General features: G+C 38.4%; 5 protein-coding genes and 1 long non-coding RNA gene across 13 annotated transcripts; 1 reads left to right on the forward strand and 5 right to left on the reverse strand.

Moving 5' to 3' along the window:
• Positions 1 to 1,143: 1,143 nt before the first annotated feature.
• CUNH4orf54 (chromosome unknown C4orf54 homolog) lies at positions 1,144 to 10,760 on the reverse strand. 2 transcript variants are annotated; one of them, XR_015697862.1, is made up of 2 exons: positions 10,662 to 10,760; positions 1,144 to 1,559 (listed from the first exon to the last, which is right to left on the reverse strand). XR_015697862.1 is itself a non-coding variant. In XM_087724139.1 (2 exons), the coding sequence occupies exon 1, from the start codon at positions 9,602 to 9,604 to the stop codon at positions 4,565 to 4,567; it is 5,040 nt and encodes a 1,679-aa protein (XP_087580265.1). In that variant the 3' UTR covers positions 1,144 to 1,559; positions 4,524 to 4,564. The 2 variants fall into 2 exon arrangements, 1 of the variants encoding a protein (XP_087580265.1); XM_087724139.1 differs by lacking the exon at positions 10,662 to 10,760 and adding an exon at positions 4,524 to 9,604.
• A 648-nt stretch (positions 10,761 to 11,408) lies between these two features.
• Positions 11,409 to 25,720, reverse strand: LOC148043794 (uncharacterized). Its single transcript, XR_015697863.1, has 4 exons — positions 25,393 to 25,720; positions 22,701 to 22,821; positions 21,063 to 21,120; positions 11,409 to 11,447 (listed from the first exon to the last, which is right to left on the reverse strand). It is a non-coding gene; the product is annotated as an uncharacterized LOC148043794 (long non-coding RNA).
• DAPP1 (dual adaptor of phosphotyrosine and 3-phosphoinositides 1) lies at positions 25,020 to 68,984 on the forward strand. Of its 7 annotated transcripts, none has more exons than XM_087724142.1 (11): positions 25,077 to 25,123; positions 31,554 to 31,637; positions 39,612 to 39,805; positions 51,263 to 51,385; positions 53,158 to 53,291; positions 58,982 to 59,112; positions 60,457 to 60,504; positions 62,186 to 62,248; positions 63,451 to 63,536; positions 65,028 to 65,115; positions 67,222 to 68,984. In XM_087724142.1, the coding sequence occupies exons 3-11, from the start codon at positions 39,720 to 39,722 to the stop codon at positions 67,273 to 67,275; spliced, it is 813 nt and encodes a 270-aa protein (XP_087580268.1). In that variant the 5' UTR covers positions 25,077 to 25,123; positions 31,554 to 31,637; positions 39,612 to 39,719; the 3' UTR covers positions 67,276 to 68,984. The 7 variants fall into 7 exon arrangements, with proteins under 7 accessions (XP_087580266.1, XP_087580268.1, XP_087580272.1 ...); XM_087724143.1 differs by lacking the exon at positions 25,077 to 25,123 and adding an exon at positions 30,318 to 30,377; XM_087724146.1 differs by lacking the exon at positions 39,612 to 39,805 and having other exon boundaries at positions 25,078 to 25,123; positions 51,263 to 51,380.
• Positions 68,985 to 69,913: 929 nt separating this feature from the next.
• LAMTOR3 (late endosomal/lysosomal adaptor, MAPK and MTOR activator 3) lies at positions 69,914 to 78,446 on the reverse strand. Its single transcript, XM_014068241.2, has 7 exons — positions 78,317 to 78,446; positions 76,081 to 76,120; positions 75,600 to 75,634; positions 73,378 to 73,436; positions 72,328 to 72,461; positions 71,221 to 71,284; positions 69,914 to 70,648 (listed from the first exon to the last, which is right to left on the reverse strand). The coding sequence occupies exons 1-7, from the start codon at positions 78,397 to 78,399 to the stop codon at positions 70,575 to 70,577; spliced, it is 489 nt and encodes a 162-aa protein (XP_013923716.2). The 5' UTR covers positions 78,400 to 78,446; the 3' UTR covers positions 69,914 to 70,574.
• Positions 78,447 to 84,007: 5,561 nt separating this feature from the next.
• DNAJB14 (DnaJ heat shock protein family (Hsp40) member B14) lies at positions 84,008 to 103,951 on the reverse strand. Its single transcript, XM_014068237.2, has 8 exons — positions 103,531 to 103,951; positions 95,592 to 95,760; positions 92,501 to 92,646; positions 91,749 to 91,931; positions 91,075 to 91,169; positions 90,034 to 90,143; positions 88,730 to 88,902; positions 84,008 to 86,965 (listed from the first exon to the last, which is right to left on the reverse strand). The coding sequence occupies exons 1-8, from the start codon at positions 103,661 to 103,663 to the stop codon at positions 86,841 to 86,843; spliced, it is 1,134 nt and encodes a 377-aa protein (XP_013923712.1). The 5' UTR covers positions 103,664 to 103,951; the 3' UTR covers positions 84,008 to 86,840.
• Positions 103,952 to 104,685: 734 nt separating this feature from the next.
• H2AZ1 (H2A.Z variant histone 1) lies at positions 104,686 to 108,675 on the reverse strand. The gene is made up of 5 exons (XM_014075232.2): positions 108,467 to 108,675; positions 107,873 to 107,950; positions 107,406 to 107,519; positions 106,171 to 106,300; positions 104,686 to 106,072 (listed from the first exon to the last, which is right to left on the reverse strand). Exons 1-5 carry the CDS (start codon positions 108,467 to 108,469, stop codon positions 106,011 to 106,013), a joined length of 387 nt encoding a protein of 128 aa, XP_013930707.1. The 5' UTR covers positions 108,470 to 108,675; the 3' UTR covers positions 104,686 to 106,010.
• Between the last annotated feature and the right edge of the window lie 31,638 nt (positions 108,676 to 140,313).

Consider the following 140,313-nt stretch of genomic DNA (forward strand, 5'->3'; position numbering starts at 1 on the left):
GCGTTAACACTTTTGGGGGAAACTGAATGACAATCACACAAGCATAACTTATTCTATATGGAGATGAAGTAATAAAAAATAGCTTCGCCAGTTGAATGACTGCTTGCTCCACAATTATTGAAGGCACCAAGAAAGTGTAGTAACTTGTATCACTTTTCTAGATTTTGAATATTTAAACAAAAAAGTGCAGCTAAAGGACTCCTTTGAATATAATTTAAAGCAGCATTTAAACAGAATAAAGAACTATATTTTCAGTTATTTTCACAATCAGTTTTAAGGGGAAGCCATTAAATAAAATATATACTTTGTTAACTCTATTTCAATGAACTCTATAAATAATAGGAACTGAATCATATGCATGGATTTGGCAGTTATCCCCAATAAAACAATAGAATTTAAATCCAAGTAAACATCCACAGAATTAGGCTTCATATTCAAAGGAACTTAAATAAAATAACTTAATTTTCAATGGATCTTCAATACATTTAACTCAGGATTCACCAATCTTTTTTTGTTCCTAAAAATCCTCATCAGTTTTGCGCAGTGGGATTGCCCCCCACACAAATTGCCCGAAACCTTGCAAGATCTGAAGATTTCTAACATTTAGCACACTCTTTTTTGCCAGAAAAATCTTGCAGTCCCTCATATGATACTGCTGAAGTTTCATGGAATTCTGCAGAACTTGCAGGATTTGGGCATTTTTCAAAACTTTTTTGAGGACTAAAATACACTGTTGTAGGGCTGGTGTTTGCTTGATAGTTATGGATGCTGTACAGCTATCCATAGCTGACTGGATTTAATCAATCTTGGGTTTAGCTAGTTTGAACTAAACTCAAACTAGTTGACTCCATACCTATTATGTAATGAGATCCTAATTCAGCTGCTATTGAAGATTAACCCTACATTAAAACTAACTTCAATGGGAGTAATTGGATATTATTGGCAAATTCTGAATATATTTGAATATTTTAGCAAAACTAAGAAAAAAGAATTTTTTGCTTCTTTTACTTTTAGTTATGTTTCTCCAAAATAATGGGGAGATATCAAAAATGTATTAAAATTTAAGAATAAACTGCACATACATATAGTTATGTATAAAAACAACCCTATAGCCACTTTAAAAAACAACAACAGAGAAACAGATTGGAGTAATAATTCAACCTTTTTTAAAAAATCCTGCAAATAGGTAAGTGCAAAGCTATACCAGCATCTTATTTCTTCACTCAAACTTGTTTTATGTTCGAAAGCAATAAGGGCTCCTGCTTCTATATATGCATTTGTAGGTAACTTGTAGTTAGCTGTATATTGCACAGTACACTAATTACTAGTTTCTACATTTAAAAACCTACAGAAAATATCACAATTCAATCATTTATATTTGAATAATTAAATTTCTACATAGTTTAAAAAGAGGAAACAGCTTATCATGAAAACAATGTAACACATGTTTTGCACAAAGCAATGCATAAGAAATACATCAGAGGAGAGCGGTTTAAACAAAAATTTAGAATTGCCAAGTACATTTCAAATTAAGGGAGACAAATTCTTGTTCTTTGTGCCTGTAGGGTAAAGCATAAACACAGACATTAAACGTTTGATTTAACAAAATCTCTATATCAGTATGAGATGTTACATGACTTTTCTTGAACTTTGAATTCACTCTATCTTCATGATCCTTAGAATGGTTCATATTATGCCCATTGCCAAAACAAGATGATACCTGAGTGGCTTTCTAAACACTCATGGTCATTGGTTACAATCAGATGAAGGAAAGCTACCTGATATCAACCTAAGCAAGTTTTCATAGAATACAGATAGTTGAACAAACCTGTTGTATTATATTAAATTATCTCTCCATTGATATATAATTTTATGGTACTACTCCAAAAAACAGTGGCAATTAGCCATCAAGCCTTAAAAATACACTTTTCCAAAAGGTTTCCACAATTTTGGCCACTACTGTAGGTTATTAAGCAAACTCAGCTTCCTCCATTGACTTTGCTTGTTGGAAGCTGACTGGGAAGGTGGCAAACGACGATCTTATAACCCTGGGACCTGCAACCATCATAAAATACATGTCGGTTGCCAAGCACCTGCATTTTTATTATGTGACAGTGAAGATGTTGTGAGATGGTCATAAATGCAAGGATTGGTTGTGAGTAGCTTTTTTCAGTGCTGTCCTAACTTCAAACAGTTACTAAATGAATGGTTGTAAGGCAAGAGCTATCAGTACAATGTGCCTCTCCTTTAAAAGAAAACTTTATTCCGTAGAAGAACTTTTTCTAGGCTGAGGGTTTTGTACTGATTTACAAGTGTATCTCAGAAAAGAAAAGCACAATATAGTTCAAAGAAATCCCTTGCCAGGGATTTAATATATTGCTACTCCATGTCTAATCTATTCCCTTCAAGTGAAGGACAGAGTTGACATTATTTCAATAGCATGTTTTAATACAGTATTTGGCAGGCACAGCTGATTACACTCCAGATCATGATCCTGTTCTAAAGGAGGAAAAGTTAACTCTTTCCTCTGCTGAAAATCCCCTCTAGGTTAGTGCAGAACAAGATAACCTAATCAGCAATTAAAAACATTTAAAAATGACTTGATGCGAAAATAGCTTGACATAACTATGTACTGATGTTATTTAAACTAAAACTGTTTTTGTAGGTAGGATTCTTATATTTTATAATAGAGATATTATACTTTATACTATTATGTTCTATTCAGTGTAATACACATTATATTCTAACAAACAAACCTACAAGTTGAGCTCAGCTTTTTATCTGCAGTACATAATGGGCAAAACTTTTACCTATGGAGTTTCTGTGAAGTGTCTGTTAAAGCCTTACTAGAAAAAAGCTTGGAATTCCAATATTAAAATGAATGGTTTCATGTATCAGTGTTGAAACAGGTTCATTGGCTGGCAGCATTTCTTTGAAGTGTATAGTTTGAAGATCTGCAGTATCACTATTTCTGTGACATGTCAAAGCATTCCCATCCTCTCTCTTTCTCATATGCACCTTGTTTCTCGTGTAAATTGCTCTCAGAAAAAACCCACTGATCAGGTTCATCTCATATTCCAAATATTCTTCTGATGTATAGTGACTTCCTCTTATCAGAAACCTGAAAATATTGTTCACTTTTTCTCTCTTTCCGATCTCTTGGTGAAAACAAGGTCAGAATGATTGCAAAGTACTAAGAAATAAAACCTATTGATTATTCTGAAAGCAAAGGTTGCTTTTGAACAATCATAGATGGTTTGGCTTTAATTTTTGCAGTGAGCACAGACTGCTCCAAATTTCACTTCCCAGCTGTATTTATGAATATATTCTGAATAGGAAATATATAACTTGTGTGAACACCATCATGTATGGGTGCATGAATATGTTACTTCTTCCCATTGCTCCTGTTTTTGCCCTGAATACAAGCCTATTGATGAACATTAGCGCTGATGTTAAGATTAATGCCTTTTATTCTATTATTGGCATATCATACTGTATGATACAGAAATAATGTGTCCATAAACACGGATGCTGCCAACAAGGTTTATAAGACACTGGACTAGAAACTGGGAGTCTATCACTTCTAGTTCTGCCTTAGGCACAAAGCCAGCTAGATGACCTTGGGCCAGTGATCTCCTTAGCCCTAGGAAGAAGATAGTGGCAGAAAACTTGCCAAGACAACTACAGGGACTTGACCAGGCAGTTTCTAAGAATCAAAACTGATGGATGGACAGAAGGAAGGAAATATCTTTGTCTTTCATTTGTAATTTAGCCATGTTTTATCATTTCTTGCTATGTTTCGATAAACAAAATGACCAATATGTCTTGATTACTTCTGTAAGCAAACTGCAAATATTTGAGACCTAAAGTTACATGTATTTCCTTTGCCCCATTCACAAAATCCAAGGATAATGTGAGTGTATGCAAGGATTGAACAGTTCCCATTTCTTCTGTTCCTCCCATAAGGTCAAAAGGAGAGAAAGAGAAAAAAATAACTGCATAAATGCCTTTAGAAGCTACTCCTCTGGAAGCATTTCTTATCTGCCAGACAGTATTCCAGTGGAGGGAGGGAAGAATTTATTTTCCCTTCTAAGTTACTCTCCATTTCCCATTGTTCTTCAATAGTATTTCTTCTCAAGAAATAGTGGTCCTTTCTCTTCACAGAATAGATTAAGGGATGCCTCTATTGCTGGTGGCCTAGACATCATCATCTTTCACCTACAACCCTCCTCCTACTATTCCAGGTTTTTTTTTTAACCGTAAAAATCCTTTTAATAAGAAGAATGTAGATATTGCACTGTATTTTTTTTCTTTGCTATTGTTAGGAATGGTTGCACTACCAATCGAAATAACCTGTAAACGGCAAAAGATCCCTCTCTGGTCATAACTGGCTCCTTGCAAACCTTAGTGTGTTCTTCTGCGAGGCTCCCCCCCTCCAACCCCGATGCCCGTCTCCTGAGGCGACCTTTCCCAGAAACGCCGCCTTTCTTGTGACAATTAATCGTAAGGGCAAGGCAACTCACCCGTCGTACCAGCAGCAGCATCTCTCCTGGCCGGCGCCCCATCACCGATGCTCCACGACGAAGCGCATGGTGGTGCCGTCGAAGGACGGAGGCGCGACGATCCGGGGGCCCAGAGGCTGCGAGGTGATGCTGATAAGCGGCGCTTTCCCGTCGCCAGGAGCCGCTTGCGGGCACAGTTGCTGCTGCGGGGTGCCCGTGGGCATGTAATACGGGCTTTCTGCGGCGGAGCTGGCGGCGCTCCTGGATGAGGCGGCCGCAGACCCCAGCTCACCGCCGGGCTGCTGGGCGAACTGGCCCTGCAGTGCGCTGGCGGACAGGACTGCCGGCAGGAAGCCCGGGTAGAACATGTAGGCCGGGGCGCTGTAGGTTCCCGCGGCCGCTCCCAGCGCCAGGGAGGACATGGGGATGGTCATGGGGGCCAGGGCCGGCGGTTGTGGCGGCGACGCCGGGACAGGCAAAGGTACTTCCACGTACTGCCCTGTTTCGGGATCAAAGAGGCGTCGCTTCTGGGGCTGCGGCTGGGGCTGCAGCGGGGCGTCCACTAAATAGCACTGACCCGTGCTGAGGTCCAGCAACACCTTACGCTGCGGCGGGAAGGCGGCGGGCTCGGCGGGCGGCGAGAAGCAAAGCAAAGGCGTCGCCGTCTGAGTCGCGCCTGTCAGAGCGGCCGCCGCCGCCGCGAGGGACAGAGCCTGGGGAAAGATGTGCGCCGGAGACATTTCCAGCGGTGGAGCAGCAGCAGCCGCCTGGAGTTGATGCTGCGGTGGCAAGGGCGGCAGCACCTGTGGCTGTGGCTGAGCTGTGGCTGTGGCTGCGGTGGGGCCAGCGCGCTCCTCCGTGGGCTGCCGCTGGGCCGCCTGGATGGGGTTGGAACCTGCCGCGGACTGGTGGAGGGGCTGGGCGGCAGCGGGTGAAGCAGTGGCGACGAGGCCTGGGCGGTTGATGTTTGCTGCTGTTCCTCCTCCTGGGCCTAAAGCCACCGGTCCCGCTTGTTCCGCGGACGGCTCCTTGAGCGAAATGGCCAAGTAGTTCCCGCAGTCGGGAAAGACGGGCTTGCGGCTCTTTTCAGGCTCCACCAGGCTCCCCTGCCGGTTGCCAAATAACTTGATGGAGCGAGGCCTGGCCTGGCCTTTGAGGCCTCGAGGCGGGGAAGGAGACGAGAGCACCGGTGGCTGATGCTTGGCCTTCTGGGCCTGAGCATTAAAAGTTAAGGTGGTCCTAGGGACCACAGGGACTCTTTCCTTCTCAGCAGGTCCCGGGTTTTTTGGGGCAGATTCTCCATAGAGGCCTGATCCACGTGCCCCACGCTCTCGGGTCAGGCTCTCAAAGGCCGCTGCCTTGGCGGAGACCTTATCTGCGTTCTTGGTTGGGTTGGCGAATCTGCCACGGGGATGGCGTTCTGGTGCGGATCTGCTGGGAGAAGTTGTTAACCCCACCGTCTGAGTTCCCTCCTGGTCCTCCGTCTTGGCAACCATCGACTCTTCCTTGGCTGTGTTTATGGCTCCCGTGGTTTGCTCTTCGCTGGCAATGAGGGAGAGGACATGGCTGCCGGTTATGGGTAATGGGTCACTCTTTCGTTTCCACTCATTTTTACTGAAACTGTACAGCTCTTCCATGCTCCGGACTGCTGCTGTGAGTTTTTGCAGAGCCTTATTGTTTGCTGAGACAGATGCCTTGGTCACCTCTTCTTCTTTGGGAAGTACTTCTTCATCCATCACCAGTGGTCCCACTTTATTGCTTTTCTCAGTTGTCACTGGCTGCTGTGGTGGTGGTGGTGGTGGTGGTGGTGGTGGTGGTGGTGGTGGTGGTGGTGGTGGATGTGATTGCTGCCTCCAGGGCACAGATGTTTTGGAGACTATCTTCAATACAGCAGGCTGGCGAGGGTCACTCTTGTTGGGAGCAATGGTGGCTACTGGCAGCCTTCCTGAGGTCCTGTGTACCAGTATAGTTCCTTCTTGGTTTGAAGGTAGCATCTTGCCTCCATTACTTACTCTGGGCCCCATCTCGTGAGATTTGTTGGGCTTCTTGTCCTCTTTACTGTTACTTACTGTCTGACAAGTTATCACCATGGGAGACAGAGACCTGGGAATGCCTATTGACATCAGCTGTTTGGATTTCTGGTCAAAGGTTCCCTGGTCAGAGTTAACACTACCTCTGTCACTCTGGTTATCCCCTGACTCAAGACTATAACTACTCTTGATTAATTTCCTGACATCTCTCACCTGATGTATAGGCCCTTGGACTTTAGACTTATTTTCTCTTACATCACGTACCTGAAATTGAGGCAGTTTGTCCATAATCTCCCCTTTTATTTGCTTTTGCAGTTGACATCTGGTATCAACAGCTGTCTTAAAAAAATTGGGGGCATTTCCAGCTATCTTGGGGCTGAGAAGCTTAGTAATGTTGAAATGATTATCTTTGTTCTGCTCCACACTTCCCAAGCTTATCTTGATCTCTGGAGGTTTGGGCTTTATCACTGTGGTGGCAATAGCAGTCTGAGCTGCTGCAGTTGTCGCTGTGGAGTATTTTGTCACATGCAAGTTATTATTATCTTTAACTGTTTGTTGAATTTTTGGAACAAAAAGTCGAGACATTTTAGTTGCTTTATTAGCTGTGATTTCTCCCATATCGGCTTTCCAATCACCTTTAAATCCTATTTTCAGTTTCCCCACAGGAACTTTTTCCTCTATTTTCTCTGCTTCTTTTTCTTTCCATGTTCTAAATGCACTGTTCTGGCTACGGAGGAAAGTGGCCTTGAGTGTTTCAGAGGCACTTTGTTTTATTTTACATGCCTCTTCTAAAAATGTTTCTGAAAGGCTTCGGTTTAGGCTAACAGTGGCTTCCCGTGGAGTAGAGGGCTTGGAGGTTGGTGACTTGCTATCAAAAAATTCCCGCAAATCATCTGCTGTTACAATAGTGCAATCAGAGCTGGCTTCTGAATATCTTGAATTTTGTCTCTGCAATCCCCCGTTCTTTAACTTCTCCTTGGCAGTGCTATCTCCCTCTTTAGAAGATGAGGAATTTGACATACCGGAGTATGTGGTGTCTGTGATCTCTCCCCTTTCCATTTTGAACTCATGTTCCTGTTGCATCTTCTTTGAAATAACATTTTTGAGGAGGCTAGATGCAAATTTTGACTTCTGTGTTCCTTCCATGGTTTCTGCAACGACTCCAGTTTGTTTGCAGATTTCATTGCTCTGCTCCTTTGGCAGTGTTTCTGTAACTTCATCTGTGCAACTTGACCCAACAGCAGCATTTTCAGAAGGTTTAGCAGGTCTGGGGACACCCGCATTAATATTGCTGCCGAAATTCAAAGTTTCCAGCAAAGTAACAACTCGGGAGCCTGGCTGGACCTGTTTTTCAAAGCCACGTGGTGTTTCAACATGCGTTATTTCCCCATCAAGTTTACTGACAACAAATTCCAATGCTTTAGTCTGTGATTTATTGGAGTGAATGTAGAAATGGTCACTGGCTGTCTTAGTCCCAGAGTTTCTTTTCCATCCAGCAGATGCAGCGCTGCTTTTGAAAAGATTCTGCTCTGCTTTCTGTCCAAGACTGCTGCACTTTAAATCCAAATAAGTTGACCATCGGTTGATTCCTAGATTGTGATCTGAAAGAGATGTGGAAGACTCACTGGAACTCAAGTTCAGGGTATCAAGGTAGGGATAAGCTAAGCTCCGAAATGCCCTTGCTGTCAGGCTTCTTACTTCTTTATCTGCATCATCCAACTCACTTACCACGCTGGAGGCACCACTTGAATATCCACCCAATTCTCTTGCTTTTATAGCTGCACACCTTGTTTGCAAATGTGCAGGAACTGCAATAAACTTTTTTGCATAGTCATGAAACACATCTTGTTTGAAACTTGAATTTCGTTCATGAGCTGTGGAGACACAGAGGCTCATGTCGCCTTCATGCTTGGCAGCATAAATAATGTTTTGCTTTTCATGCTGGTTGCTAGGCTCATTTATAGCCCTGGAAGTTGGTTTGATTGATAGGAGTATCTGGCCTGCAGAATTCTCACTCATGTTGCAGAGGTTCTTGGACTGACTTTCTTCCGAGCTGGCGCATTTGTCTGTGCTTGGAGTATCATTTTCAGAATTAATGCTGACTATCTCTGTACTGCTGGTATTATCAATACTGTCTGTCTGATTATTAGGATCACTGGTGGTTGTGCTGAGATAACAGCTATTATCCTCTTCTGTTTGTGTGTCTGCAAGTGTTTCTTCGCTCCCAAAGGAAGCATAATCCACAAAGGAATAAATAACATTGTTATCCTCAAAGTCCCATCGAGAAGCTAATCCATAGTCAAAATCCATGTCATGATCTACTTCACTAAGCTGTATTTCATGGGTGGTAATATAATGTGCTTCATCATTATTACTATTGTTGCTTTCACTGGCATAGCTGGGTTGTGGTTGCAATAGCTGTGAAGCATGCCTGCCTCTTCCTCTCTCATTGCTCAAACAGATTTCTTTGCAGTCTGCTTCATCATCTTCATCGCTGTCATACCCAAACGAGGAGGAGGTTTTTCCCCCTCTTTCTAAGTCATCCATTTTTGGAAAATTACTTGTATTTTGTATTGGTGAAGGACAAGATGATGAAGATGATTCTGGGCAGCCATGTGTATAAAGCTGAATGTTGGAGATACTAGGGGACAGAGTGTTCTCAGATTCTTCTGAACTGATGCCAGAGATCCTTTCCCCAACCTCATCAGCTTTCATCCCCATGGGGGAAAGAGTGCCTTCCATTTTAGATGTATAATCCAGAGATTCTTGATTCGCATATTTGTCTGCCAAGATTTTGTTAGCCAATTTGTTAATCTCACTGATCTCATAAGGTCCATTTTTAGTTCTGATAAAGGGCACTTTCCTTCCATTCCGTTCTAGATTCAGCTTCAGAGTCTGGGGATTCTCTCCTGCCCCTCCAGGGTAATCGTAAATCTCCACGTATTTTGATTCCTCGGCTGAGGAAATTGATGGCTCTTGAGGATGACACGTGATCATTTGGCTGCTGCTTTTTCCAGCATTCTCTTTTTGAATAACTATCTCTTCAGCAGGCAGTTCTGTAAACACTTCCATGGTGAACGCTTTCAAGCTGATTGAAGGGAGCAACAAGATTTGGACCCAGGACCAAAGTCAAGCGAGAGAGAGACACACACATATACACACGTGTTCTCCAGTGGTTCCTAATTTTGTTCCTTGTAGTTTAGCTGTAGACCTTGAAGAGTTGCTTGATAGTGCCGGGGGTAGTAGGTTGGGTGGCTGCTGTTGTCTCTGTGGAGATGGGGGGTGCTGGTAACGGCCGCTGCTGCCAGTGTCTTATTCCTGAGCTATGAAGTACAGTTGTTAGTTTGGCATGAAGGGCTGTCAGTCTGAATGCCATTGGTAACAGAAGTAGCAGCATTAACAGCATCTGCCACTCAACTTTCCCAGACATCCCAAAATGAAGAGAAAGCATATGGAAATTCTTATACTTCTAGTTAAGGAATATGAAAGTGTATGAGAGGGATTAATCCATATAATAGTTTTAAAAGAGTATTGGTTTTTGGGTGATCAAAATGAAGGAGAGCTACAGGGAAAGCACCTTTTATTGTTAGAACAGTATTTTTAAGAATATTACCTAGGTAATATTTCAATGGGCAAAAAAAGACTGAATTTAATCTTAATAAGACATTAGAAATTTCAAATGACTTATATTTTTACTGGTAATTTTTAAAAAGCACTTTTCCCCAATTTATGGAACATTATTTGTATTGTATACAAAAGCATTTAAAGAGGGTTCCCCATCCTTTCAATTAAAAAAAGAGTGGGGCATCATATGAATATTCTTTTTCAAAAAAAAATAATACTTCCAATATACAAAATTAGAACAATTCTTAATATGTCATGAAATAGAGAAATAAAACTAATTTTAACTTGCTTCTATCTTTACTGTTGTTTTAGAACCGTACTCAGTTAATTATAATTATATTATAATTAAGTATATCAGCCACAATAAAAGTTCCACTTGAATACTATTAAGATTATACAGTCTCAAGCTTCCCTAGTGTTAAGTTGAATAGACTTTTATATGTCACAGTGAGGTCTAATACTATTTCAGTACAGAAGAAACAAGCAAACTGAAAAAGACATTTACCTTTTCTTTGATTTTTTGTAGTATTAGTCCAAGGGATATTAATCAGCTCCTTAGATCTTGAAAATTTTTGTTCTCATCTTCAGAGGTTTTTAAAAGGATGTGAAGGAGATAAAGAACAAGCAATGGGAAAATACCAAACTGGTTTGATTTTGATAATGACTTGTTCAGAGTAAGAAAACTCTGAAGCATTTTTGTCAGATCAGTATAGCTTGCTGGGTCAAAACCATTATCTATACATAGACTGTGTGTCATTTCAACCGGTTGAATAAAGTACTATTTTAAACTACCACATTTGTACATAGTAAAAATAAATGTGTTTGACTGTCATTCATTGCAGGAATCTCCAATCTTCACTAATATATTTTTAAATATATAAAAATGCATATAATTGTTATGATATTGTTGAAGTAGAATTAAGTGTGTGCAATAAAATAGTGTAAAGGAAGACTAGTTAAAAAAATTAAAGTATTGTTTTTTTTAAAAAAATATTGTGTTTCCCTTTTTTGTGTCTTAATAGAAGTATTACTAATATAAATATTACTGAATCAGTTTTAAAATTCTATGTCATTTTAATTTTAATTCTATTTATATATGTATCATACCCAAAGAGATATAAAAATGTTTAAATCAACATTAAAATAATATAAAAAACAGCTTTAAAATACTAAAAGCTTCTTAAAGCACCAGGGCAAATAAAAAGAAAACTTGTGTGAAATAAAAGTAAGTTCATATCATGTTCATGTACTTATCTCCAATGCATAGTGATCTGGTTTTCACACCATTGTACTGAAAAACAAATATAAACAAGATTACAGTTTAGCATTTGAGAATCAGGCCACAGGCTGCCTAAATGTAGAGGAAAAAACAAATTTCCCTTTTTATTAAGTAGTAATAGTAATAATAATAATAATAATAATACTTTATTTGTCAGTGCACAACATATGTACAATGAGATTGGTTGAGCTCCAGTGGTGGGTTCCTACCGGTTTGAACCAGTTTGGCTGAAATGGTAGTGGTTTGACGGCCTGGGTCACTGGAAGCGGCAGCGACCCAGGCCTGCCACACCCCCAAACCAGTTCCAAGGGCGCCACCGTTGGCGCAGCCATCTTGTTTTTCAGTTCTGCGCATGCACAGAACAATTTTAATTGCACTGTGCATGCGCACGCACACAAGCCAACCGGCCGTAGTGTCTGCTGGCACCCACCCGTTAAGCTCCTTCAATTTATATAATTATATATATATAGGGAGAATATAGTAAGTATATAATTTCACAACTGTTACTAATAAAGATGTGCTTCTTATAATCAGCTACTTTAGGCTACATCTCTAAATACCTGGAATGCTGGAATGACAACCTCTGAAATCACAAATGAAGGTTTCTGATGCCAATCTTAGTTTTAACTATAGACAAAGTTTGTTATGCAATAGATTTGTCTTGGATGGGATTCCTTGAAAGAACATTCATGATTGGAAGAGTAAATCAATAGCAAAGGTGAAAAGGCAGATGTAGCAGAGGCATTTTTCTTTTGTGCTTGCAATTGCAAGTATGTCAATGGCTTTTCTCTCCTTTAAGATGCTGTTATGGAAAATAGCTAGGATGAAAATGAAATAAAATCTTGCAGGGGTGATTATGAAATTTGAAATTAACTATACTGATTTACATGAAGGTTGATCAATATATGTCTGACAGTTTTTAAAAAAAACACCATTGAAATACGTTATATGCAAAGAAAAACTACCAGTTTCTAACTTTCTTCTGTAGTGGATGTGATTGATTTGAAGATAAGATTTAAAAAGGCTAGAGTTTATGTTAAATTATATTTGTACATTTGTAACATAAAGAGTTTAATATTTAAGAAGGATTCCACAACTAAATAAAATATAGTTCTGATTAGAATGAACACAGCTTTTCCAAGAAAAACACATGCTGTGATTATATTGCAGCCTGGATATTCAATCAGAATAAGGCATTGAGCCAGTTACACAACTTTCATAACGCATCAGTCAGCTATACGGGATACCCAAATTTGGGAATCAGTTTGAATCATGAATCACTTCTCAGGCCATCTGCATCTAAGATCAGGTGGGAGGGATTTCAGCCTCAGAGGACGAGAAAGGAAAAGCATCACAATTTCACACTTCAGGATCTGATTATAAAAGAGCTATTTCAAGTGTGAAGGAAAGTTCATTAGGAGGAAAGCATTTCTCAGGGAGAAAATCAATTTTGAAGGGCACTGTTTAAAATATTTCCTGCAAAATCTTCACTTGTAGAAATATTCCCCTTTATATTCCAGGTAAAATACAACAATGTTTAATGAATGATAGTTTGGAATGTAACTTTATTTTGTGAAGTGTCCATTTTATTTATGGCCTGTGCTAATTACAGATAGCACTAGGAATTGTTAACCTGTGTAAAACAGCCCTCTAGTGTTAAAATAGTATATTGCTTTGTTTTTTTTAAAAAAAAATATTACCGGTAATAAAGATTATCAGCAGTTAAAATGGAGAAAGATAAACTCATTAAATTAAAAAAAGGTAGCAAAGTAGCAAAAGATAGTGAGGTAGCAAAAAGTTCAGTGCAGAGTTCTATATTTTTCAACATTTTTATTTATGACCCGGATGAAGAAGCTTGAAAAGTTTGAAAATAAAAGATTGCTTTTCAAATCTGGAAATTATACAATTGGGTAGGGCAGCACAAGTACAGAATACAGAAATAAAATTAAACATGACCTGAATATGTTAGAAAAATGGGCTATATTGAAATTTACTAAGAGAAATTCCAAGCTCTTCACATAAAAAATAAAACCAGATCTCAGATATGGACTATTGGATACATGGCTTGATAATGGTTGTCGTGGGAAAACCATACTGAAATGATAGTTGATTACAAACCAAATATGAGTGAGCAGAATAATATGGCAGCTGAAAGGCAAATGCAGTATTCAGATTGCAAAGAGTAATAATTTCATTGGTTTGTGCTTTAATACTCCATTTTAGACAGATTGACTGACCATCCAATTCTGGATAACACAATTGAATATGGATTCAGACAAAGAGCCTGAGAAAAGGCCCTGAAGGACTATAACTGAGCATGTTGGCCTAAAGAAGCAAATACTGAAGAGTAATATAATAGCACTTTTCAGAAACCTAAAAGGATGTCCTACAGAAAAAGTCAAGTCTTGTTTATCATTCCAGAATGAAAGATATAGATTAATGATACATGAAAGCAACATTTCAATTGAATATTAGGGGGGGAAAGGAATCCTCTATGTTCCACAGTGAAGCCAATTCTCCAGAGAGACCATGAATTCCCTTTTGCTTGATGTATTCAAATAGAGGATGTAAGAGTTGTTTAATCTGGATTGCTATGTTGACCAGTATAGGAAAGCTCGGAAGGCATCACTAAATGATATGGTTACACCAGAGGTAGTATTCAGCAGGTTCTGACCAGTTCTGGAACCAGTAGAACCAGTAGCATAAATTTTGAGTAGTTCAGAGAACTGGTTAAAACCACCTCTGACTGGCCCCACCCTCATCTATTTTCTGCCACCCAAGTCCAGCTGATCAGAAGGAAATGGGGATTTTGCAGTAACCTTCCCCTGGAGTGGGGTGGGAATGGAGATTTTATAGTATCCTTCCCCTCCCATGTCCACCAAGCCACGTCCACCAAGCTATGCCACCTCCACCAAGCCATGCCGACAGAACCAATAATAAAAAAATTTGAATCCCACCACTGGGTTACACAATATCTCACTTTATGCTCACATTATTAATGATGGAAATTCTGGTCCCAGTTGTGGTTGTAAATCAAGAGCTACTATACTTCTATTACAGGAAAAATTCAATCATGGTACATTGTTTAAAGTGCACAAACAACTACTTGCTGCAGACTTCCATTCCATGAAGAATAGCAAGCAATGATAAATCTTTACCTGATTTATAAATAATCACAATTACATTAATATGGTGGTACTTCACTGTCTCATTTGTCTCATTCTCAATCTGATATATAATTCAGAAATTATTAGTGATAAATAACTTTATTTGGATTATTCTCTCTGTTTAAGAAATCCTAAACATTACACATCACAGTCAATATATTTATGAGCCTAAGAGCCTGCCTGGAAGAAAAAGTATCCTGTAGCTATCTGGGTGACATCTTGATCAACATATGTCATTTTATTCTTATTAAGTATCAACCTTCTAAAGTTTGTCTTTCGCTGCAAGCAAGACCCTATTCCAAGAAGTGGAACTATAAACCTGGACAACTTTCAAGACCTTAACCTGAGTGAGATTAAAAGGATTTAAAGGATTTAAATGGCCCCTTAGAATGGGAGACTGCGTTTCCTCTCCAGGATGAGTACGGATCAAGTTCTGGCAAACTATTATACTGTGCAACGTATGTTCATGTAACTGAACCCTGTTAGTATCAGGAGCAAAAGTACTTGTGAAATAACACATTTAAAAAGTGCTGTCTTTCTCCTTAATCAAGTCACACCATCCTGCCAGGTGCCCTTAGGAAATAAGCTGACTGAGGGAGGATGAAGTTATGAAATGGTTAACCTTTTACATGTTCACTTTTACGACTGTCTTTAGTTCAAGAAGAAAAGCCATATAAAGACAGCAGAACCGCTTCACCTTTTTACCAGATTAAAAAATACGCACCTGCCACTCTGATATTCAAACTATCTGTGCAATGCCCATCAAGAATTTACACTGCCATCGGTCTAAGTAATGATATTATTTCTATCATTAGAAACAATGGTGGCTTTACTGAAATTCAAGGAGAAAAATTTTCATGCATATGCAACATACGAAAAGTGGTTTTGAACACAAGTAAATTCTCTGTTTGGATAGAGGCATAAATTCTAGAATTTAAAGTCTTTTATTGTCAAAGCAGAAGAGCTGTCATAAAAATATTATTTCAATGAAGTGGAACTCTAGTGGAAGACTGAACATTTGAGACTGGATGAAGGCAAACAGTTTGAATTCATGAAGTGACCTTTTATTGGTTGGTACATCATACTAAATCATAATCAATAGATTATAAATCACAGCAACTAAATCCAACATATTCAGTCAGAACCAAATAAACCACATTATGGATAGTGCGTGTGTTGAGTGGGATCTTATAAACTGAATCACTAAGTTAAATATCTCAGTGTTATTCTTACTGGAGACTTTTTGAAAAGTGCTGTTGGTTTCAATAACTACTAATAAAAGAATCATTTTAATGTTTCTTCTTTAGCACTGAGATAACAAATAAAATAGTCACATGATCTCAATTGGCCTAGACCAAAACATTGGGGAAGATCCAACTGCTAATATTAAGGTAGATTACCATAGAATGTGGTCCTTTTGCCAAGACTTTATTAAATCTATCCAACTTGGAATGATTGTTAAGTATTCAGATGTAAATTGAGGACTACCTATATAGTCTATAGTCCCTTTGCTTTATTAAATTGGTAATAAAGCCTTAGCAAAGGGCTGTAGACCATATAGGTAATCCTCAATTTACATCTGGATACTTAATAACCATTCCAAGTTGGATAGATTTAATAAAGCTTTGGCAAAAGGACCATATTCCAATCTTGTGGCCTGATTCTTCATGCATGACATGACAGCATTTTTAAGTTACCTGTCTTAAAACTTTTATGCTGATGAAAATGCCATCTTTATCACAATTGAGTAGTAAATGTAATCCAACCATGTATGTCTGAATGTATTTAGCTTTAAAATTGACATTATTTTTCTTAAAAGCTTATGAATATTATATGCATCAGAATTATTGTTATCCGTTTAAGATGGTAGTGCTGCTACTTTGATTTAACATTTCAAAATGATTAATATGTAGTGTTAAATCAGTCATCCTGTGATCGTTGTAACTCTCAACTATTTTTTTTCCTGTTCCAAGGTATTATTCAAACATGATACTAGAGGAAATTAATGAACTATCAGAGGCTTTTCTAGCAGTTATAAAGCATTTTTATAGAGCTTCAGAGTCATTCTTCCTTTTCTTGGAACCAAAGCCATGATAACAGGGTAAAAGGAGAATTATAATTTTGACAGAAGGAGTAGGATTGAGAACTCAATAGGCAGCAACACCTAGTTGATCTTGGTTGATCTTACAATGTTAAGCAAGATCATAACTGGTTAAATGGAAAACTATCAGAAATAAGTTTAAACTGGGAAATAAATAAATTTAATCCTGGAAAAATGCAACGGTAACCAATAGCCTTATTGTTGCAAACAAGACAAACCTTCAAGGAATTGAGATAAGCTTGAGGCACTTTTTTTTCTAGAAAAATGAGGTTAGGCATGGTGATATCTGGCAACTGGCCATGGACCTTTTCTATCACATTTGGCACTTGGAAGAGTTACCCATTCATTCCAGTTGCAGGAATTTGGCCCATTTCTTTGTTATTTGATTGTTGAAATGATACTTATTTATTACTCTGGTTCATATCCCTAGTCACATCTTGCAAGGAACCAGCCCATGTTGTAGGAAGCTTGTAGTATATTTAAATTGTTGGCTGATTTTGCTAATTTTGCATTTAGTCAGCTTATAGGATTCTTGTTTTACCTTCTTCACAATATTTTAGCTGTATTCTACTTAATCTATTGATTTAAATGCAGGAAATAAATCACTAGACAATCCTTAAACCCACAATATCCAACCTCCACATTTAATCCCTGATTGATGAGGTTAGAATATGTCTATAGAGACTGGAACCAGTCCAAATTTTCTGTCTTATAAGTGCCATATCCTATTATTTCTTACATTGCTGGAAAAATACAATCAATACAACAACCCAAAAAAGTTGGTAGGAGACTAATATTTGACTGATAAGCATCTTTCCATTTCACTGAAGATACATATTAGATGAACGGCCAAAGAGACAAGATGAGGAACAAAGGAAATGGAATCTAATACAGCTGGTAGGATCAACTTCTGCCAGTTTTTACTATCCCTGCCTTCCATAAGGAAATATAAAGCTCATGAGCAATGTAGAAAGATCAGACAGACAGTGGTGGGCATAGGTTAGGCTGGAAGAGTTAAAATGATGGGCAGTAAATAGGGCTGAAGTGTATTTGAGGACACAAATGGAATAAAACAATTGAGCCCTCTTCAAAAAGGCAATCTTGTATGAAAGATAATACATATTTGATGCATATGTAGTGTTGTAGTACCACTGCAGCATGTATCTGAGGAAATGGGTGGTTAAAATTATGAAAAATGAATGAATGAATGAATGAATGAATGAATAAATAAATAAATAAATAATAGCTTACTTATTTTTTCATATTAAGCAGAATGAAGTCATTCTAGTATAATTCAGAGGCATAGTTTTTCTTGCTGTAATGCTAAGAAGGAGCTATATAATCTATGAAGAATTGATATTAAGACTCGGGGATCATAAAGTTGTTTGTTCTTCTGCATAAACATCTTTGACTTCAGCACGAAACATAAATTTTTGGATTAAAGGTGGAGACCCATCAACTAATTTGCCACCATAAAACATTTCACATTCAACAAAGTTTGAATTTACACAACCAAGTTATAAGCTACTGAACTATTTTTGGTTTTAGTTTGGTTATAATATCTAACGTTCATGTGCTACAAATCTATCTTATATTTCTTCCTTGACTTGTGGGGAAAATAGTGCTCTCCATCATACAGTGCTGAAAGGATAAATTTTAGAAAGCCCCAGAGCAAAGCCTCATGAAACTGGATTTGCTATATATAGATCAGTGTAATGAATATCATTGTGAACTGTTTGCAATCTGTTGCGAGAGAGATACATAATCATACACATACATACCCACACACACATGTACCCCATACATATTGAGTTATAATTAGATTTCTTCCCTAAACATTTATAAATTGGTGGTCTCTTTCTCTCTCACACACTATCTAGTTATCTATTTAGTTAACTCTCTTAGAAAGTCTTAATACTATTGCTATTGAAATTATTCAAGTCATAATATTCATTGGTTTATGAAATGTTTAACAGGTGTGTGTGTGTGTGTGTGTGTGTGTGTGTGTGTGTGTAAGTAATAGTATGGTGTAATGGTTCTGATGCGATGAACTGGCACAAAGAGTGAACCCTCAATATGGGAAGTGCTGGGGTGACTTCACAGGTTTTTGATGGGAAAAATAGGAAGAGAGAATGATATATTATCTTGAGTTTCAAAAGGCAATATAATATAATAAAGAAATACATACGGACTACGTAATTTCCATTCATTGCTGTATATCATGTGTAGTATTATTTAATGTAGAATGTTCAGATTAATTGCCAAATCTCCATCTACTATTAAATATCTTGTATTCCATATTGTGATAGATAGATAGATAGATAGATAGATAGATAGATAGATAGATGATAGATAGATAGATAGATAGATAGATAGATAGATAGATAGATGATAGATAGATAGACAGACAGACATATAAATAGATAAAAAAGCTCTAGAAAATAGTAACAAATAGAAGACTTTGATGTAAGGCAAAGGTATAGAATCAGAAGCATTTTGGCTAAAAAATTAAGATAAATAAAGTAGCAATCATAAATGGAGATTTAAAATTTAGTTGAAATCTGTACTCATGTACCTTAAAATCCATGTGCTGCAATCTAGAACTCAGATTCAAGGTGTAAAATGCTATTGCTTTTTCAATCTTTTTTCAGTTATTAATGTATATTTTTACATGGGTTGGAAGGAGAAAGGATTCCATAAGGTTTTTATAGAATATTTTCATTACGGTTCAATGATGCATAGTACCTGGGCTCTTACAAAGAGCAAAGAAAAAAATGAAATGAAAAATAATCAGAAAAAGTTGTAGGGGGACATGAATTGGAGTGGGGAATTATTGCTTTTGCATCCTGCATGTATTCACTGGGAACAGAATGCTGGCCTAAATATTAGGGTTCAAATTAGCATGTTTTTTCCTCTTGTATTTTAAATGAATTTTCAACCAGTCATTTGATTTTTTTGCTTTATAACTTCCTTAGTTTCCTGCATATTCTGATTTTATATTTCCATTCAATTGCTGTTTTTTGAATTACAATGGAGCTTTAAGTAGTATTTACAGTGGTACCTGGCTGAACAGTAGTAACAGTAAGCGGGATCTACATGTCCATCTGGACCACCACTTAAATATGAGCCAGCAGTACGTGACAAAAACCCAATGCAGTCCTAGGCTACATTAACTGAGGGCTTGGCATCAAAATCATGAGACATGATAGTACCACTCTATACTGCACTAGTAAAGACTCACTTGGAAAACTGCATCCAGTTCTGATTGCCATGATAAAAAAAAAAATGCTGAGACCGTAGAAACAGTGCAGAGAAGTATGGAGGCTAAACCATATGATGCATGGTTATGGGAACTAGATATGTCTAGCCTAGAATTAGGGCTGACATGACAGCTATCTTCCAGTACAAGAGGGGTTGTTACAGAGAGGAGGGGATCAACTTATTCTCCAAAGCTCCTGAGAATAGAACAAGAAGGGTGGCAGCTTTTAAAGAGAGAGCCAGCCTACAATTAATGAGAATTTTCCTGACGGTAAGAATAATTAACCAATGGTAAAAGTTTCCTCCTAGAGTTGTGAGTGCTCCATTGCTGCAGGTTTTCAAGAAAATATTGGAAACCATTTGTCTAGGATGGTATAAGGTCTCCTGCAATGGGCAAGGGGTTGGACTGGAAGACTTCTAAGGTCCCTTCCAGGCTATGATTTTATTTTCTATTTTTTTTCTACTTTAGTGACAATTGCGGGGTGGGAAGGACTGTACAAGTGGCAATTCTACTATTTCTAGAGATTACATTTTCACTCAACCCAAACTCTGCAGGGGCTGAGGATATAATTAAGCAGATAATTTGTACATTTTGGATACACTCTTGCACTTTGTCTCACACAGAGTACTGATTACACAGCTGAAACAATGTGATTACTTGCTTACAATTCTGTTTTCCTATGTGTGCACTCACTTCCTTTTACTCTCACGGAAGCCAGCATACTATACATTGTACAAAGCACATGCACAGGAAATTGTAACATGTAAGCCTGTAACACACATTGCAAAGTCCAAATGCCATGTTTCTCCCCTAGAAGGCTATTTAAGGGTGACTCATGGTCTTGCAAAAAGCTGCTGTTCCCCTGGGCTTCTTATAGATGGAGATGATTTTGCCCTGTTTCCTCCTATGGCTTCTCTCTTTTCCCTAATCCGCTTTAGCCTGTACTTGGCAGTGGAATAGTCAAGAGTGAGGTCAGGCTTGCTATGCATTTGCCAGATGCCAGACCCTTACTCATTTGTGCACCATGGTACTTTCCAACCACAACAGGTGTGTCCTCTTTCAATCTCTTTCACATTTCAACAGCAGAATAGAACACTCACCGACTCTTCTTCTTTCCTCCAAGAAAAGCAAGGTATTAAATCTGCCAGGATGTTAGCTCTGCAGTTTAAGAGAATGACAGTCACAAATCAAAATGCTGTTCTTTGAATTACATGATTGGAAATGCATCTTCTCTATTGCTATATTTTGGAATTTGTATCAGCAACCAGTCTTTATGCATCTCCGTTACCCACCAACATTAATTTTATGCAATCTAACTTTTATCCTCTGGGCTAAATTGGGAATACTGGAAATTACAGTATTGCATGATGATACATCTACTAGGGATTTCTTAGGAAAATTTATACTAGAGGCATTATAGTTTCTCAGGCAACATTTTGTCAAGGGTTTTTTATTTATTAAAAAAACAGTGATTGTTGGCCTAAGGCTATAAGTAAACAAATCAGCCCTGCTTTTGTGGTGTTTATAATGCCATTACATTCCATATATTGTAGATGTACAAAAATATTAAAATAATGTGTGGTGATTATATGCATATTTAATAAGAGTGTCTATCTATATATAAATTGCAGAAAAAGTTAGGAGTTATGATAGCAATTGCCAATTTTCTTTCTTATTAAAAGTCCAGGAAACACATTCACAGTTGTGGAGGAGTGCATATTTTGAAATAAAAAGTCTGTATCATTTTTATTAGTGACATAATTACATGAATTCACATCAAAAACTAGATTCCCAATGGCTCATGAAACACCCAGATTGTTCAAGAATAAAAACAAGAGAGAATGTGTTACATTCGTTTTGCTAAATTCACTAGCAAATACTTCTGAAAATTTAAAATTTTCTGTAACCCTGGTTTTAATATTTTATAGATGATATGAGTATTACTATTTTATTAACTAGTAAAATAATAAAAATAATAAAAAACTAAATTAATAAAGTAAATTATTTATTAATTAACTAAAATAAAATAGTAGAAGTAACACAGAAAGAAAGGTGGTCAAATTAGCTTCATTTTGTAATTTTTATAAAAGAAAGATAACCATGGCTTTAATATTAGGAATGTCATTTAATTTTCTTTTTTAATTAATTCAAGGTTGGTGAAAGGTGAAAGAGAAGAAGCAATAGACAAAAACTTGTGTGGTAGCTGCCTTTGATTATTTTTCATTACTATAATCCAAATCTAAAGGATTAATTTAAAGTGATTTGTTCATGCAATTATACCTATGATCCATATATTTATACTAACAGAGATTTGTTATTGTTGTTCTTAATCAATCATTTTTATTGTTGAATTCAAAGTATAACTTTGCTATATTTTTATATATTTTATTCTTAGTTTCATTGAACAGTATTTTGGTGGAAATAAGAATTTACTATGTGAACAGATTCCACTTTGATCTGTAAATAACATGACACTAATAACATTAATGGAAAATAAATAATGATAAATAATTACAATTAAAAATAAAAAAAAACAAAATAAAGTAACAAGAGGAAACAGAAAGAGCATATAAAACAATTGGTTTTCCAAGAAAACAACAGCAAAAAATACAAATGTTGTTAAGTGATTGACATAATTTTAAAACATTAAATAAAAGAATTAGTATCCAAAGAAGAACAAGCTTTTCCATTGGTGGAAAGCCATAAATCAAAGATCAAAATTGCTCTTTTTCAATTACCTGTGAAGTCTCTTTTTCTGGTCTGTCTCAGTAGACGAGATGGAAATTTCTTGTAATCAATGACAAGTCACTCCTGAAATCCAGCTTTGGGCTATGGACATACTGTCTCATTTTCTTTTTTCTTTTTTTTATGGCAGCCACAATTATGGAATAATCAGAATTATCTGATTGATTCTCCAACTGGAGTGCGTGATATAACACTAAGGTCAACTACTTTTAGAAGAGAGGCCATTATTCTTCTAAAATAAGAGCAAATAAGGATTTGAGGCCGTGAATCTATTGCTTGTTACATATCTCTGAAGTAATCTTAAGTGCTACATTAAGGTCAATGTAAAGCCCTGAACAGGTGTCTTTTCCATAATCTATCATGTCAATAGCTGTAGTAGAGTGGTAAAGAAGCAACTGAGGTATTCGTGTCCCTGGTTTGAGTCTTGTTTGTGCCATGAATTAAGCAAAATGCTAAAACTGGCTGTAGGGAAATTTTCTCATCTCTCTTTGATTTCAGTACTCTTCTCTACTACAGAAACACGATGGCATCAACTTCCCTTATAGAGTTTTGGTAAAAATTGGAACAAGACTATCCTCCACTTAGAGTGTGACAACACTACATAAATATGAAATGCTTTTAATATAGTTATTCCATACTCTTAGATCCTCTCCACCATTTTGAACCAAGTTTTATTCAGAAGGATTCTATAATAAATGCTGCCTGCATGTTTCTGCCAATGCCCCACATGTTCATATGAAAGCTATCCCTAGTCTGTTAGTTTTCTATGATCTTCCACAGGAAAACTTTCTTTCAAAAGCTGCACTAGATTTCTCCAGCAAAGGGGAAAGGGTGTGATCCAGTGAAATTGTTCACTGAAATATACCTTATTAGATAATGACATTTTATTGGCATGTGATAGCCATTAAATGTATTGGCAGGAATAGTTTTTAAGAAAATAACTTGAGCTGCAATATCTGCTTGTCTACCTATTTTGATGATGGATGTCAAATTCAATACACTATTGAAATTTAAGTTTTCCATTAGCATTAGCTGAGATTCATTTCTCTAACCTTTTGCATTTTGTCAAGGTTGCTCTGCTTGATCTGCATTGAGCGCCCAGTGAAGAGTCCTAATGATTACTTTGCCACATGGCCAAGTGGCACATCAGTTCAAGATGAGTTGAGAGTAAAAATACATGCTTCATCAGAAACTATCTACCCATAGCTTGGAATTAGTAGGGGTTCATATGTCCTGGCCTTGGCTTATTTTACATTTTAAAGGGAAAGGGGAAAAGGTGATGGGAAGTATCAACTTATACATTTCAAACCTGTAAATCAACCTGAACCATGCTAAAAAATTACTTAGGTTCAGTCTTTAAGCTCAGGTTGTGCTGACAGTGCACACTATGCTGTTCTGTAACATGACAAAAGACTTTTATATATGAGCACCCAAAACAGTGGAATCTGAAATGAAGAAAAGCTACAAAAGGATCACAAGGCAGAGTGGATGAATCAAATGGTACAATATATACATGAGTAAACACTAGAATAATCTATATCTCTGTCCAATGTTTTTATTTGAAGACTAAGGATTCAATCTAGTTCTTTTAAATGTCCTCCCTTTCAAATGTTTTTTCATTGCATTTATTAAGTTCTTGATCTGGTTTCCTAAGTGGGAAACTGGGATGGCAAGCAGTCACTCCATGTTTATGTGCTTGAGAGAAACCATAGCAGCTGCTATCAGTAATGATAGGTTTGGGATGTAGAACGAGCCTTCATATTATCTCAGCCCCATCATTTGTAATTTTTCACTGGCTGCTTTGTTCAGCCCTTGAAGGAAAAGTATATTCTACCTAATAGATCTTCTTTCTTTGGCAATTGTCTTGCCAAAGTTTTGCAATTCATTCTCCTACTGTGATTTTATTATAGATTCTTAGATAACCATCTTGAGGCAAAATGTGTGTTTTATTAATTAGCTTTGGGCCATTAAAGTTTCTGTAGGTATCTCACGCATTTTCTGCTGTTTAACCTTATCATTTCTCAGTCTCATTGCAGATCTATGAGACACCTTGCTCCTGTTCAACCTTCCATCATAAAATGAATAATCTGAATATCTGATCTATTTCATCCGATGGTTTTTGTAATCTTTTCCTGCATCTGCTCCATAAATGTGAGGGGGCTGTATAAATAACAATCCTAAGTGAATGGCTATGAATTCAGTGTGATAAATAAACATAGCTAGCTCCTCCCTTTTGCAGCAGGCAAGTAAAAGGCGGCTGTTGCATGGAAGAAGGAGTGAGGGATTGCAAGGGTAGCTAGGAAACTGTCACAACATATTGAAAATGAATGACTGCATATGACTACAGCAACAGCCTGGCAGCTGAAGCAGCCACCATATTCCTTCAAGAGTCATGGCCCCACTTTGGAAGCATTCTGTAAGTTGGATGATTTGAAGTAGCTTGATTGAAAAATGGTTGCCTTATGATGCACTGTTTTGGCCAAAGTTTTAATAGTGTTAAATGAAGACTAAACTCCGCCTTTATCCTGATTGTGGGGGAAGATCTTAATTCCTGAGCTTATTTATGTTATGTTATACTACAAGGTTATGAAGAAATCTATCCAATCTTACATGACTGAAAATTGCCAGATGTATTATTACCTATTAATATTGCTTTATGTAATTTTTTTTTATCTGCACCAGTACCTGTCTGGCATGTTGGCATCAAACAACATGGTGAGGAGGCTACCTCTTCACTGATGCCATCTTCACCGTAGCTGCGTGTTGCTTATGTTTTCTTTAGCTCTGCTGGCAATTTCAGTCTCCTTTTCTTTGTCTTGAACTGTCTTGCTTGAGTTTTCAGGCATATTGCCTCTGGCTGTATTCAAAAAAAAAATGCAGGCAAAAAAAAAAAAAAGGAAAAATGCAATTCAAGTTGGAAGCAAAAGGTTCTAAAAATAGTCGCTATAAAGAGTTAAAGGGGTACTTTTGCTTTGGGGAACAGATACTATTTCAAGCCAAGTCTCCATTAGCTATAAAAAACTAATCCTGTAGAAACACAATCTGAAAAACCCTGGTCTAAGACATTGTTCCTCCCTTTTTTTCCAGGCCACCGAGCTTGGAAATAACTTTCATTCCTGATAAATAAACCACCTATCCAAGTTCACCTTTCCATCTGATGTTGACTATTATATTTTTTGCATCTCTCAGAGAAGTCTTGGCTATTTTGGACTTCTAAACTGTGCTGTATTGGTGTGATAATTTATGTATCAAAATATATAGACCAACATTTATCACCTGAAAAATATGAAACAAATACCTGCCAACATGAAGCCCTCTGAGGGTACCATTCACATAAATCAGATTTAGATTACTGTAAAGTGTTTAGTTGTAGGTTTGCCAGAAACCTCCTGTCAAGTTGCATTTGATTCATAATAGTATCATATTGTGAGGAAAAAAAGAAAGAAGAAAGAAAGAAAGAAAGAAAGAAAGAAAGAAAGAAGAAAGAAAGGAGAGAGAGAGGATCTGAAATTGATTTATTTGGTAGTTCTCATTTCTGTTGTACCACATATTAATACAGTATATGGCTCATTTCCCCCCACTAGGTTTTTTTTCACTAACATAGATTGCTAAGCAAAGAAGGAATACAGTATACAGAATATTGCATCTAAATTTCTGATGCTTTCAAACAAGATGGAATGCATAAACCAAGAGAATTTCCCCAACATGGTGCACAAGGTCCAGAAAAAGGCATAGATCTGCACTTGTGTGACACAATCAGCTCTCATGTTCCTGATTAGTTTAGCATCTTGGCCAGCAGAAAGACCTCAGCTGCTGTAAACAAAACAAAAAGCGCTGCTTGTTCATGGCAAGTCTTCTGAAAATTTTTGCAATGGCTTAGCTACCACCCCAGAATCAGCAACATGCCCTATGATTCCACATTGTTACTTGCATGCAGCGGGTAACTGAAGACAATTCGAGTAGTAGCTCCATATTTAGCTTTGCAGAGCTTGGGGGACTGGCCATTGACCCATTGCACTGAACTCTTGTCTCTGTTTCCAAGCTCCTCCACTTTTCTTTCCTCTCCTTTACCATTGCATCTGCCAAAAGTACAGCTTGCATATTTATAATTTTACAGAGTTTTGGGAGGAATTTTGACTGTGTTATTTCCCTTGTCTATGGAGATTCTCAATCATCCAGGTGATGGTTGCCCCAAAGGTGCTTTTCCAAAAGGCAACTGGACTTCCTTTGTTTTCTTGGAAGATGTTTCACTTCTCATCCAAGAAGCTTCTTCAGCTTCTTGGATAAGAAGTGAAACTTCTTCTGGGAAAGCAAAGAAAGTCCAGTTGCCTTTTGAAAAAGCACCTGTTATTTCTCTTCTTCTTTCAGCTGTTCTGCACTTCTGCAATGCTAGCCATTATCCAACACTTAAAAGTGTATGTACAACATTGGAGGGTGGGGGAGAGTTTAAGGTCTAAAGTGGCCTGAACAAGTATGCCAGTTGGGTAAATCTTTTTTTTTTCTTATTTTGGGAGCAAATTTTATTTATTTATTTTTTTAAGCCCTGCTGTTACTAGGTTTGCATTATGGTCTCCATGTGCATCTTGCTTCAAAATAGTAAAAAATATGGGGGTCAGAGGAGTCTCCCAACAATGGCAGGAGAAGGAACTTCAAATAGAGCCCCACTGTTCCCATTGATACCCTGGATATATGTATAGAGAAAATGACACAAATAGATGTAGAGTAGTGGGTTGAACAAAAGAACACTACAGCAGTTAGAACAAATCGGCCAAGCATACTTTAAATAAAGCAGGCTAGCAAGGAACTGTAATATGATCGGATTTATGTTGCCATAGCCACATGCAGTATTACAAATATAATGAAAACAAACACTTCCCTGATGAGCAGACCAAACTGAATTTCATTGCACAAGGCAGGAGTAAAGGCTTCCCAATCTCTAACAGTGAGATTAAAGGTTAAAGAGAGGCAAGATACCCTTCCTTTTTTGCCCAGTTGAACTAATTTGGGTCTCGCTTTCTTGTGCGCCATCTGTGATTTGTTTATTTGAATGGGGTTTAATACAGTCTAATTATATCTCTTCTGAAGTGGGTCGAGAGATCTGCTATGAATAGATGCCATCTATTAAAAAAAAAACACCACCTTGATGGACTGGTTGACCTGTTGGCAGAAAATGGACGTGTTGCCCATGGGGGGCCCTTGAACAGCTGTTATCACCTATGCAATAATAAATAACCAAAGGATCAGGATCTGATCAGGTCTGGATCAGACTGGATTGAAGTGAAATTGCAGGAGCGGGCAACTTACCTACCTAATGGTCTGAAAAACATTCCTAAACTCCTCAATTAAATTAAGTATTGTTGTTTATAATAGGGTGTGAATACTTTGTCATCTTACAGGTGTGCACATAGACCTCCAGAATTAACTTCAATGCCACATATCTGGAATTGGCCAACAATGATTGCTAATATTTCCCTTTATCTTATTATCCTATCCTTCCCCTGAGGAATGCAGGATGATTTGTATGGATCTCCCCCTATGTTTTAGGTCACAATATTTCTATAAAGTAGGCTGAAAGAATCACTTTCCCAATTTCCATCATGGCTGAGTTGGGTTTTCAAATGTTTCACCTTTCCTGTGCAGGTGCTCAATCTCTGATTTCTTTTGAGATGGAGATATAATGGATTGGTTCTTTTATATGAAAAGCATGATTTATACCTTCTAGATGAAGTAGATGTGTAGGGTTCTTTTCTCTGTATAGCTCTGTCACAAAACATATGCCATGCATAGAAAGATAACAAAAAGGCAGCAGTACTTTGAGGCAACTGACTTTGCAGTGTGAAAAAAAACTTCTTGTATCCCTTTCCTAGATTGCATCAAGGGCATCAAAGAAAAAAAGTAAAACATGTAGTTTCTTCTCTTCACCAGATATTTTTGGGGGTTAATATTACATCATTCTTTCAATATGGGAAGCATGCGTGTGGGAAAAAAAACTTTAGGAATTTTTTCAAAAAATGTAACCTCTGTTGTTTTAAATACTTTTCCTTATCTCCCATCCAATCAATCCAATATTTTCCTGAGGAATTTTTCTCTGCCATCAACTTTGTAAGCAAATTCTTGGCCTACAAACTTTAGTAAATGTTCAGCCCTGATAACTGATTCTAAAGGTAATTAGCCTAGAATTCTGTATATATCTAATTTCACCTATAGCTTTTATGTTTATACAATTCATCAGAGAGCAGCAGGAAGAAAATATTTTGGAAGACTTCCTCAGATTAATAATTTGTCAGGGGGTTGTGCAGCAAGTGTTGAAATGAAGTCAGACATGCTGACAGGAACTTTTAGTTTTATATAAATAAATATATTTTGCAAGTACATATAGAGCAAGCTAGATAGTCAGGCAAATAGGAGCATCATGAGGTAAATCACAGAGCATACACAGAAAAAAAGGCGGGAAAACAGGAAAACTCCCTCCACTCCCACAACAACCAATCACAGTGCAGAAGGCCTCACACAGGAGCAAGTCCTCTTCAACCAATCAACTATAACGATGTTCTCGCTCACTGCACAGTCCCACTGCTCCAGCTATTAAATTTAAACATCTTAGCATAATTATCATTGGAAAAACAGCAAACAAGGAGATGGGAGAGGCTTTGATGTGGTTGTGGTTGTTTTGACATTGGGTAGCACCTGAAATAATCCGCTTGTGTTGTATAATGAGAAAGAAGCAAAATGTCCATTGGATTTGTCTACAAGATATTCCAGATATTTTGGACTGATGCCGGTGAAATCTAGTTCTAACGGCAAGCAGTAAGAGACAGGAGAATGTAGTCCATAATATCGAATTGGGTTGGTCGCCAACTCTTAGTAGCAGATTTTATGAAGCTTTATCCAGAAACGTGTGAAAATATTCAGATTCTCAGTTTCATTAAAGACTAAGGACAAGCTGCAGGACAATTCAGATACCTGCTTTTCACAGCATTTCCTGTTGGGAGCTACAATGGATAAAAAGGTAAAGGTAAAGGTTCCCCTCACACATATGTGCTAGTCGTTCCCAACTCTAGGAGTTGGTACTCATCTCTGTTTCAAAGCCAAAGAGCCAGCGCTGTCTGAAGACGTCTCTGTGGTCATGTGGCTGGCATGACTAAATGCTGAAGGCGCACGGAATGCTGTTACCTTCCCACCAAAGGTGGTTCCTATTTGTCTACTTGCATTTTTACAAGCTTTCAAACTGCTAGGTTGGCAGACACTGGGACAAGTAACGGGAGCTCATTCAGTTACGTGGCACTAGGGATTCGAACTGCTGAACTGCTGACTTTTTGATCAACCAGCTCAGCGTCTTAGCCACTGAGCCATTGCATCCCTATCAGCTTGTGTATATCCAAGAAATTGTGGATAGAAAAAGAAGAGTACTTGATGTACAATGGATAGACAACTATTATAACTAAGTTGAGTACCATAATTTGATAAAATGTTCTTTGTGGGGTTTATCTGGTTTTCCTTTTGTTCTGTTTCTAATCCATATATATATACACATACACACATATATATGTATCAAGCTACTACAGTATGCTTTCATCTCATCTGTTTCAGAGGTTCAACAACTGTGTCAGTTCTAATGTTATGATCCTCTGTACCCGAGGATCATTTTCATAGAACCATCAGAGTTGGAGGTGGGTAAGCACAACACTGGCTGCAAGCCAATACTTTCTACACTTGGACAGCATAGCAACAATCAGCAAGATAAAATTTACTTGAAAACATTACTAGCCATCAAAGCAAACCTCAGTAGAGTTTATTCTTTTACGAATGAAGACCAATATACATTTCCCTGAATAACGTTGCTGAATCCAATTTGGGCCGCTTATTGGGACCAAAGGTTTTAACGTCCGAGCTTTGGGACTCAAGGCTGGAGCTTTTCTCTCACACTCATCTCTCCCTGAAGATGGGCTCTAGCACAAGCCCAAAAGCTTGGATGATAAAACCTCTGGTCCCAGTGACCAACCCAGATTGGACACTCATTCTTTTGCTTGCAATAATGATAAAATATAGAGAACTGGTTTTATTAGGTAGGTAGGTAGGTAGGTAGGTAGGTAGCAGTGGTGGGTTTCAATTTTTTTTGAACCTCTTCTGTAGGCGTGGCCTGCTCTGTGGGAGTGGCTTGCCAGCCATGTGACTGGGTGGGAGTGGCTTGCGGCCATGTGACCAGGTGGGAATGGCCAACTTGTAAAATGTGGTGAAACTCACTTAACAACGCTCTTGCTTAACAACCAAAATGTTGGCTCAGAAACTCTGGTTCCTGCCAGTTCTAACTCAGGTTAGAACTGGCAGGAACCCACCCCTGGTAGGTAGGTAGGTAGGTAGGTAGGTAGGTAGTTGGGTGATAGATGGATCAACTAATTGATCTATCAATACATAGATACTATTGTATCAGCAATCAATTTGTGAGAAAATGCAAGTTTATGTCCTCAAAACCTCAGAAGCATAAGTGGTCTGAAATGACAATTTTATGCAGTAATGGTCAGTGTAAGATTGGCTATTTACTTTTTATTCAAGGCTTCAAAGTATTCTTCAGTAAAGCAGCATAGAATACTATTTTTTTTAAAGTGGGATATTTAATAAGAAATTTGGATAAGAAATGTGTACTCCCCCCCCAAATAAAAGGTAATATAGTGGGTTCTGTAGATCATTCTCTATTCTTCAGAATATTTCCTAATGGTCAATAAATGATTCTAGTGCTCACAAGAGGAAAAATACAAGATAGTATTTGTTCTGGATCTAAGTGTGCATTTCTGTCTTAGTGCACATTGTATTACAGTACAACAAACATTTTTCTTTCTTCTCCTCAGAGGGAAAAAGAAAACCAATAAGAAGTGCCAAGTAGTAGACAAGCACGAATTGTAGCTTTTAATATTCCTACATGGATGTTCCAGGTAAGACTATACCTCTTGAGAGGATCTCTATTTATAACAACCACTCTGATAGGCTGAGCAGCCAGGTGTTAATGTGACAGAGTATTGGTTTTTATCATGGCCCAAATACCTTAACCCAAAATGGAAGACAGCAGAATAGAGATTCATTATTCATATCAACCACTGTGAAGGTCCAGAAGTCCTGCCAGGGGCACAATGGGGAAATAAAGATATACAGTATATGATGCACTGGATGCCACCCAACAGGTCTTTTGAACTCCTGATTTCCTTTATGGAATGGAAGCCCTTTTCATCGTAGAAATCTTTTGTGCAATGTCCAGGAAAAGAATTTGGGACTTTAAATAAGCATTTGGCAACAAATCAAGCTGTCAGTGACTTGGAAATGCCAGTGGTATTTCAGATTCCCATTTGTTCCCTTCTTGGTTTCTGGTTTCATACATGTAAGTAGTGATTATGTGGCCTCTTACCAAAATAAGAGGAGATAAAATCACATACAGCAATCACATTTGAAAGGGTACCCTGACTAGTATATAGAGAAATTAGTGTATATGCCAAACAATAGGAATTATATGTTCAAGGGATGGAACGACTGTTCTAAATACAGTCCAGAAGGTTACCAAATGTAATTCTCCTTGCAAGGTAGGACCATCCACATAACATTCACCCTCTGTTTTGTACTATATGAACAACACGCACAGAATTTTAAAAATCACACAGCACTACTTTATACACATTTTCATTGACTTCTAAAAAACTGCACAGAAAAGGCATAGTAAAGTCCATCTCTTTGAACAAATCCTTTTATTTAGTTTTCAGTAAGTGTACCCTTTTATTTATTCTCCAAGAAAAAAGAAACCTTCAACAATTCATTGATGATACAAGATTATAATATCCTCTGCAAATGTTGATAATGGGCAAAGAAAATAACCATTCTAACAGATAATTCTGTGGTTACATTGATGTATATTGTGATTGCTGGGTAGAGTATGAATCTGCAATCCCACACACCCTTTTGGGTATTGTTTGCACACTGTTCCTTTCATGAAAAGACACAAGACCTTTATCCCTTCAGTACTTGTGCCATGTTTCTTTTTCATAGCTGGAACTTTGCTTCCCTACACAACACAAAATCAATAGACAAAAAGTGACTCAATTATTTTTTGTTTCTTTCTTCAAAGACATGAATGATTTAGTATGAATGAGAATGTTTTCCATCTTTACTGTTGGAATTTTCTGAAATCTTCACTTCCAGAAGAGAATATACGTAGAAGAGACTAAAAGATAATATATATAGTTCAGAACCGAACAGAACTGAACTGTGAAATCCTTGATGCTTTCTGAGCTTGGCTGTTTGTTTGAGATGTTTCATTAACCGAAGTTAGGCAATATCATTATTGTGAGAGAATGTGGAGTTTGTTCTCTGTTTATATCCTGTAACTTGCTCTGCTAGTTTTGGTGGGGTGTGGTTTTCTTCTTGATAGTTTATTGATCGGGATATGGTTTTTTGTTTGATTGTTTATTTGATGTTAGTCCCTGTTTTTCTGAGTGTTGGCTTCTGGAGGGGATGTGTTCTGGTCTTGTTTGTTCTTAGGTTTTTGTTGTCTCTTCTTAATGGTGTGTAAATATGGCTTATTTTCATATGTCTATGGATGACAGGTTTGTAAAAATGATAAACTTCCAAGAATTCTGTATGGTTTTGGATTTAGCTTGATCTAGGATGCTCACATTTTCCCAGGTGAAACTGTAGTTGCATGTGTCCATGTGTGGTGAGATTAAGGGATTTTTATTTCTTTTATTTCTTCAACAGCTAGAACATTGTGACAGTAGACTAGTAGACAACATCCATGAACACTAACTAGCAGTCAGAAGACACTATGTCACTATGTTGCTATTTTATTGCCTGATTTAATTCCTTAGTCCACCATTCTGGTTGAAGCAAAAGTCAGACTAATATTTATTACATTTAGTATTTATACAGCACTTTACTTAAAATCTTTTATTTTGTTCTTCAGCCAGAAAAGATGCTAAAGCTTACCTATATTTAGTTTAAAAGACTCAGTGCAGAATGGAAAAGAGAAGAAATGGGAAACAAAAAAATGCTGAACTTTACACAAACAGTTCGAAGGAGGAACCACATCAGTGATAGGTTCCGGTTTACTACCAGTTCACTGGGCGCGTGTGCAATTGAAGGAAAATTACTCCGAAAAAAAGGAAAAAAGCTGAGGACCGGCAATTCAAGCTGCTGCCCCAGATCAGCTGGGCTTCAGAAGCTGGAATAAAGGTAAGTATAAGCCAGGGGCGGGCAAGTGGGCCCACCTTTAAAGAAAAAGAGAGAACCAGTTTGCACTACAGTTCAGGAGAGCCAGTCTGAACCAGTAAGAACCCACCACCGAACTACATGGACTAATACATTAACAAAGCTGTGATTTCCAGCTCCTTCTGCTGCACTCTGTTGCACTAGCACTTGCTTATAATTGTTTCAATAATTTTAATGTATGCCAATTAGTGTACATTTAAAGTGACAATAAAGTTATTCTAAGTCTAATTATTTAAAAAAAAACCACACACCTATCAGTACCCTTTCTTTATTGCTGGGGTGAGAGTTAAAGTAAATATAATAGTAACTGCATTCAAATTCACTCAACCAACTTGAATTAGCTGAGAGGGGCTGATTATTGGTAGGATCAAAAGGGACTCCAAAAAAGCAATTAAGCTTTAAATAATATAGGGAAGCTAAAGATAATCCCTCTGCAGTTGGTAATATTTGCATGTCAAGGTAATCCAGTCAACATTTGTGAAAGGTTTTCTCCTCAAGCAGATATGGTTGCAGAGAGGCTTTTCCTAAAGAAAGAATTTCTGGAGATTTGCAGTAGAAAAGAAAACATATCAACCATATTTGGGTTGCAAATCTAGATGGCAATTAGACCACAGCAAAGAAATTTAAAACAGCAGCACCAAAAACTCTTGGTTGTCAATTAATGGTCAACTGTATTTTTGCAACCTAGCATTTGTGCAAAAGACAAATTTCAGCAGAAGTGATATACTATACAAACACCACCTAGTGGAACTTTCTACTGCACTTAGAAATGATCTTTCTTGGTAGATTGCCATCCTCCTGATCTAAAATAGCTGTCATACCCCTTTCTTTTGAACTTGGTCTACTAGTTTTCATCTGCACATGCAGCAGCTGAAGGTTGATGTAGAATATTGATGCTTATGATGAATTAATCACCTCTTTAAAAACACTCTATCCATATAGCACATTCGCTGACCTGTACCGACCACTGAACCAACCTTTCTTGGAAGAGGCAGCTGGGCTAGGACTTGCAATGGAGATTTTTTTTTAATCTCACCGAATGCAACATTCAAATGTGTAAAGTTGGCCTATGGTCTGATAGTCCATCTGTAGTATGCAGCATGACTGCATACTACAATATAATGCTCCCAACGACCAACAAGATCGCACGGGTTGGGCCTCCTCCGGGTGCTGTCAACCGGACAATGCCGGCTGGCGACTCCCCAGGGGAGGGTCTTCTCTGTTGCTGCGCCGACCCTGTGGAACTATCTTGCTGCAGAGATCCGGATCCTTACCACTCTCCTGGCCTTCCGTAAAGCCGTCAAGACCTGGCTGTTCCGGCAGGCCTGGGGCTGTTGATTGATATCCAGCCCCGCTTAGATGGAATGGGTGATGTGAATTTTAATACTGTATTTTTTATTTTTTATTTCTATTTTTTAAATTTAAATGTTTCTTGTCTGTTGTGAGCCGCCCAGAGTCCCCTGGGAGTGGGCGGCATACAAATTCTAATAAACTTGAAACTTGAACTTGCTCTCTGACCTCAGAATGCACATGAAGAAATCACCTCTTTGAATTCTCCTCTGCAAAACGGATTCCTAGATATCTTGTTTTTGGCAAAGATGCAGAAGTGGTATGCCATGAGGATGTTTTTACATCTTCCACTTTAGTTTACAACTTTGGGATTATCTTGTAATCTGCCAGAGGAGTACAAATCAAGTTCTATCTTGTACAGCTGTAGAAATCACCAAAGGTCACCTTGATGCTGCCAGATAGCTAGGCATCATTTTTATTGACGTTATTATTTCATGGAACGAAAGACCATGGCTGAAGTCAGGTAACTGCTGCTGCCCAAAAACAACATCCTTCTTAAACTGAAGTACACTCCACCTTTAGATGGCAGGATTACTTCAGATTGAATGTATTGATTAGCGATTAGGAGGTAGTAAAAGGGACAATTGGCCCTTTCTTTTTGAGATACTTCTCCTAAGAGGACTATGTAGATGTTCTACAACAGCAGACAGGAGCTCAGCACAAAGTGCTCATAGATACACCCCTAGAGCACTACTATATGAGCATCCCAGCACAGTCATAGTGTTCTTGCCATACCTTTAGCAGACTTGTCAAATAACCAACTTGTTGTGTGGCAACTATTTTTATATCTTGCTCTCGAAATAGTCTGTTTTCTCTACTTCTTCCTTCCGGCTAATCTACATCAATAGTTTTCTCTGCTGAATTGGTCATGCAGTAACTTCTGTTTCCCCTGGTTATGGGGGTGGGAGGAGGGAGAGCCATAACCACAAATCTCAGAAAAGAGCCAGATTTCCCTGAGGAAGTCACTACTGCTCTTGTGATGAGGCAGGAGAATGTAGAACGTAGGAAAATAAAATCCATTCTGATACTGAGACACTCTAGCCTGGCTTTAAATGCTTTGCTATTCATCTATTTTTTCACTACCTATTTTGAAGCAGGGAAAAAGCTGCAGTGGGCAGGGCACTGATGAAGTGTTTTAGACAAGTGGGCAGGACTTAGAATTAGTAGGTAGGTAAGGAAGGTTTTGTATGGTTGTTTATTTTTTATTTTGAGGAGCTATAAGGCTCTTCATGGCTAGGAAGCTGTGTATCTATGGGGCCACCATCTCCAGCTGAATTCAATCTGGGCTGTTGGAACATATAGGGAGCGTCTCCTTGTTGACTCAACACTTGGGGAGCTGAAGTTATCATGCCTTTTTGCTGATGCTGTGAAATGGGCTCCTTACTGACCTCATAATGGATCCCTTCTTAGTAGAGTTTAAAAAGTCATTAAAAACAAAGCTGTTTCCAAAAGCTTTTCAGTAGCATTGCCTTTTGCGATTCTTATTTTTTCTCTCTCCCACCTCATGCTTTTGTTCTTGCTTTGCAGTTTGGATTTTATGTTTCTGTAATTCTTTTCTTTTTGTTTCTGTCATGACATTGTTGAATGTCCCTAAACTCAGGCAAAATCAAAAACAAATAAATCAAAATACTACTCAGCACAACTGTCTTTTGTCTTCCTCCTTGCAAGAAACCTTGATAGGGAAATGTTCCTTCATTATGTGCTGCCCTATTTTGTCACTGTGGTTGGGGGCTAATGTGGTTTTCAGGTCAAAGATGGACTATCTTGCTAATGAGGCTCTGTTGGTTATTGTGTAGACCAGGAGTGTCAAACTCAAGGTGCAGATTTGGACTGCAGGGTGCTTAAATGTGACCTTGGGGCTGCCATGGAAACAGCAAAGGACCAGCCCATGGGGCCACTGCAGTGAAAATGCAGCTCCATTTTCACTGGCAGAGCACTGCAGGAGGTCGTTGCAGCCGAAAATGGAGCTGGAGACAATGGATCCCCCAGCCCCACCTGGGCCACCACAGGTGCCCCTGACATGAGTTATTTTGAACTGGCCATGCCCACCCTGACTCGCCCCGCCTGAGGTCAAACACAACCCTGATGTGGTTCTCAATGAAATTGAGTTTGACACCCCTAGTGTAGACCATTCTGAACACAGATCATTGGTGTTTCTCTAGCCTCTACAATTCCTTTCTAAACTGAATATTATTGAATGGAAGAGAGGAAAAACTCTATCATCTGTTCTGTTGGAAACAGCCTTTGGTAGTATGCAGGGAAACAATAAGTTAGAGGTAAGATAAGTAAGCTGAGGCTTTGATTACCAATAAAAAGTGATTCAATATGTACATATTGAAAGGCACTGGCCATATTTAGTACTTCCTCTTTGGAAATCACCTACTTATAAGAAGTACCACTTTCACATCCATCTTACTTAGAGCCAACTTAATGGTGCAAAGGCAATGAGTAAACAGACCTCTTACAACAGGGAAAGTATTCTGATGGTGATCTGACATTTGTTTCCTTTGAACAAAAAGATGTAAAGGAACACACTAGAAGAGAAGGGCCCAACTGTATAAACTATAATAGACTCTATATAATTAGATTATATGAGCAGGATGAATACATTCATATAGGACTCAAACTGGGATTGTTTGCATTAATGATTCTGCGTAGTGTAATAGACAGTTTGATTAGTTAGTGTCTTGATGATTCTATACAATGGATTTTTTAAATATAGCACTGATTCTACAAGACTCCCTTTTTTCTTTCTTTCTGAGCAATAATCCTCAAAATAAACTGAGTTTGAAACAGAAGTCAGTCTCTTGCTGCTGATTTTATTACAGTATGATATTTGCACACCAAAAAGTCTCAGGTGGTAAAGCCTTCCCACTTAAAGGATCTGCGGAGTAGCAAAACCACTACCTATGGTCTGTTGGTCTGTTGTTTTGCAGACACTATTTGACTATGTGGGATACAATTCATTGTTTGTATTTGTGTGTGTATTGAATGTAGGAGGGAAAGATTCCCACTGTGTCTACAGAGAAACCATCAAAAGGATGTTAGCACAACAGGAGATTAAAAGTTGGGCTCAAAACCCAAAGGGAAAGTCTAAGCAAGGATATAAAACCAGAGAACAATAAATCTAGTGGGAAACTGTACTTAGAAAGACATGGCGTGCTTAGAAAATGCCAGGTCAGGGCAGCTGGTCTGTCTCATAGGAAGCATTACGCTAGAGAAAGCTATGTTCTCAAAGAAACCAGAGGTCTACATGCTTCCTATAATATTAAACGGAAAACATATGAAAAAAGTAAATGAATAGGAGCAAAGTCAACTCCCAATTAAAATCACTTTACTTGTCTAGACTGATTCTTTGTCCTGGTGTCTATTTTAGTTTGCTGTTTGAATGGGCAAAGTCAGCAGAATCTAGTGCCATCTCTGAACCCAGCTAATATAGCATGCAAGCAACAGCCAACAGCTCAATAACCCTGATACAGTCTGACTGGTTATTTTGGTCTTCCAGAAGGGGAGAATGGTGTGTGTGTGTGTGTGTGTGTTTGTGTGTAGAGAAGCAAATCTAACAAAACTTGTAACTTCATTTTAAGTTCATTTTTTCATTGTTCATTTTTCAAGTTTGTAAGGATTTTTCTCTGTCCTTATTGCAATTGTGCATGTAAGGTAGTTAAGAAGAGTAAAACAGGAAGAAAGTTTAAATTAAGCTTTCCCCACTTCCGAGGATGCCAGAAAATTAAAAAAAGAAAAGGAAGAAATCTTTCTGTTGTTTTATATTCAGATAAAAGTCCAAAATAAAAACTTTGGAAAGTAGGAAAAATGTGGGGTGAGAGAACATAAAATTTATGATACAGACTTGCTATTACTCTACAGTAAAAGTACATCCTGATTTTTAAAAAATAAATCTGGAATTATATTGTATCTTTTATGAATAGTCAATTATTGTTTTTTAAATAATAAAATCATAAACATAGGAAAGCCCATTTTGGTGTCCATAAACAGGTAAATAGTAGTATACAGTAGATGCTTTCCTTTACAATGTGGGCCGCATAACCTTCCCAACTAACACTCGGGCTACCCTGCCTGTTTATTATAACTGCGGTATGTGATGCAGCATAGAAGAAAAGATGAAACAGCCCTAGCTGCATTCTCCAGGCAGCTTCCCCTTTTCCCTGCACTGAGCTGGAGAGGCCAGCGAGGGCACTTTGTCAAAGACAGGGAGGGACTCTGTTTTCACTTCCTCATTCACCCTGTTCAAGCTCCAGAGAGAATTGTTCGTCTTACAATGTGTCTGTACTGTTTATCACAAACAGCAAGAAGCTGAACCTGAAACAAAAGGATGTTGATCTCTTTGCCATCACTCTTATCTTTCCTTCTGTGGCCAGTGGTACTTTGAAAAGGAGCTGCAACAACTGTGGTGGATGGGCATAGTGGAGATAGAAGACAGAAGGAGGATGAACCACCGACACGTTCATGACCAAGCAGAAGAGGAGCTCCAGAACTTAGAGTAAGAACAGAAGTTATAATTACAGTACTTTGTGGGTCCTTCCATTCTTGGGAGGGCTCTGGGTAACTTATGAAAGCTGGCTGACATTATCAGGTTGACCTTTCCCGATAATCCCTCCCCTATCTTCTTCCTTTAGTCTGAACTTTGATCCAACATCCAATGTTGGGGTCTTGAAAGATAGTCAAGAAAATCAGTTTGCTCCTTTTCTTCTTCTTCTTTAAACAGGGCAGATACTTAGAATCATAGAATCAACTGGTTTCGATATTAGAAAAACAAGTTCTAATCCTTAAAGAATGCAGAAGGGAGGGAGAAAAATGCTTTAGGAAATGACAGCAATTGCTGTGAGCAAGAGAAAAGGTCTGCTAGAGGAACATTTATTTAATTGGAAAAGTGTTTTTGTTGATGTCATAAAACAAGATGCAACTCTCAGTTACTGAAACAGTGGTGGGTCATTGATGAATCGAGTGAGTTTCGGGTTGTTGTTTTTTTTAAAGACCTGAGGGCATCAGTGGGCAAGTTAAACCACATTTGTGGTCTATGAAGTTAATCCTAATTCTCTTCCTATCTATAGGCCTCTCCCCTTACTTTTTCAGGGAGCTGGGTTTTTACTTTAACACTTGACAATTTCCAACAACGTGTATACTACAGATGTTATGTATTTTCTGACAAAGGCTGGAGGGGAAACAAGTTGCCAATTTTCTACAGTTGTGGGTTATTGAAGTTTTTTAAACTTCAAATAAGAGGCTTGATGGTCACAAAGGCTTTGGGGTTGCTTACTATTGGTGTAATGGAATACCTATAATGCTATTCTGTTTTTCAAAAAGGTATTCAAGCTGCAGCTTAAGGGAGAGAAAGTACTTCATAATAGCAAGACATCATTACGTCCGTAGTGATGCCATAGTATTACCTAATAGGGGCCCCTATCATGCACGAACCCACTGATCTCAAGGTTCTGTTTTTTTCCTGAGTAGTATGATATTGTCATGGTATTGTTGAAAGAATTGTGGTTTCTCCTAAATAAGGGAAACCTCATAAAGCCTCGCAGCAACTGAGTAATATCTGCAAACTGTTCTTGAAAGTTAAACTCATACACTTTGCCATTAATTTGCCCCATCTCCATTATCCAAACGATGGTTTAAAGATGCAGAATATTGAGCAATCTTTTTCTAGATTTCCATTTATACTGTGTAAGCTAGAACTGCAGCCATCAGTTCTCCAAAGCAGTGTGCATGCTTCTATGCACTCATGTGTCTGAGGTTTTGCCGAAGTGGATGCCTATAAGCAAACCTAGTACACATCTGCTATATAACCAGATAGACAATTAATAGAGTGGGTTCACATTATATCTTGAAAGTAATAAGGAGTATATGAGAACAGTGCTAACATTTATGGATAGTATGTTTGTTAGAACGAACCAAGCAAGCTTCTACAGAACTGTGGATGAAATGTGGAGATCTGTGATTTTTTTTCATTAGGAAAAAGCTAGGAAAGAAGGAGGAGGGAAAAAATGAGTGATCTGAGGATGAATTTATGAGGCCCGCATGAATAGGGATTTAAGATGAAATAAAGGAAGAATTATGGTTTTAAGCTATTATGTTTTCATAACAATGAATAGGATTCAGATCATACTCAGAAATCTGGGCACAAGCAAGGATGAACATTTAAAATCCAGGTGAGTATAGAATAGTTCCCAACGTGAGGTAAATATTTGTGATCTTGGATAAACAAAAAACAAAAGTAGAGGAAAACATATTTACAATCACAACTGGGACCAGAATTTACACTGCTAAGCAAGGCAGTTGTTAAGCGAGTCATGCTCAATTTTATGACTTTTTTGCCATGGTTGTTCAGTGAATCTGGCTTCCTCCATTGAGTTTGCTTGTCAGAAGCTGGCTGGGAAGGTCACAAATGCTGATCACATAACCTGGAATGCTACAACCATCATAAATACATTCCAATTGCCAAGCAGCTGAATTTTGATCACATGATCATGGGGATGCTGTGACGGTCCTAAGTATGAGGACCAGTTATAAGTCACTCTTTTCAGTGCCATTGTAACTTAAGACAGTCATTAAAAGAAAGATTAAAAATCAAGGTGTACATGTAATTTTACTATTAGCAGAAATAGAAGTTAATCTAGATACTATACTAAGTAAAAGTCAAATTGTGTTGGGCTAATTATTCTTGCAACAGTACGGTAATCCCAAAAGAGTGAATTTTCCTCTTCAGACGCTCATTTTATTCCAAGTAAACATATGTCACTTCTGAGCAGTTAATCTGATTAATCAAGTAATTAAGTACTTTTCAAATTGCACGTAACACAAAGTAAAACATGTTTTGTCATGTGGAAAAAAGTCATGGTCAGGCAATCTCTTTATAATATAAGCAGTTTACCTCTTGCAAGACTAAACGTAAGTTTTCCTTGGAAAGCTAATGGTCATAATGGTAGCTTTATAAACTGTGAAAATACAATAAAAGCTTCCTACTTAGAATAGACACCTTAACAGCAACTCTCTATGTAGGTGGAAATTTCTTCTTTAGAAACTTAGGCTAGGTTTAACCTTAAATTTATTTCTTATATATTTTCATGGTACAATAAGTGGTTATGAGCTTAAAGTCAAAATCTATATTAAAATTCAGATAGCACATAAGAGCCATTTTGTCCCTGTTTGCTATGACATATTAATATATACTTATCTTTTGGAATTTGTTCCATTTGGAATGTGTATTTTTATTATCTAATATGGGCCCAAGTAGTCAGTAGAAACAAGTTTGGCCATTTTTTTCAGTGTTCTTTTGAAATGATCTTAAGACAGTAAGCCCTTCCAGATAAGGACTCTATGGCAAAAGACCATCTCTAGAATTTCCTCGTCTCATTGGGTTCACAGTGGTAAAAATCATGTTTGAATTGTTGAAATTGTGTGAAGCTTGTGCTGTTCATTTTTTCATTTCTAGGAACTGGGCTTCTGGGTTGTAGTGGCCCTTTCACAGATCTTTCTTAGAGGGATGGTAAATTGACTTTTTTGAAGCTTCCTCTCATCGAACCCATTCAGACTATTTTTCTGCTTGCAATCAGAAACATGCTTAGAACAAAATGATAGATAAATGTGTGAGTGTGCCTGGCCCAAAATCACCTAATCAGCTTTTGGGGGTCAAATGCCAGTCCAACATACAGATTCTTGTTTAACATTTCTATTCTTTATTATGTGCCTTTGCAGTCTCTATATATGTGAGTACACTGGATTGGATCTCAGGTCTTTGTTATACATGAAGTGTCTCGGCTCCACCCACCTGCCACTTGCACAAAAATAATTATTTGTTTGCTGGAGGTCATCTGCTTTTGTGGAAGACATTAGCAAATGGCTAATGACCTTGGTGAGATGTTTGTAGAGACTAGCCAATCTGAATAGTTCTTGTTTTGTGATTGTCTCATTTAGCAACTTCCTTCACAGTTACAACAGTAATGAAAAAATAAGCTTGCAAACAATTCTTGCATTTCTGACCTTTGCAGGTTTATAAAGCTAAGCAAATCCGAGATAAGATCAGAAACATAGTCACAATTTCATTTAGCAATTGTGGTAGCTAAACAAGGGCTCTCTGTAGTAGGAATACAATGTAGACTGTGGTTATCCAAAACATTTAAAGAGGTTCTTTGAATAGCATGTTAGCACATGCAAGACAATGCTATGGAAAGCATTGAAGCAGTTAATAAGTCTTGACGGCTCATCACAAGTTCTCTGAGAGCCTTCTCAGATTGTCTGCTGGTGCAACTGAGCATGCATAAAGAACATTCCTGGTGAAGCTGTTGGGGAGCTGCAGTGGCTGGATATGCAGACAATCTGGGAAAGACTTGAAAGCAAGCATGGCAAGACTGGGAGAAGAATGCTCTTGAATGTTTTCCACAAAAGCAGAATAAATTCCATCTTCTTGCTTTCAATAAATTAAGTGTAGAATAGCAGAGATGTCTTGAGAAAGGCCTGGCTATTTTGCCTACTTACTACAGAGAAGAAATGAGATGTCAAATGAGGAATTTTCTAAGAAATGTCAGTAACTTTCCAGTAAAGCATCAGTGAGAATCAATCTTTCAGTTGTAACCCATGGCATTGGCCTTTTGAGGGCTTCTTCGTGCATTAAAATAAACATATATAATCTTGAACAATTAAAATATACAATATTTAAAATATACCTCAATCAACAATACAAAGTAGATGCCTGGGTAATTCTAAAGTGACCAAGATCCAGATATAATTTAATATTAATTTATTTAAATGCTTTGAAGAAGACACCAATCCTTTGCTCTCAATGAAATATGAATATAAATTTACTAAATAAATGAAAGTGAATTTATTAATATAAATATTAATATAAAATTAATTAATTAAATTAAAACTGGGAAATCTTTATCCTTTACTGCTTTATATATTTATTTATTAAAGATATTTTATGTTTCCAGTTTTTAAACTAATTGTTGCTCTATGAGAGCCCTTATCTTCTTATTCCACAGCAGCTGAGCTAAGTCCATGGCCAAGGATTTTATTAACTTTTTTTTTAAAGTCCAATCATAGAGAATCATTCTTGTCTTCATTGATACTCTTCAAAAAAGACAAATTAGGGGGACAAGACTTACTTGATTTGAGAAAAACGTACATGATTCTACTGAGGAGCTAATGGAAGTGACACAGATTCTCTGAATGTTTATAAAGTGATACTGAATTGATTGTCTTCGCCCCCTATTTGTCCTTATCATTCAAACATATATTGCCTCTCTCTAAGTAAGCCTTACACACAAAGGTGGGTTTCACATAAGTTTACCACCAGTTCGCCATGCACGCTCGCTTCGTGAGCCCGTGCACCTTCTGCGCATACGCTTTGCTCATGCATGCAGGTTACACACATGTGTGCAACTTAGAAAACGTGGCTAAATAGGATGGCATAGAGCTGGGGTGGGTGGGCAGGTGGGCAGCCCACCCACAGGTTGCCACTACTGGTTCACCTGAACCGGTCTGAACCATGTGAATATCACCTTTGTATACACACTATCAGCAGTTACTGCACATGCCTTCATATTTGCTAAATATTTGGCTGAAGTACCTGTACAACAAGTCTGTTTTCCTACATCAAGGCCACTTGTCTATTCAATTTTTTTAAAAAACCAGACACTATCTCATGGCTTGCATGACAAGAGTGATTGAAATCAACATACTCTAGTTGTCTGGTTAAACCTATATATTCACAGCCTAAAAAACTCATGAGCAAATCATATCTGTCAAATGCAAAACTTGTTAGAAGATTAATGGCTTTTCCAATGAAGGGGTTGTAGAGCTCCAACAGGCATGCAACTTTATTCTGCAAGGGAAGCGGAACCAATGCAGACATGAGGTGAAAATGCCAGCTCAGTGGGATAAAACATATATTTTTACATACTGCATTACATGTGAAGTGGCAGGGAGACAGGCGTTAACTAATCCTGCTGGCAACTAAAGCAATAGGCAAATGGGCTAGGGACACCACAAAGCACAATTTCACAAGTTAGTTTCAAAAGCACTTGGAAAGAAAGTAAATATTAAGAATGAGTCATGGGACATCTTAGTAATAGATTCAAAGACAGCTGTAATTAAAATGTGCAACCATTCCTCTTTACCATAATTGCCAACTTTGCTTTCTCTCTTCATGATACCTATTAAGCTACACATCAGCATTAAAGAGTGGTTTGGCTCTCTTTTTTCTCATATAGCTTCCCTATGGAGGACTGTATCAAGATTTAGGCCATATCAGTTTGACCATCCATTTTTTTTCTGCTTTAAGCCCTGAATCTGGTCACAGAAAGCCATTCATCTATCTATTCTAGTGCTCATTCTATGCATCTCTATGGCCTTTCCAGTTAAAGGATATCTCTGCTTGAGGCTATGGAAATTCGATGCCCATCCGAGAGTAAAAATATCAGATCAGTTGGGAAAAAAGTCTGATCTACTGAGGCAACAACCAGTTTGTGGAGCAATTCTCTTTTTCTATGAGAAATACTGGGAAAGAACGCTTGGTCAGCCTAGCGTAGAGATGTAAAATTGAGTGCCCTCAGAGTACTGATATCACATTTAGGGTTGATAGTTTACAAATTCCCCCAATGGCTTCATAGATGGTAAATAGAACCAAGGAGTAAGCAGGAATCTCTGACTGGAACCGGCCCCGGAGAAAGGAGAAGCAGTGTAATTCAGTGCCTCCCACTCCTAATCCCCTGAGCCAATCCAGAAAAATACCATGAGCAATAGTGGTCACTGAGAGATCAAGGAATGCCAGGATGGATGCATTACCTCCATCGCAAGCCTGTCAAAAATCATCGCAAATGCAGTCATTGCTGTTCTAGTCATGGCAAGACCTAGATCCTGACCGGAAGTGGTCCAGATAATGTTTTTTCCCCTCAGAACTCTCTGGAACTGTAAGCCAATCACCTTCCCAACTCTGTTTTCAGAATAGGAAGTTTGGAGACTAGATCTAATTTTGTCAAGTTCTACTGGGCCCAATAATGGACGCACCTTGGTGGAAGTGGAAACCATCTATTTTGAAGTAAGAGGAATCATCCCTGCTCACAAGAAGCATTCTCCATTGCCTGCCACTTCCCAGGGGAACTCTCAGTCAGGAGGGGGCAAAGATTAAACACAGGAGGCCAAAAACACGGTTCCAAGGATGTCTACTTCATCAGGGCCAACAGGTTTCAACTTCTCCCATCTAACTGGGCAAGACTGTGCCTTAGGCAACTCCACAGCACCTGTACAGCTAGATTCCAACTCTGAAAGACTCTAAACAACTTTATTCAACAAATTTCTAGAATAATACAACGGCGAACAAATGTTTCCTAGGAGGGACCAGGTTATCCTAAACAGAGTCACTGGTAGGCTCTTTGCAGAAGAGAAAATGGCCAGAAAAATGAAATGCTTTTCTCCTTCAAAATTACATAACATGTTTCCCGCCTTCTCGTATTCAAACCCTATTAAACAATAAATCCAGAAATAACAAGTCATTTTTATCAATTTTTGGCAAATAAAGGAGTTCCACTCTTTTATAAAAGTAGTTATTTTTGGCTCCCTATTCCAAGTCAATTTAGACATGTATGCAAGCTCTTTAAGCAGTCCATTTCTCCATTGCTAGTACTGTACACTCTTTGTCTTTCTCCAATGACATTTTAGCCATCTCTTAGGTGGGCCCCTGTTGGATCCACAAGAGTCCACATAGGCACAATCCTATCCAAGGCCAAAATCATCCACTCATTCCAAGTGGCATCCAATGTCCCATAGGATCCCTTAGATACTGGGGTGCAGGGACCATTCGAATAAATGGTGCCTCCCTGCAGGGAAGTGGATACCAGAGAACTCAAGTATCAGCACAGAGTGATCTGGTGTTATTACTTGTGTTTCATTTGTGTATATAGTTTTTACCATTAGGTTGTAAACTGGCCAAGTTTCATTTTAAGCCAGGTGAATGTACCAATGTTTTAAATAATAAAATAAAATAAAATATCTCCTCACTCCAGATCATGTTGTCACTGCCTTGAAATAAAGATCAGATGTAATAGCAGATCTAATCTAATGCAGTCTAATGTAGGGCATTAATTTATGCACATCTGTGTACAAGTGAAACTGAAAATAATGTATTTGCATTTTGCAAGTAACTTTGTCTCGGTTACTTTCCTGTCCTACTGTATCTAATCATGCAAGTCTCGAGTCCCATTGTATTTATATTCCCACTAAAGACATCATGCAATGAACCTTGAAGTCCCGTCTTTTCCACTATATTAGATCAATGCATGTTTATAGCATCCATTCATCAGATATCTGCTCTTCAAATGTTTCTTGTTCTGGCATTTACTTAGTGAGCTTACTTGGAACAACAGGTGTTTTTAAAGATGACCCTTTGGTCTTTTTATGCATGCTGGATAGACAGAGTTTGGAGCAGCTTCTAATTTTAGTATTATTACACATAAACAGTGGTAGCTTGGCTTCCATAGGGTAGTTGGTATAGGTTTATTTAAGGCTTATTTATTAATTTTTATTTATTTGTATCCTGCATTTATTATTTTTACAAGTAATTCACAGTGGCGAAGATATGATCCAATATACCATACTTCTCTTATTTACCTTACAGCAATCATCCTTTGTGGTGGGTTAGGCTGTGAGAGAGTGACTCAAAGTTGGCTTTTGTGGCTAAAGCAGGACTAGTAGTGGAGTTCAACTTGAAGGAGACTTTACCCTACTAACATTAATGTTCCAAACAGCTTACAATCTTCCCTCCCTCCCTCCCTCCCTCCCTCCCTCCCTCCCTCCCTCCCTCTTTCTTTCTTTCTTTCTTTCTTTCTTTCTTTCTTTCTTTCTTTCTTTCTTTCTTTCTTTCTTTCTTTCTTTTTCTCTTTTTTGCATGGGGATAGTGTTATGTTTAATGGCCCAGTCCAAGTATTCAATTCCGCAGGAGAGAGACCTGATAAAGAATGTCTGTGCTGTGAGAGGCTCACTTTGACAGATGACTTTTTCTGCATTGCTTCTAGACATTCCCTTTGGCATCTTTCTTCTGGTGTTCTCAGAATTTAGGAAACTTTGTAGACAGTTTGGGCAACAGCTGAGATTCTAATGCATCACTTTACTACTTTCACGTACTGAACAACAAAAAGAGTGACATCCATTTCATAATACTCATTTTTAACCATAACTTCTCACGCAAACTGCCTAACTGGATCAAACTGACATGTATGAAATATATATACAAGTTGGTCTGGGATTTCAGCATTTGTAATATACATCTGCGTATACGTAGATTGCTTCATGTCTCTAAAAGAGGAAGCAGACCAGCAAGCAAACTTCCTGAAGAGAGGGCTTCAGGAAATAGAGATTTAGAAAGTTACCGTGATAGTTTCCAACACTTAAGAGAACTTGAATAGGCTGGCCTTATTACTTGGCAGAATGAGATGGTACCAGGCCCAAGCCGAAAGCTGACACGGTGAAATTCAATTGAGTCTAATTCTTTATTTGCTTACATGGACAGAATCTTTCCCAGACTAAAGCTGTAATTGTTTGCTATAACTAATAGACATATCCTGAGGGATTCTAGGCTGAACCTCTTCCATCCTACCCATCCAGTTTGATTTCTTTTTGAAATCTGCTGTTTCCTCTTGGTAAACCATGGTGCTGTTGCTGGAATTCCCTCCTCCCCACTCCAGGTGCACATTTTATCCAGTGGTGGGTTGCGGATGGGGCCGATGGGCCGTCCACATGGACACGTGCAGCACGCGCATGCATCTTAGCACCTCCGTGAATCTCTGTGATGTGCCACATACTCAGTGGAGCAACTTATCGGTAAGGAGCTTGGGCGGGCAGGTGGGCCCTCTGGAGCACTGTACTGGAACAGTATCCAATGCTCTGGGCAGGCTCCGGTACGCCCGTACCGGGGCGTACCACCTGCAACCCACCACTGATTTCATCTCATCTGTTCACACGAAGGAGCTGTGATGAAGAGAGATGGTTGTATTTTTCCTGGCAGGGAAGAGAGTGTAGAGTGGCCTTCTCCATCTCAGAGTATCTTGACTGGAGGCTGTTATTATCTGCTCCAGTTTAGATAGCAATATTCAGTATATTGGTCTGATCCTGCAAATATCTTCCGCACTTTACTATGGGCAAGATAAACCACCTATCAAACCACTTCTTGAAAGACTAACTGGGATAAGAATAACTTCGTGGATTGAGATAATAAGCATAATGAAGAAGTAAGACCCTATTAGTATTGTAGAAAGTTAGCACCCACCCTTTTTCCAGAAGAATGAAATATTCTAGGAAATATTAAATATTATACCTCCCTGGATGAGAAAAGAAGAAACATGTTCTTGGAAAGCAGCCCCATCTTTGTTAATAGCTCCAGAAAGAATGGGCCATCTTACTACAAAACAAAAGGCCTTCAGCTCCAGAGTGATAGGATTAACCCTCACTCAAGATCCAAAACAGCCATTAAGCCATAATAGGAATTGGTCTTTCAGAACACATGATGCTTCTTCATTACATCACCCAGCACAGTTCAACCAAGTTTGACTCAGGAAACCTACAAGGTTAGCTATGATCCCTATAGCAGCCAATAGCAAAATGTTTGGTCATAAGAAATGAAATCCAAAGGCTTCTGAACAGTATGAGTCAGGGACCTATTTTTTCTGACTTCTACAGTTCCAGAAGACATTTCAAAAAACATTTACCATGGCTGGCCTTTTTGAAAGTGCTACTTTATAGCATGTGAGGATTATCCTGGCCTTGCACTTCAGAAATTCATTTTATTAAGTCATTTAAAAAAAAAAATCACATGGTGCCCATTGTATTGTATACTTTGCATATTTGGCTGTTTCTATAATACAACTTCATAAATTTACAAGTTGGAATCAGTAACTTTCTCTGATGATATGACTGATTTGTCTCTAGAAATTGGCTCTGGTGCTCCACCAACCTTGTTAGCCACCTCAAACCAAAGTCTGGCAAAATAGACATCTTCAGTCTCCAACTACTTCATTAAATGATGAAAACAGCATCATACCACTGCACCATAAGCCCCAGCACTTTGGGATGTGGGATTGATGAACGAAGAAGCCAGGATTTTGCTTCATCAGACTGACTGGTTTGATCCCTTCTGCAGATCTGACATGGGTCATAATGGATAGGGATCCTCATGGATATTTGTCAGATATGCAGTGATGGGGAACCTTTTCGGCACTGAGTGCTGAAAAGGGAGTGTGCGTGCTCGTTGGGGGTGCAACCCAGAAGAGGAGCTGCCCAGGGGGTATGTGTGCACCGGGAAATGAATTTCTGGTTTCTGGTGTGTGCATGCGATCAGCTGGCCGGCGCACATGCCCACACCGGAAAACAGAAGACCAGCTCTTCCAGTTTCTACCACTGCCGCATGCACAAAGGCCCGCTGACTGTGGCGCGTGCTTGCCCACCAGAAACCCGGAAGAGGAACGGGTGACACCATGTATGCCAGGTGACATGGCTCCGTGTGCCACTTCGGGCATGTGTGCCATAGGTTCGCCATCACAGCTCTAAGATCTTTGTTTTGCAGTGTGCCTTACACCTATGAGATTTTCATGACATTTTTGCTCTGTCACTTTTCATGAGATTCTAGGGAATTTACTAGAAGGAATTTTAATTATAAAGAGCCAAGAGATAAGAAACAAATCTGTTGACAACTCATTTAGTAAACAGTAGCTATTTCCAAATGTCAACAAACCTGAGAAGAAATGATTCAAAATGTTCTGAGACTTCCCACCGTAATGAATTCATGAATAAAGGAGAATTGGAAATTCCCTGTTATTACTGTTTAAGTCATGCTACCGAAATCTGTGTAATTCTAGCTTCCTTGAACATGCCCAGCTGCATGGGACTTCACACTTGTTGCAATTGGCATGGGTTTAATGCAATACAAACTTTGATGTCTCATTAGGTGGTATCATGACAATCTCACACGCCATGCAGCCGAGGCTCTTCTTCTTTCCAATGGCAGTGATGGAAGCTATCTCCTAAGAAAAAGCAATGGCAGGACTACTCTTTTTTCGCTTTCTGTAAGGTATAGTATTATGAATGTTTCTTACATTATTCTCATGTGAGCCTGCTCATATTTTGACTTCAGTATCTGCTTTCTTTCCCACAACTGTCATATATTTAGCGGCTGGTACAAGAAGCAAAGTAATATTACAGCATACCCAATCCTCTTAACTCTATCATTGATCAATTTTCACAAGTTAGTTAGGAAATGCAATTCATCTGTGCACCAGTGAAATAGCTACAACACAGGAACATTTAACTTTGACTGAAATACTTTTTTAAAAAAAAAAATCAGAAGTAGAATAATTTAAATACCCATAATTAATCAGTTAATGTGTTAAGCATAGTGCAGATGGTCCTAAATCATTGAATGACCATTTGAGTTACACTGGTACTGAGAAAGGGGACTTGCATTTGATGCCTGTGGTCACATGATCAATATCTGGGTGTTTGGCAAATGGCATGTATTTACAACTGTTGCAATATCCCAAAATGGAGTGGTGTAGGGTTTCCTGCCTAAGCAGGGGTTTGGATTAGAAGACCTCCAAGGTTCCTTCCAACTCTGTTATTCAGTTTTTTGTAAGATCATGTGATTGCCATTTGCAATTTTCCCAGGGGGCTGCCAATAGGCAAATTCAATGAGGCAAGCTGGGGTTGTTTAACAAAGGTGGCAAAAAGGTTATAAAAATGGAGTTATTTAACAACCACATTGCTTTGAGATGGACATTCCAGACAGTATCTTATATAACGTTGTGCTAAAATAAAACCAGAAATTCATGAACTACAGACCACTTGTGCGCCCTGAGACATTATTTTTGTAGGTTACGGATACTTGCTTGGATTTCAGCTTACATGAAAAACTTATATTCAACTTACGTTACAAATAATGACTGTTTGCTTAGATTGGTTTTGTAAAATGCTGAAGTCTCAAATACATGCAAACTAGAATGATCTTTTATTTATTATAATTTTGAGAATTTCAGTCTGAAAGTCATGTTTCTGAAGTGATAATGCAATAGTTTTAGTGATATTATATGCTTACTTTTCCTATTAATGGATAAGAGATAATCACATTTTGTCTAGCTGATGATAGTCAGGTGATAGTCAGAGGTACTGAATAAATGGTGTGGCACATAGGCAAATCTCTGATTGCCTTAACTTCTTCTATTTGAAATGCTGAGAACAAGATCTGAAAATACGATTTTATTCCTGCTCTTTTCATTTGGGCTACTGAAAGAGAGCGTCACAGCCATCAAGTTAACATTTCTCATAAGATCTGAAGCTGAGGAACTGGAAGAGCAAAAAAGCTGCCTTATCTCAAAATCATCAAGAGCTTCATAATTGCTCCTATAAGACAGTTGAGCCACAAATAAATCAGTTCAGTTCACCAGTGCTGATTAAGTTATGGGTACATAGAAGCATGGAATTGCTTTCAGTCTGGTTCTGAACTCATATATGGAAGCCTCCCAACTTCCAAAGCTCCTGGTAAGCCTGGCCAAGTGTAGTTCAACAGACAGTACTTGGAAGGCACCAGGCTACATCAAAGGGAAATAATAAGTGGAGTAATATAAGATGAAAGTTAACTTTCTCACAATGAAGCTTATGATCTTTTCTAAAGGGTGGGTGGTAAGGAGTACCATAGACTTAGACCATAGGGAACGGAGGAAAATGTGGATGAGTTCTTTATGAAGATAAGGGAGTTTCTTGTTGCTAACTTTCTTATTTAATAGTCTTCTGGAACCAGTACAAACTGTTTGTACAGTTAACCACTTCCTTTTCTTTTATTTTTTTCAGAGCAAAAGATTCTGTAAAGCATTTTCATGTGGAATATACAGGGAATTCATACAAGTTTGGCTTCAATGAATTTTCAGACTTGAAAGACCTGATCATGCATTTTGCGAATCAGCCTTTAATAGGTAGCGAGACAGGTAATCCAATTTTTCTTTTTCTCTTTCTTTTGAAATATTGTATTATGAAAATTTAATGTAAAGATTTTATATTGTATCTTTACTTTAAACCAAAGCTCTTTTTATATCCTCAGATCAATCACCCCCTTTGTAAGTTTTATAGGTTTTTGCTGCCTCCAACAAAGTTCTTCATATTTAAATTAATATTTAATAAATACTTTTTGCAGATGTTCAGGTATTGCAACATTGGTTTGTTGGTCTATATTGCACACTAGAAAACATTTCCTAATAGGATAAATGTTATGTACATTGTGGATTCATGATGTGAGGAGAGTAGAGCACAAGTTGGCATAGAAATTGCAATGCATTTAATTCAATGCTTTACAGAAAAAGCTTTTTGATTTTAACCTTGGGGTGATACTTTTTGTTTTTATGAATGTATACTAAAATAGAAGTGTATTATGTTTTAAGTATAATTTTGTCCTTTATTTGTTGATTGTCTAGTGGCAAAGAATAGTATTGCTAGTGGAAAGAAAGATATAAGTTAGTTTAATTAAGAAATAGTTCTAATACAATAGTTGGAGAAGTGATCAATAATACAGTTAATTAAGTTATTTTTTCCTTCAGTATTTCTGCTCTCCTGCAGTTCAAGGGTTTTTTTTCCTGCTGCCTTTTAAATAAAAGATAAAAGTTGCAGACACTGGCTGTTTCATAACCAGTAATTTTCCTATTAATAATTGTATGTTTTGTTAAAATTACTGGCACTCTTGGTTTTGCTGGACTGATTCCACAAAAGTCATTCCTTTGCTGTTCTTCTTTTGAAATCCCAAAGGGGCTTTTTCAAGAGGCAACTGGACTTTCTGGTTTTTCTTTGAAGATGTTTCCCAACTTTGGGACAACCATGACCGGGGTTGACTGAGAATCTCCATAGACTTCTTTTGAAATCTTTGGATCTGTTCTCATAAAGCTAATAAAACCATCTTGATCCAAACATTTCAGTTTGGTTTGGCTAACAATTTTGTATCTAATACATTTGGGATAAATGCTGATTTTATCCTTACTAGTTTTATTACAGAAGTAAATACTTGAATACATCATTCTGGGTGGTTTAAGAAAGCATTTGAAAAGATAGAGAGGCAAGGAGCACTGAAATATACATTTAGTTTAAGGCCAGAAATGGTTTAATCTTGTTCAAGTGTCAAGTCTATTTCCTGATATGTTAAAACTCATTGACTGGCCCCAACTGACAGTGCCTAGAAATCTGAGCTCTGTTGTTACAGTCCCTGAATAGGTTGCTATTTAACACAAGATATGCTTCAGATTTTTGATGAGCAACTACTACTGGAGCAGGTCCAGGTGAAGAAGCGGCTCCCATTATCAACTCATTATGTTTCAAGTAAGGTCAATGGGCTGAACTTTTAAGAATACTAAAGTACCTGGCCGTTCTGAGAAAGGAAAGGATGATAAAAGGAGCAATAAGCAATTCAGAAGGGTTTTTATTCTGTTCTGTTTTTCGGCAGTATCACTTCAGTGAGGTTTTGTATTAAGAGAACTCTCCCTTTGCACATGGGAGGTCCTACTGTACTTTTCTTCAAATCTTTCAGATGCTTTGCTTTTCTATACTCAGGATCAGGTACTGTGACGCTGGGTTCCATTTAAACACATTTGAGGATTCTCTGATTTATAGGGCAGATGCAAATCAATGGGAATGCTTTAAGATGACAAACATCCTGATCATTCCAGTTGTTTTTCTTGTCTTCTCGTTTTTAAGTTTTGCTGACCTGGAGCACCATTTTGACAAAATAGAGTGTATCTCCTTAGATTGTTCTTTGCTGCCCTTCACTAAGAGGACGAAACAACAGTACAACTAAACATCCATTTCTTTATACTTCCAAAATGCAGGTAGTCCTCAATGTACGGCCACTATTGAGCCCAAAATTTATGTCATTAAGCAAATAGCAACCTATTTGTTAAGCAAGTCTTGCCCCATTTTACGACCTTTCTTGCAACAGTTGTTAAGTGAATCACTGCAGTTGTTAAGTTAGTAGCATGGTTGTAAGTGAATATGGCTTCTCTGTTGACTTTGCTTGTCAGAAGGTCGCAAAAAGTGATCACATGACCCGAGGACACTGGAAATAGATATGAGTGTCAACCATTTGAATTTTGATTATGTGATCATGGGGATACTGCAATGGTCATAAGTATGAAAAATGCTCATAGGTCACTTTGTTCAGTTGCTGTTGAAACTTTGAATGGTCACTAAACAAACTGTTGTAAGTCAAGTATACCTGTACATAGTTTCCAAACATAGAATCAATCAGACCAGGGGCGAAATCAGAGGCTTGATACAGGTACTAATAAAGGAGAGAAGCAACTCAGAACTAAGGAGATATTTCCTGATAGTTAAAACAATTAATCAGTGGAACCAGAAGTTGCCTCCAGAAATTGTAAATGCTCCAACACTGGAAGTTTTTAAGAAGAGATTGGATAGCCATTTATCTGAAATGATATAGGGTTTCCTGCCTAAGCAGGGGGTTGGACTAGAAGACCTCCAAGGTCCCTTCCAACTCTGTTATTCTGTTCTGTTCTATTTGGAAGGTAGTCCTTGATTTATAATCATTCGTTTAATGAAGAAAGATACAACAGCACTCAAAAAAGTTACTTACAACTGTTCCTCACAGTTACAACCATCACAGCATCCTCGTGATCATGTGATCAAAATTTGGGTGTTTGGCAGCCAGCGTGTTTTTATGATGGTTGCATCATCGTAGAATTAGGTGATAGCCAATTGCAACTTTCTTGCTGGTTTCTGACAAGCAAAGTCAATGGGGGAAGCCAGATTCATTTAATGATCACATGAGTCACTTAACTGCAGTCATTCGCTTAACAACCAATGGTAAAAAAGGCTGTAAAATTGAGCATAACAACTGCCTTGCTTAGGAACAAAATTCTGGTTTTATTTAAGGTCATAACTTGAGGACTAGCTTTAGATATCAACTTTGTTAAACCTAGGCAGATTTAACTTCCATTCATGTTGGAGTGGGAAACCACTTGCTATCCTATGAATAGTGATGCAAATTGGCTAGTTAAAGTAATAACATCCCACCATTTGCTGATTATGGTATCATCCATTGAATTTTATTTATTCATGAACCATAGAAACAGCCTCACTCTTTTAGAAAGGTCATCTACTCTAGTCCTAACTAACAGAAATTGTTTCTCATGGCTTGCATCTTAGATATAGTATATGTTATTGCCTAGGAATCTCCTTCTTATAGTTTACTGATCATTCAATTTAAATATTTCTAATGCACCTTGTACATTATTGTGGTTTTCCTTCACCACTGTCTATCCTGCCATCTGTTATATCTGTTAACAGCGAAGAAATTCACACTATATAATAGTGAATTTGATCTTCAGTGTTGAATGATAGACTTGGCCTATGCTTTACAGGTCCCAAATCAGATTCTGCTGGCTCTGTGAAACTCCTTTCATGTTCTTAAAATGGAAAGTGCCACCAGCTGGGAGATATGTGTTAGACCTCATAATACCTATAAACTTGTTCCCTTCCATGTTATTTTTCTATAGGAAGCAATGCATAGAAAAGGAAAGTTAACACCAGAAAAATCAATTAGCAAAACAGCCGAAACTCACAGAGTAGGTTTAATAATGTTTCAGGATCTAATCTGTGTCAGTCACTTCAGTTCCCTGAGGATGGGCTCTGGCACGAATCCAAAAGTTCCAAAGATAAAACTTCTGGTTCTGGTGACTGGCCCCAATGGGATCCCATATCAATAGATTATATTTCTCTTTCCATAGGCCAAAGAACAATCTGGAATGAAACTCTTTCATGGTTACAGATAATGGATAATTTTATTTGAAATATCTATCAATGATTTCATTTGATTTTGAGGATTCTATTATAACCCTAACCTTTATAATATGAAGCAATATTTAAAAGCACTTTAAAAAGTAACTTTTTATTAAAAAATAAGCAAAAACGTGACAAGCCCTTAATTTCACAACACATGGACAGTCTCAACCATAATTTCAACTGAAAGATTGTAAGCATCCCAGACCAAAATAATCCAAAAATGATAGAGAATCCCTGCATGCTGAGAGAAATCAGTCATCAATAGATACATACAGATAAACCAGATTTACACACCATTCAAGAGACAATAAAAAGGTAAAAAGGAAACAAAAAGACCAGACACACCCTCACCCAGATAAGCAGGAAGTAAGACCAGACAATCAAGCAGAAAACAGTACCCTAAGCAAGGAACTTCTAAGGTGAACCGCCCCTTCCCGCCCCTGCCAAACATTGGCATAGCAAACTACTGTGTAAAAACAGGCAGCAAAGTCCACACTCACTAGTACTGCGGATGTCAGGTAACAAAATGTCTGCAAGCAAAGAACCAAGCTTAGAGAGCGTCAAGGACTCTATAATAAGCAAGGTCTCCTTTGAGTCAAATCCAGCTAGTGATTTCATGGAGATGCCATGTAGTTTTCTTGGCAACAATCTAGAAATGGCTGGTCACTACCTTTTTCTGGGTTGCTTGTTCAATTCCTAACTAGCTGACAACTGTAAGATTGGTAGTCTCTGCTTCAACTGGTAACTTGTTTAGGTTTTAGGATAAGGTAAGATATCTATGTATTGTACCTTGTTGGAGCTTTATTAATTATTTAGCTGGGAAGAAGGTCCATGCCAAAATACATCAAAGTGCAGGGATACTTCCCTGTGGGTTGACATACTTTGCAAAATGTACTTTTTAGATTGGTGAGGACGAAGCTCAGAATAGGGCTAAGGTGAATCTGAAGGAGATCTCAGTAAGTTTTTGGTGAATCCGAGATAAAGGGAGAAATGTAAAACAAAAATAGACAAATATGTTTTGATACTTTGTTAAGTTATCTAAGTGCTTAATTTTTATAGAACAGAATGTTAGATCTAGGTATATATAGTAAGTGATACGTTGTAATGGCTTTGTAAGTATATATATATGTATATATATGTATATATATATGTAATGGGATGCACACACACACTATATATATATATATATATATGTATGTACACACACACACACACACACACACACACACACACACACACACACACACACACACACATATATATATATATATATATATATATATATATATATATATATATATATATATATATATATAGTGTGTGTGTGTGTGTGTCTGTGTGCATCCCATTACATATCAATTCATACAGACTATACAGACTATCAATTCATAGAACCATAGTCTGTAGAGATTCTCAGTCATCTAGGTCATGGTTGGACCTTATATGCTTTTTCAAGAAGCCTTCTTGGAACTGTTGAAAGGACTATGTTGTAGACTGGAGATAGAGGATGTCATATCCCTCTCCCTCTGTTGAGAGAGGGCTGTTCAGTTGTGACATAGATGGCCTCTTTGGCCCCTCTTTTAAACCAGCAGTCCTCAAGTTTCAAAATGTGAACTTTGCTGTCTTCAAAAGAGTGGCCTGTGCCTTTTAAATGCAGATGGACTGCTGACTCTTGTCCTGATGGGTTTGTTCTCCTATGTTCTGCCATGCGTTTATGAAGTTGGATGAGAAGCGATAGGAAAAAAACCAAGAAAGTCTAGTTGCCTCTTAAAAAGCACCTTTGGGACATCACTCTGAATTCACTTTTATGGGCTACTTTGGGATTTCTTTCTTATAGGGACTTTGATTGTATTGAAGTATCCATATCCCAAGAAAGTAGAAGAGCCTTCCATTTATGAATCTGTGCGAGTCCACACGGCTATGCAGACAGGAAAAACAGAAATTGACCTCATTCCCAGTGCTCCGTCGGTGAGTTTCTATTTGGGCTATGAATTGGAGAAAAGAAAGTTTTCCATAGTTTACTATGAATTAGGATAAGGTTTTGATTAGAACTGAAGTGAATCCTTTAGAACAGGGCTGTCAAACTTGCGGCCCACGGGCCAGAGGCATCACGTGCTAGCCGCACCCCTGCCTGGTTTATTGAAGGGGAAAAAAGTCCCAATACATCACATGATGCTACTGTGATGGCGCAAGTTTGACACCCCTGCTTTAGAAGAAAGCATCCAGGCTGGAAGTTCTTGGGATTGAAGACTTGACAAATCTAGAAGATATCTGTTTGGGAAAGATGGTCTTAATGAGAAAATGTTCTTCCTCCACATGGTGCATTTCAGCAATTAAAGGTAAAGATTTCCCCTGTCCAATCATGTCTGACTCTAGGGTGGGGGTGCTCATCACTGTTTCTTAGCCAAGGGAGCCAACGTTGTCCGAAGACACTTCCATGCTCATGTGGCCAGCATGACTATACACTGGTGGAATGCTGTTACCTTCTCACCAAAGTAGTACCTATTTATCTACTTGCATTTACATGCTTTTGAACTGCTAGGTTGGCAGGACCTGGGGCAAGTAATGGGAGCTTACTCTGTCATGGAGTGATTGAGTCTTGAACCTGGGCAGTCAGCTTTCCAGCTGACCAGCTCAGCATCTTTAACCATTGAGCCATTACACCAGCTATTAATGTAACTTATAGCATAAAGATCCATGAACATGAAGGCTGGGATCATACAATGGTCTAAATTTTAAACCTGGTTAACAAAACACAGCCACTGTGTTTATATCATATGTTATTCTCAATAGTATTCAATGGGATGTTTAGTTCATACAATATTCTAAGTTAATGGCTGGATTTCCTTCTGATGCCGTGATTTGCAGATGACCCAATTCCATTTTGCCCTAACTGGGTGTTGTATATGAATGTTGATTGATTTGATAAACCAAATGAATTTTGATGAACAAAGTATGTTCAGTTGTCTAGTGTTTATGTTTCATCCCTTTACAATATGTATTTCATACATTATAGTCAGCACCCACTTTAATACATGTTGCCAGAGGGAATATTTCACCAAATTATTGGCAAAATAAATTTTGCATAATTGTACAGTGAGATGAACCTCTTGGGAAGTGGGAGCAGATAACTTATTTATAAGAGAAAAGGAACAATTACAGCTGAAAACTATCAACCTCTTTTGCTGTATCAGCCACATCAAGACTCTGAAAAGACTTGGGTTTAACATGACCTACCTGCCTCCCTCCTTCCCCTCTTCCCATGACATCCTTTTCAACTATCCTATTAAATTTTCCTGTGTTTCATTACAGCTAGGGACTAAAGAAGGTTATCTAACAAAGCAAGGCAAAATAGTTAAGGTAAGCAATCGAAAAGTTGTTCTATTGTTTTTTTTCCCTTACACATTAAAAATCAAACATGCTAAGGAGCAGTGCTTGAAAATTGCATTGAGCATGTGTGAGCAAAATAGGATCTGGAATACATGTTTGTATAATATCCAACAATCGCTGTATGGTTAAGAAATTTACTTTTCCTTGGCATAGCATCCTGTAGGCATGTTGGACTGTCACCCCTATAATCCCCTGCCAGTATGGTTATGATGGGAACTATAGTCCAACGTTCCTGGGGGATACTATCTTAACGAAAGCTGTATGAAGTAGAGAGCCTTATGAAACTGCTTTTAATGGCTCATTTTGAAAGGTAGCAAATGGTATATTTATTTAAAAATACATTTTCTTCTTGGTGTACTTCTTGGATTTTCACCTCAAATGCTGAAAAACCAACAGTGTGCTACCCTTCCCCCCATTTAATGTGCATTATGTCTATGGATGTTTTTTGAGTTGTTTGAGTAGTATTTCTGCCAAAATCTGTTTGCTGTTTCACTTGTTCCTCTTTCAGTATCATTTTGGGAATTGTCTCTTCATTTCCCGGTTCTCTCATAATTGTCCCTTTCTGAATCAGATGTGGCCACTTAACTCTCCAGGCTGACCTCACAGCATAAACCTTCGAAAACCTCTAAGGCAGTGTTTCTCAACCTTGGCAACTTTAAGTTGTGTGGACTGTCAGAATTCCCCAGACAGCATGCAGAATATACTGATATGGGCTTTATCAAGCCACAGCCACACATATTCATAGTAAGAGAAAGAAAAAGATTTTTATTTTGAATGGTTGAGTTATGTGATTAAAAACAGTTGTTATGATAATTAGGACTTAATTTTAGACCCAGCTTTCTATTAAATTTAGAGTTACAGCTTATTCAATGTATTGGCTGAATTGACTTTTGAATATTCTCAAATCAGATAAATAAGTAGCCAATCTCAGCCTCTTTACATGCTCTTTATGACTTTAAGGCAAGACTACCCATAACTTTTCTCTAATCTCCAATCTCACTTGAGTTGTGCATGGCCTCAAACTCACTTCTCCTTTTTCATGTAGATTCATCTGTTGTCTTTTCCTGTTCACATCTCATGTCATGTAGAAGGTTGCAACACCCTCTTCCTTTTCACTTACTAAATCTGCTTGTCTGGTCTTCCTTACTTCTAGAATCTTCTTCTGAGCCATCCTACCATTGCATTTTCTTTTTTTCTTTTTAAACCTCATCTCAAGTAGCCTTCTCCAACCCGGTACCTTCCAAATTTGTTTAGTGCCTTCCGCACCTACAACCATTGCAGCATCCCTAGGGTCATGTGATCAGAATTCAGATGCTGGGCAACTGATTCATTTTTATGACGGTTGTAGTGTCCTGGGGTCATGTGATCACCTTTTGCAACCTTCTGACAAGCAAAGTCAACGGGGAAGCCAGATTTATATTCACTAAATAACAACTTCAGGGATTCACTTAACAACTGGGGCAAGAAACGTAAATGGGGCAAAACTCACTGTTTCACTTAGCAACAGAAATTTTGGGCTCAATTGTAGTCATAAGTCGGGAACTACTTGTATCATGTTGAGGAAGGAAAGAAAGAGAAGAGTTTTTTTTCAGTATGTGTTGCTTCTTTTGTGTTGAATTTCTTTAAATTTTCCTTCTCTTGATTCTTTTAGAACTGGAAAACTAGATGGTTTACACTGCATAGGAATGAGCTGAAATACTACAAAGATCAGACGGTGAGTTGTGTTTTACTCTGTTGCTTGTGAGAGTTAATGCAAACCAATCTATGAGGTACTAGAAATATTCTTTGCTCCGTGTTTCCAAAATAGCTATTGCAAAACTGAGAGCCAAGCAACATGGACTTTGTATTCACTGCTATTTTTATTCTAGTTCAGTTAGCGCGCTACACTTACATGCCACTTCTCTTCTATCAATGACTGAGCTTCCTTTATAGCAGAGTAAGGAAATGCAGATTGCACATTCCCCCCTAACCGTCAAATGCTTCCCCTGAAATTTAGTGGCAAAAATTATTTTCTGTATTGTAATTATGTATTTTGGACACCAAAATAGCCTCTACAAGGTGTCAAGGTTTAATCATATTTGCTATGTACATCTCAACTCTGCAAAATAAAATGAGGTTTCTCTGCCCCACTGCTATCACCACAACAGATGATGTGATACAGATCTGGTGGGCTTTGGAGGCTAATAACAATTTTAAAACATGGCCCAAAAATCTGGGCTGCCCCTCATTTATAGAAATGTACTCACAAGAGGCCTAAAGCCATAGAAGGATAAATTACATTCATTGCTATCTCAGTCTGTGCTGAGCTTAAGAAAAGGAGGACAGGCAAGAAAAAACTCCAACTCATTTTCCTGCTGATTGCCAGAAAGGCTACCCCCACAAGCCTTCAGCATATCCCAGGATTGCAACGCTGAAGGCTTGACAGGAATATACTGTTTAGTGAAGACATGAAAGCTGAGCTCAGCTGTTTTGTGGAGGATGAAAGTGGTGCAGATAACTGTTTTGTGGAGGCCATGGAGGTATTAAGAGAGAGAGTCAGCTCACCATCCCCACTCTTTCCGGTATGGGGAACAATGGGGAAAAATAAAAGACCTCCCTGAAACTAAGACCTGGTGCCTATTTTGGTGGACCAAAAATATAAGACCAGGTTTTATTTTAGGGAAACACAGTATTAGAGGAAAAGGAAAATCCACCCATGTTGGATTTCTTTTTTAAAGGATCTTCTTTTTCCTTCCAGTTGCACTAGATCTTTTGCAATGTATTAAATCAAACTCACTAGTGAGTGCAAAATAATCTTTGTTTGTAGAGTCTTGTTTACTGTTCTGTTCCTTACCTGATGTCTGTGATGGGGCGAGGTGGGTCACCATTTTAAATGATAAAACAGAACAATTGTTTCAAAAATAATATTTTTTCAAGTCCACAGAGCCAATCAGAGCACTTGATCTAACTGAATGCTCAGCAGTGCAGTTTGACTATTCCCAAGAAAAAGTGAATTGCTTTTGGTAAGTTGAGGCTGAAATACAACTTCGGGGTATCCTAGTGTGTCTCCTAGTGTTTCTTTTCTTTCTTTAAAAATTTCTCAGTGCTATTCTGTGTAAACCTTTTCTTCTTTACCTCACTGCTTACCAAATTACTGTTATCGCTCATGGATTCAATTAAGACATTGTGCTGCTTTTCCTTGATTTGTCAGTTTGCCATCAGAACTAATTGCTTCCTGCTCTCCTTTTGTTCTTCTTTTCCTAAAAGCTTTAGAAACGGGCTCTGCTCAAATTCCAGAATTCTAGTTTAATTAGGAAAGAGCAGGTTACCCATGCATGTTATTTGATTGTTTAGCTCCACTTGCATATACTGTATGTGTTGCATAAGACTGAAACAAAAAGCTGCATTTTTAGCCATTCTAACGAACAAGCTCAGTAGCAGCTTCCATTATTTACCTGCTCCTACCTGGCTTTTGGCCACTGGTTTGGACCATACATGTCAGAGGTGGCATTCAGCAGGTTCTGAGCCGTTCTGGAGAACTAGTAGCAGAAATTTTACGTAGTTCGGAGAACCAGTAAACACCATCTCTGATTGGCCCTGCCCCCATCTATTCTCTGCCTTCCGAGTCCCAGCTGATCGGGAGGGAATGGGGATTTTACAGTATCCTTCCCCTGCCACACCCACCAAGCCATGCCATGCCCATCAAGCCATACCCACAGAACCAGTAGTAAAAAAAATTGAATCCCACCACTGGCGTGTGTTTTAACTCAATAGAGTTACTCCCTTTGAATTCTGTAAATCTACTTTAATTATAACAAAATATGCATTTAGCTTACAGGGAATCCTCTTTTAGAGACCACAATTGTTACCAATAACACAGTTCTTTGGCAAAGCAGCCTTTAAGTGATACTGTATTAATGTTTATGATCTTGCTTCAGCTTTCCTTTGCTGAAAATTGTTAAATGTGAGGATTGTTTGTAAAGTTATTTTTTCCATCACCAATATGACTGCAAATGGTTGTAAATGAGGCAGTCACTAAATAAGGATTACCTGTACTTTATTTTTTTAAAATAGCAACCCTACCTTCCACTGTTTCTCAGAAATAAAATCCGGACATGCTTGTATTAGTTTCCCCAAGCTGGAGCCCTTTCCCAAATATGTTGGTTAGGCCTGATGAATGTCATACTCTGGAAAGCTGTGCATTTGGTACTATCTCTGATTCACAATGAATGGAGCACTTTGGATGCATCTTTACTGCTGATAAGTTTTTCTCTGTTTTGTTTTTTTAATAACTAATGCTATTATTTTATTTATCATAAGGGTTTGGTCAAATTTCAAATATTTACCTCAATTATTTTCTATTTCTTTTAAGAAGAAAAGTAAGATTTTTAAAAAATAAATCAAATAATATTTTTAGCTTCAGTTTCTTTGGAAAAATTGAATATTAATATTGGAGATGACTATGGTTTCCTTATATTTGTGACACAGAATTTTTATAATTTTATATTTTACAGCTTAGTATTTCCAATGCGGACGTATTACCTGTTTGCAAAGACTGGAGTAGAAGCTGATGAGTGGATTAAAATATTGCAGTGGAAACTGGTAAAGAAATGTATATCATAGAAGATTTGATTAGAATTAAATGGGTAGCAATATGGTGACACATAATAGTTCATGCTGACCATGCTGATCTCTCTAATTTAATCCCACAATGGTAGGCTTAGAAATATTTAAAAAGAAAAAAATTACAACACATATACTCATGGACATTTAAACATGCCCTACTCTGCTTCTTTGCTTATACAGGTGCTTATACAGGTGAGGTAAGTCCTTGACTTACAACCATTCAGTGACCATTCAGTTACAAGAAGACTGGAATTATCATTTGCCACCTTCCTAGAGAGCTTCTGACAACAAAGTCAATGAGGGAAGCCAGTTTTGCTTAATGACCACATGACTGCAGTGATTCACTTACAATGATAACAAAAAAAGTCATAAAATGGAGTGTGACTCACTTAACCACTGCCTTGCTTAGCAGCAGAAGCTCTGGGCTCAATTGTCATTGCAAATCAAGGACTATCCGTATCGGTTCAAAGTTCAATCCTTCTTAACTCCAGATAACAAACAGATGTTAAGAGCAATTGCACTCTGTACAAACACCACCAAATTAGATCGCCCAAGAATGTGACTTGATATACGGTAGTTTCCTATGTTCTTTTTCCAAAAGGAAATGAAACTACTAATCACGAAGGTCCAATGCTTCCATGCATGTCACAGATCACACTCAACTTCACTTTTCTCCATAGTGTGTCTCTGCAGTCTTCTGGAGCTTAGCTGGTGCCCTCCCCTCCCCAAGTTGTTATTTGGACTTTTAAATGACCCTTTAATACTGCACAATGGTGCTCAATGTGGGAAGTCATGTGAATTAAGGCTTTATGACGCAGGGACAGGCTTTTAGTGAATGAGAAGACTAGTATAGGTGAGGAATTGATTTGAATTAAATGCTGAATGGAGAATCTCAGCTCTGGAAAAACTGAGTCATTTGCCTTTCTGGTAGGAATGAGAAAATAGGCGTGAGGCTAAATTTGCAGTTTATTGAAAATGGTTTGTTTGAAATCTTTTGTTCTTTGAAATCAAGAGATATGGGATGATGATAGCACCAAGGCAGAATTGTTGCTTTACATTTTCCAAGTAAAACAGCCTAATAAAAAGCTCAGCCCACTTGCTTTAGTGACTACTTTTAAAAGAAAAAAGTGTGCATAGAATTCACCAAGTTTAATGATTCGGTCTGAGAAATAAAACAAAAAGTTGCAAAATGATTTGGGAGAATAATTTGAATTTTCTTAAAATAAGCGAGTCACGTATAGTCATTTATATGATAGGACCCATTTTCTTTTTCAATTTCTGTTATGACAATGGCCTTCTTTTCGGTAATGCTGATATTTTGGTGTCTTATCAAACTATCCTCTTTCACCTTTGTTCAGTCAATCCTGCTTAAATATATATAAAGTTGAGAGGTCTTGTCCATTATTGGTCCTCTTGTAGTGTTGTTTAGTTTTATTTATTTATTTAATATCCAGCCATAATAAGGGCTCCCAGCGGCTGACATTTATAAGACATATTGAATATTTGCGGCAACAATAAAAGTTGGTAATATAAACAAATATCAATATAGCAAATAGAAATGCAAAGCTGACTTCAATCCCCCGATGCCCTTCATAAGACTTACATTTTACACTTGTTTCTAGAAGGCCGGTGATAAGGATGCTAAGCTTTTCTCCGAAGGGAGGCTATTCCCAATCATGGCCTCTGAGCAGCCAATTCAGCAACTGCAATAACAATATTGTGCTTATGGCAACCTTATACTAACATGAGACTCACTGCACTTTGAACAAATCGTACTTTCAAACAGGTCTTCTAGGTGGGCTATAGTTCTAATTATTGCTAGTTACCTTATACTACAAGGATGGGCAACTATATGACCAGTGGACTTCAATTCCCAGAATTCCTGAACCAGCCAGGAATATACTCCTAATATACTACTTATTGTATATGATTTATACTATAGTGAACTAATTAGAGATGGGAGATGTAGCCTAGCAATATGCTGAGGATATCAGAAGCTCTTAAATTACATGGTATTTTAATTGACTTTTATTTACAAATTCATTTCAACAAATATTTTCTCCCCTTTACATTTTTTTCTAGTCCCAGATAAGAAAAAAACGCCAACATGACTCAGGCCATAGTACTTTTGGCTAGAAATAAATACTAACTGTACAGAAACCAACATCGGTTCATATTCACACTCCTTCAGATTCGTTATTCAGCATGAAGTGCTGCACCAGATCTGTTCAGAGGTTTTTAAGCTCTGCAGGTGCCGACTTGCCGACAGCTTATTTCTAGAACATTCTTGAACACTCTGTTAAAGCAGAAGACGATTACCTTGGAAGATGGATATTCACCTATTCAACATTTCATTATTTTGGATATATCCAGTAGTTACTGGCATTCTGTATTTGCCTTTGCTGCCAGGTTTTCCCTAGTTCTTTTGTAAGCAGTTTTAGTCAAAGTACTTCTAGTTTCATAGAACTAGTTGCAAACCCACTCATCCCTGGCTGCCATTCCGTATGCTTCAAACCATTTACACTCTGGCCTATTAAAACACATTACCTGCACAGAGTTTTTTAAAATAATAGTTTTGATTTCATAACAGTTCAAAATCATTTTCTCAGAACTTCTCTAATTCTGACTTCCCTGATGAGCAATCATAGATAATCTACTGCTAGTGGGACATTTCTATGGGCAAGTAAGATATTTTTTTTAATATTGGGAATACAGGTAGCTCTTGATTTACAATGATTCCTTTAGTGACTGTTCAAAGTTAAAATGGCACTGGAAAACCTGACTCATGACTGGCTCTCACATCGTTGCATCCCAGTGGTCAAAATTTAGGCACTTGGCAACTGGCATGTAGTTATGACAGCTGCATTGTCCCAGGGTCATGTGATCACCATTTGTAACCTTCCCAGCTGGTTTCTGACAAGCAAAGTCAATGGGGGCAGCTGGATTCACTTAACAACCATATGATTCATTTAACAGCCACAATGGTTTGCTGCGGCAAAAAAGGTTGTAAAATGTGGCACAACTCACTTAACAACTGTTTTGCGTTGCAACAGAAATGTTGGGCTCCATTGTGGTCATAAGTCAAAAACTACCTGTATATTGTGACAAATGAGATGGTACTTTAGAAGTCAGTTCTGGACTGGAAAAGCTTAGTACTGTGCTTCTAAAGGCTGTGTCCATGGCCATCATTCATTATTTACTGCAAGGTCTCAAAATGCCACAATGGATATTCTCCATGCAGACAAATTGATGTAGCTGTTTTCCAAGACACAGAGAAATTGCACATGTCTCAAGACATGCGTAGATGGTAAGATGTAGCTTCAGCTACAGTTTAAATATATTTGCCTTATAGTAGAAACTGGTATATATGGGAAGCTTTATGCTGAATGCACATCTGTGTTCTGATCCTGGTTCAGCAATACGTTTTCTGCAAATATTCAACATACTTAAACATAAAGTCATGTGAGAGCAATGCCCCCTTTGCTAGACTGTAAGAAGCCTGCAGAATCAAACCATAAGTCTGCATAGCTTTTTATTACCTCCAGTTGTCAGCTAATGTCTTTGGAAGGATGAAATAAAATGTTCTCTTAGTGTATGCATTTCACATATTGTGAAGTTCTATGCCACTAACTCAAACCTATCCATTTTTAGAGGCCAGACAGCTTGGGTTTAAAGCAAAGTAGTGCAACAAGAAATATAGTACAAAACAATACATATTAAGGAACAAATTGGCATTCATGTATAATTACTATTTAACTAATTTCCATTAACTACTATTTAGAATTAATACCGTTTAAGAATTCCAAGATATGTACAACCAACTATGGCTTTCACTTTTGTTAACATTTTATTGTATTTTTTAATCTTGTAAAACATGTTTTCTCATATGTTTTATTATTTAATGTTTTTATGTTTACCAATAGGAACATTTCAAAATGTTACACTGTTGTCAGAGTTTGTAAGAACAAGAGTGAATGAAGGCTCGTACAAATATGTATTGGGACCAATTGTATATTTTATATTTTTATTAAAAAATTTCTAATAAACCAGGAACAAAAAGAAAATACAATTTTAGCTGTGCAGTGGATAAGACATTGGTGATAATACAAATACTTTCAAACTTTACATAACTAATCTTCCTTTCTCAATGATGGCTCTGAGGCTAGGGTTAGGGTACTGCTCTTAATTTAAATGAGATTTCCACTACTGGATTTTGAAGGGGAAAAATACTCATATACTCTCTTGGTTCAATGTTTCTCAAATGCGACAACTTCCAAATCAGAATATGTAAGAGTGAGAATGGATCTTGGACATCAGCTACTTGTTCTCAATCTTGGCAATCTCCAGGTGTCTACATTTCAAATTCTGGATTTCTCTACAATGGTCTTCTGGCTAGGGAATTCTGGGAGTTGAAGTTTACACATCTGAAAGCTGCCATGATAGATAAACAATGCTCTGGTCTAGACTCCATTATATGCCTGATCTGTTCTTCACTTGAATATTTGTTAGAGTGCTGTTGTATATGTAGCTGCTAATGTCCTGTCAAAGTGGCTTTCTTCCATATATAGAATATTCCTTTTTATATATTATGATTCTTATACTTTCCAACTTTCAAAATTTTTTCTCTTATTTAAAAAATACGACCAGTTTGACTGCCCCGCCTCCTCCCCCCACTCCAAGGCAACAACACTATATAAATGAACATACTGAGATTAAAGACAGCAATAATGTTGCTTTGCAATATCTAACTCTGTGATAATGATCAGACTAAACACCTTGCCTGCTTCTTTTATTCAGATTTGCTTAGGAACATACAAAGCCAGATAAGTTAGCAAAGTATCATAATTACATGTATTCAAAACATCAGTTTTACAAAGAATACAGAAAGAGAATGCACTGATTAAACTCTGCAGAAACAGCTAGCATGTAGCTACTCGTTTACAAATAGCTACTCTGAAGTTTAAAATTCTGTTATCCAAACAAAGAACCATTGATTGCATACCAGTATTAACGTATCTTTTCCCCATAATGTTCTTCTTCTATAAGCATAAAGGAAGATTTGACTGCAAAATGTATGTTTGCACTAGTCTCCATTTACCTAGACAGAGGCAACATATTGCTGGTAGAGTGAAAAAGTTGTGGATGGCATATTATACACAATTATTATACACAGTATTTTTTTTCTACTGTGAAATATGTGCTAGATTGAAGTTAACTCCATGGGAGTTGTTATGCTCACCAATAAACCCAGCAATCTAGGATATACAGGAAAAGCTACAGCCCATTTACCTTATATTTCAGTCCAGCACAGTTTTTAACATATAATAAGAGAAAGTGACATTTTCTCCAAGACATTCATTATACAGTGTGAAAATGACTGAATCTTTCCCTGTTTCATATTAAAGATTTGCTGTGCTCTGGATATAAATACTGAGTTAAGAGACTTCCACCACTTGCCATAGTTCTTCAAACAAAGGAGCCAGCTCTTTTTCCAGGCTTACAATCAGTCCTACATAAAGATAGGCAAAGAAGATGAGATGAACGTTTGTCTCTCAGGCAGGAATGAAAGAAAGCAAGGCAAGATTTAATTTCCATCTTAATCTATTGTTTTAGAAGGGCAATCTTACAACTTACATTATGCTGGCTCAGGAATTCTGGGAGGTTAAGTCCACAGGTTGTAAAGGGTCCATAGTTGCCCGCCCCTGCCCAAGATTTTATAGAGAGGCACTACTAAATCAATAACTGGCACAAGTGAGAGTTACTTCACTTTCATAGTGTTAGGAAGAACTTATTACTTGGGTGAGGAAGGGTATCACTGCTAGAACGACATATTTCCCTTCCTATTGGAGGAAAATTGAAATGTTTAGTTCTGCCGCCAATGTTGACCAAGGATAATATGTGAAAGCTTTGGTATAAGGCTTTCAACTTAGGTCTAGCTTTTACTCCTTACGACAGGAATGACTAACTTCACAATTATTTGCAAAAATTGGATGTGTCTTAAAAAATGGGCATAGACCATATCCTTTAAATCTAAGTATGGAAATGCTGAATACACAGGACTTTTCAATTTTGAAAATATACCTGTATTGGCGTTGCTGCTGGCAATAAAACTCACTACCAAAGGAAGTTTATTGAACTGAACCACCTACAAGAAAAGAAATACAACTTCAAAATTCAATATTAAGTGTTTTTGTTAATGGCCAGTTTACCTGTTTGGGTTGTATAGCCTGCTAGCTGGCAGATTAGCAATTAGCCATTCTCTATTCCTATCCTTAAAGTACTAATATGTTCTACATATATTCATAGGTACATACACACAGGTCACACCTAAATCTAAAAACAGGTAGTCCTTGACTTACAATAGTTCACTTCGTGACCATTTGAAGTTACAACGGCACTGAAAAAAGTGACCTATGACCATTTTTCACACTTACGGCCGTTGCAGCATCCCTATGGTTACGTGATTTACATTCAGATGCTTGACAACTGACTCACATTTATGATGGCTGCAATGTCTCAGGGTCACGTGATCACATTTTGCAACCTTCTGACAAGCAAAGTCAACGGGAAATCAGATTCACTCAACAACTGTCCTACTAATTTAGTAACTGTAGTCATTCACTTAACATATGTGGCAAGAAAAGTTGTACAATGGGGCAAAAGTCAATAAATTTCTCACTTAGCAACATAATTTTTTGGCTCAATTGTTATTAAGTTGAGGACTACCTGTATATGAAACCTCACAATACCCTATTTCAAAAACAACATTCTTGTTTCTTTTTACATTGCATACATCTTTTATACTGGTTGGGTTAATACATTGCGATAAGCTGCATACCTGAACATACAATACTTCGCTAAACAAACTACTGAATCCAGATTCAACTAGCACACAAAACCACAAACCCAGGTTGACTTAATCCCTTAGCGCAGTGGTCCCAAACTTGGCAACTTTAAGACTTGTGGACTTCAACTCCACAAGTCTTAAAGTTGCCAAGTTTGGGAACCACTGCCTTAGCGACTTAAGTTCATGCATCATGCCAATTAAACTCCCAAATTTTTAAAATGATAGGCGCTGATATTGAACAGGCTTTTCTGTGGCACCTGAACTGATCCAGTTCAAAACCTTTTTTGCAGCATTTTTATACTTATTTACCTGCTGGCAACCTTTGTTGGCTAATTTCTTACCTGGTAAGTGTTGTAATAACAGATTATGCTTTTGTTTTTGGAAAGCCCAAGTTTGCTGCCCTGATCTGTAGCAAGTGCAAATGTTGACAAGAAACCGGGCCGAAGAGCATGCTCAGGGGCATTATCATTGGCAACTAGAAAAAGAAGTTATGTTGTAATTTTCATAGAATAAACAGGAATGCAAAACATCATCTTCTTGGACAGCAGTATAAATTCCAGACAAGATCTAGCGAGTTTTAAAAGCAGTACTGGCAGTCAAAAAGCATAATTCGGTTATCTCTAACTTGGGCACACTCTGCGTACGCAAATTCAGCCTGACCTATTAAAAAAATGGCCCATTCATTTGGAGAAAGTTTGGGAAACAGGATTGGCTCTTCCCTTAATATGGTACACCTGTGATTACAGCAAGGAAGAGCAAGGAATACTCTTGCATCAGTATTTTTCAAAAACCGACCCACTGCAGTCCTCTGTGAAATTAAAATCCTAAATATATAGTCAACCAGTACATTTTAAACTTACAAATCAAAAGTAATTGGGAGATCTGACAAACCTCTTTCTCTTTTTAGAAGAGGTTTGGTTGTTAAGTTTGATGTACAGCTTAGCTTTTGGTACAAGTTGCTTTCACTCATCCCTCGTAGAACACGAGATGATGAGCCCACATTGTCACTCAAACTCAAACCACCCACAAAAAAAGTTGGCATATGATTTCCTCAAAGTCACAGTTTCCATAAATCACATTAAGGAAGTGCATTATGGCTGATGAACCAGCATTACGTTTCCTGCTGACCAACAACTATGCTAAAGGCCAACGAGAATGGAGTAACCAAATTATGATTAATGCAGATTCATGCTTGCTAGATTATATAATACTGAAAAAAATCCGGCTGAAGCTACACACTGAAACGTAGATTTAAGATGAAACATCTTCCTTTTGTCATCTCAGTTTTGATTGGAATGTTGCTCTTCTGCAGGCAGTTCAATACTGAAGATGCAATAATCGATTTGCAAAGGGACAATCCACCAATTTATCCCTCTTTGATTATTCCTTACCCTTAATTACTGGTACACCATCTCTGTCTGATACTACAATAGCATGAAGTCCTTCAACACTAAAAAGAAATAAGAGATTGCTTAGAAAGACAGTAAGCCATTTGAGTTTGTTGCCTCCTTGGTTTTTACTTTTAATTAGTTAATAAACATAGCAATTTAAAACTTGTTAATACGTTTATAAAATAATTTGATCTGTTCCCCCCCCCAAATTTTTTTGGGGTTCCTTATGTTGTAGCTAAGGTGATTCCCCATTTTATCATCACAAAAATTAACCTGGAGGTAAGTTAGGCCAAGTGTGTGTGACTGGCAAATCTAATATAATCTAATCAGATTTTTGGGTATATGAAAATTTGAATCTTATTTTCCTGGTCGCAGCACAATATCTGAAACTCTTGATATAACCTCACATCGAATAGCTTCCGACAATCATATAGTTTTCTCAACGGTAAACATTATTTTGTAAACATTATTTGAGGATTTTTATTCCTAAAAAATAAGGGACGCAGTGGCTCAGTGGCTAAGACACTGAGCTTGTCGATCAGAAAGGTCAGCAGTTCAGCAATTTGAATCCCTAATGCCGTGTAATGGAGTGAGTTTCCGTTACTAGTCCCAGCTTCTGCCAACCTAGCAGTTCGAAAGCATGTAAAAATGCAAGTAGAAAAATAGAGACCACCTTTGGGGGGACGTTAGTAGCGTTCCGTGCATCTTTGGCGTTTAGTCATGCCGGCCACATGACCACGGAGACGTCTTTGGATAGCGCTGGCTCTTTGGCTTTGAAACGGAGATGAGCACCGCCCCCTATAGTCTGGAATGACTAGCACATACGTGCGAGGGGAACCTCTACCTTTTATTCCTAAAATATGGTCTGAAGGTGCTTGCTTAATGCTTATTATAAGTTTAACTCTGAAATTAAACAGATTTTAGGTCTCTGTGATAGCCTGGGAAAGCCATAAATTCTAACCAGAATGCAAGAGAAGAAAAGAGAATTGAAATACACTATCTTCATTCTGTTTATATTATCAACACTTTTGAGGCCATATAATATTTACAAGTTATGTTTACTAAACAGCTAATGGCAACTAAAGAATTCCATACAGGTAGTCCTTGACTTGTAACCACAATTGGGAGCAGATTTTCCATTGCTAAGCAAGGTGGTTATTAAGTGAGTCTCACCCTATTTTACAACCTGTTTTTTGCAACAGGTGTTAAATGAATCACTGCAACTGTTAAGCAAATGTGGTTTCTCTACTGAATTTGCTTTTTGGAAACTCCATTTTCTCCACTCGGAAATGGGTGATACATATTTCTGCTCTTTTCCTCCTTCTATACTATACATTGTCATAGTATCAGCAAAGGCTGTGATGGAAAGGGATGGGTTGGGGGGGGGGGAACCCTTTTACATATTGAGCCCATCAGATTTCAATTTGTAATTTGGGGCTATCAAAAAAGAAATTTTAACTTGTCTGTGTGCGTGTGTGTGTGTGTTTTGTAATTTTTAGTCCGTCTACAATTCCAATAAAGTCTCCCATCATGCAAATATTTGCATAGTCCAAATCAATTATTTTTCTGTGTAGTTTTCTATAAAACTCATCTTGTTTATCATTGGGGACATAGATTGCTGTTAAAAGTATTTTCTTATTGTTGTCCATAATTTCCACCATCAAAATTCTTCCCTCGTCATCTGTATAAATTTGTTCCGCTGGGATTGTATCTTTAATATAAAAAAAATCACTCCTCTTTTCTTACAGCTTGCCAATGAAGTAAATATTTTCCCCAGTTTTGGCTGTACCAATAGATGTTCATATTGCTTTTGAATATGCACTTCTTGCAGACAAATTATATCACACAAAAAACAACAAAGTTAAATAGAAAACCACTTCCAAAAGCTTTTTTAAAATGATTGATGAAGTAGACCTAAAAGATTATACTTCTTATATGATATTTATTTCAAGTGGGACCAACTTAAGTCTTTGGCCAGGAATTGCCCTGGAGTTACATATTTGACCAAAGGATTAGAAGGAGCAGCCAGTTGCACCTGCATCTGGATATTTCATATATTAGAGGACTCATTGGTAAAACTGATGTCATCCTGCCATGACATTCAAATGGCATCAGAATGGAAAGAATTGCAAAAGCATTAAGAGTTTTCTGAAATTACTCAGAGCATTTTTACACTGATAAGTTTACCTGCTTATATGGTATAAAAATAATAAGCATTTTACCTTGGTAGTTTTTTATACAGGAACCTTTTCAAATCCTAGAGTGAAACAAAGCAAGCAGTATTTTTAGCCACTTATATTACTTAATAAGAGATCATACTCCTTAAATTTTGAATTAAACTAGATTTTGGAGAAACAATGCTTTGTTGTCACTAGAAAGGATGATATTTGTTTAGGAATTGGCCGTGACTCTTAAATACTGCTAGGATCATAAGTTTAATCATTATAGGCAAACAAGTAAACAATACACAACCTTCTCATCCTGAGCTTCTCGGCCACATTGGCCAAGTGAATTTGTACCACTGAGCTGCCATATGGGCAGATTGTTCCTCATATCTGAACCAATTACTCATGAATTATAATTCAATATAGGTTATAGACTAGAATAAGTGAAATAAATATTCCATAAACATTAGTAGAAATTGTTCAGTATGTAACTTGTTACAAAACAGTTTCCAATCATTGTAAGGATGTTCATACTTACATCTGCCATGATACTCAAAAAAGTATGACTTGCCAGCCCACTGAAAAGTCAAAATGATATATGTTTAGAAAAGATAATCTGTTCGCCTTTAAGGAGATATCAGACTCTTTGCTGTTTCTATTGCAAGCAAAACATAGCCACTGGGGCTGCACAATGATCTGGATTCAAAGGTAAAAAATGGCCCATTAAGATGCTTTTTAAAAATTGTTTTGCCTAAGTTTATCTTTGTCAGGCTTGTAAACAATTACCTTTTGTTCATTTTTTTCAATTTTTAAATATGCCGTTAGTCGTGTTAATTTATAAAAATGCATGGGCATGCATGTTTTAATTGTTAATACTACCTTAATTCAAAAACACCTTTTCTGGGATCCACTGTACAAGTTCATGTAGAGGCATAATAAAATTAAATACAAATACTAATATATTTAAGTATGATTCTTTATGAAGCTAATAGACAGGATTATATTTGTATACTTGGTGCCTATATTTCATCCCAGACTGGAGACAGCTAAAACAAACCAAACAATTTTCTTTCTAGGCAGAAGAAACTGAATGATGTAAACGGAGACTACAAAATAAATATTGTTTATTGTATATGTCAATATCCAGAAGGCTACTACAAGTGTGCAATTTAACAGGGGAGTCAATTTAATGCGTTATCAATCTATTCCAGAAGGGTTGCAGTGTAATTGTATTTGTTCTTTTATCTTTCTGTGTCAAATGTATTTGACCAAATATATATAATCTATAAACGTAAAAGTCTTGCACTTGGGACCTTCTCTCCCTCTGTCTGCACAATCTTTTTTCAAATTTCATTTCCATCCTATCTCCCTTATAGCACATTGTATCTTCAAATACTTTGGTTTCTAATTTGAGTGGGTGATTTTTCCACAACATTCAAGAAAATATGAATTGTCAACAGATGCAAATTACATGCCCTCACACAGTCCAACTTATTTTTTCCCCTTTGAATTTGGAGTTCTATACAGCCCTGACATCTATCCCTCTAGAAAATGCTGGGGAAAGCTGCACTGAGTCAATCTGCGCTTCTCAAATTTGGTATCAATTACCTTAACCAGGCCATTGGTACCTTTTACCTCTTAGGTGGAAAGTTTTGCTTTCTTAGGCTTCAAAATAGATAAATGACCTGAACACTAGAAAAGATAATCCCTAACAGCAAATATATATAATGACAAATATCAACCCAATTACAAAGCACAGATAAACTTCAGTGACCGTGTCCACAGTGATCATGATAAAAAAAATAACTTTTCCAGTGATGATGTACAGTTGTGAAATAAATATTTTTGAATTCTGGATTTGGAAAAGTCAAACCTACCGTGAATTCAAAGGCCAGCTAATTTTGAAATAAATAAAAGAGTGACTGCATAGGTGGTTATCACTTGGCCTATTTTCTCTAGGCTCTACATTGGATCTTTGCCAAAAGATCTATGAGTGATACCTTAGCTCAGAAAAAGATCAATGTTAGGCCTCGTTAGTGTTTGGATGAGAGAGCAACCAAACTTGATTGCAGAAAATACGACTTGTTGAGAGTTGTCAATGCCTGGAATGCACTATCTGACTCTGTGGTTTCTTCCCCAAACCCCCAAAACTATTACCTTAGACAGTCTGCTATTGACCTCACCCCATTCCTAAGAGGTCTTTAAGGGGCATGCATAAGTGCACCAGTGTGTCTACCACCCCTGTCCTAATATTCCCTTGCATTCGTATTCATTCCATGTATTTATAATCGTATTTATACTTATATCTGTTATCTAATGCATGCTTGAAAAAATACATAAAATAAATAAAATAAAATAAATAATTCCAGGTTTGCCCATTGCCTGATAAGCAGGGGGAAAAAATCCAAAAGCAATCCCAATCAGTTCCGTATCATTGCAAAGGTAAACTGCATGGATGTAAGGGGGGGGGGGGCGGCGAAGAAAAGAGAAGTAAAAAAGCAACCACAAATAAGGCACAGAATGAAAAAGACCAGCGGAATATATTAGGGAGGAGCAACGAAGTTTTCGAGGCGATGAAGAGGCTGGGCATTAATTGGCTCCGATCCCGAAGCCCCTTAACTACCCCTGTCCTCCCGGGAAATACGGAAAAGGAGGTTCTCATCCCCCTAAATAAGGAGAGGATCAGGAGTTCTAATAACGAAGTTAAGTACGTGAAAAGGACGACACGCCCCGCCGCCTTCAGACTAATGGCAACCGCTTACTCCTATACCAACCTCCACTCTCTTCCGGCATTTAACGCTTTCACCCACCGGCCTGACTCTGCGGCCGAGTCGCTTTCCGGGGTCCCCGCCGTCATGTGATTCTCGGCTACGCACGTCTCTCACGTGACTCGTCACATCCGGCCACGCCCGCGAGGCTGATAGATATACTAAAAAGGGGCGGGGTCTTGGGACAGCGTGAGGAGACGCGTTCCGCCTCCCACGTGATTCCTTGTCAGCGGCATCCTCGGACGCTGCTTAGAGATACTAAAAAAAGGGCGGGAGGGTAAGAGAATTCGAGGGACGATTTGCCACAGACTCGCCGCGGCTAACTCCCGCGAGACAATACGTTGTGGGACAATTTAACGATTCTATTTAATTATTTAAAATAAATATTTTTTTGCCATTCACAATTCATTCTGTCCCTCCTTTTGCATCCTTTCTTGAATTGAACTGAATTCTTTATTGGCCAAGTGTGATTGGACACGCAAGGAATTTGACCCTGTTGTGCCCTTCTGACAAGCAAAATAATGGGGAAGCCAGATTCACTTAACCGATCCTCTCAATAATTTAACAATTGCAGTGATTCACTTTACAAATGTGGCAAGAAAAGTTGTAAAATGGGGCAAAACTCACTTAGCAACATGCATTCTGGGCTTGTCATAAGTCAAGGACGATCTGTATTTCCATTTTAAGGCAGCATGGTGGGCAGAAATGCTACTTGGTTTGGAGGAATATTTTTCCTAAATCATTTTTTAACTTGGAACCCTCTTTTGTTGTGTAGGAAGTTAGCAACCCCCTTTCCTAGAAAAATGAAATATCCTAGGAAATATTGAAGAGGCAGAATATTTTATTTCCCTGGATATGAAAAGGGAGAAACATGTTTTAAAAACAAAGTAGCTCCCCCCACCAACTTGTCAAGGAGCCATTAAAGCCTCAGCTAGTGTACTTTACATAATAAAGGAAGGATTAGCCTTCCAGAGAAACTCACCACATGGCATCTGGAAACTCAAACTTGGCCCCATGGGAGTCTGACAACCAATCACTACATTTCTTACACAGGAACAGGTGGGGCCAAACAGTGTATAAAGCCAGGAACTTTCAGCCCTTCCCTCCCCTCTTCTTCACCCAACATTGAAGCATGTGATCACCTTTTCTGTTCAGGACTCAAGCCATGTGGTCCTGTCCACCATTAATCCATCTTTCCAAGCAGCCTCCATGTCTCCAGTGTCTTTTTCCCCACTTGGAGCTGAACCTAAAAGGACATTTCTTTCAATAGTTGTGAGAAACAAGGCTTTCTTCACTATAATGAATTGCATAGGTATTCAATAAAGATTTCAAAATACGTATAAATTTGCAAAAGCCATCTGAAATTGGGAGAAAAAAGGGAAGCCAGCATTCTGTAATTTGAGATGTTTCAGAAGAGACCAGGACTCCTTTGCAAAATGAGCCAAAGGCCTCTAAATAGGACAGGCTGCTTGAAAGCATTTTGCTATGAAGAGAATCCTATCTCCACATAATTATATTGAATATAAATGAAAACAAACATAAGAATTAGATAATCTGATTTCCCCCCACTCATTTTGTATTTGCACAAAGGTTCCAGGTTCAGTTCCAAATGTTTTATTTGCACAGAAACAGGAATCATCCTCTGGAGGTGAGATTTGGATATGCTGTTTCTTATTGGCTCAAGTTTCTATTTTCTATTGGCTTTTTATATTCACTCCTAGAAAAAGCCAAAGCCAAGATTTGCAAAAGAAAATAAAGTAAATGCCATTGGGTTCAGACTTGAGCACTATAGGCAATTTACAAGAATGGGTTTCTTCTTGAAAATCTTTTCAACCTGCAAACTATCAATTCAATCTAGTTTGTTCAACACACTGTACAGCCTTCTTTTTGGCCCACTTTAATGTTCTACCTTTGATAGTATTGGATGGGAATTTTACAATACAATAGCAGAGTTGGAAGGGACCTTGGAGGTCTTCTAGTCCAACTTCCTGCCTAGGCAGGAAACCATATACCGTTTCAGACAAATGGCTATCCAACATCTTCTTAAAAACTTCCAGTATTGGGGCAGTCATAACTTCTGGAGGGAAGCTGTTCCACTGATTAATTGTTCTGGCAGGAAATTTCTCCTCAATTCTAGGTTGCTTCTCTCCTTGATTAGTTTCCACCCATTACTTCTTGTTCTACCCTCAGGTGCCTTGAAGAATAGTTTGACTCCCTCTTTTTTGATTTCATTAAATTTTCATAAAATTTAATGAAATCTGTAGACCACAGTGAACCTGAGACCTTACTCCATGTATTTCTTCATTGCCCTTTTAAAAACTTACTTGATGATATACCTTTACTCTACCTCCTATTAGAGATCAAGCTTTCAATGAATAAGTGGTTTGTCTCCTTTCAGGCTAGAAACCTGCTATTACGAACAGTTACCCAGTTGTAATCCTGTCATGCAAAAAGTCATTTTATTATTTTGTCCAAATTTTACTTTTTGTTATATTTTGTTCTTTGTCCTCTGCGCAGACCAAGTAAGGTTGCAGAAATATATTCACACTCAATCATTTTTTCTCTTCTTCCTTTTAAATTTAAGGTTGGGAGAATCTTTGGAATATATCATGGAAACCAAGACTACTGGCTGCACAGGAGAGAAGTACAATAGGTATTCTGTTGATTAAATTTTCTTCTGTAAATGCAATAAACTGTCTTTATAGTATAGCAGGACTAACTCAAATATAAACTGAGAATACTTTAAAAGTATCTGATTCTTTAATCCCATTAGATAAAAGGAATCTGATTAGAAGAATAAGACTTGTTTGCCCAACAGATTAAACTGTATTTGACAAACACACTTATATTGACATAGTATGCCAAAACAAACCATATTAACTTGATGGGTTAAGACTTACAGTTTTGGTTTAAACATTATGACTTGTAAATTCTGATTTAGGATTTAAGAGAATTTTACAAACAGAGTCTCTGTGCTGTTGCTTCCATGTACTGTGCTTTGTTCGGCTGAATAATTAGATACAATCTATTCACACTGAAAATAGTTTATTTTGATATAAGTCTGATATTAGGTACATTACAAATTAAAATTTTATTTTCTTTATTCCTAACCATAAATGTACAGATAAATAAGATCTCTTTTGAAAGATGCCATTCTAATTTTTAAAGGATTTTTGTTACTGGGCATCTCTTGACAGATTTTTAAAGCTTGATTTTAAAACATTATCAGGTCTTCCAAGAATTAACACTGAAGTCCATTTAGATTTTTAAAGCAGACAAAACAGGTCAAATAAATTCTAAATGTATTTACTTGAAAATAAATGTATTTATACTCACAAAGCACCCCTGCCAACTGAAACTTGCATATTTAATCAAGTTTTATAAAACCTTATGAACAAACTGCAGATTGTCAGATTGTTATGTGAAAGGTTAGCAAACAGTTAAGAAATGTCTTGTTAGTAAGACATCTCTATTCACTTTATTCAAATGGAAAAATAAGTATAGCTTTTAGAAAAAAGCAAATCTACACAGGTTTAATTAATAGTAGATTCTGTAAGTACTACAAGAGGGTGAAATCCAAAGTTTCATGAGCAAAGGTTTGCTCATATGATCAAACTGTTTTCTTCCTGTGTTACATGAATATCTTCTTCAAAAAGTTTTGTCTAGAGCAGATTTTGAGAAATTTAGGAGGAAAAGATAATTGACTTGCTCTTAGTTCTGATTGTTCTTCATCCAGAATGTCCTCCCATACACAAACATACAGATATTTGAACATAGCTGAAAAACCTGAACTAGCACTAGAATTGGCTAATTACATGTTATGAAGCCACAGATAGAGGTTCTTATTGCAAACTATCATTATGAGCATAGGAAATATTTACTGATGAATTTGCACACAACCTTTGCACAACAATCCACCATTAAGGCAGTTTCTCTTTTCTTTTTGCAAGTGATCAATAATTTTTTGCTCATATCTCCTTATATACATCATATGGGTGCAAAGACATAAGCCAATACAGTTTCATTGCAGTGAAGGTTCAGACCTCACCTCTCAGGTAATCATATGTATCCTAACTGAAAGTGGGCAAGATTATCAAGGAAAGAAAAGGAATGGCAACTTCCAGGCAATTTTTGTTTGTCATGACATCCAAATCCCTACTACTTGTGCTATTCTCTGCACATATTTAGTCATACAATATTATACAATCACAAGTTGGAGGTATGATGCTAGGAAATACAGCAATACACAGATGCATACATACCTAGTCATTTATAAGAGCAGCAGTTCTCAAACCAAAAGACTGGTACAGTGAAAAGAAATAAAACATATATGCTAACAAAAATAAATAAATATAAATATGCAACCTTAACATAATCCTTAACGTAAGGCATATTTTAAAATCAAAATTCTAACAAAGCTGGAATATGATCTAGAGACGTGCAGTTATTCTGCAAATCAGAAAAGCTGTTGTAATATTAGTAATACATGGGTTACGGATAATCTAAACCTTTGGGGCCCTAATTTATTAGGCACTTAGAATGGCCTATATTAATTCCCATGGGACTGATTTGGAAAAGCCCATCCAGAAATCTCAGCTGTTGATTTATGTTCACAAAAAGTAATCATCCATGTTTTAGCACATGCTTAAACTTTCATGTAAGGTTGCTATTAATATAATTTTTATTCCTGTAAATGATTCTTGTACTGCAAGATCTGCCTATAATATCAAATATGATTGTCCCTCAATTCCATCAATTGCTCCATTTATTTTGATGGATTGTTTCTTGACGTATTAGAAGAGAGATTTTAATATTTGTTTTAAATTATTTTGAAATAAGAATAATTTGTATTTTTTAATAGCGGAAGTCAAGTTTGGTTCTGCTAAAGATTATGGCTAGCTGAATGATAACATTGTCTGGTGCAGATTGTAATACATCCAACTGATATTCTAAAGAAAGAAAAAACAGCTTGCAACTGTTCTTTTTTAATACATCAAAGCAACTTAAAAGAAACCAGTAATCCTTCCATTCATGAAATATTTAGGTCAAAGGAATAAAAAAATGCCTTAACTAACTCTAAAGTCACCTGTAGTATGGAAAACAGAACTGGACAAATTTGCAAGAGAACTATAAACATATCTTCAAACTTTTTGTTCATTCAAAAGAAGTTCATCTTTGGCTGGTATGGTGAAAGACTTTTTAAAATTATTTTTCCTTTGTTCTTTAACTAATCTAAACCACTTTGTTTCTTCCAAAACTAAAAAAAAACATGATTTGGTAATAAAATGAAATTAGGGTGTTCATGGAAATGATTTTTGTACCTAGTAAAATTCTGTTATCAAATTTATAGTCCTTGTGGCTATTTTCAAGTAAAATTAAAAGGTATAAGGCAATTAGGCCACAGCCCAATTAAATTGGTGCATTAAAGAACAGACTTTTTTAAAATAATGAAGATAAAACTTTTAGTCATATCAGCATAAATCCTGATTAAAATTATAGTTGAAAGCTATGTTTAAAGTGAAATACTGTCCAGGTTTTCAGTTATTACTAATGCTATTAATATGCTTTCCACTTATTAATCCTAGAGGAAGATACCTCTAAGAAAATAAATGTTCTTGAAAATTGAAGCTTAATTATATATCAATTTCAAGAATAGCAACTATTACCCCAATTCTAGAAACATAAAGGAAAGTATAATGCAAATAATCAACATAATTTTCTACATCCTTAACCCTGACCAGAGGGATAAATTAATGCAATTCATAAGTATAAGCATTCTAGTATATCATCTGCATGTAAACTAATAGGGCTAATTAGTCTTGTTATGAACTAGTAGTTCACCCTTGGAGATACAAATCTCATATATTATTTCAGAAGAAGTTCCATTAATTTCAATGCTTTGCTTTAACACTTTAAGCTTGGATTTTAGAGGCATAATTTGAACAAGCAGGCTCTTACTAGCAATTTCCCAAATACCTGCTCTTAAGAGATTAAGTTGAAGTATTATATTGTGAGCTGCAGGTGAAAAGAATAAATATAAAGTGAGTCACTTTCAAATACAACTTCCTAGTGAAAGTGCATCTTTAGATCCAAGCCCATAGATTCATTATGGAAATCTAGAAAATTAGTTACCAAATATTTTTGATGACCACAGAAGTGTCTTATATACATTCAGCTGACTGGTTAAACTGCAGGTTTTGAAAGCTTTCTCTATCAACCAACCCCTACCCCCAGGTTTCTGAAGTTTGAGCTTCAGTTTATCCCAGTTCAGGCTGTGGTTGCCTGGCCAGAGACTTATACAAATATAAAATGCTCCTAGAGCACCCTGGCATTCTCAATAGCTGCATATGCCCAGAGAGAGCTGCATTATTAAGTTCTCAATCATCAATCTCTGTGCAGAATCTGTTAAATCCCAGTACCATGAACACATTTAATTTTGGATTACTTGAAGACTTGTCCAAGTTTGCTTCATGATTTTTGAACATATTATTTCAATATCAGTGAAATTCGAATAAAAATAATCATGTGTGGAAGTTATAAAACTGTATATACACTTGTAATTATGAATTTATAGAAAATATTGAATTCATTATAACATATTTACTTGGAATTAAGTGAAGGAGCATTTCTCCTTCCTCATTTTATGAGGAACAGACAGAGACCAAGGGAGGTGTGTTCATATAGAACTTAAGGTTATATTGATAGCTGTAATTGCAGCACAAAATAAAAAATAATAATTTTGCAACTCTAAAGCCTGAGTGATCTTCAAAATAAGCTGAATTCATTAATGATATAGATAACTAAAATTACAGGGAATCTGTATTGTTTATTCCTCTAGAAAACTGAAGACATAACTAAAATAGTTTGACAGAATCTTACATATACTATTTGTCCAACAATTTGCAGATGAATGAAAATAGATTACAGTAGGCTTGCTTTTTTCAGCGAAGTTTGTAACTGAATTTCATTTTTAAACTAATTCAGAACAACGAAGAAACTTGCTATCTAAAAAATGTTCTGATGGGAGTGTTCCAGAATGCATTTTTTTTTACCCAAAACTCATTTCACATTTTTCTCTTTTTACAAAAATGTTGAAGTACTATTAAAATAGCAATTCTGAAGTAATGTGGCTTTATAATTATCTGTTTAAAAGAAAAGCCACTCACATATCAGTTAGGCTTTTGTTCCATAGCAGTAATGAAACTATTCATGTGACTTTATGAGTCAGTACTAGGAAATTTAAGCGTCACCTATGAAAAATTACAAGTTTTCAAAGCTAAATGTTATAGGCAGAAGACCACAATGAAAGTTGTTTCACTGAAATAAGTCTGAAGTACTATCTTTCAGTTAAAAATGGCATCTTTATATTACAATGATGTGCTGATTCATGTGAAAGCTACTTTCTAATCTATCCCACATTGGCTGCCCTTAGAACAAAGTATACAAATCAATAAAAAATAAATATTTTTCCACATTAGTTATATGGTAGCTTAGAAACATATAAATTTAGTTCTTTCTTATCTTCAGTTCTTCCAAAATCACATTAAATTTAAACTGGAAAAAGTGATTATAGCAATGTGTCACAAATGATCTTTAGAAGCAGATCTAAAGAAGCAGATCTTTAGAAGCAGATCTTTCGTTAGTGCTACCCTTCATATACATATGGCCTGAAGTTGCTACATTATGACTTTAACTAATATCCTTAAACAAGACCATGGCTTCTATTAATATTGATGACAATTCAGAAATAAGATGAACCAACTAACCACAAAACAAAGGCACAAGGCTGAACTTTAAGAACAATTTTCTTAACTGACAGCAAAATAGAAATTGGAGCTCCAAAATTATTGAATGATTAAAAAAAATAAAAGTAAAATAAAAATCAAACTAAGGAGGAGTCTGAAAAGCAGCATTTGCTTAACTGAATTCTTTTGGAACACCAACATATTCTATTAGGAACTCAAGTACATTCAATATACAACATTTCTCTTTTCCAGCAGAGATCTTAATTTTGTTAATGAGAAAATAAATGAAAAAAAGAAACCTAAAACCTCCATTTTCTTTTTTAGTTCCACATACCTGACATCTGAATTAATGTAGTCATATTATTTATTCCACCTATTAAGATTGACTCTTTTAATATTCTAAATGCCTTCAGATGTCCATAACATTTTTATATACATATAAGTAATTGTCTCACATATATTTACATGGCAAGTACTTTAATAAGAGAACAACTTCATCTACATTTCTAGTGGAGCAGCTTGTCCAAAATGCTTTCTTTCTTGTGGAAAAGTTCACAGAGGTTTTGGGAGTAAAATATAAAGGACAATTCAACAATGTAAACAATCTTTGTCCTATGTTTCAGACTACCTAAAGAGGCTATTAAATGATATTGAAACTTCAGGGTAAGGTTTTTGGAAATAGCTACGGAGTGAATTTTTTACATCTTTCCTTTTCAGTTGTCATGATGAAACAGTATTTTTCTTAGAAAGCATGTACTTCAAGCAGTATTGGTCAAAAATTTAGCTCATCCTCCTCGATAGAGGCTGGTTAATCGTTCTAGCTCTTTGCAGTTGTCCATGGAAATAGCTTCTGCTTTCTTTCGTAGGCGATCATCCCGATAAACTTTTGCTGCATAGAGTAAATCGGTTTCTTTAAAAATAAATGAAAAAAAATATGTCAGAAAATCAAATTTAAACAGCTTCTCCCTCAGTCTTAGGTTCTTCCACATATTGCTAAATAACAAAAGGATATCTTCTACTTCATAATCTATCATCTATTTTTTAATGTGAAATATTTTTATATCTGTTTTCATTAAAAATAGAAACGGAGGAAGGAAACATTATCATTCCATTAAATATAGCTTGTACAGAATTTGACAGAGAAAAAGATGCCCATTCAAATTATGGATAATGGAAATATTGCTTTGATCTTCATTTTCTACATGTTGTTTTAAAGATCTTTCACTACTTTTCTAATAAGGCGTAAATTTACATATATATTTCTGTAGATCTATGAGAATCAGTTATTCAACTGAATACAGAAATTATCCATTTGCTTGGGTGGTACTTCAGTTTATACCTCGATCAACTCAAGCATGTTAAGAACCAAAAAAATAGGGTTAGGTGTTATATGAAACCTCTGGTTGACCTTATTCAATAGTTTTATGTAATTATTAAAATGTGAATGTGAATGTGAATTTGTTTGCAGAATTCTATGTAAGATAGAATTCTGCAAACAAAATATAAATAAATGCAGGGAAATCGGTAGATGTTTTCGCTGGCAAAGGCACCACAGGGTGGTCCTTTTCTGTTTCCAGGGTGGCCCCACGGGCCAGTTCTAAGCATCCCCCGGGCCGGATCTGGCCCACGGGCCTCGAGTTTGACATTCCTGGTATACAAAGACAGAAAATAGAATTGCCAAACCAAAAGTGGCTAGTAAGGTTTCGCCAAGCATCTTGACTATACTTTTCAATCTAGAAAAATGTCATTCATCAAACAAAATACCAAATGGGATTCTGTGCAACTCCTTTTCTTCATCAGCAATCACTATGTTCTTCAAATGGTGACAAATGCTAGTAAAAAATAGCACCGAACACGTACAATGACCAAAATGTTAAATACTATGCTGCTTGGAAGAAGTTAATAGATGACTGCAAGGATGCAATAGCAGTGAGGAAAAATGCTTCTTGGCTACCAATAGCAATAGCAATAGCAGTAGACTTATATACCGCTTCATAGGCCTTTCAGGCCTCTCTAAGCGGTTTACAGAGAGTCAGCATATTGCCCCCAACAATCTGGGTCCTCATTTTACCCACCTCAGAAGGATGGAAGGCTGAGTCAACCCTGAGCCGGTGAGATTTGAACCGCTGACCTGCTGATCTAGCAGTAGCCTGCAGTGCTGCATTTAACCACTGCGCCACCTTGGCTCTTACCAATGCTGCTATGTTACAATGCTTCAGAGGAACTTGTATGACCTTCTCAAATGTTTTTACTCCATTACTCCACACTCTAGTGCTTTCAAAGAACCAAATTAATAAAATTAATAGAAGGCAGTTCTACACAAATTAACAATATACATAAAAGCCACCAATAGTAGTCCAACCTTTTTATCCTATTTAAAAAAAATCGGAGGAGGGAGGGTAAATCAAGAGAATCATAAAGTGATCATGACTGAGGTAAAATAGAACTGGAAATTTTGTAAATGATACATGGAAGTTATGTAACCTCTAGTTTTATATTAAATGCTAAAAAGGTAGTGATGGAAGAATTCTGCTGGTGTAATCTCTGAGAATTCTGGACAATTTGGAGGATTTTTTTTCCTTCCACAGTTCAGCCAACATTGCTCAGGAAATTCCCCACTCCCTCTTTATAGCTGTATTTGAGAAAGTGTTTAATGTCAGTTGTTAAAACTTACTTTGTTGTCTTTCCTTCCAACAGTTATTTCGAATATTTGAAACATAGTCTTCTTCTACACTCTTTTCCACCTTTTGCAAATTTGGACCTTTATATTCATTTTTAAAGTCCTTGTTGACATAATAAACAACACCCAGATTTTCTGTCTGCATCTGGATAGTCTGCCCTGAACTCCTGTAAAGAGATTCCATATCAATTGTCAGCACGGGTGCATATTTCGAAATCTGCACTTAGTAAAGAAAAGCAAGACAACTTTCAAATCTGTAATGCAAGTTATTCATTTATTATTTAATTTCCAAGAAAATAATTATTGCTGCAAATTCAGTAATATTGCCTTAGTTATTTACTGCCTCAATAATTATGAGGCCAGAGGCACTATCCTAGCATGCTACTGGAATTTAGCTTTTAATACAGCCACATTTGCCAATTTCCGCTATATACATTACATTAATCAAGTAGTTCACACACTATCAGAAATAGCTACAAAAACATTGTTTAAAACAATCCAAATGAACAAGTTTGTTATTTCTCGCAAATGCAAACTTGCTCTCATTCCCATCACCCAGAATTCCAGTTAAATGGAAATTTGATTTTAACACGAGTGGTATGTAATCTTGGAGGTGCTCCTTTACCTTTTAAACTCTGTTTTAATGGTTTTTTAAAAAATCATGTCTTTTCATATCATTTTATAGCTTTTACCTATAAACTGCCCAGAGTCAGATATTAAATTTGATAAATAATAAAATAATAGAATGTCTTTTGTAACTTTTCCATTTCTAATTTAAATCCTCCATGACATTTAATTAGATAGCATTATCTATCTCTACCATGGTGCTGAGGAGACCTGGATTTTCAGTCATATCAGGTTTTTAGATCAATATCTACAAAAATGTACAAAAGGAAAAGATTGCATTCTTCCTTGTTACAAATAGGATTGTTACTGATTTGATACAAGAGAGAGAAAGATGTTGCTCTAAACAATGTAGAATAAAAAGAATGAATTTAAAATAGCAATTTTACAGACAATTTGCTCTTTTGCAAAAAATGGGCAAAGACCCTTGTTTACTTTTAAGTATTTATGAATATATTTTGTAGATCACAATCCATTTCAGGTTCATCAAATATAGTACCAAAAAATAAATATCATATATATACCGAGTTGTTATTTTAAGGATAGTGCCCAAGAGGGAATGGAAGGGAAGAATGGTAAAAGATGATGCAAGAAATAAATGAGAATTATTTATAGACAGTGACTTTTAACAAAGTAGGAATGATAAAGATAATTATAAAAGTATTGTTACTTACGATCTTGGATATAAGGAATAAGGAGGATTAGATACCATTAACTGGCTAAGTAAAGAAACGAGGATCAGCACAATAATTGGCATCAACTGAATGAACATGGAGAACCCCCCCTGAAAAACAAGAAGGAATCAATGAAAAGAATTGCAGGATATTTAGTTTTTTTTAAAAAAAGTGAAAGGAAACTATCTAGTCCATAAAAGCTAAACAGAAAATGTGTACCTGTAGCAGATTCCTATAAATGTATTTCCTAAAACCTTCTGAAATATGTGCATCTTAATAAATCTTGTGATATTAATATTCTATTTTTAAGTTTAATATTGTTTAATTGTAACTTACAAATATTTAAAATCTATTACCTTGTGTTAAAATAGGCTTCCTCAAAATGTGTTCTAATTTCAACAATCCATGGTTTGCCAAGTAGACATATATAAAATGTTTTGAGTTCTAACAATTCCAAATTCAAAGCACCATCAGACCATTTTGCAGGTCTTCTAAACCTGAAATGTTATGTTTCCTTGGCATAATGGAATTTTGAAATCAGAACATTTGTTACGCCCATAATTAATGTGATCCAGGACTGAGAAAACAGTACAAAATAACAATATACAAAATCAATCTTGAAACTGATTCAATATTGTGTTCCCGTATCACTAAACAGCCACAATCCAGAATTATACAGTTTTATCACGCAGCAATATATTAAGGTGATTAGATAAAATCTTTTAAAAATTGTTAAAGGAAGGAGTGTAGTTCTGCAATAGAAATGTCCTTTTCAAACCCCTATATTAAATAGAACTCCTTCCTACCTCCCAATGGCCTGTGGTACTTAAGGGCAACCCACGTAAGCTTTATGCCTCAGAAACCACACATATGAATCCAAAATTTAGATTAGACTATATTAGCATTATTAGCATTTCAATTTTAATTGTTTATTTGCACATTCATTTATTAAATGTTATTTTTAAAAAAGTTTAGAAAATTCAACATACAGAAAGGTATCCCAGATTAGACTGAGGAAATAGTTAGTCAGGAGAAACTTACATCACCCCTTTCCTCTTCTCTTTCGTGCCCGCTATGACGATGCTGATTATGGTGACTAAATCCAGACCGTCCATTAGAAAAAGAATGTACACTTCCTATAAACAAAAGCAGACAGAATTGATGAGAACTTAAATATAAAATCAATGAATTAGAAACCTTTCATTTGAATCTAGTAATGATAACCTGCAGAACCCCCTCCAAAAACATCTGTCAAACCTGTTTGATGCTATTTAGAGGTATAAGAAAATTATAGCATAAATCTTAAAATAGATTTAGTGCAGCATAAAAAGAAATAAAAAAAAATACTTAAGCTATCTTCTGTTCCTGTATTGCAAAGAAAACCCTGAATATGCTGCCATCAAACTGTATGACATTTCCTCATCCATTCTGCATGCAATCATGCACACTGCAATAAGCTTGTAAAAATGTTAATTATCCATCTGTATGGTTGATCAAAAAGTTGCCCATCCTTGCGTGAGGCAATTCAAAAGAGTTCTATTTTTGTCCTAGAGCAGTTTTATAATTTATAATCTGTTAATGCACATAGTATTTAATTAATTTGCTACAATGCTACAAATGAAAGCTATTTTAGGATAGAGATTAAGTCAATTTTATAGATAGCAAAAAAAAAGAAAGAAAAAAGTCTGAATGTTATTTTTGTCAGCAAAACAAACCTGTTGGAAAGGCTCCTCCAAAGAACATGTTGAAGAGGTCCTCTGGGGTGATATCTGCTTCACATCCCCTGTGGAAGTTAAATCTACCATTGCCTGGCTGATTGCAGGGATCTTCGCTGCCTGTGAGATCGTACTGTTTGCGTTTTTCTGGATTACTTAACACAGCATATGCATTTCCAATTTCTGAAGATAGAATTTAAAGGGAAAAAAGGAAGAAAAATTCTGAAATGAATACAATTATGACTTACCAGCAAGTCAAAGTCAATAGGTTTATATCAAAGCAAAAATTCAATATACACTCAGATAGCATGATTTGGAATATTCTTTTCCATACATCACAAGTCATGCTGTTGAAAATGAAATGTGATCACCATTCCTGTTATCTGTTTTAAAAATCTGCACAGCCTGAAATGCTTAGTTTTGTAATGTATACAAACAATCTTGAGATGATGGAAGACCTATTTTGTAATAATTTTATATTGCTTAAACGTACTCAACTCTTTTTATTTATTTATTTGAATTTTTCCCATAGTAAAATTGACAGGTCAATTGCTTCATCTATCTTGGGCAAACAGAAGAATGAAATTGGACTGAACTTTTATCCTCACACAGATTTTTTTTAAAAAAATTAGAATACATTTCTGGATATATCCTTCTTTAAAAAGATGTATAAGTAACATAATCAGTAGGGCAGCGGCAATAGTAAGTTCTGCCTTGGAGCATTATCTTATAAAAGAATAATGAAATATTACTTTTAAAAGCTTCCGTTGCTCCTGGTGCATGATTTTTGTCAGGATGAAACTTCAGAGCAAGTTTTCTATAAGCTTTCTTCAAGTCTTCTTCACCTGAATCTTTTGACACTCCAAGGACCTCATAGTAATTCTTACATTTTTTTATGCTGCAGAATAACAAGAAGTAATTCTTCAGAGACCAAATTTTAATGCACATTAAATCTCAAAACACAACGCGAGTAGGTTATTGTTTAATTTTCAAGCTTATATAACAGCAATGGCGAACCTTTTTTGGCTTGCGTGCCATAAGCGGGGGGAGCGCAGGGGAGTCGTGTGCAGTCGTGCCACACCTATAATGCAATGTGCAACCCCCCAGTGCGCATGCACACATGATAGTCACGATTCTCCCATTTTTTGCATGCTTTTTTTGCCCCCCACCCCCTGGCTCCAGAGGCTTTATAGGAGCCTGGGGAGGGTGAAAACAGCCTCCCCCGCTCCCCTGGAGGCTTCAGGAGCTTCCCTGAAGCCTCCAGAGCGCAAAAAAAATGACCCTATGTTTGGGAACAGACTTCCGGTTTGCTCATAGGGCCGGTTAAAGCCCTCCGGAGCCTTCAGGGGCCTTCTAAAGGCTCCGCAGGACTAAAAACGGCCTAACGGACAAACTGGAAGTAACTTACTTGTAGGGTTGTTTTTTGTCCTTCGGAGGCTTCAGGAAAGCCTCCAGAAGGCCTCTGAAGGCTCTGGAGGGCTTAAACCGGCCCTATGAGCAAATTGGAAGTCCGTTCCTGAACTTCCGGTTTGCCCATAGGGAAGGTTTTTTGCGCTCCGGAAGCTCCTGAAGCCTCTGGAGGGTCTCTGGGGGGGAGACTGTTTTTGCCCTCCCCAGGTTCCTATAAAGCCTCTGGAACCTGGGGAGGGAGAAAAATGGCCTCAAAAAAAGAGGCTGACAGAGCAACGCCTTGCGTGCCCTGACAAATGGCTCCGCGTGCCACAGGTTCATCATCCCTATTATATAACTTTCCTACTCTTTCTACAGCTCATATTTTTATCTTAGACTTAATGCTTATTGCTGTGGCACATATCTATAGCACCATGATTTCAACCAAATTCTCATAACTAAGTGGCTCACAAGTGATTAACAAAACAAAAAACAAAAAAACCACCGTTTTTCAGAGGTTCAGATTTATTTATATATAATGATTGGGAAACAATTACCTTTTTTCCCCAAAGACTTGAAAATATTTAAACCCTTACATAAAAGTATGTTTTAATATATTTAATTCATTTTCTTGATAGAGTAAAGCATCTACAAAATAATAGGCACATCCAGATTCAGTCACTTGACAAAGTTACACGAGTTGTACTTTTAATATTATTCAGTATTATCAATACTATTAGTATTATCTTCATTATTAATTAAAGTATTATCAGGCCAGTGATGCAACAAGTAAGAAAGATGTTTCAAACATTAGAGACTATAAAATAAAGAACACCCAAGGGATAGATAGTGCGACTACTTTTCCAGAATGGACCAGAGAAATGAAGTCAATCCAGAAGGAAAGGTTTCATATCTTCCCCCTCAGTGAAAGAGCACTTTATCTTATTGTAATATAATATAACAAGACTTTGCTTTAGTCATAAAAATCAATAGATTAGGGAATTAGTTGAAGTCAGTGAGCAAATTATTACTATTTAGTTGTGAAGATGCTTTTAGAAAACCAAGCTAAATTTTTAGAAGCCTGCAAATGAAACTTAGCTCCTATGACATTATCAGGAGATTTCTTTTGCATAACTAAAATGAGCAGCCCTTTGCGCTCTCCTTATTCTTCGTGCCTAACTGCTTAATACTTATGCAATCAGCAAAGAGCTATTGCATCTTTCTCAGCTCCCACTTGAGTCAAATGGTCACTGAGCAACACTCAGTTGAAGAGCTACAACAATCTGAAAGGGAGCACTGTCTCTTGTGTATACGACACAGAAGACAGAGAAGAAAACAAGCCTACGTTGGGTGCCTACCGACACATTATTAGAAAGGAGGAGAGCAAAATCGACTAAACTCGGGCACATGGAACTGATTAGCCGCCCTATTTTCTCTTACGTTTCTTATTACTACCATTCAGAGACTGACTATAACATGTTCCACGTATTGTTGAAATACTTCTAAAAATATTTTCCTCTTGAAAACAAGACAAACCAATGTTGATGTGGCAATAAACAGTGTTAGATTGCAATTGATAAATGTAAAGTAAAATTCCCACTCAGTTACGAAACTCACTGGATAACTTCATTCTGCTTACAACCATGTTAGTCAGGGTTGCTCTAACATTAAAATCATCCTTGTAAGAAATATAATTTCCATAAAGTTGAGAAAAGATCAGAACAAACAAGGTAGTGTACAATGAAACAATTTAAAGCACACTTTTGAATGCCCTTCATCATCAACTTCCTTACCACCTATAGTTTAATTGCATTCTTCTTATATCTTTTTTGCTTTTACTTTAAAATGTTATCCCATACATGCCTAATTTCTTTTGAATGCAGAAATAATCCAAAGATGTGATGAACAAGATTAAAAAAGAGCTTACTTAAAAGTATAATCAATTCATCCTAATTTCGTTTCAAATAAAGCTTTATTAGGGCAATTATAAACAGATAAAAGCTCAAAAACTATATTAAAAAAAATGAAATGATTAAAATACATACAACCACAGTTACAAAATAGGTATGTTCAAAATAAAACCTTCAATGTAAGAAACCATTAAACTTATTGATATATGCATTATAAATGCACAATTTGTTCATAACACAAACAAAAACTTTAGCTGTGATCAGTAAACTATTTCAAATTGTATCAGGCTTCATCTGATATTACCAAGACACTTTTTTATTAGTTTGTCAAATCCTATGAGACCATTCAAAAGATTGCAGCATTTGGGTGATAAAAGTATTCCCCCCAAATCCCTGACTTAAAAACAGCATTGTATCTTGACTATATCAACCAACTAAAAACACAGCGACACGGCTGCAATTGGGTACTTTTTAAATTACTGATAGGCATGGTTTTTTTTTTAATTTAATTTTTAAATTAATGAAGTTATAGAGCAATCAATACCTTTGAACTCCCTCAATTTGCTCCTTGGTGTAAGTCTTTCCAATTTCACCTGATCCACTGTTGTCCTTCATGCTATTAGTTTTACTTTTATCATTCTTACTTGCTGGTTTTCGACAGTGAGTACCACTTCCAGCTGCACTCCCATTCTTCATAATTGCCTCCAATAACACTAAAGAGAAAAAAAGTGCAAATGAAACATTCAAATATTTCCATCTCTAACAGAAGATACGAAAGTCAAATGTTTGTATAGAAATGCACACACATACACACAGTGCTGTACGTTATTTATAAATAAATTGAGAATGAAGGGTTTCCTGCTCCAATCTTCAGTAACATAGGGATAGACATTTTTAAAAAATCTGACTTTTATCTAATTATAGTACTTGCTTTTGCTAGCACAAGTCTATATTTGTTTACTCAAAAGTAATTATCACTGGGTACAATGAGTCTATCCCCTGAGTAAGCATGCATAGATTTGCAGGCTTATCTTTCTTGAAACAAACAACAAAGAATATTAGCCTCTTCTCTTCCGATAAATGTAGGTACTGTCAATCATCTAGCAAACATTTGTAACATTTAATACTTAAATGGTTGCACAGTCATTTCATATACTCTAAATCACTGTAAGAGGTATATGATAATTTTATTAGCGAAAAATAAAAAATGGCATAGTAAATATAAAATAAATTATGTAAAAGCAGCCCATATTCATCAAGCTAGAAAGTCTGAGAAAGGGCATGTTGGGGAAGTTTTTCACATATAAGTGTATAGTTAAAACATTTAAAGTAATTGTCATGTTACTACAAGTTGAAATTAGGATGGTAATAAAAGAAAACCAAGGCTAACTATAAAAATATGTGTATATAACAATTGGAGTTAATTATAATTTATTATCTTAACATTAACAGACTTGTGTAAATGTATGATTACATGAATGCATATATGAATGAAATTTGAGATAATGAAGTTATTTAATTTAATCACATATCCATGGTGTAGCCAATGCAGTTATAGAATTTTTAAATTTAATGAACTAAATGAAATATTCTCATTTCTATGCTTGCTATCGAGGTGTTAACACGATACAACTCTGAAAATGAAGTACTATCTACGCAAGGATCTGAACTAATGAAATATGTGGCAATTGTAATGTCATAGTCTTAACAGTTCCAATTTAAAATATATTAATTGTAAACTGTTTCTTGTAGTAAAAAAAATTAAGATACAATCTATGCTATACCCTCAATGCCATACAATTAACAGCTTATCAAATATGTTTAGCACCCTTTTGAATTTCTCTTTTTCTGAACCTAAGGCAGCCCATATATTTTTACCCATGCCTTCACCCAGTATGCAATTATTCGTTTGCTTATTTATTTGATTTCGATATACCACACAGTTTATGCCAGAGCTCAAGATGGCAAAGTCTTTTTCTTCTCACAGGTAGTCCTCACTTGGGTCTAGCCTAGTGGTTAAGGTATAAGGCTAAAAATCAAGAGACCATGAGTTCTAATCCTGCCTTAGGCATGAAAGCTGCTGGGTGACTTTGGGCCAGTCAGTTTCTCTCAGCCCACAATGTCAAGCTTGGACAACAAGATGATTGATCAATTTCCCACACAACCAGTAGATCAACAAATAGCTGATTAAAAAAAATGCAAGAAAAACACTACAAAGGGAAAAGCTAATCCTCATTTACGGACCTCAATTGGGATCTGCAACTCTAATGCTAAGTGATGTGGTTGTTAAGTGAAAGTTCACATGACCAACTTACAACTGTGGTGGCTCTTAAGTAAATCACTGTGGTTGTTAATGGGAATGTCATGTGACTAAATCACTGTGGTTGTTAATGGGAATGTCATGTGACTATGACTTGCGACTTACTGCTGGCTTCTGCACTGACTTTGCTTGTCGCTAGTTGCCAAGCGCTCCAATCATGTCTATAAGAACATGGGGATGCTGCGACAGTTTCAAGTTCAAGGACTGGTCATAAACCCTACTTTTTCAACACTACTGTAGCTTCAAACAGATTCTGAAGAAACAGCTGGAAAACAAGGATTAGCTGCGAGGTGGACTGAGCTAAGAGAGAGTGACTGCTCCAAAGGCATCCAGTGAGCTTCTGTGGTAGATGGTGGTCTTTTGCTCCTACCTAGTTCAAAGCCTTCCCCACTACAGCACACTAGACTGAATAAACTTTAGCATACATGATGATTTAAACCAAATTTCACTTTAGCTAGTCCGTGTTTTAAACTTACAGGACTTCCAATGATGTAAGAATAGACAGAAAAATCTCCATTTATAATCCATTTATAATAAGTGGAAGAAAATCTCACCATTTTAAATAAATCACTACTTTAAAAGTAGCAGCTTGAGATAAAAATATTAGCTGGTTTTAATCATGATACCTTGAAAATCCTTACATGCTAATTTCTATCAATATAATTACTACTAAAAATATAGCAGGGCAGCTTACAATCTTTAAGGGAAGAAGCATTGTTGATATCTCCAATGGTAACTCATGCTATTGTAATATGTTTGTCAAACAGCCCAGAAAGTAAAAGTCAAATTAACAGGATTGAAATAATTACTTTAAACTCAAATATTTTTCAGAGCTCCAAATAACGATCTGAGAATAAAAAAAACAGTATCTGGAATATACCCAATATTTTTTTCTTAATAAATCATATTCACTTTTCTCCCTTTCCCTTTGCCAAGTAAAGACCATGTAAACTATAATCAAAGAATAATACATTTTCAAGCAATATATTCAAAACTAGAATGAAAATGTTAATAATTTTTTTTACTCCTATGATGTGTTTCAACAATTATATGCATCTTTGTCAGCTGGTGAATTTGAAATTGCAAATTAAACCATTTGTTTGGATGTTGTATTATAGGACTATACTAAGGTTTGGCTGAAGTTATAACATTTTCTTAAAGTCTATATTGACCTATATTTCAAGGTTGGCCCTCAAGATGAAACTGAGTACAAAAAAGAATAGATAACTCATCCTTCCACAGGAAGAACATTAAAAAAGTGAGAAATGTGAATCAAATGAGCTTGAAAATATCATTGAGATTAAGGCCAATTGTGATACAAAAAGAATTTCTGAAATCCCATTAGCCTTTAAAACAAGTCATTCAGAAATGCAACTAGGTCACAGCTGTATATAAACCCCAAGAAATAAATACATAGATAACATTGCAAACCAGCTGTTTAAACAAGAAATCATTAAGTGAAATTGCCAACTATTCAAGGCTTCTGCCATCATGTTTTTCCTCACCTAGAGTTTTTCAGCATCAACCATTTTAATCTGATCCTAATATATTTATAAACATAAAACCTATGTGGATTTATTTCAAAACTAATACAGCATGTTATGTTACATTCAGCTCAGCACTATTATTTGCAGAATGTCATTGTATAATTCAGACAGAAAGGTGTAAATATATCTAATGGTAATTGGATTACTCTCTGAAACAACGCTATGATCATTTACAACTAGTTTTAAAGGTCCAATTTCAGTTTACTGCAAATTGCACTATGGTTGTTGCTTAGGGCCACCAGCGTTAAGCAACATTGTGAAAAATAAATAGTCCCTCTGAATCAAAATAAGAAAATCACAGAAAACTTATAGGTTAAGCTAAAAGAGGTTATTTCAAAAGATAACTTAGTCATCCACAATACCCCTGAACAAATTTGCTCATCTAAAAATTCAAATGTAACCTCTTCAGGAATTTTTAATTATAAGGCTTTATTTTAACTACGGCATCAAATGAGTGTATTTTACATCAGGCATCTTACTTAAATGGGTCCTTTAAACAAGGTTTGTCTTACCCTTGAATCTGTAGCATGCTAATATTAGGCATGCCTATGAAGTGAACTGGTTTAATTTAGAGACAGGTAATGTTAAAAAGGCTTTTCTGCTTAGTTTCTGATAATCAGTTGTTATTTTGAGGATATCTTGAAAAAAACATATTACATAGACATTTAATTATGAGTTCACCTAAAAAAAATCTGAGGTAAGGCTGCTTTTGCTTTTTAAACATTATCAGCAAAAGTCCTTGTAAAGCTGCAAGTATGTTGCACTCCACAAGTCACAGAAGAATTTAAAGATAAATCATTGATATTACTGTATAAATTTAATAATATGATATTTGAATGATGGTGGAAAAAGACATGACTGCTTTTAAGGATTGCAGGCCTCTAAAGGACTGTGAAGCATCTCCTTAGGAATCAATTCTGAAGTACTGTACAACTCTAAAAAATGATAATTTAGAGCAGCGGTGTTGTTCCACATAACAGCAGCAGCAGCGGCAGCAACCGAGGAACTTGGTTTCACATGCACAACAGTTTTTCCACGCATGTACAAATGAAGTTTCTCAAGCTCGTCCGCTGTTTGCGCTGCCTGGTTCCCAAGAGGCCACGGACCGGGCCTCACTGCCTGAAGGTTCACTGCCTGAAGGTTGGGGACTCCTGATTTAGAGTTCTATGACAAGAGATTTTCTTGGATTCATGGCTCCTGTTTAAAGAGCAGGTGACAACTCTGGTTAGAAGGCCTTTTCCCAGCTACTTGTGTATCTGTGCCTAGACTGGGATGCTCTTATCATGGTCACTATGTCCTGGTCATTTCCCAAATTGAACCACTGCAATGCAGCTAAATGACTTACCACTATGCTTCGAAAATTAAATTCAAAGAGTTAGTTGCTACCTATAAAGTTCTTTGACATGGGAATGGCTCTGGGTTTCATCTATTAGATAGTATCAGTGGGAACTGGGAAGAGAGCCTTTTCAGACTTGTCACCTGGCCTCTGGAATATCATTCCCCTGGAGATTATATTTGCCCTAATCCTACAGGCCTTTCATAAGACCTTGAAATAAATTTTGCTACCCAGCCTGGGACCTTATTAAATAATGTGGTTTAGCCTATAATATATCATAGTTTTGTTGTATTGGATGGATTTTTATCTCAGTTGCTGTATATAGTATTTATTTGTTGTGATGTTTTATCTTGATTAATTCACAGTTACCCACCCAGATCCATGCATTTACAATGGGTGGTTACATACAGTAAACTGAATAAACAAATATTTTTTCCTATATTGTAGTTCTGCACATCTATTCAGCCAATATCCTACAGCCTATTTATATTACAAATCATGCTATTCTCCAAAACATTTTTAGAAATAGTTCAAAACTGACTTGAAGAATAGAAAGCCAATAGGAAAAGGTCATCAGATAGGAAATTAGAAATAAATCAGTAACAAACCAAGAACATAGAAAACAGGATGCAGCATCAGCAAAGAAAACTGGGAAATTGCAATTCTACAACCACACTGAAGAATGTGGCACTGAACCTATTCATTATCTTAAATATTTAAGTTACTATTTTCAAAGAATAAAGTTTCCAGCATTAGGGCTACCAAAGATGTGCTTCAAACACATGGAAATCTGTTTCCCTGCTTTTTATTCCCCCCCCCATAACTAGTTAAGGTGAAATATTGAAAAATACACATGTACATAGAACCTAGGCTATCTTGCTGTAAAGTGTAGATCTCTGACTTACCATTTTTCTCACATTCATGGAAACTTTGAATGCCTAAATTTCACTATCCTTTACCATTCCCCTCTACCAAACACATAAAAAACTTGAACCCTCTTAACCAATTTTAATGTTATCCTAAATGCAGTTTTCTCTTACTGTATCTAGAGGAATCATGGCTACAATTCTAAGATTTTGTCAACAAAACCATAGTGGCCAAGGGAGTGGAAGAGCAGAGGATAGTGACTTATATAAAAGTTAAAACCAAAAAGGGCTACTATAAGGCTGTAGGACTAGTCATCCTGATTGGAGGGTAGAAAAGTTGCAAAAACACTTAAGTATTTTACACATAAACATAGTTCACTGAAACTGACGAGTTTGCATATTTACATCAGTGGTTATGCTCACATAAAATAACTATCCAGTAAATTTAACCCATTAAATTGTTTGCTGTAGTGGTTAAAATACTAGAGTAAGAAGCATGGGAATGTGAATTCTAGTCCTTTCTTAGGCCAACTGGGTGACTATGGACCAGATAACAGGAGGTAGGAGCAATAATATAGACTCGCTCAGTTGTATAAAATAAAGGTGTAATATAAATCTAAAAATAAATAATATGGTTTACTAGGTTACCCAAATGTTGTGGGCTCATAAAACATAACATGCCCCTAATTAACTAACAAACTGTCTTTGTTAGGTTACCAGCATTGATTTCACCTTTGTTAATGTAGCATTCCTTGCTATAATATTGATATTATCAATATCAACTATCCAAGGTAGTTTTGGCACATTTTTGCCAATGTGCCACCACTGCAACCAAAGCAAAGTTTAACCTCAAAGTATTCTCACACTACTTTAGGCAAGCTATGATCTCTAAACTGAAGATTATTTTATAAGAATAAGCTTTGGGCCTGCATTCTACTAATTATAAGATAAACACAAGAATACAATACATTTAGGATATAAATTTATGAAGAACAGTAAATGGGTAGACAGGAAGATGATGACTTTAAAAGGGGGTGTTGAAATGGTATCTGGCCACAGTACAAGGATAAATTGTTTACATTGAAAGTTATGGAAATGTATACTGAAGGATATTAATAAAAACTAGATTTAATTACATCTCCCTTTATTTTTCTCATGGCTTTACTTTATTTTATTTGCTACAACTTTTTCATAACTTTCCTTACCTGAAAAGGGAATACCATAATGAGCATTTATATAAATTATGAAATATCATATAATAGAATTTCTTCACAAAAGAATATCTAGTTAAAATGTGAATTTACTATGCAGTCTAAGATGAACAGCTGCTTCAGCCTCCCTCTCCCTTTGGGATAGAAATTGTTTGAATCCAGCTTCAAAAATGTTCTTTGGAGCACGTGGGATCATAACTAAAATACCTACGTATAACTCTTTAAAGCAATTATGAAATCCTGGGAAAAGATGCAGCTGCTTTAAAGAGCTTCAAGCAGACCCTGTGCTCTAAAGAACTTTCTGGAATAAAATCTGCTGCTATGCAAATCCTGTTAGAGAGTTATCTTGCAAGGTCAGTCTAGCCATTATTAAAATAATTTATTGAATGTATTAATATTATCAGGAACAGTTTCCTCAAAAAAGATGCACTTGCTACCCTCAATGACCCACACACTTCTCAGAATGGATGGTAAATAAGCAGACCAACATGTAATATTCCGTATATGCATTCTGAAGGCCAATGGTAACAAGGCTGGGGTTATATACCTCATTAATAAAATAGAATAGAATAGAATTCTTTATTGGCCAAGTGTGATTGGACACACAAGGTCTTTGGTGCATATACTCTCAGTGTACATAAAGAAAAATAAAATAGAATACATTCATCAAGAATCATAAGATACAAGACTTAGTGATAGTCATAGGTTACTAATAAGCCATCAAATTATACAGGAAATAATAAAACAACATAAAATTTAAAGATACAGGCAAAGATAAGTGGAAAGATATAGGTACTAGAAAGATAGGTACTAGGAAGGAAGAGAATAAAGCAATAATATGGTCTGATTTTGGCTTACAGTATAGCATGAACAAGCCAAAATGTTGCTTTTAGGAAGCTATGGTTTACTTTAAAGCTTAGGGGGTTGAATGTGGGTTAGTCAACATACCACAGCTTATCTAAGAACTTTGTTTAAGAGTCCCGATACTGATGAAAGCCCCCACCAGAAGCTGCGCCCCCCCTCATCTGGGGTAAAGACCCCCAACCCCTATCCCGCCAAGCCGGAGAAGGAGCGCTCCAGGCCTCGGAACCATCCCTTCACCGAGACTGACGTGTCTCAAGCGGCGGGGATGCTCTGCAAGGAAAGGGCGCCGGGATGGCTCCTGCCGGCTCCCCACTGGCCTAAGGGCGACCAGTTCCTTACCCTTGGCGGTCTCCGTCGGATAGAGCTTCTGGGCCTTATTGAGGAAGCGCAGCGCCCGTTCTCGGTTGCCGGTTTCCAGGGCCTCTCGCGCGATTCCGATGCATTTTTCCGCCTCGTCCCGGTTCCCTTCCATGGGCTTTTCTTTCCGCCGCCTCCGCCCGCCGCAGCGCAGAGAAAAGGGGCCTGACGGGGCCAGAGCGGCGGGGCCAGCCGGACGGGCGCCGAGGGAACCGGGCGCCGGGGCTGACTCGGCGGCGGCGGCGACTTTGCTCGCACGGCCTTAGGCTCACTGTAGGCCGGTGCCGCCGGCGCTCCTCCGGTACATCGTCCTCCCTTCGCCAGGCGCCGGTGGCCCCCCACAAACGTCGCGGCCTGAGACCCCGAAGCGCCTGGGCCGCTACAAACAGCAGAGCCGCTACTGCTCCTCTCGCTTCCGGGAAGCTCTGCAGCCGGTAGCGGAGCTGCCTTTGCGCACGCGCCGGGACGGCCTGGATTAAAATGCCGGTTCTGCGCGCTGCTCGGTCGGTTTGATGGAGGCGGCAGCAGCGCGCGGGCGGCCACGTAGTTACAGCCAGCCTTCCTCCTTTGGCCAGGCGTCCGGAGTTTTAACCTAAACCCGCTTTTAAAAGGTTTCAACGGTTCAATTTCTATTCGGTCAGTTTCTTGCTAAATTCTTAGTAGACTAACAGACTTGTCATTTTTACAATTCATTTTGCTCTTGAGGTATTTGCCTTGAATTTGGTTTTACTAGCAGTATTAAGACGGTGCCACTACCCAAACTTTATTTTTCACCTGGCTATTAAGTATCCCCAAAACTATTCCAGATGATTGAAACCAGATCAGGGATACTGGGGAGCAACCTCAAGCAGCTTATCATGTTTTAGGACTCATAACCCATTTATTAAATTGGTAAATAGTGCTTTTATTAAATTAGTAAATATTAAGGGCCATTAGACCAGCTCCCATCATCCAAAACAAAATTAATATGGCCCATACATCCTTTACTATTTTTGGCAAGGCAGTTTTGGCATTAACAAGCCATGTCTAACACTACAAGACCTATGACTCACTGCATGCAACTCAGTGCTTTCCCACATTACAGTACTGTATGCTGAAATCAAAGCCGTCTGCTTTATCAAGTAAGCATCACAAAAGTATTTTTCAGTAACTTTATTTGTACATGCCCACTAGAACAGGTAATACCTGTTTATTTTTCCAACTCATTAATTGGGGGTCAATACAACCATATGGTTAAAAATCTTTCAGCAACAACTTAATCTAAACTAATTGATGTTCTATAGAAATACTTAAGGTTTATGATGTTTTAATTTAATAAACTTAGAATGTACATTTTTCTTTAAACAAATTAACAATCTATTATGACATACACGGTTGACAAGGCAGAAATACAGTAAATTCAAGTAATATAGTCCTCTTCCCAGGAAACATAGGTCACAAAATGTCAGTTTTATGAAATTATACATTCTAAGGCATGTATTTTTAGGTGAGTGAGGAAAGGGAGAGGACAGTCTTATATGAGCATATTAAGTTCAATTGGAGATTTCAATTTTAGTATACTGGGAACTGGATGGAATTATCTAAGCAATGCTTATTTCAACTGGTAGCTGAAGCAATGCAGCTGCAAGTACTGAAGATTATTAGAAGAAGGCACGGCATGAACAGTACCGAAGGTCAAATGTGGCATACAAGTCACAATGTTTAGCTTTACACATTAAACTAAAACCATACAAGTTATATGGCTTAATGTGATTCCTTTGGCAGTGATTGGAAGTTTTGCAAGGGTTTTAATCTATGCATGCTAGCATAGTGCATGCACATTAGCACTCAGTAAGATCAGCAGCTTCCATGAAATGGGGACCAAATAGTTAAACAATATAAATACATAGCTTACTGTAAAGTACTTTTCAAGAACTTGACCTAACTAATCATACACATTTCCAGCAACTTAAAAATGATTCAAATGCCTTAAAGCAATCCATTCATTTAACTCCTTCACCAGACTTAAGGTTCTGTACAAAGACATAGACAATGCTGATATTTCTTTTTTGGAACTTTTTGATCTTAAATACAAGAGAGTGATATCGAAGCTTTAGAATTCAAATTTTTATAATTTCATTTAATTAGCAATGTTGATGTCCAAATCTGTTTTAAATTTTCATAGTATAATTGAATAAATGTACTCAATGCATTAAAAATTACAGAGTAGCAACAATGTCAAGAATCCCATTAAAATCCAACATATCTAAAACAGTCAAGAACCACTACAGACAATAGCTTCTCTGAAGCCATGTAACACTTAAATAAGATTCAGACTTCAATGCAGAATTTTGGTTAGAAAGCTTGATGGGCTCCATCTTCAAGATTAAAGAAAGGCAAAATTGTATTTCACAGATGAAGTCCAGTGGAAATCCACTAAAAATGGACAACATAGCTTTTTGAAAGTTCTAATAAGCAATTCTTTAAACTGTTTTTTGTTGACCTTTCTTTCCAATGAGAGATTTATGAATATGTGGAATTACACCTGAAAGAAAAAAAGGAAAGATTTATTCAAGTGAGGCGACAGAATCACTAAAATATTACCAACTAGAGATGCCACAAAATAGTACAATTAGCACATACCTCCACCAGCAATTGTTGCTTTGATTAATGAATCCAGTTCTTCATCACCTCTTATTGCAAGCTGCAAATGACGAGGAGTAATTCGCTTTACCTTCAAATCTTTAGATGCATTCCCTGCCAGCTCAAGAACCTATAGAGATGAAAACAAGACTAATTGTTAATTGCAAAGCAGCCCATTTAAAATGCCAAACAGTCATGCCTTCATTGAGGATACAATGACCTACGAAGAGGTAAGGAAGCTGGTCCCCACAAATGGTGTCTTGACAGTCTATCCTGGAACATACCAAAAATGCTAGAAAGGAACTTGGAGAATGGCACACTCCCCCTTGAGCTATGGTAATGCAATAGGTCCACAGCATAGCATCATGAATGTGCATAACATCCTATTGAACAGTGATTTTCAGGTAGTGTATGCCACATTGAAAAATATGTTGAGTGTTTTGTTCTATGTGTGTACATAAACACAAACTAACTCTGGCTGCTTTGCTTTGGACAGCAGTGATTTATAGTAGTAAAGAATGGAAAAGGCTGATGTCAGTGACTACAGAAGGAAACAGAATTTCAGGAACAGAAAAGTCAGAGAATATGTTGAAGTGGGAGCTGTTGACACTAGGGCTGCCATCTTGTATTTTTTAAACTAAAGCTTTGAATAACCAAAACATTTGAAGCTTTTGTTCTGCAAACTGTGGCTGATCCTGAACAATCTGGCAGAAACCCAAAATGTGAGGTCCAAAAGTAACAGTTAGCCAACATCATACAACTATACATATATAGATCGTAATCTCCAGTGCTTGCTGTATCTATTTCAATTTGTAAATTGGTAGACAAACTACACCTGGATTTTAACAGCCAACATCCTCAGTTACTGTTTATGCTCAGTTACTGTTCATACTTGAGAGTTTACATACCATAGTGTTTTTCAGTCTCCTTTTGTACTTCAATTTGGGATTTTTGTTTTGTTTTCCCCACTGAATTTCTTCCTTTACCTCAACATATATTAGCTATGCTAAGAGAAAAATGCTTAGGGATCTTTGAAACAATATTTGTTTTTATTTGCATCAATTTATATTGCTTGTATGCTTCTCTGGGATAACTATAGCTTGTCTTTTGGAACAGAAAAAAAACATTAAGAAATCTAATAAATACAGCTACTGTACTTGAGATATAGGATGTTGTAGTATTTTATCTTTTAAGTCCTATAATGTAAAATGCTTTTATCCCAACCAAGCTCTCACCTCAGCTGTGAGGTACTCCAAGATTGCAGCACTATAAACAGCAGCTGTAGCCCCCACACGTCCATGACTTGTTGTCCTCGATTTCAGGTGCCGATGAATACGACCAACAGGAAACTGTACACACAGGGAAAAAAAAGAGCTCAACATCTAAATATAGTATTTACCACTGTTCATCTTTCAAATGTATCTAAATACTTGTTTCGAATCTACGTAGTTTTTTTTTAAAAAACAGCAACTAGTGATGCTCTAAAAGGATTAATAAATATTTTTACTTCTTCCCTTTTCCAGAAGAGGCAAAACATATTGATTCTGTAAGACAGATGACCTAAACCAGAGGGCTTCAAACTTGGCAACTTTAAGTCATGTGGACTTCAACTCCCAGAATTCTCCAGCCAGCATAGCTGTTGGAGAATTCTGGGAGTTGAAGTCCCCAAGTCTTAAAGTTGCCAAGTTTGGGGATCACCCACCTGTAAGCCGGCTCTCTGTGATCGGGATACAGTCTTGGTTTTCGTCTTTCCGGAGTCCTTCCCAGCTTTTCCTCCAGCCTGGAGAAGGGAAAAAAAATCACACTAAACGTTAGCCCCTAACACACACCACATATTCTTTCCCTTAGGAAAGAGTCCCTTTCTAGCATCCACCATCCTTGCAAAGGCCCAAGATAGGAATCACGCGGCTGTTCTTCGGAATTCAAACCGAGCCTGGGAAGCGCGGGAAATGAGACATGCGCGTTGAGCGGAATCACGCCGGGCATCCCCCCGCCCGCCACGGAAATAGCCGCCGCGCACGCGCACACCGCCCTCCCTAGCCCGGCCATGGGCGCATGCGCCTCAAGAACTCTAAAACGCTCGACCACCGCAGTAGGGTGAGCCGTGTGTGTGTGCGGGTGTGACCGCGCCCTCTTTGCTTCGCCCCACTCAATTCTTTCAAGTCTGAATTCTGTTGGGAGTACCCATACGTTACAAACGGCTTCATCAACGGCTGTCTCGCTTCTGAGAAAAATCCGCCAGCTCAGCCGGGCGCCCCCCCCCCTTTCCCAATTCTTCTTTTTAGCCACATCTTACCATTTTCAGTGAGGTGATTCCGCTAGCGGGAGGAGAAACGAAGAGGATCGTCTAGGCCAATCGAATACGGCTACTTTTTCGGTTATTTCGATTGCCACCCCTGCTATTTAGCGACAGCTCCAGTTCAAAACTGCACCCTCTCCCGCCTTCTATGAGCCCTTTATATCCGTCTGTAACGTCTCAACATCCGGGAACCCTGCTCTCAAGGCCAGCCAATCGCCACAAATGGGGCGGTTCTTCCTGCGCTCTCCGTCGACCAATAGGAAGTGAGACGGAAAAAAGTCGGGGGAGGGGAGGAAGAACCCAGGGACTGTTAACTGTTCGGAGAAACTCGTGCGGAATCGCCGCTTGTGAGGCTCCGCCTCTTTTCTCAGACCCTCGCTGCTCGGTCTCTTATGTAGAGAGGATAAGCAGCCTGGCAAGGTGGGTTGGTTTTATGCAGGTCTAGAAGAACAGAATTGGAAGCCTGCTCAAACAGGAGACCCTGTGCCATTCCAGGCAAAGACGGCTGTCCCGTCTTTTCTTTGGAAACCTCCAAATGATGGGGCACCCACAACTTCTGGAGGCAAGCCGTTCCAGTGGTCAGTAGTGCTCACTGTGCAGGAAACTTATTAGTTCTAGTAGTTAGATCGCTCCTTGATAAGTTTACATGCTTCTTGTCCTCTTTTTACTCCCTTTCTTTTCTCTCCTTTTTGGTTTGGTTTCTGCAACCAAACAAGACAGACACAGACTTTAACGGATAATTAGATCTGGAAAAAAAAAACAATTACTAGGAACCTGCCTTCCATTGAGGACCTATATACTGCACACGTCAAAAAGAGGGCTGTGAAAATATCTAGAGACACCTCACATCCTGGACATAAATTGTGTCAACTTCTACCTTCAAAACGATGCTATAGAGCATTGCACACTAGAACAACTAGACATAAGGAAAGCCCCCCCCCCCATGTCATCACTCTGCTAAACAACTAATTCCCACAACCCTATCATATTACTGTATTACTATTCTTCTCTTCCTTCCTAGTACCTATGTCTTCCCACTTATGACTATAACCATGTTGCTTGTATCTTTAAAATTTATATTTTGTTTCCTAGTATAATGTGATTGCTTATTAGCAACCTATGACTATCACTAAATCTTGTATCTTATGATTCTTGATGAATGTATTCTATTTTATTTTTCTTTATGTACACTGAGAGCATATGCACCAAAGACAAATTCCTTGTGTGTCCAATCACACTTGGCCAATAAAGAATTTATTCTATTCTGTTCTATTTTTGTGAAAGTTCTCCTTTGCCATCAAAGAATGTGACACAATTTTAAATACCAATATCTGATGGGGATGTAAAAACCGAATTTTGTGAGCATCAAATTACATTTGTAAAAATAACAAAACGTGAGAAATTCAATCTTTAAAAAAGCAAACTTTAAAAAAGCAAATCATACTGAAAATACACCCAGTTCTTTTAAAATACTTTTTAGCAACCTTTCAGTTTTTAATCAATGCTGTAAACATTGACTGTAAGGATCCCCCCCCCATTAAAATATTCTTTATTCTTAATATTAAAAAGAGGCAGGAGAAATGGCGAAAAATTTTACAGGCAAAAACAGCCCCAGTCTTTCTGCCATAGGAAAACAGTTTCAAAGTAAGAAGCTTGAAGAGGCTGACCTTTAGGAATGGAAATTTTGTATCCATTCAAAAAGACTGGGCCAATCTATTCATAAGCAAAACACCTTCAGCCACAGCTACAGCTTTCAGTGGGAGCTGTTGGGATTAAGATTTACATCCCCCCACCCAAATTCTAAGGATAGGACATGACCTTTAGGACATAGTAGGATTAACCCAGCACCATTGAAATAGTAAAAGAGACAAGGCTCACTGGATTGCACAACCTACTGCAGCATATTAAAAAAAAAACCAGAACTCAAGATCCATCCACTCACTCAGCCATTTTGTCAGCCACCCCAGAAACATGCTGCTGTTACTGAAGGTTCTGGAAAACAAGTAAACAGAGATCTTGTTTTCTTGTGGCTAGCCTCCATTGATTTTTTTTCTCCTGGCTTGGCATTGGACTGGATTTTCTCCCCCCCCCCATTCCTTTGAAGTTTGCATGCCTTAGAAGGCTAAATTAAAATAGGGTTGGGTCATGTATGAATCAGCATGTCCTGGGAAACCCATCCTATATGCTTATAGGATATTGGTGAACAACAGGGAGAGATGTGCATGCTAGTCCATGTTTTAGCTTTTTCCCTCAAGATACATTACATCTGGAGCTGAGTTTGCATGACATACACTAGCTAGTAGCCATTTTGTGTTTGCACAAATCCAATCTATGTACATTAATTAATTGCTGTATGCTAAGGGTAGTGCTTTGAAAATAGATTGAAGATAATTAGTACAGAGCCTCTCTTAAAAATATATTGGGCATTCAAGTAACTAGTTATAGTCATTAAGTTTAGCTTGTCTTTCTCTTGAAAATGAAACTTTATTATGCTTCTTGTTTGTGTTGAAAGAACTGTCCTTCTGGGTTCGGCTCCAAGTGGGGAGAAAGACACTGGAAACATGGAGGCTGCTTGGAAAGATGGTTTAATGGTGGACAGGACCACATAGCTTGAGTCCTCAACAGAAAAGATGATCACATGCTTCAATGTTGGGTGAGGAAGAAGAGAAGGGCCGAAGAGAGAGAGGGCAAGGAAGGGGTTTGCTGGGCTTTTTATAACCTATTCAGCCCCACCTCTCTGCTTCCTGTTCCTGTGTAAGAAATGTATTCTGATTGATTGTCAGACTCCGATGGAGCCACAGGAGTAACTCTCTAGGCTGTGTTTTGAATCCAGGTTTGGTTAAGTTCTCAGATGCCATGTGGTGAGTGGGTAAAGGCTAATCATGCCTTAATCCAGTGATGGCGAACCTATGACACGCGTGTCAGTGCTGACACGCGTAGCCATTTGGGGTGACACGCACAGGATTTCATGCGATTCATCCTCGGCTCCTGCACGGCCGCCGAGGATGAAAGAATCTGTGCTGGAGGAACGGGGGGGGGGGCGGGACGTGTGATCTCCCCCGCCCACACTCACTTACTGTATCGCCGCCGCCCCTTTCTGAGCGCAGGGGCTGCTGGTAAGGCGTGCGTGCCGTGCGCACACACGTCATCAGCGCGGTGAGGGAGGACCCGCAGGAGAGGAGCGCGGGAACAGTGCGCTGTTTATTTATGAAAGGCTCTACAAATTTAAACTCTGCAAGTTTGAGCATTGCTCACTCCATAGCTCAGCATGCAAAAGCGCTTAATGAGGGAGAATTTATTAAAGAAACTCTCCTAAGATGTGCGCCAGTTCTATTTCACGATATGCAGAATAAAGATGCAATTATTAAGAGAATATCTGAGTTCTCTTGGGGCGGGCTGGAGCGGCATGTTGATGAGGACGTGGAGCTGGAAGCAGCCGACTCCACAGCCCTGGTTCACGGCACCCCAAACAAGTTCAATAATATCAAGGGCAACATACGAAATCGACTGATGAACAAAGAAGTTACTAAGCAGGTATGTTAAATAATTTGTTTTTGGTTTATTAAATACAATTATATATTGCAATTATACATTTTTGTAGTTTAAACTATAAATTGCGCAAAATTATGTTTTTGTCGAAGTGACACACAACGCGAGTTATGCTCGATTTTTTGCCGATTTTTGACACACCACGCCAAAAAGGTTGCCCATCACTGCCTTAATCCCATCACCCTGGAGCTGAAGGGGAGAACTCTTTATTGTGTAAAGGGACTGGCTTGGGCATCTGAATGGCCCATTGACAAAGTGGGAGCAGGAAGCTGTAGGGAGCTACTCTGTCTTTAAAACATGTTTCCCCCTTTTCACATCCAGGGAAATGTAATATTCTGCCTTTTCAATATTTCCTAAGATATTTCATTTTTCTGGGAGAGGGCTGGGTGATAACATTCTACATTTGTTAGTAGCATCCTTCAGGAATTCATAATATATATTGCACTCCCTGTTTCCATTTTTTGCCACAAGAACAAAACCGTGAAGTGTCTTTAGCTGACAGAGTATGCCGAAGTCATCCAGCGTACTTCCATGACAAATGATAGACATAAACCTCGGGGTCTTCCCTACACTTAGACTAGTGCCTTAATCACTACACAACACTATGTCTTAGCACTGCTTTGGGTAAGGAAGGTTATGCCTCAATTATAGATTAATACACTTTGTGTCTAGAAAGATTCGTGTACAGCATCTGACATTTTCAGATAGAATCCAAAATGTCTCCTAGACAGCTATGGCCAGTCGGAGCGTATCTATTTAACAATCTATTTTATTCAGTCTAATATCTGCTGGGCCTCATTTCTTATTCTAGCCATTTACACTCAGTATAGCTTGAAGACACTTGATTGAGAAGGTTGGTTTTCGCACATGGCAATTTCCCACCATCTCTTTAAACTTATAAGCAAATAAATTTAAATAATAAGTACAGATAGGTTCTTAAGGAAATATATCATTGTCTCAGCAGATGCAGCATCTGGCTGACTTTGAGCCTGGAATCTATGCAGAGCCAAACGTGGCAGGAGACCAATAGAAAATATCAGGGCTGTAAGATACCCCAAAGAAGAACAATGAGAAAAACAGGCCCAACCAACCAAGCGAAAGTTTGGAAACAAATTTCTGGTTGCCTGTTTTTTGCCCTTCCAGGCTCCGGAGGCTTTCCTGAGACCTGGGGAGGGTGAAAACAGACTCCCGTGGCTGGCCGCATGCACGCCGGAGTTGAGGACTGCAAATATGGCTCCCTTTGCCACCTGTGGCATGCATGCCATAGGTTTGCCATCACGGGTATATGGGAATAACTAATACTTAGATTTCACTTTTAATTTGGTGTAGCAATGCAATTAGAACCATTGTATATTGCACATACACGCTCATTGGAACTTTAATGGAATGGCTATTATTCTAATTCAAGCCAAAGGAAAGCTTGCTTTTATCTTGATGGAAAACTTTATATACATTTCTTTAAAATAGTTCACATATTTTTTCATTGATATCTAAATAGTTATTTAATTTATTGCCTGGTATTTACTAAGAAATCAGAGTAAAGCTGAAAAATGTCTCACATAAACTTTTTTGCTTTAATAAATGATGATAAGTTAGAAGCTTGCTGAAAGCAAAAATTATCTCCTTTGTTGGATGGGTCAGTTTGATTATTATCCCCATCGTTTTGCATTTATCTCAAGCAAGTATCCTCTGACAAATTTCTCAAAATCCAGAAAGTTTTATTTCCCAGGAATAAAAAGGGATAGGAATCTTGCTTGCTGGAAAGAGGGAAGTGATGAAACTGGTGTTTCTTTTGTGTCTACCTTGATGAATGCTATATTTTATTTTTCTTGCTGGCTATAAATCAGAGCCAGAAGCGTTGCTAAGAAAAGAGCAGGGATTGGGTATGAAGTCTGAATGGGAGCTACAGGAGGAGGATGAGACAAGCGGTGCTTCACTGGAGTAAAAAGCTGGCTAATAATAAGCATGCAAGAGCAAGGAGGAACATGAAATCAGCACCGGTACAGCGGAAGCAGGCAACGGGGAGCCACGGAGGTCCTCGAGGGATCAATGAAGTTAATCTTCCCCAGAGAGTTAAGAAACCTTCACCTTCTAAGTGGAGCAAATGGGAGGTGAGTGACCTTTGTTGGGATTTGAGGTTGTGGGGGATATCATAGGGGAATCTTTCTCCAAAGCCACCACATTTTTTATTATTTTATTATTCACTGGATTCCATTTAGAGAAATAGAATGGGGACAAAACAGCCTACTAGCCTGAGCTTTTAAGTTTAAAAAAATGTCTCATATTAATAAAGCATTTGTTTTTAAGAATACTGAAGTTTTGGCACATAATTTGGGACACTATATTTAAAGAGTGGTTATTTTTATTGTAATTTGGGCTTCGGAATTAGAAGAAATCCAGGGCTCTGTTGGTTCCTAAGATGGTTGTATTTGGCCCTGAAGTGCACGATATGTTGAAGACAGAATTAGTGAACCTGATAAAACTGTATCCCCCATTTGGCATTTTTTTAATATTCCTTGCCAAACCTTCCATTTTCAGCCATTCCCCCCCGCAAGTCAGTATTCATAACATAATAAGGACTTTATACTCCATTCATATTTGCAATTTTGACTAGTATTTTCTTTCATAATTGTCTGCTCTAGTCTTATTTGCATTATCCATCTGTCTACCTGGTGAATAGCTTGACAGACTTTCAATTAGAAAAGAACACATTTATAACTCTGTGTGCTGTAAATATTGGGTCAGATTGCCAATTATTAGCTAGCATCCATAATGGTCCTTGTGAGACACATTTCTCAAACCTGTCTCTACATGGGTTTGGATTAAAGTTCTTATCACCCAAGACAACAACCTGGTATTTGTGTTGGCGGAGGATAGAAGTCAGAGTCCAGCACACCCAGAGAATACAAAATAGAGAGATCTGATGTAGCTAAACCAGACCAAAGTCCTAGTACCTATTGCTCATAAGTGTAAGACATTGTTTTATACCAAATCAGTCCATTGGTTTCTTTAACCTGCTCTGTAGAACCAAGCTCTCCACTAGTTTGTCAGATTAAGTTCAAATAATTAAATTTTAAAAAGCATTCACAAAAATCTTACGAGCTCTTGACCTTTTTTCACGAAGTTTCAAAGGATTTCAAGAATGAAGATTGAAAATCTTGCAATTTGGGAAGCTTACAAGATGTTGGATATATTTTTGGAGTGGGGGTGAGGCTAGGCTATTGGAGAAGATTAATTGATGGTGCCCAGGTCAGAAAAAGAAGCTGACTTTTGAACTCCATATTGACTAGGATTAATATTCTAGGATTTTCCAGCAAGAAGCTTTCTCAGTCTTCTTTAGAGATGCCAAAGCTTTGATGCAGAAAAATCAATGTTCCACCATAGAACATGAGTTTTGCATGCAGACAGTCATAGGTCCATGGGACTCTGTCCCTTTTCTTTTGAATGCTTCGGACCATCTTATTCTAGGTCATTCTGACAATGCTGTACCATAATGCTACTAAACCAGAGGTGGTATTCAGCCTGTTCTCTCAGGCTTAAGGCTTGGGTAGCTGGAGCTCTTTGTAGGTATATGAATATTATTGCCTAGATCAGTGTTTTTCAACCACTGTGCCCCGGCACACTAGTGTGCCGTGACATAGTGTAAGGTGTGCCGTGGGAAAAACACTTTATATATAGTCAATATAGGCACAGAGTTAAATTTTTTAAACATTTTCTAATGGTGGTGTGCCTTGTGATTTTTTTCATGAAAAAAGTGTGCCTTTGCACAAAAAAGGTTGAAAAACACTGGCCTAGATTTACCATCTTGTACATTGTTCGTATTTAGATTGTATACAGTTGTTTATTTTTATTTTGTGAACCATCCAGATTCAATTGGAATCAGGCAGTGTCCGTATCAAGCAAGCAAGCAAACGAACAGAAAATATATTTCAAGCTATCCCTACATTGAATGCATGTAAATATCTCAAACAACTTTCTGGAGGGATCCAAAAGTCGCAGAAGAAACATTACAACTTATTTTAAAGCATAGAAAAACTCTATTCGACGTGGCATCTCTTCGCTAGGACAGTGTTTTCTGTTATAAGAGCTCATTTGCTGATAACCAGACATGCGGTGATTAAAAAAACACAACTTGTCAGACTTAAAAAGACAGCTGAATTTTATTTGGCCAGAGGCTGTCAAGTAGGTATTTGAACCATTGTGGAAGGTGGAGATTTTCTAGCTGTGATACTGTTTGGCTTCAAATAAATCGTCAGCTGCTGCCTGCTAATATGTGATAAACTAATCTTATCAACAACCTGTACAAAAGAAGTGTGAATGGCCCATTCTTTTATTACATGGAGAAAACAGATCACAATTACTCTGCCTAAAACAAAACTATCCATCTATTCCTCCATTTGTCTTCCCATGCAGGAATACTTAAAAAAAAACCAAAAAAAACCCCACTGTTTCATAAAAGAAGAAATAAAACCAAACAGATCTACAATAGTATTCAAAATTCTGTTCTGCATTTGAGAAACTGATTTCTTCGGAGATCTTCCAACCAGAATCCTTTCAGCTTATATACAATTCACTTTAAACAAATCTTTATCTAGCATGTCCACTATAAGGAGCAATTTCTTGGGGTATCCAATGAGAGGCAGAAAATATATATAATTTTGGACACCAAGTACAATATTCCTACTTGTATGGGAAAACAGCAACCATACAAATATACAGAAATAGGTAATATTTTACAGATATAAATATAACTTTAAAGGACGCTACAATATTAAGATCAGTGTATCTCTTTTTAATCTGTAAAAAAGAGGTTCCTCAGATTATATACTACAGGCTGGACAGTCTCATTAAAGATGCAATTAGCTTCTAAAGGTAAAGGTTCCGCTCGCACATAAGTGCTAGTCATTCCTGACTAGGGGGCAATGCTCATCTCCATTTCAAAGCCTGAAGAGCCAGCGCTGCCCAAAGATGTCTCCGTGGTCATGTTGGCCAGCATGACTAAACGTCGAAGGCACACGGAATGCTGTTACCTTCCCACCAAAAGTCCCTTTTTTTCTACTTTCATTTTTACATGCTTTTGAACTGCTAGGTTGGCAGAAGCTGGGACAAGCAATGGGAGCTCACTCTGTTATGAGGTGCTAGGGATTCAAACCACTGAACTACCAACCTTTCTGATCGATAAACTCAGCATTTTAACCACTGAGCCACCACATCCCTCTCAATTGACTTCTAAAATATGGTATACATTTATATTCTTTTCCCTCCCTTGCAAAATGCCCACATCAATTCCTGTCACTGCAAAAGTGTCATTGGGGCAATTGTAGGCTATTCCTGCTTCTTAATCTCTCTTGGTTATCCTCATCATGGCCTATCTAAATCCATCCAGCATCATTTCTCCTGCTCTTCAACTCTCTGGCCTCCTCCACCAGCCAATTAGTGGGTGATTTCCTCCCAAAGAAACTTGTCTGCCTTTCTCTACATTGACCAATAAATGTCGATATTTATTTCTGAGTTTTTTGAACACCCCAATGTGCCCTCTCTCCTTATTAGCTGCAGGGAGTGGGATTTTAGCTGCTTTCCTCCTTTCTGCGTCATGCTTTAAAGCTTTGTTTCTTGCTGCTTTTGTATTTTTATGTTTCCCATTTCTAGGCTGTTTCCTTGAATTTTTGCTCGTAACTGTTCTTCAGGCTAAACCTACCGTACTTGTTATTTTCCATGCATTTTAATATGTTTTTTCACAGCTTTTAATATGTTTCCTAACTCTGAATTTCATTTTTCCCACTGTACTCTGTGGGAACAGTTCTGGTTTAAAGCTGTTTAATAATATGTTTCTTCATCCTTTCTTTAATTTAAGCCGCTATTCACTTTATTTCCTTTGATTTCTTCCAATTAGAAATTTCTGCAACTTCCTTGCCCAATTTGCACCTGAGTTCAGCTCCTTTGTCTATTTTTCAACTGTTCTGTAACCATATTGGCTGCATTAAGATCTCAAACCAGCATAGGGAGCCTATAATGCATGAGTCTGGATCTTCTCAGCCCCAGCCAGTTGGCCAAAAATCAGAGATAATAAAAAAAACTGAAATTCATTGTTATGAAGGCATCTATCCCCGATTCAAAGGAATCACGGCAGTTTCTGTCTTGTACACTAATAAAATCAGGAAGCCTAATTTTGCTCTGTTCACACCCAAGGAAATAGTAGTTTTGGGTAAATCATAAATTTTATTTTGTATCAAAAGGTACGTTCTATTGCTAGACGGGAACCAGCAGTAAAATCCACTTACTTTTGCTACCGGTTTGGTAGTGATGTGAGCAGGCTCCCGCTCTCATTCACACACACACACACACTTGCTTCGCTTGCACAGGACTTCTGTGCATGCGCAGAGCGTGCCTGCAAAGATAAGCGAACAGCAAGGGATTAGAATCCGCTGTACCACACGATTTAGATTAGCTAGAAAACAGTAAATACTACTTTTGTAGCTAATCTAAAACATGTGTCACAACTGATCGCAGGAAAAAACAGTAGCATTTTTTTTACTACTGGTTTGGGTGAATGGGTAGCATTTTTAGTACCGGTTCGGACAAACTGGTCCGAACTGGTAGCATTTCACCCCTGACTGGAACCTTGGATAAATATTATAAAGCAGTTTTACTTTGGGCCTAGAGATACAGTTGTTCAGGACCGCATTCTCAGTTCCTCAGGAGCTGTTGAGAGAAACTTTATGGTGGCAATTTATGCCTTACTTAAAAAAAGAAAAAGAAAATGAGAACCAGTTTGATGTAGTAGTCAAAACAGCACGGTAGAAACTGGGAGATGTTGAGTTCTAATCCTGTCTTTAATAAGATAATGGCAAACCACTTCCAAAAACCTTCCAAAGAAATCTTCAAGGACTTGTCCAGGCAGCTACCAGGAATCAGTTCTGTTTCAAAAGTACATACCAGTGGTGGGATTCAAATTTTTTTACTACTGGTTCTGTGGGCGTGGCTTGGTGGGCATGGCTTGGTGGGCGTGGCAGGGGAAGGTTACTGCAAAGTCCCTATTCCCTCCCGATCAGCTGGGACTCGGGAGGCAGAGAATAGATGGGGGCAGGACCAGTCAGAGGTGGTGTTTACCAGTTCTCCGAACTACTCAAAATTTCCGCTACCGGTTCTCCAGAACTGGTCAGAACCTGCTGAATACCACCTTTGGTACATACACACAAACGCACGCACATGCGCGTGCACACACACAGATTTTTCATGAACTTTGAATATCCGTGGGGACATATTTAGAAATGCTGTATTTTCACTGGAAATGCAATGCATCTCACTTTAGTTTAGAAGCAACCTGTGAATGGTGATCTGGGTACAACTTCAAGTCCATGAGATGGATTACTCTCTCCAAAAAAGTAGTCCATTGGCCTCTTCCCATGCTTTTGTGATATATGTATGCTTTTCCAGAAAAAGGAGGAAGAGAAGTGAGAATATATGATAAGAATGAGAACAAAAAAAAATGTATAGAGAGGCTACTTCAATTTATTTTCTTTTCTTTTTTTACAGCTGATGGCTATTGGTGGCTCCATTTTCCTACTGCTTTATATCGTGCTGTGTTATGAAAATTTCCATTTCCATGTGGCTCATATGTATGCTCATCTTGGATATCCCAATGCCCAGCACATTGTGGGACAGAGATATTTGAAAGGTAATATCTGACTTGAGGAGTGACCAATCCTTAACCCAGGTTTTTTTCAACCTTTGGATTTGTGAAAATGGTATTTATGAAAGATCTTTGTTTCTTTATATAGAAGCTTGGAATGACTGAAATGTAAATTATTTTCACATCTAAATACATTCTGGAAAATTGGAATTTCAAATTCATTAATTATCCTAATTTGTGATTCCTGGTTTTCATGTATATTTATGATTGATGTATGTTGGCTGTTTTCATATATTATGCTGAAACATAAATATTGAAAAGGAGACTTGATTGTGAGGCTTATGGACCAGTAGGTGTATCTGAATTTCTCCTATATGTATTATAGCTAGCTATCTATCTATCTATCTATCTATCTATCTAGATAGATGATAGATGATAGATGATAGATAGATAGATAGATAGATAGATAGATAGATAGATAGATAGATAGATAATGGTGAATAGCAATTTAAGACATCTGTCATAATATTATTGGCTGTCTTAAAGATTTAAGAGAATCATGGTTCCTGAAACTCATAGCAAGTGTGCAATTAGACGGGATTTATAAATTTTCCAAACACAGCATTATGTGAGAGATGAATACTGGTATGTACTTTCTATCATATATGGGGAAATTTAAGACAAAGACCAAATGAAACTCATTAGATGTCACGGTTTCAAACCAAGCCAGCAAAACAAGAGGCCACACTGTGAGTAGAACGGGTCTCTTTACTGGAGTCTCAGCTTGGCACGTGGTGAACAATAGAGTGGAAGGGTTTGTAGCCAGCATTACTGGCTTCTGCTAGCCAGCTGGCTATATGGACTCAGCACGCTCTTCCCTCCTATTCCTGGCTCCAGTGCATACTTTTTTGGCCCGGCTCCAGCAAGCACTCTTTGAGCCTGGTTGCTATCTGGTTGGCTCCAGCAAGTACTCTTCAGGCCTGGATGGCTTCTGAATTGACCACAGCTGGCTCCTCTCCCAGCATGAGTCCCATCACCCAACACCCATCTGTTGCCCCATGCATCCCCCCTCCCCCTACGTGTGTGTGGCAACTCCGAAACAGCACATTGTGGCCACTTTGAATGGTGTGTTGTCTCGGATGTTGACATTGCATTCATTTGGCTTACAGGGCTTCAGACAAGATTCTTCTCCTTTTCATAGCCTCCGTTTCCTTCCCTTGAGCTAAGAGCCACTGCTTCAAGTTGCTTCAAGTTACAATTCTTCTTTAAATGGAGGTACCAAAAACTCAATCTGGAACATTTTGCACGCGGAGACTAAACTATGGCCTCTAGAATAATTGTGCATGTTGTTTCATGAACCAGAAGATTTTAACATAGTTTAAGGATATCAGAGATGTTGCAGTTCTGATATCCAAAGTATATCCTGAGTATCACGAGAGAAAGCTGGAATGGAGTCTTACAGCATAAAGTTACCAAAATAACTTGCTCTACAGAAATCACTGGCAAGCTGAGTGCTGTATTATCATTGACAACTACCATAGGACAAACTGTCTTTTTTTCTTGCAGAAATGGATGTCAACATTTGGCATCTTGAATTTCACCAATCACTTTATCAAAGAACCTGGCTCCTATCTTACAGCAGTAAAACCTGCATACTTTCCAAGAATGCATAGCCTGCAAGCCTGTATTGCATCTAGACAACCTCTGACTCCTACATTTAGCACACATGTTGTATTGGTATCAGCGGTCTGAGTAATGCACCCATTGAAAGCAGAACTTCGAGGCAGATAGATTCCTCAAAGAACATATTTATTGGATATATCATATCAGCACAGACGGTAAAAACTAACTCTAAAAGTTCCCACGGTTTTCACCTAATAGAGTAAAACTCCCCCCTCCCCCATCTCATCAGTCACATTGTCCAATGAATATAAGTTGGCAGGCTCCTCTCCTCCTTCACCAGCTACCTGTTACAATGACCTTGGTTCCCACAGGAAAACTTTTACTGTACTCTGAGATATCTACTTCCCTCCTCCCTTCCCCTCTCAGGCTTCATGGCAACTGTGAGGCAGCACAAGATGGCTTCAGCCACATTTGCTTTAGAATTGACAATTAGTTGAGACCTGCTAGTTCATAAACAGGAGCAAGAAACAGCAGCAGCAGCAGCAGCAGCAGCAACAACTGATTATTCTATTGTTTCTGACTTTATATCTTTGCTAGGTGTTGGCGTAGAAAAGAATGAAGAGAAAGCCATGCAATGGTTTAGGTAAGTGAATTAAGGTAAATTGGATTTGCAATCTAATATTGCATTTCCCCCCTCAATGTTTACACCTAACTCTCCTGTATGTTTAATAGAACAAATCTTGAAGAATGGACACATGGTTCCAAAGTGCTTTGCACCCACAATTCTCGTTCAATTTTGACAGCACTTAGGGATAGACACCTGGAGGGAGAATGGGGAAGGTCTGCAATTTAACATTTATTCCATCACCATTTGAGAGCAGTTTAGAACTATTTTAACTGTACCATTGAATAGCTCCAGTAGGAAGATGAGTTGCAAAGGAAGACATAACCCCTTTCCTTTCACAGTCTTGTATAGACAATATAATTTTAGTGCAGCAATAACACTCTGGCAGATGTGTTCCTCCTTTTGTCTTGAAAAGTGTGAGGGTCTGCAATATAGAGGTTGGATCGACATTCTCATTTTATTGGCAGAACATCTTTTAACATTCTTCAGGTATCTGTTTCCCCTGAGCTGGATCTGTGAAATTCTTTTTGTGCTGACTATCACATTTTCCCTTTGAAAATGGGGGAAATCTACCGCAAAATGTGGAGATGGGGCCAGAAACAAAGTAAAATATGATTGGGTTTACTATAAATGTACACCAATTCAACTTAAATTGAAGGAATTAAATGCAGCTAAGATTACTGCTCCACGTGTATTTAATAATGTTGTCCTCTTAAATATTATGATGGATTTGTTGGATTGTTTTAAGAATGTATCCTAGGCTTTTGGAGAGGAGATACAAATGGCCCTGGACTATACACTGTGCAACTCTGCATTATGGATTAAAAACTGCATGCAAGACTCTAGGACTACAATATTGCCTCTATTACAGTGGTGGGTTGCAGGTGGTACGCCCCGGTACGAGAGTACCGGTGCCTGCCCGGAGCACCGGGCACCGTTCCGGTATGGTGCTCCGGAGGGCCCACCCTCCTGCCCATTGTCCTTACCTGTATTTGAATTCTTCGGTGCTTACGCGCACGGTGCGTATGGCGCCTGCGCGACGCTCCGCAGAGCAGCTGGAGCGTCACGGAGGCTTGTGGAGGTGTTGCTGGAGGGTAGGACACATGCCTGCGCTGCACGTGTTCATGTGGTGGACGCCAGGCCCGTTGCACCGTACCGGTTGCAACGGGACCCAGAACCCATCACTGTTCTATTACTGTCCTCAATTTTTCTTGACTATCCAGAGATGACAAGTCAGTGAGTACGAGCATGAAGAGATGTAAAAAGAAATCCCACTTCTTAGAAATAGGGGTTTAGATTGCCTCTCTGCCTCCTCTTTTTCAGACAAGCAGCTGAGAAAGGCCACCCCCATTCCTCTTTTAATTTGGCTGTTGGCAAACTGAAGAATATGACAACTGTGCTTGAAGACAGGTATGTCTACTGCTTCCTGCTCTGGTGGGAGTTCTCTTCTCAGAATTCTCAGAAACTTATTTTTAGGAGTATAAGACGCTCCAGAGTATAAGACACACATTAGTTTTTAGGGAGGAAAAAAAAATTCTGCCTCTGCCTACCAGAATCCATGGTGTTCAGCTGACACAAGGTCAGCCAATGAATAGGCATAGCAACTAAGTCAGCCAATGAGGGCTATTTGGACTCTGAAATTTGCTGTGTGAACAACAAGGAGACAGGAAGGAGCCTGGCTTAGCCAAGAACTGAAAGTGAAACTGCTTGTGTTTTGCTTGTATTTACTGCTACCTTGGAAAACCTGCTTTTGGCATTGTATATTATTATTTTGAATCCTACTGAATCAGTTACTTGTGTGTGCTTTCTGAATGTGATTTCTGCTGAAAACTCTGACCAGCCAGGTCAGCTTCAGCACTTATTGCAGCCTGATTCAGCACAGCTGATTGGCGGGTGGATCACACTGCCCGAATACCCCCAAACAGCTGTTCCAGGCTGCAGGGATTTCCACAGACCATCGCTGTCTCCATGCCTCACGCTTTTGGCCTCTGGTGGGGGGGTGGGGCTATATTCGGTGTATAAGACGCACCCAAATTTTCACCCTCTTTTTTGGGGGGAAAGATGCGTCTTATACTCCAAAAAATACAGTTACGGCCAAATTGATATAGCATCAAAAATAAGAATGGGGAACCTGTTTTCCTCCCAACGGAGGAGGGAATTTCTAGAATGGAATCTGTGCCAAGAGTACACAAGTCTGAATAAAATACAGAATACAGGTAGTCCTTAACTTACGACCACAATTGAGCCCCAAATTTAAATTGGTAAGTGAGAGAAATTCATTCAGTGAATTTTGCCCTGTTTTACAACTTTTCTTGCCACGGTGGCGCAGTGGTTAGAGTGCAGTACTGCAGGCTACTTCTGCTGACTGCCGGCGGCCTGCAATTTGGCAGTTCAAATCTCAACAGGCTTAAGATTGACTCGGCCTTTCATCCTTCTAAGATGGATAAAATGAGGACACCCAATTGTTGGGCGCAATATGCTGACGCTGTAAAACCACTTAGAAAGGGCTGTAAAGCACTGTAAAGCAACATATAAGTCTAAGTGCTATTGCTATTTGTTAAGTGAATCATAGCAGTTATTAAATTAGTAACCTGGTTGTTAAGTGAATCTTGTTCCCCAACATGCTGCAAGTGCATTTTTGTGAATGCTGAGTTTGCTAAGAACCAGAGGTTTTTGCCTTCTTCCATCATAGTCACAGTGATACTGTTTTTTGCCAGAAATCTCCTAATTCCTTACAAAGAATATTAAAACAGATAATGGATCGAAGGTTGCCCAATTCCCTTGTAGAGCGGCAAGGTTGGGAGGTCTATTCGGCATGGAAAGCTCAGAACAGTTTGATACTTCTAGAATAGCAAGCCTCAGTTTGACATGTGTTTATACAACATTCAATGTATAAATAAATCTCATGTATAAGAGAGATATTGGGGAAAAAAAACATATATAGCTTTGGATGACTCAGACTACCACAGTACTGCTTTTCTCTGAATGTCAAGTGATACTTCTCAAAATATAGTAATTCAGTAGATAATGGAGACCCAAGAAAGAGACAGTTCTTTAAGAGAATAGAGATGGGTTCTAGTCAGGGGTGGGTTTCAACCGGTTCGTGGCGGTCCCCGCGAACCGGTTGGTCGGCGAACCCGGAAGTAAGTAACTTCCGGGAACGGCGAAGGGCCCACCCGCCCGCCCGTGCTCCTTAGCGGTCTTTGAAGGCTTATGCGCTTCCACGCAGGCGCATGGCACATACAGCCCCTACGCGATTCTCCGCGAGCAGCTGGATGGCACATACAGCGCCTGTGTGAGTCTCCGCGAGCAGCTGGAGCATCGCGCAGGCGCTAAGACGCATGCGTGAACTGTGCACGTGCACAAGGACACCGCCGGCCCCGTTCCAACCGAACCGGTTGGAACGGGATTAGCAACCCACCCCTGGTTCTAGTATTAGAAATAATAAAGAAGCTACTTCAGGACAGAATTGCTCATTCTCTGCTGCTCTCTATACAACTAATCTAATCTCTTCTAGGGATGTAGAAAAACTTCTAAATGTTGCGGCTGGTCAAGGAGTCCAAGAAGCTCAAAATCTTCTGGACAACATCAGGAATAGGCAGCTACCTTGAAGACAAGAATCATTTAAAGACATGGTTTCAAGTGTATTTGCTTGTTCTTGTTCCCCCATTATATTGCTTGCTTGTGGAAATTTTTATTTGATATGACTTGGCACAGTTTATTATAGGGTACAAGAAGAAACAAAATTAATAAATATCCAGCTGTATCTCCATTTATGTTATTTAACGTGCTAAACATTGATATTAAAATAAGACCAATGAAGTAGTTTAGGACTGAAGACAGATGTTTGAACAGTGCAGTTTATTAAACATTTCAATAATTGAATGTTCCAGAAGTAAACACGATATATCTTTACCATGCAATCCAATGGACATTGCCTGTATTTAGCATTCACCATTGGTTAACCATCACACTATCACAATGCACAGCACAGGAGACACCAATTACATTGAGCAGAAGCGGCCTTTATGTTTGTAATACAGTAATACATTTTTATGTTTCCAAGGGAGTAATGATGTTGTACAATAGGCAAAACTCCTGGTCCTAAATGTGAATACAACTCATCTGCCTGGAATCCACACTGCATATCAGACATTAATACAATCGAACGAGTCCAGAGATATTTCACGAGAAGAGTCCTCCTCTCCTCTGCTCCCAACAGAATACCTTATAACACCAGGCTTGACATTTTGGGCTTAGACAACTTAGAACTACACCGCCTTCTATCTGACCTGAGCGTAGTACACAAAATTATCTGCTACAATGTCCTACCTGTCAATGACTACTTCAGCTTCAACCGCAACAATGCACGAGCACACAATAGATACAAACTTAAAGTAAACCACTCCAAACACGATTGCAGAAAATATAACTTCAGTCAATGCCTGGAATGCGCTACCTGACTCTGGTTTCATCCAGAGGTGGGTTCCTACTGGTTTGGACCGGTTTGGACGAGTAGATAGTAACCCTAACCCTAACCGGTTCTATCCTCAGGGCTGCCATCTTGATTTTCTGTTCTGCCCATGCGCAGAACAATCTTCATTGAAAAAATGTAATTTCCCCCCCCTTTAATGTTGCGCGTATGCGCAGATCTTTTTAGGGACAAATGCGCACGTGTGCAGAGCTGAACCAGTAGTAATGCCAGCAGGAACCCACTCCTGGTTTCATCCTCAAACCCCCATAACTGTAACCTTAAACTGTCTATTGTTGACCTTACCCCATTCCTAAGAGGTCTGTAAGGAGCGTGCATAAGCGCACTAACATGCCTACTGTTCCTGTCCTACTGTCCCCACTTATTCGTATCCAATTCCTGTATTCATAATCATGTGTATACTTATATCTGTTATCTTATACATGCTTGACAACATAAAAAAATAAATAAAAACAGTCAGATTTGAAAGCTAAAGGAGAATTTTGTGCGATGAAGAAGATAGAAGTGGAGGCTGCCCTCTTTCCTTCCTCTATGCAACCAGGGTCAAGCCCAGTTCTGCTTGTTGCTAACCCTATCATACTCAAATTGATGCTCCCTGCCCCAAACAAGGCCCACTGCAACCTCATTACGTCAGATTTTTTCCTCCCATCTCATATTAAGCCCTAATAAGGGATTTTATACATAATACCAAGGTGAGAAGCCCCAATATTCCATTCTCAACTAGGGATAAATATCTGATTATCTCAATGTTGCATCTCTCCCTCATCTCTCTGATGGACTTCCAAGCTATGCTGTTCCCCTGAAAGAGCCATTTTACCCAATAACAGAAATAACCCTGGATAAAGTGATGATAACCGGCCTAGCTTCTTCCAACCTTGCTAGCAAATCAAGACCTATCATCTTGAAGCCCTCAACTTCTAGAAAAAGCTTTGATTTCCCAAGCTTTGGGGATCCATTTTCCTGTGAAATGGAAACCCAATGATCTCTGCCATAAACATGCTTCTTCTCAGTGTTTTGCTTTGTGCTTCTAAATATTCCATGACACTGGAGGCAAAAAGTAGGCTCACAGGATTGATCCTATTGAGATCATATGCTAGATTACAGCTCTAAAGAACAGCTTTTTCTCAAGATTAAAAAACAGACTAAGTTACATTGGAATTTGAGGTAATTCCTTTTTGACTAGCCTACGTTATTTGGATGCCCAACCGTAGGGCCATTTTAGAAGCCATAAAAATATCCCAAGAGAGAATAGCAATAGCAATAGCAATAACAGTAGACTTATATACCGCTTCATAGGCCTTTCAGGCCTCTCTAAGCGGTTTACAGAGTCAGCATATTGCCCCCAACAACAATCCGGGTCCTCATTTTACCCACCTCGGAAGGATGGAAGGCTGAGTCAACCCTGAGCCGGTGAGATTTGAACCGCTGAACTGCTGATCTAGCAGTCAGCCTGCAGTGCTGCATTTAACCACTGCGCCACCTTGGCTCCTAAGGAGTTTTGTTTATGTGTAGGAAAATGTAAGTAATTTAGTGTTTGACTGTTGGCCTTGCGGGACAAGCCAGATAGAAAGCACAACCAAATGTGTTAATTCTACTTAATTGTAAAGCTACACTGATAAAAATCTTTCAAGTGTGAAGATACATTCACCATGTGCCTCTTTTACTTCTTGAGAGATAAGGGAGGGTCCCTTCCTTCTTGCCCCATCCATTATCCCAGCTGTAGGCAATGCTGTCTCTTTGTTGATCATTCCAGCGTCTCTTGGCCTGGTCTCCCAAGGTCACTCCAACATACCATTACAGGGTATTACAAAATCCCTATAGTTTATTAAATTGTGACAGTAAATGAAGTGGAATTGAAACTCCTGAAATAATTTGTTCAGGTTCATATAAGATACAGGTAGTCTTTCCTGAATGACCATTCATTGAAGCTATGATGATGGTGAACAAAGGGTAGTTATGATTGGCCCTTGAAGTTACCGTTGTTGCAGCACCTCTACAGTCACATGATCGAAATTTGAAAGCTTGACAATCCGTCCCCAATAATATGACCGCAGCCTGCTCTTAATTCCCCCCGCCTGCCTGTATCTTCCGTTCTCCATGTCCCCAGGAGCCGTGGTGGTACAGTTTAAATTACAGGCTAACTCTGCCGACTGCCAGTAGTACAATTCTCACCGGCCCAACATTGATTCAGCTTTTCATCCTTCCAAGGTCGGTAAAATGAGGATCCAGATAGTTGGGGGCAATAGGTTTTAAACCGCTTAGAGAGGGCTGTAAAAGCACTGTGAAGCAGTATATAAAGTGCTATTGCTATCTCTGCCCCTGTAGCCACCCTCAGTTGCGCCCCTTCCTGGATCGGGATGCTCTGTGCACAGTAACTCATGCCCTCGTCCTTTCTCGCCTGGACTACTGTAACACTCTCTACATGGGGCTGCCCTTGAAGAGCACCCGGAGCTTCAGCTGGTCCAGAATGTGGCTGCGTGGGTTATCATGGGGGTCCATTGTTTTAGGCGGCCTGCACTGGTCGCCGGTTGTCTTCCGGGTGCGATTCAAGGTACTAATTATGACCTTTAAAGCGCTCCATGGCTTAGGCCCAGGATACCTGCGAGACCACCTACTGCCACCGGTAGCCTCCCACCATCCAGGCACCTCCTCAGGGTGCCGTTGGCCAGACAGTGTTGGCTAGCGACCCCCAGGGGGAGAGCTTTCTCTGTGGGAGCGCCTTCCCTCTGGAATGAGCTGCCCCCGGAGCTTCGGATAATCCCCGACCTCCGGTCCTTCTGACGCGCCCTAAAAAGTTGGCTTTTCCAGCAAGCCAGCCTGGCCTGAACAAAACAAAATTAATTATTGATCATTGTTAATTTTAATTCGATTTTTTTAAAAAAAATGTTATTGTTAATTCTAATTGGGTTTGTTTGGGATATTCTATTTAATTTTTTTTAACTTTTGTACTATGTGTTTCTTTTAATGTTGTATGCCGCCCTGAGTCCTTGGGAGAAGGGCGGCATATAAATCTAATAAACCAAACTAAACCAACCAAACCTTTCCCCCTGCCATCCCCAGTTGACCTTTGCTGCTTCTGAGGCACATCTGGCCTAGGCAGCTGCTGACCATTTGCAAAGCCTCCGTGAGGTGTTGCAGAAGTGTTGCAAGGACTGACAAAGGGCCAGCAGTGACCTTGGCTGGATGTGCCTCTTCAGCAGCAAAAGGAAGAAGAAGATGAATATTAGGATGATGGCATCAGAGTGCAAGGTATAGAAAAGGACAGAGGTGAGAGCAGAGAGGCGGATGGGGGGAAGTGGAGACAAGTGCAGCAGGGCAGAAGAAGTCTGGGGTCCTTGTGTAACAATGGCAGGATCCTCACCTAATGACTACAGTTGGGGCTGCCAGCACTACCGATACTAAGCAGTGTGGTCACAAGATGCTTTGCCTAATGACCACTTCACTTAGTGACAAAAATTCCCATCCTAGTTAGGGTTGTTCAGCAAGGATTACCTGTACAGCCTTCTTGGCTCAGGCAGAAAAATGGACAATATCTTATTCTTTAACAATCCGAATTGGTCTCTCCACACTGCATCCTTAGTGAAGTGTGCAAACCAGCATCTGCATTTCCTGTGTAGGATGTGGAGAGCACATCTCTCTCCTTCTGTCCTGTCTACTTTCTATAGAGGCACAATTGAGAATATTTTAACAAACTGCATTGCTGTTTGGTTTGATGGCAGCAATGTCTCAGATAGAAAGTCCATACAGAGAGTGGTAAGGACAACCGAGAAGATTATAGGAAGCTCACTTCCTGTAATTCAGGATACTGCTTATAAGTGCTATGTGTTTAGAACTTAAAACATTGTTAGAGACCCCACACACCAAACTTCACAGTCTGTTTCTGTTGCTCCCCTCTGGGAGGAGGTTTAGAAGTATTTCTAGCACAGTGGTGGGTTTCAAAATTTTTAGAACCTATTCTGTAGGTGTGGCCTGTTTTGTGGGAATGGCTTGGTGGTCATGTGACCGGGTGGGAGTGGCTTGGCAGTCATGTGACTGGGTGGGCATGGCCAAGTTGGAAAATGTGGTAAAACTCACTTAACAATGCTCTTGCTTAGCAACCAAAATTTTGGACTCAATTGTGATCATACGTTCTCTCCCTCTCTTCTCTCTCTCTTTCTCTCCCTTCTTTCTTGTGTCTCTCTCCCCCACTTATTTTCTTTCTTTTCCTTCCTTCCTTCCTTCCTTCCTTCCTTCCTTCCTTCCTTCCTTCCTTCCTTCTTTCTTGTCTCTCTCTCTCTAACTTTGTTTCTGTCTCTCTCTCATTCAGACACACACACACTATTTCCCTCATATCTGCCACTGAGCTCTCAAAGAGAAGGAAGAGCTCCTGCCTTGGGAAGGGGTTGGACTAGATTACCTCCATGTTCCCTTGCATTCCTTTATGTTTTATGTCCCATTTAGTCACAAACACCCCCATTCACTTTAAAGTTGGTTGCAAACTCCACTCACCCTGTGTGTGCCCTTGTCCCACCCAAGGAGGCAAGCTGTGGGGTTGGGGAAAGGGGGGAGTCTGTGGCTCCACGTCTTTCGATCTTCCCTCCCTTGGTTCTGTGGGTGGGAGGTGCTGCTGCTGAGGAGGCACGGCAGTGGCGGCAGGGGAGTTGGGGCACTGCCTACTACCCACAGTGAGTCCAGGAGCAGTAGCCACCACTGCCGCCAGCCACCCCATGCCACCATCACTTGCTCCTCCTCAGGTCATCGGCCGGGCACGCAGAGGGGGCATGGTGATAGTGAAGGCAGCCGAGTGGGGACAGCACTTTGGTGGGTGAAGAAGAGCTGAGCTGTGGGAAAAATAAGCTCTGCCGGGCGGGGGAACGAGGTGGGTTGCTTCACAGTGGGAGCCTTTTATTATTTTTTCTCTTCTCACAAGAGTCGCACCGACAGCGGCGGTGGCAGGAGGAACAACAGCCTGGCCTGCGCTCCTGATCCAGCCTGCCTGAGGAACAGGAGGGGAGTTCGGCTGTTTAAAAAGCCCCACATGGAACTTGTCTCCTGTTCCTTCTTTTGCTGTTTGAACAGCCACACAGGGCATGCTGTCTTGTCTTTCACAGCCCCCTCATTTCCAATTGGGGGGATCCATGGATCCATGGAGAGGGATGGAAAAGATGGATTTCTTCCTCTCCCCAATTGGAAATGAGGCGACTGTCAAAGCAATGGAGTGCGCCCCATGTGGCTTGTTCAAACAGAAAAAGAATTAACAGGAGGGAAGGATTCGTTGGACAAGCCAACGGGGGTGTGCTGCTCTCTCCTCTGACAGCCGCCTCGTTTCCAATGAAGAGGGTGGGGAATCCATGCTATTTCCTACCTCTGCATGGAGTCCCCTCCCTCCCTCCATGGACCCGCCAGCCAAAACCTCCTGGAAGGCCTCTGTTGGCGGGAGAGCAGGGGGAGGGGCAGGTCAGGGGAAGGACCATTCCAGTACCGGGCCCCAGAAGCCCTGGTACGGGAAGGCACTTAATTTTTTTCAACCAGTACGCGTGTACCAGACAGAACCGGCTGAAACCCATCTCTGTTCTAGCAGGACTACCAGCTGTAACAGCTTTGTTCCCTATGCCATCCATCTGGCAAACTTGCAAGATTTGTTTCTCTCGCCATATACATGTACACATCTGAACTAGATTGTGTTGTTTCTCTGTGTCATAATATATGTGGATATATGCATAATTTTGTATGTACATCTGTATTCATTTATTTATTTATTTATATGTAGTGTATTTTGGCAATGGAGACCCTTTGAGAACAGTATGCAACGAAATTTCATTTTAAGGTATGCCGCTTAGTATACATTCAAAGTGACAATAAAGTTATTTTAAGTCTAAGTCTTCTAATATGTCTATAGATAGATATCAGAGTCCTGCTTGATTAGACCAAAGGCCAATGTACTCTGTATTCCTGGTGACCAGAATTTGAGAGAAGAAGAGAGGAAAAGGATTGTTTTGCTCTTGAGAAAATATGACCTCCTTTTATGGTAAAAACTGTCAGAAACAAACGAGCTAACAAAGAAAATTAGCACAAATTAAAAACCAAAAAAAGAAAAATAATTTTATGCCACTAGGTTACTGTTGTTGCCCACCAGTGGCCAGTGGAGCTGGCAGCATATTTGGACAGTGAGGAGGTTGGGGAAGAATATGGGCCAGTCCTGGAGTCTGGGGAAGGCTCAGACGAGGGCTCTGTGTTGGAAGCACAGATGGGTCCAGGATTGTATGACAGTTATCAGCTGCCTTCGGAGTCAGACATCAGTGAGGCAGACAAACAGCTGGAACCTGTTCCCAGTGTGCGCATCCACAGAGCTGCCAGATGAAGGGAACAGCTGAGGAACAAGGGTTGACTTGGGAGTAAGGCCACAGGTGGACAGTGAATGGCCCCTCCCATAGGGAATAAAAGAGGAGCGAAAGGGGAGGGGCGTTTGCAGGAGACAATTAATTCATTCCTGAATTCTTGCCAAGTATTGCGGGGGTCTGAAAGATAGCAATAGCAATAGCAATAGCAATAGCAATAGCAATAGCAGTTAGACTTATATACCGCTTCATAGGGCTTTCAGCCCTCTCTAAGCGGTTTACAGAGTCAGCATATCGCCCTCACAATCTGGGTCCTCATTTCACCCACCTCGGAAGGATGGAAGGCTGAGTCAACTTTGAGCCGTTGAGATTTGAACTGCTGAACTGCAGATAGCAGTCAGCTGAAGTGGCCTGCAGTACTGCACCCTAACCACTGTGCCACCTCAGCTAACCACTGGCCACTCTCCAAGCCTGAAAAAGGTTGGTAATTGTGAACTATCTTGAAAAACTGGGAAAGGAAAGACTTTGCTAGAGAGAAATTCACTATAAATTAAATAAAAGAGGTTTATCAGGACGTGGACTCAGCTTCATGCTGCTGGGGAAACCTATGTCAGAACAGTTACACTGTTAGAAAACACACTGTTACACTTAAAAGAAGGAACTATAAATTCTTGCTTTTAACCTAGTGATCGGTTGGCAATTATTTGAGCCTAAGAGAAGTATTCACTACTACTGATTAAGGCCATGACATTTCATTTAATGGACACTAGGGGGCGCTAGCACACTGTCTGAACAATTGAATTCTTGTTCTAGGACAGAATTGGATGTACACATGCAATGCAATACAGCCTTTACATTTTGGTTCTACTGAAAGAAAAGATACAATTAACATAAATTAATGCTCATCCAATACTTCTGATATAGAAAAAAAATGTAGAAAGTTTTTTCTAGGCTGATATATTTTATCAATGTAATTGTTTGACATGGGTGAGTATTTTAATTTTCCAAAATTCAGCAGACTAACATTATGTTACAATCAGATTTCAATGGATGTGGTTGACGCTTACCTATTTGTACCTTGTTGCAGTGGTAACCTTGACTATTTAGCAATAATCACATGTTTTGTTGTTGTTAGTTGCGAAGTTGTGTCTGACCCAACGTGAACCCATAGACAACGTTCCTCCAGGCCTTCTTGTCCTCTACCACCCTCTGGAGTCCATTTAAGCTCATGCCTACTCCTTCAGTGACTCCACCTCATTCTCTGTCGTCCCCTTCTTCTTTTGTCCTCAATCTTTCCCAGCATGAGGAAATCTTCTCCAGTGAGTCCTTCCTTCTCATTAGGTGGCCAAAGTATTTGAGTTTCGTCTTCAGGATCTGGCCTTCTAAAGAGCAGTCAGGGTTGATCTCCTCTGAGACTGACCGGTTTGATTGCCCTGCAGTCCAAGGGACTCGCAGGAGTCTTCTCCAGCACCAGAGTTCAAAGGCCTCCATTCTTTGATGCTCAGCTTTTCTTATGGTCCAACTTTCACAGCCATACATTGCAATTGGGAAAACCGTAGCCTTGACTATACACACTTTTGTTGGCAGGGTGATGTCTCTGCTTTTTAATATGCTGTCTAGATTTGCTATGGCTTACCTTCCCAGGAGCAAGCGTCTTTTAATTTCTTGGCTGCAGTCCCTATCTGCGGTGATCTTGGAGCCCCCCCAAATAAAACCTGTCACTACTTCCACTACTTCTATATCTCAAAAATATAGAATTGCTTTCACTGTATTTCCATAGAGTTTATTTTCTTTTAATGAACTCATTTCTCTTACAAACTGGCCAGGGAATTCTGGGAGTTGCAGTCCAGACATCTTAAAATGGTCAAGGCTGAGAATTACTTTTCCTATGCACAGGGATTTAAGCCCTTTTCCACTCTCTATTAAAGTGCTACCTACCTTTCCTTCAGCTGGCACAAGAAACGTGGGTATAACATTTTCTGTCTCCAGTGTCTGCCCTGCTCTTTTTATTTCTTTTCTGAGTTCCTGTGAAAAATGATGTCCTGATTTGTGAGTGTACCACTCGTTATAGGTAAAGTGACTGATGTTCTCCTTGGGATTTATTGCTCTTTCAGCTTTAGCCAACAGGAAAAAAAAAACTACCAATCTGGGCACTGTAGCAAGAGTGACTTTGACTTCAGCAGTCAGCAACCTGTGTGCCCATCTTTCCCACACATTAAAGCAAAACAAAAGGTGAAATAATGATATGAAGAGACATCAAGGCAAAAACAGTCCCAAAGAAGAAAAGGACGGCCACGATTACAGAACTTAATTAGGTCCAAAGAGGGCAGAAGTGGAACTGAGTATCTTTTTGGCTAGTTCCAACTGACAAATACAGAAAGGCTATTAAATAAGCAGCAATGCATCCTTACTTTGTCTCCAGATGAAATAGGGGTGGTTTTATTTATTCTCAACTTGAAAAGAAATTGGGGTATAACAGAATAACAGAGTTGGAAGGGACCTGGGGGGGGGTGTCTTCTCGTCAAGGGGTCCCGATTAGGGGTGGGAGCCTACCGATTTAACAACCGGTTAACTGCGCATGTGCTTTGTGTGCTGCGTCCGCGTACACAGTTTAGAGAAGACTTACCTTCCGGATTACTGCTTGGGAAGGAAAACAACTGAGGTGTGGAAATCCTCTCAGCTGCGCGAGTCAGCTGAGAAGATAAAGGTAAGTGACGTGCAGGGATGGGAGGGCAGGTGGGCCTACTTACTAGTGAGAGTGAACAGCTGATCTTCAGAGCTACCAGTTCGCCCGAATCAACCTGAAGTGGTAGAATCCCACCCCTGGTCCCGATTCCTGGTACATGGACTGGGACTGACCAGCGACATGCCAGAAACCGGTCCGCACAAACAAGTGAAGCTCCATCCGTGGGATGCAGGCAGCATGCGAATCCCCGCCCCAGAGATGGGCTCCTACCGGTTCATCCCAGTAGACAGTAACTCGGGCGGACACGCACGCGAAACGGTTCTATCCTTGGTGCCACCATCTTGATTTTCTGTTCTGCACATGCGCAGAACAATCTTCATTGAAATAATGTATTTCCCCCCTTTTCTAATGTTGTGCACATGTGCAGACCTTTTTAGGTGCAAATGTGCATGCATACAGAGCACATTTTTTTGTGTGTGCCGAACTGGTAGTAATGCCAGCAGGACCGGATGGATTACACCCCAGGATTCTGAAGGAACTGGCAGATGAGATCTCAGAACTGCTGAACGATATCTTTCAGAGATTCCAGAGGACTGGAAAAGAGCTGATGTGGTTCCCATCTTCAAAAAATGGAAAATAATAGATCCAGGAAACTACAGACCTATCAGCCTGACCTCAATACCAGGAAAGATTCTGGAAAAGATAATCAAGCAATGAATTAGCAAACACTTAGAAGAAAAAAAACTAATAGCCAAAAGCCAACATGGCTTTGTCAAAAACAGATCATGACAGACTAATATTATTGCATTCTTTGACAAAGTGACAAAATTAGTGGACGAGAGGAATACCGTTGATATAGTTTACTTGGACTTCAGTAAGGCATTTGATAAAGTAGACCATAACCTACTACTAGATAAAGTAGAAGAATGTGGATTAGACAGCATCACCACCAGATGGATTCGTAACTGGCTGACCAAACCGCACTCAACGTGTAGTCCTCAATGGAACTGCATCTACATGAAGGGAAGTATGCAGCGGAGTACCCCACGGCTCTGTTTTAGGCCCAGTACTCTTCAACATTTTCATCAATTATTTGGATGAGGGGATAAATGGGGAACTCATCAAATTTGCAGATGACACCAAGCTGGCAGGAGTAGCCAAGACTCCAGAAGACAGGCTTAAGATACAGAAGGATCTTGACAAAATCTATCTAACTAGCTAACAAAATCAAATTCAATGGTGAAAAAAGTAAGGTGACAAGTCCTTCACTCACTGAAGCCTTTAGTTTAATCAGTTAATAACCATCGCAGAAGGAAAAAAAAACACTCACATATTATCTGTGATCGCTTTATGAACATTAGGCCCATGCCGCTTAATAGTTTATTTATTTATTGTAATTTGTCAAACAGAAACGAAAACAGAAATAATATAAAAATGCAATGACAGGGATGATAGACACGTTACTGCACTTACGCATACTCCCTCTATGGACCTCTTAAGTGTGAAGTGAGGTCCACGGAAGTCAATTTGTGACTAAAACAGTGAAAATGTGTAGCTGAGGCAACTGAATCAGGTAGAGCATTCCAGACTTTGACAACTCTATTACAAAAAATGTATTTTTTACAGTCAAGTTTAGAATGATTTACATTGAGTTTAAAATGGTTGTTCGCATGCGTATTATTGCGATTAAAACAGAAGTCATTTGCAGATAAAACATTGCTACGTACAATTTTATATGCGATACCTAAGTCTGACTACAAGCAAAGCAGTTCTACGTTATCCAAGCCAAGAATTTCGAGCCTAGTAGTATAGACTTGAAGACCTAATTCTATTCTGTACAGGAGAGTGCAAAGCCTTTCTCATAAAATACTTCTGAACCTGCCCGATTGTACTCATGTCAGATATATGGTAAGGATTCCAAACAGTTGAACAGTACTCTAAGGTGTTTTTCACCCTCCCCAGGCTCCAAAGGCTTTCTAGAAACCTGGGGAGGGTGAAAACCGTCTCCTCCACCTCCTGGTGACCCCCCCAGAGGCCGGAAACGGACCATTTCCTGACTTCTGGTGGGCCTAGTAGGTCCGTATTTCACCCTCCCCAGTCGCCAGAGGCTTTCTAGGAGCCTAGGGAGGATGAAAACGGCAAATAGGGAAGCCTCCGGAAGGCAAAAAACAGCCAAAAATGAAAGCCGAAAATCAGCTGGCCAGCGCGCATATGCGCCCTGGAGCTGACAGGGCAACGCCTCACATGCCCTCAGAAATGGCTGTGCATGCCACCTGTGGCACATGTGCCATAGGTTCGCCATTACGTGTCTAGCGTAAGTTTTATAAGCTCTAGTTAGCAATAGAATTTTCCCAAGAAAGAAGCTTCATAGAATTAAGTTTACAACTCTTAGTGCTTTTAAATAAGTTTTAATTCAGTTTTAGTTCCGTTTTGTTCAAGCCGAAATGCATCATAATAGACTTCTGTTGAGATAATTAGTGACTTTTCCTGTTCTCCTACTTTAGGTTCCTGAACCATGTCCCATTCATAGCCCAAGCTTATATAGAAGTCTACTCAGAAATAACCTCTGTTGCATTCACTGGGGCTTTATTCCTAGGAAAGTTACATTAGATTTGTAGCCTCCATCTCATCATGACAGCATCTTGGCTTTCAAAAAAAATATAATGATATCTAAGTCTAAGTCTGGAGAAATCCTATTTTAATTAGATTAATCTCCTGGGTTTTCTGCTTAGGTCAGTTAAAATGAGTTCAATAACGCTGGAGGAATAGACTCATGGCTCTTTCAGGATTCGGTGATTGCTTTTCCTGTCCTTGCAGGGTTACTGAGTAGAACAATTATAAGCGCATTGTGTTGGATTTGCCCCAGAGAGTTAAGCAATACAGAAGCCAATTCTTGGCTGAATTACTAGTACCAATCAGCAATGGATGCCATTAACTTAAGTAGAAATTGGAAATAAATTGGAAATAAATATGAATCCAAAATACTTCAGAGGAAGATATAATCTTCTTCATTTAAACCTAACTGTGCCACAAACAATAAGCAGTCATTTCTTTGTTCTGTTCTTTGTAGCATTGCCTTCCTCTGACCCCCAGTCCATGTCTGAAGAGTCTCAGGCTACCGTTAGCCCATACCAGCGTTAGAGTAATATTTTGTCCCTTCTTTTAACATGCATTAAGTTTTGCCATTGCATGATGCAAAGTATGGTACACTTCACCAAGCACTCTACCTGGTAAAATCTCTTGACTTCTAGTGGGTGGTATCCAGTGGTGGGTTTCAAAAATTGTTTGAATCTACTCTGTGGGTGTGGCCTCCTTTGTGGGGGTGGCTTGCCGCCCATGTGACCGGATGGGAGTGGCTTGCCGCCCATGTGACCGGATATGAAGATGCCGACGACACTTGTCAGAACCATCTTAAATTACCTCACACACAGCACTGGCATGCATAAGAATATGATGTAAACTTGTTTTTTAAAAGGCATCTTTGGTTTGCGTTAAAACAACTTCAACACACGCAATGTTCTGATTGTACCACAAACGCTGTAGTCATCCTTACCTTTCAGAGAGGCACTGAGTTTTATAAATATGAGCATGATAGTGTAGAATAATCATATCCAAGGACCAGTGGTGGGTTTCAAAAATTTTTGGAACCTCTTCTGTAGGTGTGGCCTGCTTTCCACTGGTAGAACCTCTTCTAACCGGTTCGGTAGATTTGACGAACCGGTTCTACCGAATAGGTGCAAACTGGTAGGAACCCACCTCTGGTGGTATCAGCTCAGAATCTCTTGCCAAAAGATAGCCGCTTATCCAGGGGTGGGCTGCTACAGGTTCGCCTGGGTTCTGGAGAACCCTTAGCTAACATTATGGCTGGTTCGGAGAACCTCCAAATACTACCCCTGGATGGTCATGCCCACCCTCCCCTCCCCCCCTCCCAGGAGTCTCCCAGGAGCCCCCCAGAAGCTCTGGAGCCTCTGGAAGGGCAAAAACAGCCTCCCCAGGCTCGGGAGGTATGTGGAGACTCCTGAGAGGGCCAGGGCAGGGCCAGCCAGAAGTGGGATTTGGGGGTTCTCTGAACTGCACAGAATCTTAGCTAGAGGTTCTCCGGAACCCCTGCAAACCCCCAGCAGCCCACCCCTGGTGTTCTTTCAAGATAGCACTATTCCACTATTTTGGAATGGGAATATTTCAGAATAGAACTGAAACCAAGTTTAATTTCTTTTGATATCAGCTCCTAGTTGGACTTCTTTGAATTACAAATAAAACTAATTTGACAGATGACTAAATCTGCCATTCCATCTGTCAAAACCTAGCTCCCCTTCACTCTATCTCCACTCCATGTTAGTGGGGAAAATCCACTAATTGTTTTTCTTAATGTGATTTTTACACTGTAAATAAAGAAAGCACTATTTGGTGCCATTGTATCTGCGATAAGATGAGAATCACCAAAAGACAGACAATAAAATTTATGCAGGAATACATTCTGGTAGTTTAAGGACTAGAATTTAATAGATAGAATTACTAGATAGATAGATAGATAGATAGATAGATAGATAGATAGATAGATAGATAGATAGATAGATAGATAGATAGAATAGGATGCGGTGGTTCAGTGGCTAAGGCGCTGAGCTTGTCGATCAGGAACATCAGCAATTCAGTGATACATATCCCTAGTGCCGTGTAACGGAGTGAACTCCCATTGTCTCAGCTTCTGCCAGCCTAGCAGTTCAAAAGCACATAAAAATACAAGTAGAAAAATATGGACCATTTTGGTGGGAAGGTAACAGCGTCCCGTGCACCTTTGGCATTTAGTCATGCCAGTCACATGACCATGGAGACATCTTCGGACAGCACTAGCTCTTTGGCTTTGAAACAGAGATGAGCACTACCCCCTAGAGTTGGGAACGACTAGCACATATGTGCGA

The sequence above is a fragment of the Thamnophis sirtalis genome, unplaced genomic scaffold, assembly GCF_051295495.1.
Source record: "Thamnophis sirtalis isolate CommonGarterSnake01/CBP01778 unplaced genomic scaffold, rThaSir2_p1.2 scaffold_10, whole genome shotgun sequence".
Lineage (NCBI taxonomy): Eukaryota > Metazoa > Chordata > Lepidosauria > Squamata > Natricidae > Thamnophis > Thamnophis sirtalis.

What these genes read in the sequence shown, in the direction of transcription:
- CUNH4orf54 (XM_087724139.1), bottom strand. Translation starts at nt 9,604, where the DNA reads ATGGAAGTGTTTACAGAACTGCCTGCTGAAGAGATAGTTATTCAAAAA.
- DAPP1 (XM_087724140.1), top strand. Translation starts at nt 25,035, where the DNA reads ATGACTGCATATGACTACAGCAACAGCCTGGCAGCTGAAGCAGCCACC. An exon ending in AATACTACAAAGATCAGACG is followed by an intron (nt 62,249 to 63,450) that starts GTGAGTTGTGTT and finishes TATTTTTTCAAG; the next exon opens with TCCACAGAGCCAATCAGAGC. An exon ending in AAATATTGCAGTGGAAACTG is followed by an intron (nt 65,116 to 67,221) that starts GTAAAGAAATGT and finishes ATTTTTTTCTAG; the next exon opens with TCCCAGATAAGAAAAAAACG.
- LAMTOR3 (XM_014068241.2), bottom strand. Translation starts at nt 78,399, where the DNA reads ATGACGGCGGGGACCCCGGAAAGCGACTCGGCCGCAGAGTCAGGCCGG. An exon ending in AATGCCGGAAGAGAGTGGAG is followed by an intron (nt 76,121 to 78,316) that starts GTTGGTATAGGA and finishes TTGACTTTTCAG; the next exon opens with TGGGCTGGCAAGTCATACTT. An exon ending in CTGTATAAAAAACTACCAAG is followed by an intron (nt 73,437 to 75,599) that starts GTAAAATGCTTA and finishes ATTTCTTTTTAG; the next exon opens with TGTTGAAGGACTTCATGCTA.
- DNAJB14 (XM_014068237.2), bottom strand. Translation starts at nt 103,663, where the DNA reads ATGGAAGGGAACCGGGACGAGGCGGAAAAATGCATCGGAATCGCGCGA. An exon ending in TCCGACGGAGACCGCCAAGG is followed by an intron (nt 95,761 to 103,530) that starts GTAAGGAACTGG and finishes TTTTCTCTTTAG; the next exon opens with TGTTATTGGAGGCAATTATG. An exon ending in AGCAACGGAAGCTTTTAAAA is followed by an intron (nt 91,932 to 92,500) that starts GTAATATTTCAT and finishes TTCTATCTTCAG; the next exon opens with AAATTGGAAATGCATATGCT.
- H2AZ1 (XM_014075232.2), bottom strand. An exon ending in CACAGAGAGCCGGCTTACAG is followed by an intron (nt 107,520 to 107,872) that starts GTGGGTGATCCC and finishes CTGTGTGTACAG; the next exon opens with TTTCCTGTTGGTCGTATTCA. An exon ending in AGCAACAATTGCTGGTGGAG is followed by an intron (nt 106,073 to 106,170) that starts GTATGTGCTAAT and finishes TTTTTCTTTCAG; the next exon opens with GTGTAATTCCACATATTCAT.